Below are 105,209 nucleotides of genomic sequence, written 5' to 3'. Positions count from 1 at the left end.
TCAGTCACTTTGTACAGATACTACAGAAAAATTCAAGGTTTTAAAAGACCAGGGCTCAAAGGACCTTCCACGTGTTGGATATGTCAGTCCTTTTTTGAGCAAATTCAATTGAATTTTTGGTTAGCACTAAATAAATAAATGAGTAAATAAATAAAATAAATAAATAAGTAAACAAATTGGCAAATGAAATGAAGTTCCATTGTTTTCTTTGTATTTTTGTTTATCTGTTACAACTGACCCCGGCAGGTGTTACAACCTACCCCGGTAGTGGGATGATTGTAACAAAAGAACACTCTGTATTTGACATGATCTGACAAGTTATGGGATATAATGGAGGACATTTAAATGGTTATAATTTGTAGTAGACAAATGTGGGTGCTTTGTCAAAAAGTTTCATATCTGTACCTTTTTAAAAATAGGTAGTTTGGGGTGTTTTCCAAAAAGTGTTACTTTCATACCCGGTCTCCCCTATGCCCCCAAGGGGCGGAGCCAATGATGGAAAACCATACAAGAACCATACAAGCTACCAAGCTCATAGTTGGCAAATACCAGTGAGGGCTTATCTACTAATGGTACTCTCAGAGAGAATTTGATATTAAAATTTTTGTGATCGCTATTAGATTCCATCAAGCTTTTGACAGGCTAAACATTGACCAATGACGACGAAACTTATTGTCTTTATGTAAATAAGGGCCTCCTATCATCCATTAAAGTATTGAATTGATTGGCCTCTCGGGGGCGCTATAGCAGAAAATCAGTTAAATCAGAATATACTTGTAGCATAAGCATATTATTCTTTTTGATTTTTATGCATTGCTGAAGCCTTTGTAATTACATATTTCTACCAAAAATGCATTGTTTTTCATCTGTGGCCATTAGTGTAAAAATTACACTTTTCGAAACTTTGAATATTCAACCAAGTAAATCAGCATTGGCCTTGCTGCAATCTTGAGAGGTAAATAATTATCAAAAAAAATCTTGAGATTTTAACTTTTTGTGGCACCAACACCTTGATCAAACAGGTACGTGAAACTCTGTCAAAGTTTATGTCATGTCAAAAGTATTGAAGACTCCAATAAACAATGACATTTCAATCCCATGTGCCAAGTATGAGCTAAGTGAGTCTTCAGGAGGCTCTACATTGACAAATTAACTATTGTACATTTTTACCATTTATCGCTATTTTTTAACCTAAATGGACAGGAGACAGGAACCTTTGGGCCTATTAACATACAAATTTACATACATATATATACACTGATATTATGATCTTGATTCCCAATTTTAAGTCATATTGGATTTTTTTCCCTATAAAAGGCCACAAAATCTACTGTGATTGTGAAGGTTTGAGGCCTAATGTATTGCTATTTTCAAAACTAAAAGACCTCAGCTTTGACCCTATCAACACAAAAGCTTAAACATATATATACAGACTACCTGATCATGATTAATAATGTTGAGCCAAATCGGACTTTTCTCTACAATCATTAAAAATCTAATGATAAGCATATTTCTCTCTCACAGATGGATAGATTCTCAGCAGGTTTTATATGGTGTCTTGCTGCACTCTGGTGGTCATTTGGTGAAACAACTGCAATTTATTAATTTTAAATTAAAGCTCTGCTGAACTCTCTAGCTCATTTGAACTTGCTGGTCTTGCTGGTTGAACATCTTTATCCTTCTTGGTCATGCTGGTCAGCCACATTGGTCATTCTTGTTGTGCTCCACCCACTTAGGTTTTTTGCAAATTTGCATAGTATGCAAAACATACTTTTGAGAACTTCTCATTGGCTCATTGACCAATCATGACATGTTTGGTGTCAAACAGCTCAGCAAAGCAAAAGCCTTAATAATTATTTTAAAAATATTGAACTTTATAAACAATATGTCCGCCATATGCAAATTAGTCCTTCCATGGTGCAGCAAAATGTCTTCTAACACTTACAACTTTATTAACATTAATACCACTTCAGTCCTTTGATCATAACATGATTCTCAGATACCCTGTCAGTTTATCCAGACATACACCACAGGAGTGTTACTCTTTCTCTAGAACCATACAAGCTATCAAGTTCAGCCTTGGCAATTATCATCTATTGTCTATGTACTAATGGGACGACAAAGGAAAAATTGATGTCATTTTTTGTGGTCACTATTAGCCACATTCACATTCCAGCAAGCTTTTGACAGGCTGAATGTTAACCAATCAGGTCAAAACTTATACACTATATGTAGGCTATTTCCAATTTAAGAACTGGAGTTGTTTCTTCAAATGACCACTAGAGTGCAACAAGACACCACATAAAGCTGCTGAACAATATACCTCAATTGATCAGTGTTTTTCAACTAGTTTAAAAAATAAATGAGTGTGGAAAAATCCACAGCAATATTTGTCCTTCTTTAGGATTTTGACAGTCTTAGTGTGTATTAGGTATGATAGTTTTCTAGACGACTTAAGACTGACGAGATAATGGCCTGGGAATTAGGCCAAAAGTGAAAGCTATAACGTTTTAATTAATATCATCTAATTTTATTCATATTTTATTCCACTTCGCAATGTGTTCTGCCCTTTATTCAGAGCGTTTGCACAGCGCTTTGCTTGCATGCTGTTTTTTACTGTTAAAATGCGCCATCTACAGGCGGCCGCATGTATGTTCAGCCAGCATGAACGGAAATCTGAATAAGACACTGGCGAATAAGAAGCTAACTTCAGCCTCGTGCGTCCAGAAACCCCAAAAGTGTCTCCTTTTTCCTACCGGTCCTCCTCCTCTCCTCCGTGACCCGGAAACTGATTTCGTAACGCCATCTTGCCGCCTGTCCGAATACCGTAGGAGACGAAAGAAGCCGCTTAAAATCTGCCTCGAATAGGCTTCCAACAGAGGTTACATCAGTGCATCCTACTCCGGAAGACTTTTAGTGATTTTCCAATGACATCACTGCATCCACGCCCACAGAGCACGCGGGAATGGAGAAGACAACGCACAAATGTACTTCATAAGCATATTAATTAACTAGGTTCCTTGTCTAATTAAACAGCCAGTAAAGCAGTAATAAAATGTTTAGTTTAGGTAAGCTGTGTGTTCAGTAAAACTATATTAATGACCCTATATGTAACATATTGTTGTAAATATACACATCATTTCCACATGTATGAAAAATATATTTATTATTATATTTATTATTTATTAATTAGTTTTTTTGTTTTATTACATTCAATGTAATCACATTTTACTATTAAAATAATTTAATATTTACATATGCAACCTTCATCAGGCTGTACTTTTAAAGCTTAATATGCTTGTCAAAGTTATGATCTCTAGAATTTGGAATTGTGTTTATTGATTTCTCGTTTTTATTTTTGTATGCGGAAGCTGTGATTGGCTGGGCAGTATCCGGCATGTGCTGAAAGTGAGCGTTGTGATTGGCTCAGTTCAAAGGTGGTCAACATCCTATCTAAAAGGGATCAGCTGTCCCATTTCCCCAATTACAGCTCCTTCCCTCCATTCCTCCACCTTCTTCTGGGTAGGAGAGGAGTAGCAAAAGTTGCTGGACGCAGCCAGTGTGTGAAGTGAACTGTTTTTTTTTTGGTATGGCATTAAAACGACGTACGTAACGTAACTGTTCTAATTTTGGAGTTTCCATTAGCTGTAAGCTAATCAACATTAAAAGTTGAATAAATAAGCGCAATGAAAAGATAACTAAAATACGGAAATAATAAACAATTTAATTATATTCTATTTTTTAATGCACTTGTATGTAATATTGAACAATTTCCCTGAATAAAATAGATTTCTCATTTGTTTGATTTGCTTCATAGGATATGTGTGCACAATGTATGAAAGGGGTTTACAAACTTCCAAACGTCCACTGCAGCTCGGTTAGCTAACCGAGGTCATCTGCAGAACATGAGTGCTTTATTTCCCGAGGTCTAGCCTTGTGTTGTACTTGTTAGCCTCCTAGCCCGGCCATCCGCTGCGCTGCAGCTCACAGAACAAGCTAGTCGGTACTGAGCGCTTCGCAGAAGAATTTAAACTAATAGAAGTATAAACAGTGGTGGCTAGCTAACGCTACTTGTTTTAGGAATAATTAAATAATCTGGTTCGTTAACTGTAGATCAGCTTCAGGCTTCGCTAACGTGCATGAGCTAAGTGAACGGTTCGGATCTCGTTGAATGGCTTTCACTGCTAGCCAGCTTGTTAGCCGAGTGTGTCGGCTTGAGGTGCCACGGCATTGTCTGCCCGGGCCTCGCTAAAGTCTCTCAGATTTTTACAAGCTGCTGTAAAGTTCCAGGTAAGAAGTTCTCAGTTACATAAACAATATTCTAGTGAAGCGTGGCACACAGCTGCCTGGTAGCTAAAAACTGGTGTAGTTAACCACTATCGTTTGTGTTGGACTGAGCTAGCTAACTAGCCAGCCAACGCTATGCTTACTAGCTAGCTAGCTATCTTCACTTCAGACTTCAGCGAGGTTAAGAATAACGTTTGCGCATTTAAGCAAATGGTTTTAGTTCATTTTAGTTGCACAACCACGAGTACTTACTAAACATGACGCACTTAGTTAGGTAACTAGCAAAATTACTGCTCTCTATATTTACTATTGTTAGCTAGCAAGCTAGCCACTTAACCTAGCTCGGTTATGTAGCGTTAGCTTTGACTGATTCCTTTTTTGGTGGACTACTTTAGGCTGCAGGGTTTATTACATTAAGTCAACTTTCACATGTGGAACATAGGCTGGTTGGGTAGGTTTCAGGTGGGCATGGGCTCTGAGTGGGTTTGTGCTGGTTTTTATTGTTTACAGGCACCAGTGCAGTGTACAACAACGATGGGGCCCATGTTTAATCCCTCCTGGTTGTATCACTTCAACGATTTTCTTCTGGTTTTCAACTGGGCTGCCCAAGCCACATGGACACGTTATCTGTAGGCTTAAAATAGTTATAAAAACTCGCTGCATTGAATAACTATGCAAAATACCTAAACGTGTGAATGCAGCTAAAAATTTGCCAAATTAACTGGATATGTCTAATCTCTAGTGTTGGTGATGATCATGTAACTTCCCTGTGAACTTGTGTTTCCTTTTGCAGAGCAGAATGACAGAAACTTCAGGGCTTCAGTTTGTGAGCCCATATGCCTTTGAGGCCATGCAGAAGGTGGACGTGATGCGCCTTGCAGCTTTGAGTGATCCTGAGCTGAGGCTTCTGTTGCCATGCCTGGTGAGGATGGCACTGTGTGCCCCTGCTGACCAGAGCAATGCCTGGGCACAGGATAAGAAGCTCATCCTGCGCCTGCTGTCCGGTGTAGAGGCAGTGAACTCCATAGTGGCACTGCTTTCTGTGGACTTTCATGCCCTGGAGCAGGATGCCAGGAAAGAACAGCAACTCAGGTGAATCCCCAAGGACCCATCAACATTTTAATACGCTAGGGTATTTCTGGGGCTATATAGTTTCCTGTGTACATGAATGATGAATGATGAAAAAACATGCATTCCTGTTTAGATGAATAAAATTGTGCTTTAGGAATTGTAAAAGGCCTTTCTAAAATAGTTTTGCATTTAAACACTTTCTCCACTGTCCATGTTGGTTTGCAGTATTCCTATGAGGTTTGTTTATGGAAAATTGATTGGAAAACCTGAATGTGGTACGTTAGGACACAGTTGGAGACCTTGTGTTTTAATAGTATATATTTATAATAGTATCGATTGTCCAAAAAATAGAACTTCACATTTCCCTGGTTGTTCTATTGTTCTCATTGGAAGTGTTACCTAATTAGATGTTTTTGTTTGTTAACAAAAAAAACACACCAACCATTTAAATAAGTGTTGTCTTCTCATTACAGGCATAAGGCTGGAGGGTCAAATGGCGAGAGTATCCTTGTTTCCCAGCTGCAGCATGGGCTTACACTGGAGTTTGAACACAGTGACCCACTAAGGAGACTCAGACTGTCTCTAAGTGAGCTGCTGGCCATCATGAACAAGGTTCTTATGTCAATGTTTTGTGTGGACATGAACAACCCACTTGTGCATTTTTATTTCAAGCGTAGAGAGGCTCATTACATCTGAGTTCAAGTATACAGTGGAGTAAAATTCTGTTTCTCTAGAGCTATGGGGAAACATGGATCAAACAGCATAATATTAATAATTGAATACAACAGCTTTAACTGATTATATCATCCAAGATATCTAATCAAATCAGTTTTATTTGTTATACAGGTAGCTGACTCCAATGGGGAGTTTTTTCTAAAGACCTCTGAGCTATTTGAGAGTCCTGTGTACCTGGAAGAGGTAGCCGATGTCCTCTGCATCCTTCAAGCAGGTAGATATTGTAGCTGCAGTTTACTTTCTGAGTACTTTCTGGAATTTCCAAGTAAAATATGCTTACTTGTAAATCTGCTTTTACTGTAGCTGCTAATGCTTTTTAAAATTAATGGATACAAGATCTCATCCTCTCACAGCTGATCACTGAGTCAACCCAGCCAAACCTAAAAAAAACCTCCAAATCTACCCTGATTGATTTAATCTTTTCTAACAAAACAGATAAAATCACTGCCGCTGGAGTTTTTGAACTTGGCTTTAGTGATCATTGTTCGATCTGGTGCATTAGAACCAGTTCAAAGATACAAACGGGCTCTCGGATGGTGGTTAGAAGAAATAAAAAATAATAATAATGAACAAGCTTTACTTTCTGACTTAGCAGTGAGCAAAATTCACTTAACTTTTGAAAGTACAGATGTGGATGTTGCATTAAAACATTTCAGGAAATCATTCCTTTCAGTGGCGAATAAACATGCTCCATACAAAAAACTGCAAGAAGCATGTTTATTCGCCACTGCAAAAAAACTGCAAATAAGAGACAGATCTAGCCCCTGGTTTTCAGGAGAAATTTCCTCACTGCTACAGTCAAAAAATAAAGCCTGGTCAATAGCCAGATGCACAGGGGAAGGTGAAAAATGGCTCACATTTAGACAATTGAGAAACAGATGCACCTCTCCAATTAGAAAAGCCAAATCAGATTATTTCCTCAACCAAATTACCAGCTCCTCTAATCCACAAGATTTCTGGAAAGCAGTAAACTTCCTCAAAAACAACTCCCAACAAATCCCAACTAAAATTCTAGTCAATAGTATTTTGATCTCCAGCAAGAACTGTGCCAAGCTTTTAATGTACACTTTGCTGCAGCTGGTCAGATATTTAATAACACTGACTCAAACCTACCTGTAAATCTGCGTGTCATTACTACTACTGCTTCCCAGAAAATCAATATCTTCCCCTCCAGACCAGCTCTCCATACATAGTGGCTAACGCCCTTTCTTCTATTAATCCTCGGAAAACAATAGGTGAGGACGGTCTGGACCCCTACCTTCTTCGTCTCACAACCCCAGTTATTTTAGAACATATTCCATAATTTTTTAATCTTTCTATTTTATCTTGTAGAATTCCCAGTATCTGGAAATCAGCTCATGTTATTCCTCTGCATAAAGGGGGAGATGCGGCAGATCTAAATAATTACAGACCAATCTCAAAACTGTCTTGTTTATCTAAAATTTTAGAATCCCTAGTGAATAACCAGCTCATGTCTTTTCTCTATGAAAACTTTATCCTGTATAACTATCAATCTGGATTTAGAGAAAGACATAGTACCATCTCTGCAACTCTGGTTTTAAATGATCTATACATGGCCCTAGACAAGAAGTACTGTGCTGCCATTTTTATTCATCTCACAAAAGCTTTTGATACTGTTGATCATGATCTACTATTATGTTCTTTACATAAGATCGGTTTTAGCAATAATGCAACCCTGTGGGCACAGGATTACATTTCTGGCAGGAAGCAATGTGTGTCTATTGGTTACCATAAATCAGAGCTACAGCCCATAACAAATGCAGTGCCCCAGGGCTCAATCCTGGGTCCAGTTTTATTTAATATTTTTATCAATGATCTTGCCACCTCTACCTTAGACTGCAAATTACATCTTTATGCAGATGATTCAATCTTATACTGCTCAGCAGACTCTGCACATGCTGCAATAGTAAAACTTCAACATTCTTTTAACACTACAGACTGCTCTATTTGAACTCAAGTTGGTTTTGAATTAAATAAAACCAAATTCATGCTGTTTTCCAGATTTCCAAATATTATTTTAAATTCTGGAAATATTACTATTCTGACAGGATCCACCATTGAACAAGTTAGCGAATATTAATATCTTGGCATCTGGCTCGATAAAAAACTCTTTTAAATCCCACATTAACAAACTCGCCATTAAGTGCAGACAAAAGCTTGGATTCCTTTATCAGAATAAATCCTGTTTACCCGTGCACGCCAGAAAAAGAATAGTGGAGGCAACCATACTAGCAAAAGCGTCTGCCAGTGCTCTCAAACCATCTACCATTCTGCTCTGAGATTTATTACTGGCGACCCTTACACTACTCACCACTGCACACTATCTGATAGAGTTGGTTGGTTCTCGCTAGCTGCACGAAGAGAATCTCATTGGCTAATTTTTATCTATAAAGTCATTCTCTGGGCATTTGCCATCTTATATATCTTCACTGATCTCACTTAATAATAATGCATATCAGACTCGCTCCAGTGCCTGGATCACCTGTCAGGTACTGAGAGTTTTTAGTGAACTGGGAAAATCTGCTTTTAGCTACAGAGCACCAGCGAGCTGGAATTCACTACAGGAAACGTTGAAGCTCAGCTCACTGGGATCACTGACCATTTTAAACTTTTAGTTTCTAATCACCATCAGAAAGCCTGTGACTGTTTTAAATTACCTTTTTTATTAGTTTATCTTTTTTTCTTATATGATTTATATATATATATATACCGTATTTTTCGGGCTATAAGGCGCACTTAAAATACTTATTTTTTCCCAAAAATCGTCATTGCGCCTTATAATGCAGTGCGCCTTGTGTATGGATTTTGCTTGTGTTTACTGACCTCGATTTTTATGTGGTACACGGCGCTCTGTTGTGCAGAATTCCTCACCCACGCCAGAAAAAGATCCCCCTCTTGGGCTAGCGCGCGGTTACCTTTGACTGCCGTACTGCCTCTCGGCTGTGGTTCAGGGTAGCTAGTTTCCACTGTAGCTCCGTGGCCAGAACAAGGTGCCGGTAAACTTTCCTTTCCACCCGTTCTGGGGTAATAGCACAAACTGTTTCTTTTTAGCGCCCACTTCTAAGTAAAGTTAACCTCTTAACACGCGCTGGCCCACCGGCGGGCCAGAAATATTTAATATTTCATAACTGGCTGTGTTTCTGAATAGTTATGAACAGTTACAGGTTCAATATAGACATCCAATATACCATTTTAAAGCTTAGAATCTCTGCTTTTGAGCTATTTAGCCTATTTAGCGGAATATCCTTTCAGAAAATAAACATTTAGGGCGAAATATGCCTTGGTTATGATTTTAATAATTCATAACTCTCATATTTGCGTTTATCGTTCGTCCATATTTCATCGAATGCGGTCATGTCATACACCATTCGAACCGTCTGGCTCTCCGGATTCCAGAACTGTGCTTTTACTGTAGGATGTATGTTTCATGAATTAGAGCTGCGTCAGAGCGCATGTTTCCAGTAATAAAAGGCTCTCCTTTTGTCCTGGGGTAACCTCCGGTCACTGCCGCCACCCCCCGAACACACACCCGCGCTCAGCCACAGGTCCTACCTTCAAAACGCGTCCAGACTAAAGAGAATCCATCAATCCAGTCTCCTGTAATCCACAGTTATATCCAAACAGCGCTGGAAATCACTTCATCCAGAAATGAAACTTATCCAATCTTTATCTCTGTTTTAAAACCGTTTTATTCACCGAATTCGGCACAACACGCTATTATAGTCAGAAGCCTCGCGGAGTAATGCGGTACTTGCTGTGCTTCAACATAATATTATGGTCTGTCGGAGCGTTGCGGCTACCGTTGTCAGGAGCCTCGCGGAGTAATACGTACTTGCTGTGCTTCAACGTAATATTATGGTCTGTCGGAGCGTTGCGGCTACCGTTGTCAGGAGCGTCGCGGAGTAATACGTACTTGCTGTGCTTCAACATAATATTATGGTCTGTCGGAGCGTTGCGGCTACCGTTGTCAGGAGCGTCGTGGAGTAATACGGTACTTGCTGTGCTTCAACATAATATTATGGTCTGTCGGAGCGTTGCGGCTACCGTTGTCAGGAGCGTCGCGGAGTAATACGTACTTGCTGTGCTTCAACATAATATTATGGTCTGTCGGAGCGTTGCGGCTACCGTTGTCAGGAGCGTCACGGAGTAATACGTACTTGCTGTGCTTGTTGATTTATTGCTCAGAGATGTTGTTATTTTTCACAGATATTGTGAAGGATTTATTGCTCAGAGTTATTGTTACTGATATAAATAAAGTTTCATTTAGTGCGCCTTATAATCCAGTGCGCCTTGTGTATGGACTAACACTAAAAATAGACCGTTCACTCATCGTGCGCCTTATAATACGGTGCGCCTTATAGTCCGAAAAATACGGTATATATTTTTTTCATTTATTTTATTAATTTTTTTTTTGGTTATTTATTATTACTTTTATTTTTTTATTTCATTTTAATGTTTTGTATTTTCATTCTTGTTCTTAGTACTATTATTCATTTAATCACTTAACATTTTTTATATTTTACTTTACTTTTACTATTATCTATTTACTTGTTTTATATTTTATACATTTTTTACTTTTTATGTCAAATTTGTTTTTATGGTATTTTAGAATTTTCTGTTTTACATATATATTTTTTATTAAATGTTGGTTTAAAATGCGTACTTGTTTTATTTATTTATTTATTTTACTATTTTATTTCTTATTATTTCTAAATTATCATTAAATGTGTTTAGTCCCTTTGAAGTTATAAAGGCTCAGCAACATTGTAAATGAGGGTCACCCTCAATGTTTCTTTCTGAGTGAAAATAAAGGTTGATTGATTGAAAAATATGTGAAACATGACCATGTTATTTTTTCTTTCAGAACTGCCTTCTTTGTTGCCTATTGTAGATGTGGCAGAGGCCTTACTTCATGTGCGGAATGGAGACTGGTTCCTGTGTCTCCTTGTCGCCAATGTCCCAGACAGTTTCAATGAAGGTAATTGAACTTTGATGTGCCTTGAATCTAGGATATTTTATAAATGGATGATTTTTTTTCAGTATAATTACTAACATGTAAAATTATATTTATTGTTTTCTGTGTGCATTTGCAAATTTGAAATAATCTGCAGAATAACAATTTAACATAGCGAGAGAAAGAGAGCGCGCGCATGTAACATAGCGAGAGAGAGAGAGAGCGCGCGCATGTAACATAGCGAGAGAGAGATGAATTAAACAGTGATTAAACAACATCAACTTATGCAGGTGTCCACTCAGGCTCACTCACCTGGTGGAGTGAAAATCACGCTATGTTTCTGTTTCCGGAGGTGTCATAAAGCAAGGATGTAACAGATGTAGGGCCCTAGAAGAGAGGCACCCTAGAACATCTCTGTGATGCACTTGTTTTCACGGTCCGGTAAACATTTTTATTGTAATTAAATACGAAATGCAAGATATTATTTGTCTGTTTTAATAAGAAACATTTTTAATTAAATTTAATAATATTTTTATTTTATTTAATCATTCTCATATTTATAATACCTAATACAGATAAGAGTGAATAAATAATACATATATTAAATATATATATGTGTGTGTGTATATATATATATATATATATGATCACAAAATCAAACCAACATCCTTAGAGCGCGTTTCAGAAAAAAAGTATCAGAACTGAAAGGGGTTGAGCGTGAGCTGGAGTGTGAATCAGAGGAAAATTACCTAGTGTGTGTTTGTGTGTGTGCGCGCGTGTGAGCGTGTATTGTATTATGCTGTTTTCAGTGTTTTAATTTTGTATTGTCTGTCTTGTGCATTCACATTTGAAGTTTTCAAGCAGCTAGATTAAACGTATATAATCAATTGTTTTTTATTTTAACGTGTATGATCTTGCGAGTTGTTCTTAATTTTATTTGGAAAAGGGTATTAACAAGTTTTAAAATGTCTTAATTTTCACTTGGTCAAACCTGTAGACACCCTGTGGAAGAATGTTGGCAGCAGTTTGTGTATTTCGGGCACAGACATTGTTTGTACCTGTATACTAGCTTCTTAGTTCCATCCCACAGTTGAACAAGGAACTGCAAGTTCCTTTGATCAAGGAGCTCCTTAAGTTTGAAGACTTGCACAGTGACGCTACAAACCATAACTCATGAATATGACCTGATCGGCTCTCAAAATATACTAAATTAGAGAAACTTTGGCTGAAAATTTGGTAATAAAACTACGATCAATTTTCTTACTCTAATGTCCATTCTCTTATCCAGTTTGTTTCCATTCTGACTATATTGTATCCCTCTTTTTTCATTCTTTCTCTTTCCCATTCTTACTTCAGAGAAAGAAAGAGAGTAGTTTTATTTTGGGAACAAGTTGCTTTTGGAAATGTTAGCCTCTCTGACTTGCTCAACCAATGCATGAGCCTTATGCAGTTTTTCAGAGTATACACAATACCATGAGAGAAAAAAACAACTTATATCTTATATAACTTTTATATAACCAGTTTTGAGGACATGAATGAAAGAGGTTTAGAATGTGTATACCTGTTAATATTTGTTTTTCCCCCAGTGTGCCGCAGTCTTATAAAAAATGGTGAGCGGCAAGATGAGGAGAGTGTGGGAGGGAGACGCAGAACCGAAGCTCTTAGGCAGCTGTGTCAGATGAACCCATCTCAAGCACTGAACATCAGAGCTATGGTGGTGAGCTTCCTTTGCTGTGAAAAATTAGCTGCTTTACCACTAAAGTAGCATAAGGTGACCTCAGTTAAACACTGTCATGATCTCTCTCTTTTTCCCCTCAGATGGAGGAGTGTCACCTGCCAGGTTTGGGAGTGGCTCTAACACTAGACTATAAACCAGACAGTACAGATGAGGCAGTTAGTCCACTGGTGTCATATGTCAGTGGGTTGCTACTGGGCACCAATGGGAAAGTGCGCACCTGGTTCAGCATGTTTATTCGCAATGGGCAACAGGTGCATTTGTACATCTAAACTAATGCTATCCAGATCTGGGTGTATATTTGGTGGGTGTGTAATTTTGGCATGTTTGTCCCATTTGCACTGAAACAATAGATCTTTTTCTTTCTTTATTTCTTTCTTTTCTCTTGCTCTCTCCCTTTATCATTTTAGAGAAAGAGAGAGAGTAGTTCTGTATTGTGGCAGATGCGCAGACAGCTGCTTTTGGAGCTAGTGGCCATCCTACCTCGCTCACGCAGTACGCATGTGCCCAATGACTCAGAGCTGGGTTCTGAGATGGAGAGCACTTCAGGCTACTCAGGTCTGAGAGAGGAACACGTGGTGAAGGCCAGCGCTCTACTTAGACTCTACTGCGCTCTTATGGGCATTGCTGGACTTAGGTATTGCCAACTGTACAGTGACACTTTAAAAATGAATCTGTGTAAAAATTGCATATGTATGTGCTTTAGTGCTGGACGATATAACGATATCGATAATTTTTCCCTCGATGAAGATGATAAGCCTGTGCAATAGAATTCGATAAACATTCATTTCCATTTCCCGTCTAAGTAGTGCTGCAAACAGCCGCAGCACGTAATCACGCTGAACTGTGGGAAGAGACGGGCCGCACTGTTCAGCGCATTTTTAAGTAAATTTTAAGCACTAAATGTAATTAATTCAATTTATTTTAGGACGGCAAAAATGTGTATGTGGCGGGCGCGGGATTAAAAGAAGAGTTTTTTTGCAGAGTGGTAACAGGACAAAAACACCCTAAGAATGATGTCTAAATGACTTTCCTCTAATCTAATATAATTAATATGGTTTAAGAATATAAAATAATTTCTAAACAAACAAAATATTTAATATTGAGCTAATAGCCCAAGTGCAAAAATACAAAATCAGTAATATTGTGCACTGCACAATCATTAAACTGAAATAGCCGTAATGCAGCAGTGCTTCTGCTCTGCAAACACAGCGGGGAAGCCTAGTGTTAGGCAGCAGAAATTCCGCGGTCCGGGGGTCCGTGGACCCGGGGTCTGTTGAAAATTTTGCTGTGATTTAGTTAGTTTTTAATCAGTCTTTAAAAAAAAAAAAAAAACTAATATTTGAATATTCACTACCAATTACTGCCCAGTGTTGGGCACGTTACTTTGAAAAAGTAATTAGTTATAGTTACTAGTTACTTCTCCAAAAAAGTAACTGATTTACTAACGAAGTTACTCCACTATAAAAGTAATTAGTTACCAGTAAAAGTAACTATTGCGTTACTTCGCCCCATAAAAAAAATTAACAAAAGAACATAAATGATGTAATTACTATTATTATTACAAAATAAGAAACGAAAATAAACCCAAAATGTTGACAAAAACATAATCTAACGAATTTCAAAAAATAAGAAACGAAACACTACACAGGACCAAATAAAATTACTAAGACTTTTAATACTGAAAAGAAACGGAAAAACCAAATAGGCGTCTGGGGATACAAAATAAACAAACCAAACCACATTCAAAGGAAAAATGTATATATTAACAAAACAATAGAATGGACAAAAACAACAATCCATTAAAAAACTCATTTAAAACAATCACAGGCGTTTTGCAGAATAATGAAAGTGTAGGTTGGTTTCAGTTTCAAATCATGAAAACAGCTCACCAAAAACTCAAACTATCCTTAATATTTGACAATATTTGATTAACTTTACAGGTCCTCACTCATCTTAATTTATTTAACTAAACTGAGTTTTATATTATTATTATTATTATTATTATTATTATTTCTAGCCTCGCGCTGAATTTAGCGCCGCACTGAGAGAGAGAGAGAGAGAGAGAGAGGCGCAGCGCATTTTGCCTGATTTCTCTTGATTAATTATTTAGTAAATTTAATAAGATGAATTTTACTACACTTGTCCGACCTGATTTATTAAATTTTTTTTTATTTTTTAAGAAGAGAGATGTAATTCTGCACGCAATGCCACGCGCGCTACACCAAGCAACGCTTTGCGTGCCTGACATTTTAGAGAGCTGGACAAGATTTGAATTCATGAATTAATATATTTAATATTTTAATACATTCGCCCTGGTGATAAGAAACAAACGCTAACATATAGCTTTATATTTCTGTGTATTTCAAATGTTTTAAGTTTTATATAATTGACGGGCAGCACCAGACACCAGGGTGGCAATGTGCTTTATTTTTCAGATATAAAAGTGAAAGTAATAGCAAAGTTAAATAAAATAAATTTATGTTAAGTCAAAGTGCTTTTCACTTTTAATTTTCCATTTCATATTTTGGAGCGCAGGGTGATCAATCGCGGAAAGGGTTTTTTCCGCCGCCAAGATTTTTCTTAGGACGCTGCAAGGCGTAAAAATAGACTGTTGACGGGGTGTATGATGGCAACGTGCCATACATGGGGTGTATGATAGAGCCCTTTGTCTGTAAGCGCGAAGTTAATTCAGCTGCTAAAATAACTTGCAGTATCGGGGTGTCGGAAATGGTAAGGGCTTTATAGTTACAATCAGAGTAATTAGTTAGATTACTCGTTACTGAAAAAAAGTAACGGCGTTAGTAACGCTGTTTATTTTAAGGCCGTTACTATCATCACTGTTACTGCCTAATTATCTGGAGCTCAAAAAACACTATTCGGGCCAGCCATAATAATTATCGAGATACAGAAAAAAAATTGTGATAAAACTTTTGTCCATAACTCCCTTATTCTCTCACTAATGAGTAAAAACAAACCTTTTAAGTGTGAAAGAAAGTGATTTGATTTATATTGTGATGCATATCGATATCGACCATACCTGTCAAGTTTTAGATTTAAAAATAAGGGATATTTTCCTCTGTCCGCTTAAAGCCGTCCCACAAGCCCAACGAAGGTTCAGTATCTCTTATATTTTAAAACAGGTTTACAAAAAATCTAAAATAACCACATGTGAACCACTTACACACTACAGTTAGATTATCAGATTCTGAACATGTTGTGGACATTCCTACATATGTCATTCTTTTAATACAGCCAAATTAAAAAGCCTTTTCTATATCTTTTTTTACTTAAGATTTCATGTCTTTTTTGTAATAAATGCACTCTTTTATATGATATATTTTTTATTTATTTAATGTATTTAAAATTGAACAAAGAGTGCACAAATTCTGCAAAATGACTGTTGGTGACCTAAAAATGGTATTATGAGCTTTTACTAAAAGGACATGGACCAGATATATTCCATCAGTAAAAATTAGTCCTAAGGGGCCTACACAATAATTTTTAATTAATACTTCTTCCTTTTGATCACTCCACACCTGATCAGTTCAGTTAATGTCGGTCCTCTCCACATTTCTAGTTAAACTGAGTCACAAGCTGTAATTTTTTTTATTTTAAGACGTTTAATCTGTGTGTTTTATTTCGGAGTATTTTTAAGCAGCTATCAGAAAAATCTCATCACAGTTTCCATGATTAGACTACCGTTACCTTTCTTTTAGAAAAATCGCTGCATGTATGTTTTAACATCAGCAGCTCCAACTAGCTGCCTGAACTCACAGCGAGGAGGGCGGGGCTTCCCCACACTGACCCTCCTTGCAAGCTGATTGGCTGTTTCTCCTGAAAGGCGGGACTTTCTCCTTGAACCGGCTCCACGATTGGTTAAGAGACACAGAGCGGTCAGTGCCCTGTATCCTCAATAATATATATTTTTTTATTTTAATAAAATACGGGAAATTTACGGGAAAATACTAATACGGGAGGACAGCGGGAAAGAGGAGTAAAATACGGTAGTTTCCCGGCCAAAACGGGAGACTTGACAGGTATGATATCGACTGATATGGAAAACTATATCGTGATAAGATTTTTTTCCATATCGCCCAGCTCTAATGTGCTTACTATTTTAATGCAGTGAGTGTGATGGATGTACATTGTTGTATAGTCATGATCTCGATTCTCACACCTAGACCCACAGATGAGGAGGCTGAGCAACTTCTCCAGCTGATGACCAGTCGCCCCCCTGCTACTGCTGCTGGAGTACGCTTTGTCTCCCTGTCCTTCTGTAAATTACTTGCCTTCCCTACACTTGTTAGGTATTGTTTTCTTGCATGTGTACCTTTTGAATACTTAATATTAAATTGAAGCTTGTTTTTATAAATGAATATATTAAGAACCTTTTAATTAATTGTGGCATGTCTTTCTGCACACATACATTCTACATGACAACAATGACCATGGTTTTCATATTCACTGAAAATGATACACAGTGTTTTTCTGTCTGACCTTTATGTATTCTTAGTACTCCAGAACAAGAGCAACTGATGGTGATGTGGCTCAGCTGGATGATTAAGGAGGAAGAGTACTTTGAGAGGTAAAGCAATGTATCAATGGACTTTAATATATTTGTGTGATACAAATGCAAAAGTAAAAAAATAAAAAAGTGTTTCAAATATGACAAAGTGTAGAATTGGACTAGGCCTGTCGCGATAATTAGGTTACTGACTTTGTAAAATGTACGTGACTGCAATAACTCCTCTCGATATTGGCCTCTTCATTAATGTGCATGTATTTTAGCTCATTCACATTGTCTGATATTGGGGGACCCTGACAGGCTGACATGGCGTGTCAGTCTGTGTTATAGGCTTTTGACAGTAAATCTCATGCAGTGATTGCATGAACCAGGATCCTTCAGCGTTGCCTGGGCATGTCGCAGCCTCAAGATAAATGGCACATATCTGATGCGCATCCCTGATTGGTATTTTATTTCAGTGTGGGCTCAAAATCCTTACTGAGTTTTGTAAAAATAAAAATACCCAGAAAGTTTTGGAAAAGTCATGGAAATTTGTTACAAATCTTTGCGTTTCTGTTTATTGACTGAGAAATTAAATTTTGTAAAAAAAAAAAAAAAAAAAAAAACATATAATGTTTGAGCAAATCATTTACGTTTTTTTAGATTTTGAGCCTGTGATTTTATGACTATCCCTTACTTCAGTTTCTAGTTAATACCTTTACACAGTGTTCATATGGTTGCTTGAAATCCTGGAAAATGCTTGAATTTTAAAGTGCCGGAAATTTGGAGAAAGTGCTTGAAAATGTAGCTGCATTTAGTTTACAACAAATAACTATCTGACTAAATAAATTCGCCAAAAAAAATGCAGAGTGTAAAATATTATATACATATATATTTTATATAATTCGTTTGCGCCTCTACGTATGTGTGACAACAAATTTCGGTTCTTTCTCGTAATCCAAGAGAAGTTGGCTCACGAGGAACCAGCTCTTTTTGCCCCCAGATGTCACATAGTTTTACCACTTCTTTGTTTTGTTTTTTTTGTTTTTTATATGGACAGCAGGAAAGCTAGCTATGCTAAAAGCCAATTTTTGGATTTATTTAGTAATAATACATGTACAAAATGCTTTTAAGATAAATAGATCCCGGAACTGTTAACGCGGCGGCAGCGTCCCCCAACCAGTTGCTCTTTGGCCGGCGGCAGCCAGTGCCGGGAACAAGCCAATCTCCAGGGCTGTTTGCCCGGTGTCAGCGCCGTGGAGGAGCCAATCTCCGGGACTGTTTTCCCGTCGTCAGCGCTGTAAAACGAGACGATCTCCGGGGCTGTTTGCGCGGCGTCAGCGTTGTGAAACGAGACGATCTCCGGGGCTGTTTGCGCGGCGTCAGCGTTGTGAAACGAGACGATCTCCGGGGCTGTTTGCGCGGCGTCAGTGCCGTGGAGCGAGCCGATCTCCGGGGCTGTTTGCGCGGCGTCAGCGTTGTGAAACGAGACGATCTCCGGGGCTGTTTGCGCGGCGTCAGCGTTGTGAAACGAAACGATCTCTGGGGCTGTTTGCGCGGCGTCAGTGCCGTGGAGCGAGACAATCTCCGGGGCTATTTGCCCGGCGTCAGCGCCATGGAGCGAGCCGATCTCCAGGGTTGTTTGCCCAGCGTCAGCGTTATGAAACGAGACGATCTCTGGGGCTGTTTGCGCGGCGTGAGTGCCGTGGAGCGAGCCGATCTCCAGGGCTGTTTGCCCAGCGTCAGCGTTGTGGAGTGAGCCGATCTCCGGGACTGTTTGCGCGGCGTCAGCGTTGTGAAACGAGACGATCTCCGGGGCTGTTTGCTCGGCGTCAGCGCCGTGGAGCGAGCCGATCTCCGGGGCTGTTTGCCCGGCGTCAGCGCCGTGGAGCGAGCCGATCTCCGGGGCTGTTTGCCCAGCTCATGAGTAAAGCGGCTAAATTATCATTATTTCTGTAAGCTGGGAAACAGTTTTTTTTGTTAGTGTGTTTAGAGGAGAAGCACACTTAATCAGTGTAGCTGGGTTGATAAAAACACACTTGACGCACACTTCAATGTGTTTTAAGATGCACAAACAGGGCATAGATGCACGGACAGGACAATTTCCTAGCTCTGTTTTAGTTTCCCTAATATTAGTCTGAGATCTTTAATGTTTTCTCAGTGACTCTAAAAGCAGGTTATTTCTCTTCTCTACACAATTTTTTTGCCTAATTTTACTAGGCGATGAGCATATTAAACTTATAATGGCAAAAACGTTCAGTTATAAAAAGTCTCTATGACCAAATAAATCTCCTGTCATATTACATTTTTGTTCCAATAATTATAAAAGCAAAAAAAAAAAAAAAAGTTGGTTGCTTATAATACCATTATAACACCATTATTTTCCTGGATGCTGTTTAGTAGGATTACAAATACTGGCACTACAAATACACACAGTATCGGTATCGGCAGTGGGTATCGGCCAATACCATTTCCAGGGTTTGGAATGCGGAAGTAAAAAATAGCAGGGTAAACAGCGCGGGTAGAACGTACAGACAAAATGGAGCAGTAAAAAATAGCAAAAGCTGCTACTGCAGCAGCAGCGTGCCTTTCTGCTCAAACAGCAAAGGATAAACAACCAAACCTGACTAACCTGCTAACCGAGCCGAACGCTAACACTATGGAGCGAACGCTATCTCCTGGTGAGTAACTTTGGAACTCCTATATCAGTGTACACAATACAGATCTGAATACACGAGCCAGCTACATAAATAACCATCTAAATAATTAATTCTTGCCTGAGTAACAGTCTTAACCTCTTAACATGCCTTGGCCTGCTTGCGGGCCTGAAAAATATCATAATTAATATCTGGCTGTATTTATGAATAATTATAGGCTTAATATTAGGGCTGCGGCTATCGATTTTTTTTAGTAATCGAGTACTCTACTGAAAAATGTATTCGATTAATCGAATAATCAGATAAAACTTATTTGTTTGCTTAAAGAGTAATTAAAAATACACAAGAGAAAACAAGACTTTTCACTTAATAGTGAGTGACCAATTAATTTTCTTTTTTAGATAAGTTTTTTTTTTTTTTCCTGATTTTTCCCCATTTTTTCCCAATTTGGCTATCCAATTGTCCCACCCCTTTGTTTGTCCCCATCACCGGTGATGCCCGTGACCCTCGGAGGATGCGAACGAGCACACGCCTCCTCCGACACGTGTGAAGTCAATCAACCTTTTTTCGAGCTGCTGCAGATGAATCATTCAGGGGTGATAGCGTTCCGGCGCCGCGCCGGAAATCCGGCGTAGCGTGGCTCTATAAAAAAATATATATATATATATATAAATAAAATAAATAAATAAATAAATAGAGCCGGTTCAGGTATTAAGTCCCGCCTCTCAGTAGAAACTGCGGAGGAGCGGGGGAAGCCCCTCCCTTGCTGTGAGATTTAGCAGCGGGATCGGACGCAGCAGCTTCAGCTGATTTAAAAACAGATCTGGATATACGGAGATTTTTCTCAAAAAAAGATAACGGTAGGCTAAACACGTAAACTGTGATGATATGTTTCTGATAGCTGGTTAAAAATACACTTCTTGTATCAGCACACAGATTAAACCCACTGTGATTAATAAACTGCAGCTGTGTTAGTGAGTTAGCTTGATAGGGAGTCAAGGTTTTAGAAAATAAATAAACTATATATGTAATGTTCAACTTGCCCTGTACCTGATCAGCTAATCACTATTTCACATATTTCACTGTCGTTATTAGTTTAGGATTACAGGAGAAAATGAATATAGCTAATTAGCTAGAAGCCAGATGTAGTGGATAGTCAGAATTTAGTACAGTACTTTATGTTTGTAGTTTAAAGCAGTTTCTTAACCCTGATCACTGAACTAAAATTGTGTTTTCCACAATTCCACAATCATTTCACCTAGATTTTCACCTGATCTTGATTTTCACCTAGAGTGACAGCTGTCACAGTGAAAATGAAGCGGAGTTATGAAAGTGGTTGTGCTAAACGAAAGAAACGGGCAGAGAGCAAAAGAATCGCAGATGCACTGCCAAAATTCACCTCCTTTTTTACACCTCCTGAACCGATCAGTGTTTTTGGGGCCGATTCCGATCGCCGGTCGTCTTTCACCACGATGGGCCGATCGCCGATACCGATCTTGGGCGGGGCCAAATGCCACATTAATGCCACACAGGTGCCTGGCAAACCTGGCTGGTACAGATTCCCCTAATAACATCCACACCAAAGCAAACACTGGTAATTTACGCTGCTAGTAAATAAACACGAGTGTTACTGACCAAAATAAACGCTTTTTATGAGAGATATAAGTTCTGTGTAAATATTTATAAGACAATACGTGACAAAATCAGTTTTAATGACGTTAAATAAACATCACTGTGACAGCGCTAGTCGCAGTTTCACCGCAGTAAAGGACGAGGAGGTGAATCACTTATCTAACCAGCCTTTACTGATTTCTGCTCCAATAACCCTTTCAATAACCTCCAATAGCCTTTAATAGTCTTCAGTAGCCTTCAACAGTCTAACCTTGCAGCCGTGGTGTGTCCACTAAACTCCGTAGTTATAAACATCCTGAGGTTAGCAGCGCGCTAACTGACCTGTTTATAATGTAATCCGAGCAGTGCCTCCGTGACAACTGCTGCTGTTAGCTGCTTTGGCTGAAAGGTGAACTGTAGAGAGCTGTATTATCCGTTTTTAAAACCTTTTCCTACACAGATGAACTTAAAAAAAAAACGTGTAAAAAAAACGCTCCAGACTGGCTGAGCTGAGCTCTGTAGCCCGTGGCTGGGCTGTAGCTGTGACTGAGTAAAGACAGCGGGGGCTTGTGCTGCTGCAGCTCCGACTAGTGGTTGGATGAGGAACTGCAGCTTCTTGTAAGTGAGCAGTTTCACCGGTTTCACCAGTTTCATCCACACACACAGGGCCGCTGCTCTGCATACGCAGACAACGCAGCCAGCGTTAGGCCTCAACCATTTTGCAGTTGCAGGGAGCCAAATTGACTGAGAATGAAATGTGTTGAAATTATGACATTATTAAATTTAAAACCCAATGTGAATTATTTATGATACGCTCATCTTTTTTGTCTTTAAACATTGCATGGGGCACCTACTCTACTACTTAAAAGCGGCACGTTATTATTTTTGTGCATAATATAATGCCCCCACCCCTATTGCCTGAAATGGCACGGCTTGGTTTGCTCTGTTGGTTGTTGCCAGATGTGACATTTTCCAGTCAAATAAATAATCAAAAAATGCATGGAGGCGCTAAATCTTGCGCATGTTTAACCATTTTTAAAGTGTATGTGGCCATTCTATACAAAAACTTGTCCAGTGCAATATTTGTGTAAGTTAAAAACTTCCTGACCAGTTATGCTTAGGGCCTCCAAAACCTTAGCAGCGGCCCTGCACACACAGCTCTGATAAACTGCTTAACCCTAAACTCCTGAATCAGATCGGCTAAAATCATAAGAATATCTGCAGAACAGTGTTAATATGCAGAAGAATATACAGAACAGTGTTAATATGCAGTAGAATATGCAGGATCAGGGTTGAGAAACACTGCTGTAACCTGACTTCTGTTCATTTGTAGTTCACAGTAAGACCACATGTCCTGACGTTTATAAAAATCTCTATGAAACATAAAGTTACATTATTTTACACAAGGACACCATCTTAAGAAGAGCTCTCAGTAGAAAAAAAGAGTGGAGAAAATGTAAATATGAAAATGAAAACGTTATCTAAAATGTGTCACTTGACAATAAGGTTATACACAGACTATTAAATGTTTGAATAATGTGTCAACATTTATGCCTATGTTACGTCACATATGCAGTCTGTTGTCCCTCCCCAACAACCCCCCCCCCCCCCCCCCCCCCTTCCTCACCCTGTTGGAACAGGAAAAAAAAGTTCAGGCTCAGGATTTTTTTTCACTATCACCCCTGATCATTGCCTGAGCAGCATCACAGTGCGCTCGGAGAAAAGCACAGCGGCCAGGCTCCGATTCATCCGCTCTCAGACGCCTCGTGCCGCCCAGCGCCACCTTAAGTGTGATTGGGAGAGAGCGCCATCTACCCACCCCAGAGGGAGCAGAGCCAATTTTGCTCCCTCTGAGCACCGGCAGCTGATGGCAAAGCTGCATGAGGGGAGGTTCGAACCTGCGACCTCCCGCTCATAGTGACAGCGCATTAGACCGCTTTACCACTCGGCGCCCCATTTATTTAGATAAGTTATATTTTTAAATTCACAACATACATTTCCAAACTGCAAACACAAATAGAAATGAATAAAGAAATAGTAATAATTTCATAATTAGTACTTACTAAATTATTTTCAACAAGGATTTCTTGTATCAAAACTATAGGGAATTAATCAATAAAAAGGCATAAACATTTGCATTTTGTTGTGCATCTTAGCTTCTGAACAGCAGAGATGTTGCCAGTTCTTCTTACCAAGCTATTGACATTTTATTTATAAACTTCTCAGCGCTGTTCTTACTTACATAAAGCCTGTATTAAGTCCAGAATTGTCTGTTTTATAAACTAACCACACACATTCCTAATAATCAGCACTCCAGTGCTGTCGTTATGTTAAGGTACATTCATGTTACTCGTTGATATGTTATAAGTTTTTTATATATATATATATACTGTTTCCTGGCTTCAAAATCGCTCCACATATCAGTAGATCCATCAAACCAGGCACCTGTATTCCTCATTTAGGTCCAAAGAGTGCTTGATGAAATTTGAGCCAGAAAAATATTTTTGTTTTAAAGCAGTATTAAAACCGTATGCCTTCAGTTACTGCATTGTAACGTGCATTTGAGTGAAATCTGTCAGCCAATCAGGTGGCACGTTATGCAGAGAGAGAGGTTGGGACTCAAAACTCTGAAAGAGCAGAGAAATCTGCCGTAGGTGGGTAGGAGGCTCTTCAAGAAACACTGCACAATATCTTGTAATAAAAAATATAAATAGAAAATATGAAAAGTGCCTAATTTTTTTAAAACCATATTTTGATAATTACATGTTCAATTGAATAATTTTAAGTCGTCAACAGAAGCTCCTTGTCAATCATTATCTACTGCAGCCAATCATCTTAACAGATCTTTCAAAAAAAGGTGGAAACTGGGGAGCAACCAATCAGGTTATTATATCTTATTCAGGATAAGACAGTCGGTGTCAGTACTCTGTATCAGCAGATACCATGAAAGCTGGTATGGGTAAGGAAAAAGGGGTATCTGTGCATCCCTACTGTTTAGTTCTCCTGGCTAACTGTATGTGATTGATTTGAAACTCTTTCAAGTTTGTCTTTACTAAATAATTTGTGTTTTTATATTACTGTTTGGCTTTTTAAGCTGTAATGGCCATCCCATGCTCTCTTTTTTTTAGGGAAGCAGATTGGCTGTATATATATGCAAGTACATAGACAAGTAGTGATGGCGAAAAGGCAGAATTTAAACAGATGAAATTAAAGGAATTGATGTGAGATAAGACACAGCCTTCAGTCATTCCCTGTACTAGTTCTCGATATAAGTTAGGCTCAAAATGCCCAGTTTGCACACGACATTCACTGCTGGACTACCAAAGGATGAAGAAGTTGATGGCTCAAATTCAGAGTTATCTGATTTGCAGCCTTTCTTTTAAAAAAACGTTCCATTCTAGCTAGCTTAGCTCTGGTGGTGCATTGCATAGGGAAAAAACACTGTTTAAATGAGGTTATATGCAGTGTGTCCCAATTTAGGGGCTGCATCCTTCGGAGGCCGCAATCGAAGGCAGATTGTGTCACAGCTGCTCGACTAGTACACAGTCTCATTTCAGTTCTGTGTGTGGCCTCAGCATCCTTTAGAGTATTCTGCCTCTGAATTGGGATACACCCTAGTCACGTAAGGAAATGGGCATGTGTAATACATAATTATGATTCATAAGGTGTCCAGTGAGCTGCATTTTTCGTAACAGAATATTTTGACAGCACCCCCGATAAAGCCAGGCACCACCCTGGTTAAGAAACGCTGGTTTATAGAGTGTCTGCGTTGCTTAAATTAATTTTAGGTAAGATTTAGGACTACTATAATCAGTTTTTACATGGATTTATTGTCAATGTCTGCACTGATGTTTTAAAGATCTTATATTTAAGATGTTGGTAGTGAAGGCCTGTTAGCTTAGTTAGTTTGTTTAGGTATTGTGACATACCTAAATATGACACATACAGTGTGTGAACGTGTTTGCCCCTTGATGATTTGTTCTTTGCATGTTTGTCACTATTAAAGGTTTTATACCATCAAACAAACTTAAATATTAGTCAAAGACAACACTAGTAAACACAAAAAAACAATCCAAACCTATATGGCCCTGTGTGAAAAAGTGTTTGCCCCCTGAACCTGATAACTGGTTGGGCCACTGTTAGCAGCAACAACTGCAATCAAGTTACAGTAACTTGTAATGAGTCTTTCACATCTCTGTGGAAAAATGTTGGCCCACTTATCTTTACAGAATTGTTGTAATTTCACCACAGTGGAGGGTTTTGAGCATGAACCGCCTTTTTAAGGTCATGCCACAGCTTCTGAATAGGATTCATGTCGGAACAGAGGTGGACTTGCTGGTGTGTTTTGGATCATTGTCCTGCTGCAGAACCGAAGTTCGTTTCAGCTTGAGGTCACAAACCGATGGCCGGACATTCTCCTCCTTTTTGGTGGACAGCAGAATTCATGATTCCATTCATCACAGCAAGTCTTACAGGTCCTGTAGCAGCAAAACACCCCAAGACTATCAAAATACTACCACCACAATACTACCACCATATCTCAACTGTTTACTTATGGTGTCTTTGACTAATATTTAAATTTGTTTGATGATCAGAAACATTTAATAGTGACATACATTCACAAAAATAAGAAATCATGAAGGTGGCAAACACTCGTTTACACCTGTATTTGAAAGCAAATAGTTGTATTTTTAGGGAGTTCTTTTGTCATTATGTTCTGAAAACTCTATTGTCTAGGACAAAAATATTGTCCTCATGAAAATATGTAGAATTAATTTTCTCTAATAAAACTAATGTGTGTTGATCTCTGGTGTGTTAACGTGTTTTCGAAATTGAGATGTACATCACTTCTTAGATTGTCTAGTGCATCTCTCTCTCCCTAATGTTTTCTAGTGCTGCAGGTGTGTCTGCATCCTTTGGAGAGATGTTATTACTGGTTGCTATGTATTTCCATAGCAATCAGCTCAGTGCCATCATTGAGCTGGTCTGCTCCACATTGGGAATGAAGGTGAGCTTTTAGAATCTGTGTTGCAAAGCAGAGGTCTTGCACTGCACAGAATAAATAAAATAAAAATTAAGTAGTTTTAGCCAAGTTTCTTTGTATTGCTTTACAAAGTACACATGCAGATATGCAAAACAAAAGAGAAATACCTTTTGTTCAATGCCAGTTTATATATTGGAACAGGGCAAGCATTTAATTGCTTTATTTAGGCTTATGTTAAAGTCTGTAAAATAGTTTATTAAATTAGTTAGATAGTAAACCTTTAAATATTACCTGGCCTAGCTTAAAAATAGTTTTTTTCTCTGCTTTCTATTCCTTTACTGACAAACTTTTTTTTCTGTTTCAGATTGCCATTAAACCCAGCTCTCTGAACAAAATGAAGACTATCTTCACCCATGAAATCTTCACTGAGCAGGTACGTAAATGAATACTCAAATTGTTAAGTGCAAGGCTTCATTTTAAAACATATTTTGTTATTTACAGAGTATAAAAGGTTTGGTTATGAAATGCATTACTACAAATAATTTACACATTATTTAGATAGTTTTGTGCAATTTTAGACTAAAAAAAGTAAATGCAAAATAACTCTGTAAGGGGACAAATACACATTATGACTCGGATCTAAAGAAATTGTAGCACAAATGAGAAAACAATTGACATCTATCAGTTTGGAAACTGTCTGGGATGCTGTGGCTGTTCATGCTCAAAACCTCTCCAAAGTAGCTAGATTAAAACAATTTGGCAAAGAAGAGTGGGCAAAAATTCCTCCTTAGAGATGTGAATGACTCATAGCCACAAATGCTTGATGCAGTTTTTGCCGCCAAGTGTGGTACAAGCAAGTTAATGGGTTTTAAGGGGAAATACTTTGTCACATAGGGCCAGGTTGGTTTGAATTTGATTTTTTTTCCTTTCATAAATGAAATTATCTTCTAAAACTGCTTATTGCATTTACTCAGGTTATATTTGTCTGATATTAAAATGTTTGTTAATCAAATGTTGAGGTTTAAATCTTTGAATAATGGTTACATTGGTAAATACTGATAACCATAATGTGTAGTAAAGCTGTTCAAATACTCCTGTTGGAGTCCAAAGGCATTTGGCTAAATAGTGGAGTAGTTTTGGGTGAGATAGCTGCAGCCAGAAACATTTGGTTAGATGGTGGAAATCAGTTACTGCTGGCTAATACAACTGTACTACACAAGCATTACTGGAGCACAAAATAGAGAGAAAGGGTACCATGTCATTCTAGCGCTGAACCCCTGGCAAGCAGCCCCAGAGAGCTGGTTGTTGGAAAAAAAAATGTTGTTGTTGGCCTGCCACCCCCCATCCCCCCCCCCCCCCCCTCTTCGGAGGACTATTAATAACTTATTGTTTATTTATTTGATTATTTACACATTTCAATAGTCTCTTTTCTTGTTTTTTTTTTGTCTTTTGTGAGTATAGTTAAGGGAGTTTACAATTGCAGCGATTTGAAAGTAAGATACAGGAGAGGGTGCTGGGGGGGAAAGAAAGGAGGATAATTGGGGGAAGATGAGATAAAGGGGGAAAGAGAAATAGAAAAGAAGTTGGAAAGCAAGACTGATAAAGAGAAGAAGAAAAAAGAAAAGAAAAAAAATTATCTATTTGTTTGTTTGGATGACTAACCAGAGACATGAACGCGTGCTGATTTTGTCTGATTTTTTTGGTGTGTCTGTGTCTCTGTGTGTATGTATATGTAAGAGTATGTGTACGGGGTAGGGGTGGGAATCGTTTACTATCTCACGATTCGATTCGATTCCGATTTTGGGGGCCACGATTCGATTCAAAATCGATTTTTGATTCAAAACGATTTGAATTATAAAAATTTCTGCTTCTGGCTTATGAATCTTATTGAAAAAAAAACCCTCCATAATATACACTGGTCCTGGAGCAGGTAATGTGTTACAAAAACAATAAAATGTGCAGGAATGTGGGTCCTCAGTGACAGAGGAATCACTGGGATATCACAATGACGTTAATGAACAATAAATACATAAATAAATAACACTGCTTTATTACCAGGCTACTAGCGGTGGTGTGTAGGTGACGCTGCTGGGCTGATGTGATGATAGCAGTGGAGCGCTAAAGTTCAGGAGCAGCTGCTGATTAACTAGTTAATTTAAGGTCGTTGTATTTCTTCAGAAAGGGAGCAGGAGGTGGAGAAATTAATTCATATGGTCCATTCCTTAATTCCTCTGTGATGAGGAGCTGAAATTAGCTCTGATTAGCTTATTGTTATTTTTCCGTTCCGCCTTAAATGCTGCAGCCCGCAGCCACCTGTAGCGTTATTTAAGGTGGAACTGGAAAGTTAGCTAGTTAGCTAGCTAACAGTTACTGAAACTAACTACTAGCGATCTTTTTTATGCTTGTTATGAAGCATTCTGCCATAAAACATTGAAACTACACGTTAATCTAATGTAATATAGTGCTTGTTCTGCCATCTTACCGGTGATTCTCAAACACCTACGCTCTGTGTGTGTCTGGAAGATCTCTGTTTGAAAGGACAAGCGCTATCCCCAGGGTTGCCAGGTCCAACAAAAATACCCAGCCCAAAATCAGTCTAAAACCCGCCCCTCAGAATCGATTTTGGGACATTTTAAATCGATTCTGAATCGTAGTAAATGAGAATCAAGATTCTTATGTGAATCGATTTTTTGGCACACCTCTAGTACGGGGGGCTCTTTGTTAGCTATTGTTGGTCTTGTATTTTTTTTTTTTAATGTAATTTACTGTAGTGTTTGAATTAGAGGTCTCCGGGCTGAGTCTGATTAGGTGGTTTTGATTGGTTGTGAGAGTGTTTCTAGGGAACAGTGGTGGATGTTAATATTATTTTTGGTTTTCCAGTTCATGAGGAAAACCTAGCGACACCAGGAGGATTTCATTGTTTTCGGTAGTTGTGTTAGTAGTTGATGTGTCTCCTAATAGGCAGAGTGATGGTGATGGGTGGATATAAATGGTTAGGCCATGGGATAGTAGCGTGATGACTTCTTTCCAGAATTAGTTGATGGGTGTAAAGTGCCATAAAGCATGAATGTAATTATCACATGTGTTTTGAGTGCAGTTTGTACAGATAGGTGAGCTTGTGAATCCCATTTTGAACATTTTGTGAGTGGTATAGTGGACTCTATGGATGGTCTTATACTGAATGAGTTGTAAGTTTGTGCTTCTAATCATGTGGTGATTATTGTTGCATACTTGAACCCAGAAATCGGCTTCAGGAGTTAGTAACAGGTATTCTTCCCATTATTTGATGGGCAGGGTAATTGTGAGATTTAATTGAGATAATATTTTATATATTTTAGATAATGCTTTTGTAGTAGTATTAATGTTTATAAACTCTGAGATTGGAAGAGGCAGGTTTAATGTACTTTGATTGATTTTTGAATTTATAAGTGATCGTATCTGGTGGTACTGTAAGAATTGACTTCTCCCGATGTCGTACTACTGTGTTAGTTGTTTGAGTGACATTAAGACGTTGTTGTGATAGATGTGCTTGATGTGTGTTATGCCTTTCTCAATCCAAGGTGAGTAGTTTAATGTTTTTTTATTGATGATGAAGTCTGGGTTTTTCCATATGGGGGAATGTGTGGTTGGTGAGATTACAGAATTTGTTATCTTGTGAAATTTTCTGTCAGAGGAAAGCTGTCAGAGTTGCTGCCGCTGTTAGACTGTTAAAGCAAGGGTGTTTTTTAATTTATTGGCTGATAAATGGCAAGTCTGATACAGGAATATCTTTGCATAAAGTTTGCTCTACGTCAATCCAAGATTTGTCCATACTATTGGGTTTAATCCATTTTAGAATGTATTGGAGCTGATTTGCTAGGAAGTAATTGTGAAAAATTGGTGCTTCTAGACCTCCATGAGATTTTGAATTCTGCAGTGTGGTGAGTTTTATCCTAGGAGGTTTATTTTTCCAATATAATTGTGTTAGACTAGTATTCAGAGACTGAAACCAAGTGTTTGGGGGTTGAGTAGGAATCATTGAGAATAAGTACCGTATTTTTCGGACTATAAGGCGCACCGTATTATAAGACGCACTATCAAAGAACGCCTATTTTCTGCTATTTTTCCATACATAGGGCGCATCGCATTATAAGGCGCGTTAAGTGACACTAGAAAGGGTGCCTATATCAAAGTGAACAGGGGTGGCGCCATGTTTCCCTTCCCCCACCGGGGGTGGTCTCTTGCCGGTGGAGCGTCTCAGTATACAAATCTAGCTCTTTCAAAGTCAAACGAGTGCTGGATATTAATCTACACAGATTCCTCTCCTGAAAACTGTTTATTTGGGTGAATAACGTGCTTCAGTTTATTTACAGTAAGCTTAGATTTCCAGATGTCCACTAAGGCTTGCTGCACCAGCGTTAGCATAGCTATCCGCTAGCATGCTAGCTAGTCACCTAAACTAGTAAAGTTAACCCAAACTTAAACGACAGCATTACACTGAGTAATCCTGCGTGTTCTGGTAAAACAGTGAGATATTAGCTAGCGATTCGTCCCCCCTAGCTTGTTTTAACACGGTAAACAAGCAGATTACAGGCTGATAAAACTCACCTCTGAGAGAGTTAGCGCTTAGCATCTAGCTAATGCTAGCCAGGCAAAGCAGCACAGACTTACAGGCCGATAACTCACCTCTGAAAGGTGAACGCTTAGCGATTAGCATCTAACTCTAATAATACTGCTCCAGCAGTATTAAAAGTACTAAATTTAGATAATACTGATCTCTGAACAGTGAAAAAGCTAGCTAGCTAAGCGGTTGGCATCTAGCTAATGCTATTGCTGCTCCAGCCTCGGAGTGGCACGGCTCTGCACGCAGTGTGTGTTTACCGCTCCTTACACCTGACGGGTAAAATTTAGATAATACTGATCTCTGAACAGTGAATAAGCTAGCTAATGCTAATTGCTGCTCCAGCCTCGGAGCTGCACGGCTCTGGACTCTGTATAGCACTGAAACTCTGTATAACGCTGCACGGAGTGTGTGTTTACTGCTCCTTACAACCTGACGAGTAAAATTTAGATAATACTGATCTCTGAACAGTGAATAAGCTAGCTAGCTTAGCGGTTAGCATCTAGCTAATGCTATTGCTGCTCCAGCCTCGGAGCTGCACGGCTCTGGACTCTGTATAGCACTGAAACTCTCTATAACGCTGCACGGAGTGTGTGTTTACTGCTCCTTACAACCTGACGAGTAAAATCCATACAAAAGGCGCACCGTATTATAAGACGCACTGTCAATTTTTGTGAAAATTAAAAGTTTTTAAGTGCGCCTTATAGTCCGAAAAATACGGTAATTTATTTTTGATTGTAGCTATTCTGCCAATGAGTGATATGGAAAGTGTTGTCCAACGATTGAGGTCATCACTTATTGTTTTGGTTAATGGCTTGAAGTTAAGTTTGAACAACTCTGACAGTTGGGGGAAAACTCTAACACCCAGATATGTGATATAATTTGTGCACATGGGGATGGGTATTATTTTAAATTTTTCATCAGTTTATTCATGTTTATTGGAAGAACTGTGGATTTTGACCAGTTGATAGAATAGTCTGATATTTTTGAATACTTTTCAATTGTTTGGATGGTTTCTGCTATTGAGATATCTGGTTTCTGTAGAAATAGTAAGATATCGTCTGCATAAAGACTGATTTTGTGTTCCATGCTTGGTGTTTTAATTCCCTTAATATTTGTATTTTGTCGTATAGTTGCTGCTAGTGGTTCTATAAAGATGGAAAATGTCTTTGTCTAGTCCCCCGGTGTGGTGTGAAGGGTTGTGATATTACCCCGTTGGTGTTGACTGTGGCCTTAGGTGCAGTGTACAAAATCGTAATCCAATTAATAAATGATTCTCCAAACCCAAATTTGTGCAGTGTGGTGAATAGGAATTTCCAGTTTACTCTGTCAAAGGCTTTTTCTGCATCTAGAGTAACAACTGCTCTTGGTATTTTTTGGTGAGAAGTGTAATCAATTATGTTCAGTAATCTGCTCATGTTAGTTGAGGAATGTTGACCTTGGAGAAACCCAGTTTAATCAGAATGTATTAGGTTATGAATTACTGTTTGGATTCTATTGGCTAGTGCTTTACTTATGATTGTTGTGTCTGTATTCATTAAAGATAACGGCCTGTAACTGGAGGGTAGAGTGGCATCTTTGTTTGGTTTAAGATGGAGGGAGATGATTGCAGTTTTCATGTTGGTTGGAAGTTTTGCATTTTGTTTAATTTCTGAGCTCATTCTATTGAATAACGGAGATAGAGATGGCCAGAAGTGTTTGTAGAAGTGCTTTGTTGTTGGGCATTTGTTTTAGGGCTTTTTGGATCTCTTCTTGTGATAATGGTAGTTCGAGTGTGTTTTTTTTTGTTCGTTAATTAGGGGTTCGAGCACGCAGTTCTAGAAACCCTATTGTAATTGTTCTGATTATTATTCTTATTCTTTATCTGCCATAGAAGTGATCGGGCAGAAGAAACCGTAATGCCTACAGGGCTGAGACTTGGTCGTATGGTAGTACTTTACACCGCTACTCAGATTCAAAAGATGAGCCCGATCGGCCTCATGGGGGCGCAATGCAGAAGCTAAACGCGTTAGACCTCGTAACTACCACGCCCTGATAACTAGAGCAAAATTTATTTCGTTATATGATTCCTTGGTTTATGGCAAATCAAAAAGGTAAATGGAACCACTAATCTCCGCCCACTTAGGTTTTTTGCTGTTTAGCATAAAATGTAAAACCTACTTTTGCGAACTAGTCTGTGGATTTTTGACCAATCCTGACATGTTTGGTGTTAAACAACTCAGCAGAATCCCACCCTCAATAATTATCGAAAAAATCTTGAAATTTGTAAACAATATGGCTGCCATATGCTAATTAATCTTATCGTGGCACACCAAAATTTACAGCTGTAACTTTTGAAAGCTTAAACCGACACTAATGCCACTTTAGATCTTTGATCCTAACATGATTCTGAGGTAGCCTGTCAATCTGGGTAGACATACGCCCCCAGGGGGCGGAGCCAACTCTAAAAATCTGTTTCTCAGAAACCGTACAAGCTATCAAGATCTCGTTTGACATGAATCATCTGTGGCCTATGTCCTAATGGACTACCAAAGGAAAATTTGATATGTACATTTTTGTGGTCGCTATTAGCCAATCAGATTCCAGCAAGCTTTTGACAGGCTAAACAATCACCAATCAGGACGACATTTATACTGTACATGTATATGAGAGCCTTCTATCATTTATTAAAATATGGCGTTGATTGGCCTCTAGGGGGCGCTATATCAGAAAATCAGTTATATCTGAATGTACGTGTGGCCCAGGCATATGATTCTTTTTAAGTTGTATGCTCTGCTGTAGCCTTTACAAATTTGTAATTACATGTCTTTACCAAAAATGCATTGTTTTGCATCAGTGGCTAGTAGAGTAAAAATCACACTTTTTGAACTAGTCCTTGGATATTCAACCAATCAAATCAACTTTGGTCTTGATGCAATCTTGAGACCGTGTAGGTAAATAATTATTGAAAAAAATTTGGCATTTTGACTTTTTGTGTGCCCAACACCTTGATCAAACATGTACGTGAAAAAATAACATGTACGTTATTTCGCCAAAACTCTGTCAATGTTTGCGGCATGTCAAAAATATTTAAGGCACTCATTAACAATGACATTTTAAGTACATCTGCCAAGAATGAGCCAAATAAGCCTTGAGTAGGCTCTACAGTGACAAATTAACTATTTTCAATTAATTCTATTTATCGCTATTTTCAAACCTAAATGGACAGAAGACATGAACCTTTAACCCTATCAATACACAAATTCATACACATATAGACTGCTATTTTGATCTTGACTGCAAATTGTCAGTCAAATCGGACATGTTTTCCCTCTACAACGGCTGGAAATCTACAGTGATTTTGCTGAATTACCGCTTTTTTCAAACCTAAACAGACAGAAGACAGGAAGCTTTGACCCTATTGACACACAAATTTACATACATATATAGACTAATATTGTGATCTTGAATGCAATTTTGAGCCAAATCGGATATGTTTTGCCTCTAATATGACCAAAAAGCAACAATGATTTTGCAGGCCCCAAACCGAATTTATCACTTTTTACAAACATAAATGGACAGAAGTCAGGAACCTTTGACCCCATCAACACACAAATTTACAGACATATATATATATATATATATATATATATATATATATATATATATATATATATATATATATATATATATATATATATATATATAGACCACTTGATCATGACTACCAATTTGGAGCCAAATTGGACTTTTCTTCTCTCTGTAATAAATAGAAATTCACTGATAGAAACATTTTTCTCTTACTGATAGACACTCAGCAGGTTATATATGGTCTCTTGCTGCGCTCTGGTGGTCATTTGGTGAAACTGCTACAGGTTAATAATTCTTAATTAAAGCTCTACTGATCTTGCTGGTCTTGCTGGTTGAACATCTTTATCCTTCTTGGTCATGCTGGTCAGCCACCTTGGTCATTCTTGTTATTGCTCCACCCACTTAAGTTTTTTGCAAATTTGCATAATATGCAAAAGCTACTTTTGAGAACTTGTCCTTGGCTTGTTGACCAATCATGACATGTTTGGTGTCAAACAGCTCAGCGGAGCTTACTCCTCAATAATTATTTAAAAAGTCTTTAAATTTGTAAACAGTATGGCTGCCATATGCAAATTGATTCTACCATGGTGCAGCAAAATGTCTTCTAACACTTATAACTTTTGAATGCTTAAGCTGACATTAATACCACTTCAGTTCTTTGATCATTACATGATTCTCAGATACCCCGTCAGGGTATCAGAGCCAATGCTAGATAGCTGTTTCTCTAGAACCATACAAGCTATCAAGCTCAGCCTTGGCAGTTATCATCTATTGTCCATGCACTAATGGTACACCAAAGGAAAATTTGATATGTACACTTTTGTGGTCACTGTTAGCCAATCACATTCCAGCAAGCTTTTGACAGGCTGAATGTTAATCAGGTCAGAACTAATACACTATATGTGGGTTATTTTTATGTGCCCTTTTATGCCTCACTGCTAGGCTCTCAGCAGGATAAATGTGGTTTGTATTTTTCAATTTAAGAGCTGGAGTTGTTTTACCAAATGCCCACTAGAGTGCAGCAAGACACCACATACAACCTGATGAACACAACAGCTCAATTTATCAATGCTTTTCAACTAGTTTACTCACACCACTCATCTAGCATTGTCATTATGGTCTTCATGGTCACACTGGTCACCCACCTTGGTTATGCTGGCCATCCAGCTTGGTCATGCTGGTCATTCAGATTGGTCATTATGGTCCTGCTGGTCATTCAGCTTTGTCATCATAGTAATGGTGGTCATCCAGATTGGTCATAATGGCCAACCACCTTTGCCATGCTGGTCATCCAGTTTGGTCATTATGGTCTTTCAGCTTGGTCAATATGGTCAACAAGTTTGTTCATGCTGATCATACTGACCAACCAGCTTTGTCATTCTGGTCATGCTGGTCATCCAGATTAGTCATGCTGGTAATCTAGCTTGGTCTTTATGGTCATGCTGGTCATCCTCATCCAGTTTGGTGATGCCGGTCAACCAGCAACATGTTTTAAGCCTAACTGGCCTCCAGGGGCCTCTTTGCCTGTAATGCTCGGACCCCGTAAATCGCTGCTTGCGGCTATATATTTTTATTATTATTATTCTTATTATTATTATTATTATTATTATTGTTGTTATTGTTATGTATTGTATGCCAATTCTGTTGTATATTTACATTTTCTCTCGTTTAAAAATAAATTAGGGTCTTGCGCTTTTAATTTTTTTCTACTGAGAGAATGTAACTATGTTTCATAGAGATTTTTGGCAGAAGTTAATATAAACGTCAGGACATGTGGTCTTACTGTTAACTACATATGAACAGGAGTCAGGTTAGATCAGTGTTTCTTAACCCTGTTCTTAAATATTCTACTGCATACTCCCACTGTTCTGCATATTCTACAGCTTTCTCTGTTTGAAGGCACTTAATAAAGTAAGTGGTGGTATGATGTGTGTAATAAACTGCTGGATATACACAATGATTAATTTAGGATCCATAGGGGGCTAAGAGATTTTAACAGGTAAACTCAATAAATGATTGTTTTTTAGCTGCTCAGTTGGATCTGATTAAGGATTAAGAAACTGCTTTAAACTACTTACATTGCTCAGTGTTGTACTAAATTCTCTCTATCCCCTACATCCAGCTTCTAGCTGACTAGTTAGCTAAATGAATTGTCGTTCATTATAGCTCACAGTAAGTCCTGTAATCCTAAATTAAATTAAAATTAAATAAACAGTTTGAAAATGAAATAGTGATTAGCTGATGAGGTACAGGGCAAGTTGAACATTACATATATCGTTTTTTTTTCTTTAACTTTGACTCCCAATCTAGGTAAATCCAAAGTTAAGCTAACTCATTAACACAGCTGCAGTTTATTAATCACAGTGGGTTTAAACTGTGGGCTGATTCAGAGACGTGTATTTTTAACCAGCTATCAGAAACATATCATCACAGTTTACGTGATTAGATACCATTACCTTTCTTTTAGAAAAAAAAAATCGCCATATATCCAGATATCCAGATTGGCTGTTTCTCCTGAGAGGTGGAACCTAATTCCTGAACCGGCTCCCTGATTGGGCCGGGCTGTCTCCTTATTAATAGTACTGCTGAGCTGAGCGAAACGATATCATTTTTGGGGGGGACAAATACACCTGTTTCACATCCCCCCCGGTTCCTACACCAATGAGTAGTAGAACTGGTATGCATTTTTCACATACTGCCATACTGCTAGAGATGCTGCGTAGCACTGTGCACCACCACAGTTTGCTGGCTAACGCTAGCCAATTAGCATAACAAGCTAACACGTTGTAGTGACGGCAACCTAGTTCAGCTGTATAAGGGTCAATGACGTGACGCCTAAATTTTGTGTACAACCATATTTTTTCCAATTACAAAAAGGTTTAAATGCATAAAAAGTTGTCATAGATATGTAGTCTCTCTCTCACATTTGTACTTACTTTAACTTATTAAAATAATTTGTTCATCAGAAAGTTTTGGTTATTTAAAGTGTCAAAATATCATGTGGTGCGACCGTCCCAGCATGACTACTGTTTTGGAAACTTCTTTAAAATTACTCCTAACCTATATATTTTATTTTTTTGCCCTTTTAAGCATGATTTTCAAAGTGTTTTTTAGTCCTGTACAAAATTGCAAAACATTTGTAATTTTATTTCCATCGTAATATACAAGCAAAATTTGTCCCATAATCTCCATTTTATAGAATATTATGTCAGGCGACCATCAAGAAACTACTACTTTGGGACCTTTAGGTAAAAACCAATTTAAATACAGGAAGTTGCATCATTTACCAGTTTGCCAGGGACCTGTGGAAGCTGCAAGCATGTTTGTAACTCTCTCTCAAATTTGATGAAAAATAACCTTTTTAACGGCTGGTATGTAGTTGCCACATTTGGATATCATGTGGTATGACCTCAAAAAAATAATGAATATTAAGTTATTTCTACAAATATATATTTTGATTATAAATTTCATAGTGACAATTTGTGGGAAGTTAGCTAATTTTGTTAAAGTGGCCAATTCTCTGCCTGTAAATTCTGACTGAACTTAAAAACATCATGTGGTGCGACCAAATATCATATGGTGTGACCATTGCAGAGTGTTTTCCATGATAGATATATGGGCTAGATTGTCACTTTTATATTTAATTGATGACATGTACACACACAATACTATATTTTAGTATTTCTTTGGAAAATATTTTAATACAATTTGAGTCATTTTGAGTCAAAATTACAGATAATGTTTAAACTTTGTAAAATATAATTATAAAAATGCAAAACAAAAATCAAGCATGTCTTTTAACTTTTATGTGTTTCTTTACAACTGTTAATCTAATTTACCAGATGCCACTGTCAAGCAGAGTAAAAACCGCTCGCCATAATTCTAATCCCGCAGCAATTAGACTTGAGATGTGATGCTAGCCAAAAAATCAGGGTCAACTATTACTTGCTATCGAGAGCACTCAGAAATATGATGTAATGATTCAAGGGCAAATTAACCATTGTTAGAGGCATCTTAAAATTCACCAGGTTTTTCCTCAGATGATGCACAAATTAGTTATAGGGAGGTGTAGAGCTGGGCAATATGGCCCCCCAAAAATGTTTTATTCGATTTTAAAAACAAAAAATTAAACTACAGATATTAAAGAAATGGTTAAAACTAGTTCTTATTTATATTGTTTTTACTTAAATTTCCCGTTAGTGGTAAAGTGCAACTAGAAACAAGCAAAAAACAATTGCAAACATTTAGAACATTTAGTAACTTTTAAAAAGCTTTCTCCAACATAGTTTATGTACTGACACAATGCACCCTCAAACCTGGTTTATTCAATTCTAGAATTAAATGTCCTTAATAAAGCCATAATATTTGCTGCACTTACAACAAATCATAACACTTATGTTTTACACATATTACAGTGTGATGAGATTTTTGTAAACAAAAACAAACTAAAAAAAAAACTTCATGAAACATTGGTGTTCATGACAAATCTTTTGATATTTTAATTGAATCTGGTTTAAATCAGGGCTTCGAGTTGTCCGGCAGGCTAAGCGCTGCCATAATTATCAGGAGATTGCCAGTTCAAATCCCAGTCATGCAGCTTGCCATCAGCTGCTGGAGCCATGAGAGAGTGGGTACCGTAGATGGTGCTCTTTCCCCTCATCCCTCCTAGGGTGATGTGAATCAGCACAACACTGCATCTGTGAACTAATGTATCATAACAAAGTCGTGTTAGAGTGTTAGCACTGTGATGCTACTCGGGAAAAAAAAAAGAGGCGGAGTCTGACTTCACATGTGTCGGAGGAGGCGTGTGCTAATCTTCATCCTCCTTATGTTGGGGCATCACAAGTAATAGGGGAAGCCCACCCACTTACTGGGAAGATATTATTGGTCAATTTTACTGTCATTTGACACTGGAATCGGGCTGAATTACACCTCCCTGGCCCTCTGTAAATTAACAGCAGGCCCACTAACCTTCAGCAGAGGCATCACAGGGTGAGGGGGGAGACAGGGGGGAGGAGGAGACAACAGTTTTACTTTTCATCCCCTCACGTCCCAACACAAATTGAATAGACACGTTTGAATAATTATCTTTTATTTTTGTAATTGTTTAGATGCTGAATGCCAACCATAAGTAGAATTTTTTAGGCCCTCTGAGAAGGCGTGGAGGGCCAAGACGTTTACCCACTGAGTTTGTGTTATTTTGTTTGTTTTCGTTAATAATGATACTATGGATAAAGTTTACATGAGCCGGTTTTTAATATGACTTGCCATGGTAAAAGTTACTGAACAAGTGGTTGTGTAGATTCAGTCTGCCAAACTTGGCAACCCGAGTTAGCTTTGTGTCTGGGGAGGGGTGGACAGGGCAGACAACAGCTCGCTCTTATTTTCATACTGAATGTAACTTTAAGGTCAGTGGTAGTGATTTAATAATAAGAAAGAGACTGGTCGAAAATGGTCTCCATGGGAAAGTCTTAAGGCAAAAACACTGCTGATCAAAAGGAACACAATGGCCCATCTCACATTTGCCCAAACATTTTTTGATAATCCCCAGGATTTTGGTTAAATATTTTTTGGACTGACGTGACACAAGTGGAACTTTATGGAAGGTGTGTGTCCCGTTATATCTGCAATAAAACGAACACATAATTTCAGAAAAAGACTGAGCATAAAACACTGTTGTGGTGTGATGGTCTGGGGCTGCTTTGCTGCTTCAGGGCCTAAACAACTTGCTGTCATAAATTGAACCAGGAATTCTGCTGTTTACCAGACAATCCTGAAGGGGAATGTCTGGCCATCTGTTTGTGACCTCGAGCTCAGATGTACTTGGGTTTTGCAGCAGCACAATGATCCAAAGCACACAAATAAGTCCATCTGTAAATGGCTTAAAAAAACAAAACAAAATTAAGGTTATGGATTGGCGTAGTCAAAGTCTGATGCTGTGGCAAGATCTTAAACAGGCTGTTCATGCTGGAAATCCCTCCAGTGTGGCTGAATTAAACCAATTCTGTAAAGAAAAGTGGGATAAATTTCTCCACAGGGATGTGAAAGAATCATTGCCATGTTGTTAAAGCTTTAATTGCAGTTGTTGGTGCCAAGGGTGGCACAAACAAGTTATTAGGTAATGGGGGCAAATTCTTTTCTTTTAATAAATAAAATTATCATCTAAAAAGGTATTTTTATATTAACTCAAGTTATATTTGTCTGATATCAATGTTTGATAATCAGAAAAATATATGTATGACAAAAAGCAAAAACAAAAGAAATCTTGTTGGGGTGCAAATACTTTTTCACGCCACAGTATATGGCCAACTTCACAATGTCCTGTCACATATTAGAGCTTAAATATTTGGTACATATAAAGAAAAAAAGCGAAATAACATACAAAATGAAGAGACTCTAGACTGGAGTCATTTTCCGCACATCCTACTCGATTGCCTGCTTACCAGTGCCCCCAATTCTGGGCACTTTTGAATGGATTCCTATGGGGAAAAACTGAGGGGTGCCGAGTTGTCCAGCGGTCTAAAGTGCTGCTAATATGTTCGGGAGATCACTGGTTTGAATCCTGTTCATTTAGCTTGCCATCAGCTGCAGAAACCCTGAGAGTGTGATTGGCCATGTTCTCTCTGGGTGGATAGATGGCACTCTTTCCCTTAATCACTCCAAAGCGTGATGTCGCTCAGCACAAGGTGTCTGTGAGCTAATGTATCAGAACTGAGTTGTTGCGCTTTCCTCCAAGCGCCTACATCAGGACTACACTCACTGGCCACTTTATTAGGTACACCTGCCTAACTGCTCATTAATCAAATGTCGAATCAGCCAATCACATGGCAGCAACACAATGCATGTAGACATAGCCTAGATGACCTGCTGCAGTTCAAACCGAGCATCAGAATGCGGAAGAAAGGTGCTTTAAGTGACTTTGAGTGTGGCGTACTTGGTATGGTATTTTGGAAACTGCTAAACGTTTGGGATTTTCACACACAACCATTTCTAGGGTTTACAGAGAATGGTCAAAAAAAGAAAATATCCAGTGAGGGGCATCATCTCGGACAGTTTTTTTTTTTTTATATAACCATGACAGTTAGTTCACTGTACTCGAATGGCCTCATCAGCCGCCAAATCTGCAGCAACTGCGGGATGCTGTTATGTCAATATGGACCAGACTCTGATGAATGTTTCCAGAATCTTGTTACATTTATGCCATGAAGCATTAAGGCAGTTCTGAAGGCAAAAAGGGTCCAACCAGGTACTAGCAAGGTGTACCTAATAAAGTGTCCATTGAGTGTATGTCTTGACCCCCAGATTAAGCACCCCTGCTTTAAAAAAAAACAAAAAAAAAAAAACCCTTGGATTAACCCAATACCATGTTACTGGATTGGATCAGGGCACACTTATTGTAAACTGAATACCGTAGTTTCCGGGCTATTGAGCGCTTCTGAATGTAAGCTGCACCCACTAATTAAAAAAATTGTACATATACAGATCGCACCTGCATATAAGCCACACTTTTTTTTATCAAAGAGGCTGAATACACAAATTATGTACCACAACAGTGCTGCGACATGGCTGATTAAAAAAAATAAAAATATAGCAAATCAGCGTACCAGGCAAACTCACAAGAGTAAAGTAGTAATATATAAAGGGAAAAGTAGATTAATTATTTGTGCTGCCAATTTAAGAAGCTCGGAGGGAAAGGAGCATTTTCTGCTCTTGATCTGTTAACAGGGCTGCTGTGATCATAATTAGTTATCTACATTTATAACCTGCTGCTTATTGATGCTCTATTGTTAGTTAGATAATACAGTGTCCAGATTTAGCTGTGCAGGCGTCACTACAGGTAGCCTAGCTTATATTGCGCTTTGGCACGCCCACCACAAGATGCCTCCTGTGGCAGTAGAGCATGTTGGTTTACAGGGTAAACAAATGTAATTGTAACATGTAGGTCATTAATATCATGATATTGTACTAAAAACAGTTATCTTTTATAGAATTAATTTGTAAGGCCTACTTTATATTAGAATTAATATAAGGCCTACAAATACTAATATAAATTCTGCACATTTCGTGAGAAATCACATATGGGTCCAACTTTCACCGGTTTCTAATATCATCTAATATCATGATATTGTACTAAGAACAGTTATCCTTTCATAGAATTAATTTGTAGGCCTAATATAAATTTATGGGACAGTGAAAATGGTATTGTTAAATGTAATAATAAAAAAAAAACAGTTACAAAGAGAATGAAAGCTTAACAGGCAGCAGCGGAATACATCTGCAAAGCACTGCAGACCTAGGAGACATCTTGCAGTGTGGGTGCCGAAGGCTAGGCACTAGAGCATTAATAAGCAGCAGGTTATAAATGTAGATGGAAATCACAGTGGCCCTGTAACTGATCTTTCCTTTCTCTCCAATTGCTGGCAGCCCAAGTAATTAGGGTCCGAGCACCGAAGGCACAGTCGAATCTTGCACCGTTACAAAGCCCTATTGTTTTTGGTCCGTTTATTATTATTATTATTATTATTATTATTATTATTATTATGCCCCATTTTTGAGGCATTTCCGATAGACAAAAAATACACACATTTTGGCACAGGCCTCAATCTCGGCAAAATTTTTAAAGTTCCATAGAGCATGGACTTGGGCATGGTTGAGGAGCTCCATAGCCCTCAAACGTCGGCAGTGGCCGGGATGAATGTTCAAAAACTCATCAAACTTTATAGGCCTACTTGACTTAGGCTGTACTTTGATCTTCAATTGAAATTTTGTACCTTCGTGTTTCATCAGCTCTCTAGCACCACCTATTTCATTTGACATTTATGGAAAGCTCACAGCCTCTTGAAAATTGGCAGATTCAATAAGGACTCAAAATGATTTTTAATTATTTTGTCATTTTTGTCGTGTGTAGCTAGATGACTCTACAGCGCCCTTATTTGTTTCAGATAATAAATTAGCTGTAGCCTTTTAAAAAAATACTCCAATATTCTTGATTTTTGGTAGAGGCATAGATTCTATGATCCTTTACATATTACCTATTGGCATGTACTAGCTCCGCCCAAACAGGAAGTCGGCCATATTGGAATTTGTAGAATTTTTACACATTTTTCACAAACTCATTCTAACTCCTCCTAGAGTCTTCGTCAGATTATATCTTAATTGGGGCTGGACAGGCGTACGTGGTGATGAATTGCAAGGAATAGTTGATAGCTTAAACGATGATGTAATGGCGGGCAATTAATTTAATGGAGACGCAATACTAAACCAAATAGAAACATTAGCATGGTCAGAACACGGCTGCTTGAAAATTCTTGAAACTTTACAGAAACATAATAGACATCTTTACACACATTGTCACCATTGGTATGATTTACTCCGCCCAACAGGAAGTCGGCCATTTTGAAATATGTGCATTTTACACACATTTTTTGCATACTTTGTTGAACTCCTCCTAGGGAATTTGTTGAATACTCTTGATATTTGTCAGCAATAACACACCTGATGCTAAGTTGCGAAGGAATAGTCGACATCTTAAACGAGGACAAATGGCGGACAGTTGAAGTACTTAAGATGCTCCATGAAAACAGGAAGTGAATACATCTTGGTGTTGGTATTTGTTTGAGGAGGTTTCAATGAATGAAAACTCACAAAATTTTACAGGCCTGATTTAGTTACGCTGTCCTTTGATCTGAAATTTAAATTTTATATATACGTATTTCATCGGCTCTGTAGCGCCACCTAGGATTCAACGCATATTTGACATTGCGGGAATGCCAGAAAACTCTTAAACTGCACATTTCATGAGAAATCACATATGGGTAATTATTAATTAATCTCATACAGTGGTATGAAAAAGTTTGGGCACAGCAGATAATTTTCCTTTATATATCATTTGTTGTTTGGATCAGAAATTTCAGTTAAATATATCAAATAGCAGACGAACACAGTGATATTTGAGAAGTGAAATGAAGTTTATAGGATTTACAGAAAGTGTGCAAAATTAGGCAGGTGCATACATTTGGGCGCCCTTGTTGTTTTATTGATTTGAATAATTTTAGCACTTATTATTGGAAAATAAAATGTGTTTTGTAAGCTCATTGACCCTTGACCCTCATGTGCAAGTTTTTTTCCTTTTTTGCATCTTCTCTGAAGAGTGGGCATGAAATTTTGTTTAACAAACACTTTCTATAAATCCTATTAATTTTACTTCTCTGTGTTCGTCTGCTGTATGGTATATATTTAACTGAAATTGCTAAACTGTACAACCAAGAAAAATTATAAAAAATATCTGGGGCACCCAACTTTATTATTGTAATATTGCGTCTTGATTTTTGAGGTCAAGAGTGCGCTGGCGTACTTTGTGTCACTTTTGTGTCCAGACAAATTCTCGTTTAAGCTTGTGCTGTCTTCATTACGCATCAGTCGTGTCTTTCAAAACTCATTGCTGATGGTGTATTTTTTGACATTGCTTCACACTTCACAAAGTGTGTGAAAAAAGTTGTGGCATACAGCCCGGACATTGACACCCTATAAATGGTTGTTTATGGTATATGTACAATAAGAATACTGACTGTAAACTTTTGCAAATGTACTTCCATACAAATATATATTATAATGTGGTCTAATTTCTGTCTTTTATAACTGAATTAATGAAACACCTTTCTTGTGTTTTAGGTGGTAACTGCCCATGCTGTGAGAGTAGCGGTCACTAACAACTTAAGTGCCAATATTGCAGGCTTCCTTCCCATCCACTGCATTTACCAGCTCCTTAAAAGCAGAGCCTTTACCAAGCACAAAGTCTCAATAAAGGTAAATAGAAGGTCTAACACCCATATTGCCAGGCTTATTGTTTCACTGTGTCAGGTTTAAGTGTCATATTATATTATGTATCTTATTTGAATGGCCTGTAGTTCTAGTGAGCTCAATTATCTGCTTCACTCCACAACCCCCTGCACTCAACCTAGGGCAAGATACCACTTTAAAGAACTTTTTGTTGCCTTGCTAACAGTCTCAAGTGTTTTTCACAACAATTTCCATATCCAATGTAACAATATAAAATCTCTGATTGTAATGTTGCAACCAATAAAGAATAGTAAAGGTATTGAGTAGCTGACTTTCAGTGGAAGAATTCCTTGGTTTCTAAGTTATTCTTGCTTTCATTCTATGATGTAATCTTTCCCTCTGTCCCTCCAGGATTGGATCTTCAGGCAGCTGTGTGAGACATCTACACCTCTTCACACTCAGCTGCTCCCTCTCATTGATGTTTATATCAATTCCATCCTTACTCCTGCCTCAAAGGCCAATCCTGAGGCCACAAACCAGCCAATCACAGAGCAGGAAATTCTCAGTGTATTTCAGGGCCGGCTTGGGGTATGTGTTGCTATTTTGGCTATTTTTTCTTATATAGAGGGACCAAACTGAATTTTTGACAGCTTGGTTCTCAATTAGCAGGTTAGAAGGTTTTACAGTTCAGAAGACTCTATGCTTGATATTAATAGAGTTGAGCAGTAATTCTTAACTTAAATGTTACATAGCCACTGTGTGTTTGAGGATCTTAATTAAATGCATGTTTAGTCTGTTGCCATAATGGTGGCAGCTGAAATGTTATACGGTGGTGCTTGAAAGTTTGTGAACCCCTTATAATTTCTGCATATACAGCTCTGGAAAAAATAGCAAAATTATCAGGTTCTTTGATTTTTCTCTTTATAGGTATGTTTGAGTAAAATAAACATTGTTCTGTTATTCTATAAACTATTGACATGTCTCAGAAATTCTAAGCAAATATTTAGCATTTTGTTGCAGAAAATGGGAAATGGTCAAAATAACAAAAGAGTTGCAGTCTTTTCAGACCTCTAACAATGCAAAGGAAACAAGTTGATATTCATTTAGAAACATCAATACTAATGTTTTAACTCAGAAAGACTTCAGAAATCAATAATTGGTAAAATAACCCAGATTTTTAGTCACAGCTTTTATGCGTCTTGGAATGCTTTTCACCAGTCTTTCACACTGCTTTTGCGTGACCTTATGGCATTCCTGTCCCAAAAATGTGAGCAGTTCAGCTTTGTTTGTTGACTTGAGACTACATTTTCCTCTTAATTATATTCCAGAGGTTTTTAGTGGGGTTCAGGGCTGGAGATGTCCAGGCTTTGTCCTGCTGGGAAAAACACTTCTTCGAGTTGGGGGTCATTGCCAGAGCAGAAGGAAGCAAGTGTATGTTCAGCATAACCTGATAAGTGTCTTGATTCATACGTCCTTTGTAAAGATGAACCTGCTGAATTCCAGCCTTATTAAAGCAACCCCAGATCACCAATCCTCCACCAAATTATACAGTGGATGCAAGACACTGTGGGTTGTACGCCTCTCCAGGGCTCTAACCATTAGACGACCAGCTATTGGGCAAAGCTGAAAACTGGACTCATTAGAGAAGGTGACCTCACTTCAGTCTTCTATGGTTTAAGGGGAAAATGGGGTGTATAAAATATGTGGGCATCAATATACAAAAAGGGGCACGTTTATTATGGCCTTAATGTATAAGGTTTAATGCCCTGCCTCAGAATTCGCAAATAATAAAATAAATCTTTATCTTGAGATTTACTTTAGACATTTTCCTTTAAAATTCTCAGATATAATTCTGACTTAATGGTTCCATCCATGATGGCAAGCCTTGTAATCTGGTGCACCTTATGTGTGAATTTTACCAGTCATGTTGTAAGGAGCAGTAAAGCCACTCTGCTAAAGACCAGCGTCTTACAGGAGTTTCAGTTTAGTTCTCCAGTATGAAGGCTGGAGCAGAATTAGCATTAGCCACTAACTCAATCTGTGTTGATTAACATCCTGGCCATGTATCTTAGTATTTATCTCATAAAATAATAATAAAAATACACTTTTGAGACAAAGCTACTTGTACTAAATTTTATATGGGCACTTTTATCATACACTGCCATGTTCTGTATATTAAAGTAGCCTAGTAATTCTAGCAACATTTTTATATTGTCAACTGAAAGCCAATTCAAATTACACTAATTTATAAATAACATTCTTTAAATAGCATGTTTTTTCTCACTCAAAATAGTCTTAAAACATGGAATACATAAAATACAGTGTGCTTTTGGAAAAAATAAGTAAATAAAAAGTTCAGTTTAAGTTTTTTGTCAGGACTGAAATTGTGTCAGGTCTTTTCTCATAGCCGTGTGAAGGAGCTGATTGGTCAGTTCAGGTTAAAGCGGGCGTGTCTGCTCTTAAGATCTGTGTTTATTTCAGTGGTGATGCTTCAAGCTGCAGCTGTTTTTTAGGGCTTTGGTCTCAGGACAGGAGACTTGTTGGGGTTAAACTGTCTGTTTTGCTAAAAAATTGGGTTCCGCTGTCGATGTGTGTGTTTAGAGAGCACACTGTCACACTTTATGTAGAACATGTGCAATTGGTATCCTGCACCACAAAGCCCGGACTGTAAAGCCTGTTGAAATTAACTAGTTCCTAATAGTTTACTAGTTTGGGTCCGGACTCGGACTGCGGCCCCTATTCTGTTTACCCATTCAGGATAATTTATCCAAGATAAATAGCACCCCCTCATGGGGTTTTAAGGTACTGCAGGGAATTATTTGTTTTAGGGAGGTTATCCTCCATTTTCTTTTCAGTTAAGCTTCAGGAGAGCTGCAGTGTGCATGGACTCCCACTTTCTCCCCTTTTCAGCTTGAGCCTGTGAAAATATATGCCTGTAAGTTAAAACATCTTAAGTTTTAAGTTATGATAGCACCTTTGAGAGGCATAAAACAACAATTTGTATTTCTTAGTGAAGGATGCTTTGTATTTTTCGAGTTTAATCCACACTGTATCTAGGCTTTGGCTAGCTAGTGCAGGCTTCACTACATTGTTATGTTAGCTATGTTAGCTTTGGTTTACTTCTAAGTGTTGTTACTATTTACATGTATTAAGGCAGTTCATACTCAGAGATTATTTAAAATGTTTATTGTTGTTTTCATTGTATTTATTTGCAGTTTTACAAGAAAAGTATGAACCAAAGGAAAGAATCAAAAAACAACAAAGGATGTGAATAAACCTGAATTCATCAGTAAAGCCACTCCTTTTACGAAGCTTTGATTTTTCTTGAAGTTCCTGTTAGCTATCTGTCTAGCTTTGCTCACACACGCAACTGCGAGGGCAGAATAGCCCCCATAGAAGTGAACCCCACTTTACAGAATACCTTATTTCTTCTGCTGATCTGACACTCTGATTCCCAACCATCTTAAAGTACTTGAGCTGTTATGTTTAAAAAAAAAAAAAAATAGATTTTTCTGCATGGTGATGCGTTGGAGGAGGGTGGTTCATTAAAATGCAGCATAATCTTTATCTAATATTGCGTATGAAAATATATTGATAGCCTTTTGGCTCTTCCATGTGATCTTTAGCAAACTGCAGACAAGCAGAAATGTTATTTTTGCGGAGCAGTTGCTTTCCTCTTGTAACCCTGTTTTGCATACCATTTGTTGTTTAGTGTTGTCTTGATGATAGATTAATGAACATTTAATATTAGCCAATGTGAGAGAAGCCTTCAGTTGCTTTGAACTTACCTTGGGGTCCTTTGAGACCTCGCAGACCATTACACACCTTACTCTTGAAGTGATCATTGTTGGTTGACCACTCCTGAGGAGGATAACTATAATCTTAAATTTCCTCCATTTGTACACAATCAGTCTCATGAAACAAGACTGGACTTTTAGGACTTAAAGAAAATCTGATGATGTTTTTGGAAAATAGAACATTTCTAAAGGGATCATAAACGTTTAAGCACCACTATGTGTTACATATGCTGTATTGATGACCTAGAATGTCTGGCACTGATCGATCTCGCTTGCTCTCTTTTTAGCTCCCTCTGACAGATGACGGAAAAGTGCATTCTCAGTATAGTATCACCACGCAGCTGTTGATTCTTTACTATATTCTATCATATGAGGAAGCTCTACTGGCCAACACCAAGGCACTTGGTCAGTAAATGCACAGAATAAAGAAAAACTTGACTCTTTATTAGAATGCTTCTTTTTATTTTTGGTGGTATTCATTTGAATTCCATGGTAATTTAGTTGTACTGTTTCTCCTTCTTTAAACACCCTTCCTACCTTCCTTTGGTTATATCAATATACTTCAATCATGAAAAATCATATTTTTACATGCTGCACAGGTAAAGTGTAGGTCTGAATAAGTGATCACCTTTAATTCACTCTCCCTTTCAGCCCTAATGCAGAAGAAACCAAAGTCCTATTCTGCTATCCTTATGGACCAAATACCCATCAAATACCTGATCCACCAGGCCCAGGGTTTGCAGCAGGAATTGGGGGGTAAAAAAGCTAAGAATTTGAGTAACTACATAGTCATATTGCAATAGTTGTTTTGCAGTCATAAACTATATGTGTACATGCTGATTACGTCCTACTTTTCCTAAAATAATTACTTTTACTTATTTTTTGTAAAATATATCTTTTATTGTCATCATCACACTTCCCCTACCTCCAAAGGGCTCCATTCTGCTTTGTTGCGCCTCTTGGCCACTAACTACCCTCATCTCTGTATGGTGGAGGATTGGATTTGTGAAGAAGAAGTTACTGGTACACTGCCACTCCTGCGGAAGATGCTACTGACTGAACCAGCCTGCAAGTACTCAAAAGTAGAGTTGCACAAGTGTGAGTAGATCTTGCACTGACTCTCACTTTTTGGTAATATCTAGGAAAGCTGTTTACCAGGTTTACCAAGATTAGGCCTAAAGAAGGGTAATAACTGCATGAAAAACTCTAAAATATGATGAGATGAAAATTAAAAAAAATAGCAGATATCTTGCAGTTAAACATACCATACAATAAGTTGTCAAAAACGTAGAAACTGGGTATATTTAAGAAAGAATCCAACAAAATCTGTGAGAAATACGTATAGTTGTTAGCTACAGTATCTCACAAAAGTGAGTAGATCCTTTACATTTTGTAAATATACAGTATACTGTGCAAATGTGCTGTCTTTGAAATCACTTAACACACAGGCATAAATCTCCAAAGGTTTTGGTCTTGCAGTCTAATGACATCGATTCGGAGTGCATTTAGAATTTAATATGATCATACCGAGGACTCCAGAATGATGCACTATTTTAATATTTGTGCTTAATTATAAGTTTTAATTAGTCTTCCTCTAACTGGAACACTGTTAAGTTCTTCTCTTTCAGTAAAGATTTTGTTTTTTTTGTATTCCGCAGCCTTCCAAGATGTGGTACAGAGTGGCCACAGGCTGATGCGGATCCTGGAGCACTTGACACTTCTGAGTGCAGGTGATCTTATCCCCTATGCAGAAGCCTTAACAGCCAGCATAAGTTTGCTGTTGGAGGAAGGTGTCTCCCGCAGGGTCCTGCAGACTGTCAACAAGCTCTGGATGGTGCTTAATACGGTCATGCCTCGGAGGTTTGTGTCAATGATGCATGTGGGTAGGGGGGAAATCTAAAACCTTATATTCCAGAGCCTTGTTTGGGTGACTACAGAGAACTCTTTAATTCAGCAGCAAGCTATTTACAGGGTGCTAAAAATCTTAACATTTCGGTGTTTTGTTTTGCTGTGAATTTTGGATGAAGTGCTTCAAATCTGACTAATGACTAGTTTGTTTGCATCTTAGATAGAGAAATAAACTGCTTGTGCCTCTGTAAACAGTAGTGATAAAAAACAAGTCTTTTAATTCAACCTGGAAATCATTTAACATCGTCAGTTAACGAAATGACCTTAGGGACCTTTATTATGAGCCCAAAATGATAAATAAGCCATAAAGGCTTATTTATCATTTTGGGCTCATAATAAAGGTCCCTAAGGTCATTTCGTTTTATTTAAAAGATATATAATAAAAACAAAGCAACATATGATAAATATTTAAATTCTGCTAACATTTGCATCTAATTTTTAAGCAGTGCTATATTTTTATTATCACAGAGCAACATATTTTTATGAGCGAGAAAGTTCAGCAACACTTGAGGACAATTTCTGAAATACTGCTACAGGCTGTTCTTAACCTGTGCCCAGAAAGTATATTTAGAAACATCAGACCACGGATACTGTGGCTCAGTAAGTTTTTTGATGACATTTATAATCAGCTATGCATCAGAGTGCATGTTCATAGACTCAGTGAGAGCCCTAAATCGCTGTGTTTGTATGTGTGACAGATTTATGGTAACTGGGAAAACTATTAAACTAAATTGTGCACACATTAAACTTAACGTATAGCATATATGTCGTAATATAATATTCACCAGTGACGAGTTAGGGACTGTATATAATAGTGTATAGGGATGTTTAACCTGTTACAGGATGTAAATAATGTACAATGCAATATATTGCATTACTGATACATTGTCCCACGCCTAGCATTTAGGGATATAAGTGTATACAGTGGTGTAAAGCAATGTACATTGGTGTGAAAGTGTTTCTGCCTTCATAATTTTCTTTTTTTTTTTTTGCATGTTTGTCGTTCTTAAATGTTTTAGGTCATCAAGCAAATGTACATATTAGTTGAGAACAACAGAAGTACACACATAATGCAGTTTTTTTTAAGGTTTTTTATTACTAAGGGAGAAAAAAATAAAACTCACATGGCCCTGTGTGAAAGTGTGTGCCTCCTCAGGTAAAATATAACTAAATTGTGGGTTATCAAACCTGATTTTAATTTCTTTAGCCACACTCAGAACTGATTGCTGCCACACCTGTTCTCAATCAAGAAATCACTTAAATAGGACCTGCCTGACAAAGGGAAGTCCACCAAAAGTTCCTTAAAAGCTACACATCATGCCGAGATCCAAAGAAATTCAGTCTTTTGTCTTAAAGCTTGTCTTAATTTTTCCAGAAAACATCTTGTTGAACTTTTTGTAAGGTTCGTGTCCCATTATATCTGGTGTAAAACTAACACTGCATTTTAAAACAGAACATCACACCTATAGTAAAATATGGTGGTGGTAGTGCTGAATTATGTTAAGAAGCTGTGCCATGACTATAAAAAGGCAGTTAATGCTCAAAAGCCCTCCAATGTGATGGAATTCCAGCAATTGTGTGAAGTAGAGTGGAATAAAATTTCTCCACAGTGCTGTGAAAGACTTACAGCAAATAAAGCCACAAGTTACCACAAACACTTGATTGCAATTAATGTAATATTAATCAGTATTCATTATGAGTATGTACAGTATTTGTTTAAAAATATGTAATTTACCCCACCTACAAAAAAGCATAAACTGCTAACCCTGTATTTAAGCTAAAACAAAGGCTGTCAAGGTTGACAATGATCAGACTTGGTAAGCAGCGTTTATCTTGCATTTATCTTGCTGTACAGAATAAATGTTGGCTCGTCAAAGTGAGATTAATTAAGTCACAATGTATTTGTATTGTCCGCAGTATCATCCAGGGACATTGGTTTTATTTATTGCATCATTACATTATGCATATCTATTATCTTTTTAAATTATTTTTTAAACTGTTTCTCAGACTTTGGGTGATGACGGTGAATGCTTTGAGGCCCTGTCTTAAGCTCCTCAGGCAGCAGTTCTACACTCAGAATGACCTTCTGGTGGACCCACTCATTGTGCTACGCTGTGACTCGAGAGTGTTCAGGTGTGCCACATTTCATTTTGCATAATATATATATGAAATTTCAGTTTCAGATCAAAGGACAGCGTAAGTCTAGCAGGTAAAGTTTTGTGAGTTTTCATACATTAAACCTTACTCAAACACCTACCAACACCAAGATGTATTCACTTCCTGTTTTAATGTTTAAGATATCTTCGCAGTTGATCATCAGATATGTTAGTAGTTGTTAGTTTATTGCTGACAAATATCAAGAGTATTCAACAATTTCCCTTGGAGGAGTTCGACAAAGTTTGCAAAAAATGTGTTTAAAATGTACATATTTCAAAATGGCCGACCTCCTGTTGGGCGAAGTCAATCATTCCGATGCTGACAACGTGTGTAATGATGTCTTTTATGTTTCTGTAAAGTCATGAATTTCCAAGTAGCTGTGTTCTGACCGTGCTCATGTTTCTATTTGGTGTAGTGTTGTGTCTCCATTTAAAAACAAGTGATTCTTGTTCTGCATGAAGAGGTCAATGAGCGTACCAACATTGGTGCGTATTGGACAAACTTTATCTCGGCCAATGCCGACGTTTGGGGGTGCTATGAAGCTCCTGAATCACGTCCAAGCCCATGGACCAAGGAATTTAAGTTTTTTGCGGAGTTTGAGGCCTTGTGCCAAAATGCCTGAGTTTTCAAGTATCGGAAATGCCTCAAAAATGGGTGCGAAGTTTAAAAATAATAAATAACGAGGGTAACAAGAATAATAATAAATATAGCTGCAAGCGGCAATCAGCGGGTTTAAGCACCAACTGGCACAATGGTGCCTACTAGAGCATAGGATGGTGATGTGTAAGAAGGTCTAATATAATTGGAGACATCCTGTCTCATTTATAGATTATCAAAAGTCTTTGACCTGTTAATAATGTTGAGCAGAGGCATTTCAACATGATCAGTGCTAAATTCACTTACAAATCTATTGAACTTTGTAGAATATTCATTAAGTGAGTAAGAACTAGTCAAAAGGTGGCTACATGTTATGGTTTTTGATCAGGAGACTTCAACCAGAATTTTCACAAAGTGGAGATAAGATTGACCTTTTCAAAAAAAGCTGAAGTTTCTGACCAAACAAGTTTATATTAACACAAAGGAGTACTTTTTTTTTTACATGACATGTAATTACAAAGTTGTTCTAAATCTAGTTCTGAACCAAATGGCGCTTCATCACAGTGATATTGTACAGCAGTGTTTAACATTGTGAGATGATTGCAGAGTTACAGCAATTTAGGTTAGAAATTCCAAGGCCACATGGATAGCTTGATGCCTGGACATTATTGTTAGTGACATTTTCACAATTGTTTTTATTGACCAATGACCTACAGTCTCTGCAGTGTGCAACAAGACCAAAATAGAGGCGATAGGCCAAATATCCAGAGACTAGTTTAAATAAAGCTATTTTATAACAATTAGCAATTATGAATAAACAAAGCACTTTTCAACATAGTTGTATTTACAAATTTGTCAGAGCCACTGCACTTAATATGGCAAATCCAGTTAGATGTCAAAATATTACAGTATGAATGACGCATACTAGTTTTTTTTTGGAACAGTGCCCCCAGTGGCCGGATTGTTTCACCACTTTGCAGGTCACTACAATGTCTCCACCTGAACATAACACCAAAGTTTCATCCTGATTGGGCAACATACAGCCTGCCAAAATGCCTGCTGAATGCTGATTGGCTGATGGTGTTCAGCCATTTTGATTAATGAAGTTGCCCTTTGAACATCCTTTAGAGGCTGTATGATAGATTCTGCTTGCTATGCTGCACGGTTGCTGAGAAAAATTGTTCCAGATTTAACTGTTGAAGTGAATGGAGCATATAGCCGGAAGGACTAATTTGCATATGGTGGCCATATTGTTCACAAATTTAAACTTTTTGTTGATGGATATTGAAGCCCATGCTCTCATGAGTAGTTTGATACCAAACATGTCAGGATTGGTAAAAAAATACCTAGGACAGGTTTGCGCAAAAATGTTTTGCATATTATGCAAATTAGCAAAAAATCTAAGTGCCCCCTTCTGCTCTTTTGTTTACTCTGGATATAGAGCCTTTGGCTACAACACTGCAGTAGTGTCCTTTATTTAAAGGTATTTTCAGGGCAGGTGTAGAACACAAGGTCTCGCTTCACGCAGACAACCTCCTTCTCTATGTCTCCAACCCCCTATCCTCGGTTCCTCATATTCTCTGGATTCTAGAGACCTTTGGAAACTTTTCTGGCTACAAGCTTAACTTGCAGAAAAGTGAATATTTTCCTGTAAAACCATTGAATAATGGATTATCTACATCTCTCATTCCTTTTAGACTAAAACAGGAATAATTTAAATATTTGGGTATATCAGTTGTACATTCCTTTAATGCTTTGTTTGAAGCAAATTTTATCCCTCTTTATGAACGCACCAAGAAAGACTGTAGTAGATGGTCCATGCTGCCATTATCTTTAGCAGGGCAAATTAACCTTATCAAAATGACAGTTCCTCCCCGGTTTCTATATTTATTTTCCAATATACCTGTTTTTATTAGAAAAGGTTTCTTTACCAATTTGGATAAGTTGATTGCTGCTTTTTTGGTAGGAGAATAAGAGACGTCAGGCGAAGAAATCTCTTTTGCAAAGACCAAGACAGCTGGGTGGTATGGCACTTCTAAATTTCATGTTTTGCTATTGGGCAAGCAATATACATAAGATGTTTTTTTGGATGTTGCCTCGTGATTCTTCTTCAATACCGTTATGTGCGCAAATAGAAAGCTCTTACAGCCAGTTCTCCCTAAGCCCTTTAATATGCTCTTCCCTACCCACTACAAGAGTCTCTTATCCTTCCCCTAATCCTGTAATCACTCAGAGTTAAAAAAAAATTGGTCCCAGTTCCAGAAACACTTTGGGTTACAATCAGCTTCAGTTTTGAACCCAGTTATGTCAGACCATTTGTTTTCACCATCCTGTTCGGATTCAGTTTTTGTCCTGTGGCATAAAAATGGAATCAGACACTTAAAGGACTTTCAGGTAACATATTTCAATCTTTTACCGAACTCTAAAACCCACTTCTTTAGATATCTCCAGATAAGAAGTTTCACGCAGAAAATATTTAATTCCTTCCCTAACTTACCTCCATAATCAGCAATTGATACACTGCTGAGTTTAGACCCACTTAGTTGTGGGGTTATCTCCTGTATATACCGCATTATTAACTCTCTGAATCCTCAAATGCTGGAATATTTTAGAACCGCATGGCAGCAGGATTTAGCTATGGAATTCTCGGATGTGGAATGGGAAGACATCCTCAACCAGATCCACTCATCCTCGCTGTGTGCTAGACATGGAGCGATACAATTTAAGGTAGTCCATAGGTTCCACCTCACTAATTATAAATTGGCAAAAAAATTCCTAACATTAGCCCAGCATGTAACAGATGCAAGCTAACGCCAGCCACTCTAGCACATATGTTCTGGTCGTGTCGAGTTCTGGAGGAGCATCTTTAGGTCTTACAGTAACATCTATGGAGTTCAGATTGATCCACATCCCCTTTTGGCTTTATTTGGTACTCAATCTGACAGTCTATATTTTACTAAAGACAGGGACTATGTTATTGCCTTTTCTTCCCTTTTTAGCGAGACGCTTAATTCTTTTAAAATGGAAAGGGTCATCCTAACCCACACATAATAAATGGATTAATGATGTAATGGCCCATATTCAATTGGAAAAGATAAAGTACACCATAAGGGGTTCTAAAACAAAATTTTATGATACCTGGTCCCCATTTATAGCTTATTTTGAAGGTTTGCAAGTATCTCATTGGATTAAAACCTGATGTATTTCTGTATTTTGTAGTTTGTTTGGTAAACTGGCCCAGAAACGTATCTTGACTAAAGATTATAAAGTACCCGGATACATCCATTGTGTATGGTAGAAACTTATTTTAATTATTTAGTCTAATTATTTTCTTTTTGTGTAAAGGTAAATAATAATGTAATTTTTTTTTTTTTTGGAACTGAAGGGAAAGGCTTAATTGTGCTTTGGGATAGAAGGTACGGGAAAGTAAGAAGCTGTGTCTATGTTTTTGTGGATTGGTTTGATGTTCGAACATGCAAAAGGGATAAACAGAATATTCTTAAAAAAATACCTACATAGCTTCATGTCTCTACGACTTACGGTTTAGGCTATAGGTATGCTTTTTCAGGAGAAAAAGAATAATAATAATAAGAAGAAGAAGAAGAAACGTCTGAGCAAAAACAATAGGGTTCTACGCACCTTCGTGCTTGAACCCTAATAATAATCTTCATTTTAAGAGCACAGGTGAAAACAATTCTGTGCTGTAAGCATTAGTTTCTGGTGTAGGCTTCTTGTTAGGACTCAGTTAAGTTTATCAAATTATGAAAAACTTAATGACGATGATCAACCTCCTTCATGCAATAAACAGTGAATGTATGCACTTCCGTTTGTTGGTTTGCAGGTGTCCTCCATTAATGGACATCACACTTCACATGTTAAACGGCTACCTGCTGGCATCTAAAGCTTATCTGAATGCTCACCTAAAGGAGACTACGGAGTTTGATCGGCAGACTCAGACAGTCTCCAACTTAGGACTCACTGGTCAACCAGACACACAAGAGGTCACCAGGGAGGAGCTGAAAAATGCGTTATTGGCTGCACAGGTACCACTTTAACTTTAATTCTAAAAATAATGGGTTTCATTTTAAGGTCTTTCATGTTAACGTCTGCTTGTGTCATAAATCCTTACATTGTGTTTTATTTGTTTTGGTTATCTAAAATGTTAAAAAGAATTGTTTTGAAAACAATTGCAGTGCATCCAAAAATATTCACAGAGCTCACATGTTACTGCCCTTTCCAAATAGGATTAAATGTGTTTTTTACTTCAGGATTCTACACACAGTACCCAATGATGACAAAATGAGGTCTATTATAGGCCTGATTAGTAGAGTGCTGCAGAAATGATTGTCCTACTGAAAGTTTATTTTCCCTCCTTAGAGTAAAGCTGGAGGTCTGTCAAAGTGACCGTTGGGTTCTTGGTCACCTCCTGGACTAAGGAGGTCTACAGATAATGCCTTGAACTTTATGGCTTGGTCTATTATGGGACCTTATATAAACAGGCATGTGCCTTTCTAAATCATGTCTAATCAACTCAGTTTACCACAAGTGGACTCCAGTCAAGTTGCAATAACATCTGATGGGTAATCAGTACAAATGGATGTCTTGTTTTTTAAAAAAACATTTTTGAAAAACTTTACTTTTAGGTCTTCATGGCATCTCTCACAGGAAGCACCTGCACCCAATGTTTATATTTTTGTGTTTTAAATATAGTAAATATATTTAACTTTTTCCCATCATGGGAATTGCATGTAGAGTTATGAGGGGAAACTAAATTTAATTAATTCTGGAAAAAGGCTGTAACATAATAAAATGTGCAAAACTTAATGCATTGTGAATACAGTCCACAGGCACTGTATACTGTGGGGGAAATAATTATGTTGACCTTTACAAAGACACTAACGTCTTAATGGTAGTTTTTTTTAGAAGTATAGAGTCAAAAGATCAACAAAAACAATCAAAAAACAATTGATAAATGTAAGAATTTAAGCTGCATTTGATAGAGTGAAATAAGTATTTAATCCTCAAGCAAAATGTGATTGTAGTATTTTGTTGAGATACCTGTGTTGGCAAGCACAGAGATCAAGGTTCCTTGAAGTTCGCCAAAAGCTATGCGCACATCTTAGAAGCAATTTGGCCCACTCCTTCAATCTTCAAATTTGAGGTTTGAGCTCAATTAAGGTCCTGAAACTGGCTAGGCCACATCAGGCACTTTCCTTTTTTTTTTTTTAAAGCCACTACTTTGTTGTTTGTCCGTATGTTTTGGGTCTAGGGCTGCACGATATTGGAAAAAATTGACATTGCAATGTTTTGTTTAGTTTTTTTTTTTTTCTTTCTTTTTTTTTTTTACAAAGATATACAGCTCTGGAAAAAAAATAAGACCACTTAAAAATTGAGTTTTTTATTATGAGATTTTACCAAACTGAAAACCTCTGGAATATAATCAAGAGAAAGGTGGATGATCACAAGCCATCAAACCAAGCTGAGTTGCTTGAATTTTTGTCCCAGGAAAGTTATCCAAAAGCAGTGTGTAAGACTGGTGGAGGAGAACATGCCAAGATGCATGCAAACTGTGATTAAAAACCAGGGTTATTCCACCAAATATTGATTTCTAAACTCTTAAAACTTTATGAATATGAACATTTTTTGCATTATTTGAGGTCTGAAAGCTCTGCATCTTTTTTATTTTTTTCAGCCTTTTCTCATTTGCTAATAAATGCTCTAAATCAGTCAGCGCTTGAGAGTCATCCGAGAACTCAAAACCGCAAAACAACAATCCTCCCTTTAATCAGGCATTTACATGGCCTTTTAAAAGGTAAATAAGAGCGTTTTTCTGGGATTAAAAGTGTAATTTTGGCTGTAACAGGAAATATCTGCGCACACGGCCCAGCCATGTGGAGGCCATGCAGTTACCTCATGTTTATGCCCGCCCCTCCCTTTCCCCTCATGCTTCTCAGGCAGCAGCAGCCTGTCACACACACCTTAGTTAACATTTCATGTCCTGCAATGTGACTTGCGCATGCGCACATCACGATGACCATGCTTAAACGATATATAATGCAGACCTATCATTGTCATTATCATGCTTGAAGACCTATCCACGAACCATTATCAGGAAAAAGAGGTTCTCATTCTAGAGGATCAAATAATTATTTTCCCCGCTGTGTGTATACTGAATTTCTGCTTTATTTAAAGGTTATCTTCAATAGATTTTCATTTTATTTAACCAGCCTTTAAATGATTATGTAAAACTATTGGCTATTCACTTGACAACCATTTGATAAGTCAATTTTGATAAAACCATTGTGAGAGAGACTAAGTTTCTGTTGTGGTAATTGTTCTGCCTCAGGAACATGTATATCGGTCTTCCTTTTTATTCCCTTGCAGGACAGTGCAGCAGTGCAGATCCTGTTGGAGGTCTGTCTGCCTTCTTTTCAGGAGGAGCAACAGTTGAGTGCAGGAGGAAGTGACTGCTTGCTAAAGAGTGTTCAGACTATTTCAAGGCACTCTGTGAGAGAGCAGGGGAGAGCCATATCTTTGTGGGGAACTCAGGACTCACAAAAGCCTGAGGCAGGATCCTTTGGAGCTCGGGGGGAGCGACAGGCAGAGGGCGGGTTGCTCAGTGACCTGAGAGAAGTGCAGTGCCTCATCTGCTGTCTGCTACACCAGATGTTCATTGCAGATCCTAACATCGCCAAACTGGTTCATTTCCAGGTGATTACGTATTACTACATATTTGCCGATGATAATATAGCATTAGTTGTGTAGTTCACTTTATAGACTACAATGGACTGTAGAATAACTAATATTTTTGCAACATGCTTGTATTCTGTATTTTCCTGGTTGAAGCTGATGATTATCTTGATTTTTTGTATGTATAACAAGCCAGCCAAATAAGAATGCAGGCTGAACTATGAATGTGCTCTCTGTAGGGTTATCCTCAAGGTCTGCTTCCTCTGACTGTAGCTGGAATTCCTTCCATGCACATCTGCCTGGACTTCATTCCTGAGCTCCTTGCACAACCTCAGCTGGAAAAACAGGTGCCTTAATGGTTCATTTGGATATTCACTTGTATAGCCTTTGTCCGTCCATACGTTTACTACAAAAAATCAGTGTTTATGACACACTTTGACATATAGTAAGAGACTAAATATGTGTCTTGTGGACATAAAAAAAATTGTGTGGCAAGTACACTACCGTTCAAAAGTTTGGGGTCACATTGAAACGTCCATATTTTTGAAGGAAAAGCACTGTACTTTTCAATGAAGATAACTTTAAACTAGTCCTAACTTTAAATAAATACACTCTGTACATTGCTAATGTGGTAAATGACTATTCTAGCTGCAAATGTCTGGTTTTGGTGCAATATCTACATAGGTGTATAGAGGCCCATTTCCAGCAACTATCACTCCAGTGTTCTAATGGTACAATGTGTTTGCTCATTGGCTCAGAAGGCTAATTGATGATTAGAAAACCCTTGTGCAATCATGTTCACACACCTGAAAACAGTCTAGCTCATTACAGAAGCTACAAAACTGACCTTCCTTTGAGCAGATTGAGTTTCTGGAGCATCACATTTGTGGGGTCAATTAAACGCTCAAAATGACCAGAAAAAGAGAACTTTCATCTGAAACTCGACAGTCTATTCTTGTTCTTAGAAATGAAGGCTATTCCATGCGAGAAATTGCTAAGAAATTGAAGATTTCCTACAACGGTGTGTACTACTCCCTTCAGAGGACAGCACAAACAGGCTCTAACCAGAGTAGAAAAAGAAGTGGGAGGCCGCGTTGCACAACTAAGCAAGAAGATAAGTACATTAGAGTCTCTAGTTTGAGAAACAGACGCCTCACAGGTTCCCAACTGGCATCTTCATTAAATAGTAGCCGCAAAACACCAGTGTCAACATCTACAGTGAAGAGGCGGCTTCGGGATTTTGGGCTTCAGGGCAGAGTGGCAAAGAAAAAGCCATATCTGAGACTGGCTAATAAAAGAAAAAGATTAAGATGGGCAAAAGAACACAGACATTGGACAGAGGAAGACTGGAAAAAAGTGTTGTGGACGGATGAATCCAAGTTTGAGGTGTTTGGATCACAAAGAAGAACGTTTGTGAGACGCAGAACAAATGAAAAGATGCTGGAAGAATGCCTGACGCCATCTGTTAAGCATGGTGGAGGTAATGTGATGGTCTGGGGTTGCTTTGGTGCTGGTAAGGTGGGAGATTTGTACAGGGTAAAAGGGATTCTGAATAAGGAAGGCTATCACTCCATTTTGCAACGCCATGCCATACCCAGTGGACAGCGCCTGATCGGAGCCAATTTCGTCCTACAACAGGACAATGACCCTAAACACACCTCCAAATTGTGCAAGAACTATTTACAGCAGAAGCAGGCAGCTGGTATTCTGTTGGTAATGGAGTGGCCAGCGCAGTCACCAGATCTGAACCCCATTGAGCTGTTGTGGGAGCAGCTTGACCGTATGGTACGCCAGAAGTGCCCATCCAACCAATCCAACTTGTGGGAGCTGCTTCTAGAAGCGTGGGGTGCAATTTCTCCAGCTTACCTCAACAAATTAACAGCTAGAATGCCAAAGGTGTGCAATGCTGTAATTGCTGCAAATGGAGGATTCTTTGATGAAAGCAAAGTTTGATGTAAAAACAATGTTATTTCAAATACAAATCATTATTTCTAACCTTGTCAATGTCTTGACTCTATTTTCTATTCATTTCACAACGTATGGTGGTGAATAAGTGTGACTTTTCATGGAAAACACAAAATTGTTTGAGTGACCCCAAACTTTTGAACCGTAGTGTATGTGTTTTCTTCACTTATTTATTCAGCAAATTCTTTTTCAAGAATATAATAGAAATAAAGTACAAGTTACCTTATAACAGAGACATTACGTGCTCTGTTCAAAGTGCAGTATTTTACTTAGAATTATTTTAAACAAATTAAATGTTGGAGGTTTTTCTTGGTTTCACTTAAGCAGAACCTAGGGTCAATTTTCCTATCTGCATCACTACCAAATAACAGCTGTATAGGTGCAGAGTCTGTCAGACCTTAAGTTAAGTTATGCATTGCTCTCTAAAATGATTTTAGATTTGGTCAGTTTCAGAAAACAAAAACAGTTGGTCCATTGCAAATTTAACAGCGATGACATCTAAAGGATGTGTTAGAGTACTTCCTTTTCAAGTGGACTGTTGTAAGGTGCATCCTGTGCAAAAATGTGTAGTTCTATTTGATGTCCAATTTATTTCATCCAGAAATATCAAATGTAGGAATATCAAACCCGACTCTTAAATCTGAAAAAGATTTGAGGGAATATTTGTAAAACAGGTTCTGCAATTTGTTTAGGCCGTAGATTCTCCACTTAGAGAATTTGGGCAGACAACCCAAGGAACTACATAGGTCCCCATTACTGAGCTCATTGCAGTTATTGATGGATAGTAAACATCTGAGCAACTTTCTTGTTCAAGATCTGCGAGTGAGCAGTTCTGCTGTTTTGTACCCAGCTAATTAGAGCTGTGTGATATGGCCTAAAAAACTCTTCAGATTTTTTAATTTAATCAATGTTTTTCCCCTACTAAAAATAAAACTACAGATGAAAAAGAGATCTTTTAATTTTTAGAAATGGTAGGCCAAATATATGCTTTATTCTGATGTGTTGAGGCATTCTGAGTTATTACGCTGTGAAAACCTCAGTGTGAGATTTTAGTGTCACACGTGGCACCTGGTATCGAGTCCTCTTCCAGCTCTCTAGTGATTCTTTGACGTGTGTTATACAGTTGTAGCAAGGCAACTTTAGGAAAGTATTTGCGGGTTGCTAGCATATATGTCTGTCTAAAACTTTCAACATGTTAATGTTTGAACATTTGTTTGAACATAATATCTCAACATTTGTGGTTGCCCTCCACCGTGCCCCATTATAAAATGTGTCAGGGGGATTTCTTGCTTTACTCTGGATGGTGTGCTAGTGCCACAATGAATCTGTCGTGTTGCTTCCATTAGAAGCAACATATCTTACAGTGAGGATTTGTTTGGCCTGTGTCTGTTACCATAAAACCCAACTAATTCTTACTAAACTAAATCTTTGGAATAAAGATTGATAGCACTCCCTATGATGGATAAATAGGAAGATAATTTATGGTATGATACACATGCTCTTTTCTTGAGCTGACATGATAAAAGCCTGCTGGGTTTGTTGCTATTTTATAAAAGAAAAAAAGTTTTTAATATAATCAAATTAAAACTAGTAGATTGTTCCAAGGTAGCAAGCCTAATTGTAAGCTGTTCTGTTTGTTTAATCAGTGATATTTTCTTTGCAGAAGCTTGAGATCATCTGTCCTAAAATTACGGCTTTGAAAAGGTCCAGTCTAGAATATGCTCGGTGTCTGCCTGAATATAAAGTTGAAAGTCTTTCAACATAGGTCTGAACTCTTTCCAGATATCCAGGCTTAGATATAATGCATGTGAAGCAGTTGGATTATAAAGGAACTGTGGCTGTATAGATAATACTCTGGATAATTTTTTTTAACTACTACACTGACTGAATAAAGTTGGGATTGTCCTTGTTAGGTGTGTAAATATAAAGCATGATTAATTCTTGGCCATATAGTAATCTATAGACCAGCACATGTCTACCGTCATCATCAGTTTATTCCTCTTTAAATATTAACGGATAGATTCTTAAAGATTAGTATTGCTGTACCCCTTTTATTGCTTTAAAAGCTGGAATAATGAACTTGCCCCACTTTTGTGTATGTTTTTGTGCCCCTTGCTGCACAGAAAAGTTTACTCCAAAGTCAGCGCTCTCCTTTTTCCAAAAAAAAAAAAAAAGTTAGAACTAGGATTGTTTTTGATGAGGGCCTTTGGCATATTTGGAAGGTTGATATAGGTCTTCTGCGATCGAAAGCAGCAGAAGCTGTTAACCTGCAAGACAAAAGCCAATTACCTTGAATGGGTAATTCCTGTTTTTGTTTAATCACATTTAAACACATTAGCATGACTCCAGTTTGTCGTAAATGCAGCGGCTCGATTACCCACTAGTACCAAAAAGATCAAACCAGATTACACCAATATTAGCCTCCCTACAATTTAGTTTAGAATTCAGTTTAAAGCTTTATTGTGGGTTGTTGAAGTGGTTTGTGGGCTGGGTCCTGCTTATATCACCAAAGCTGCACGCACCATCGAGAGCTTTTAGATCTAAGGGAGCTAGGAAGAAGCTAGACTAAGAAAAACCTTAAAAGTGATCACGCACTCCCAGCCGCAGCCCCAGGGTTCTGTAACCCCCATTTGACATCCCCTAAGGTGACATTCTGTATATATGAAAAAAATAATGCGTAGCCAGTAGTCTTGGGCCGATAAACAATGTTATTGAATATTGCAAAAATTTAAGCTAGTGACAGTATTAAGCACATTTTAGTCTATGCCATCACCGCGTGACTTCTACCTGCGTTCTGTTATTTAAACAGCTGAATTCCAGCATTATAAAGGAGTTTCAGTTCAGTTTCTCCAGACTGTAGCGTGTAGCGAAATTTGTAACCTCTTTTCTCAGGCTGGTCAGGCTCAAAAAATGGTCTGTGATAAAAGCATCTATTTTTAATGCTATTTTTTATTTTTATAAAGCGTTGGCATGATAATTACAGTATAGTTAAGTAACAAATCCATTTTTTTTAAGCTGCACACATTAGAATGTCAATCATGCAGATCTGGCCTGCGCGCGCACGTGAGCTTCTCCACCTTCACCGCATTACGCACTTGACTTGCAGCACTGTGTGTGAAGTGCATAGCCTTATTGCTGCTTTTGTGCTTTAGCACTCAGGACATATGCTTAAAATAAAAATGAGTTTGTTCAGAAAGTGTTTTATATTCTTAAGCATAGTTAACTATATTAAAGGAAAGTAATTATAAATGATAATGTTGTTGGTCTATTTGGTTTTAATGATTGTGCAGCGCATAGCCATATTGCTTTTTTTTGTGATTTTGCACTTAGACAATAAGCTCAATATAAAACAGTTAGTTTGTTGGAGATCTGTTCTTAATAAAAAAAAAATCCTAAATAATAGTTAATCTATGCTTCTTCAGTGTTTCAGTGTCAGTTAACATCTTTCAGATTTCTCTTATTCAAACAGCCCGAAAATGTTTTAAGCTCAGTTTTAATGCTCTACTCACAAAAAAATGTTTAAATAGAGTTTGGGCTCATAATGACAGTGTGTGGGGGGGTGGGCTCGGGCACAATGTGCACGGCTGTTTGTTTGGCCCGATCTAAGCTCTATGCTGTCGGCCAACATTTATAGAGCTAAGCACTGTTAACTTTGTTTACCGCTGCTGGTAAATAAACAAATCGCTTTACCCAAAGAAAATCTTGATTACACCATTTTGAAAATTGACTGAATTGATCGTGAAAATCGCCTAGCATTAATATATTCAAATATTCACAACGCAATTCACAGCACGGCAGTGTTATAAAAAAACTTCTCTTCTTCAGAAAGAAAAGAATCTACCTAAATAAAACGAATTAACTATCCATTTAAATTAAATATTTAAATACATATAAATATTTAAATAAATATAAATTAATATTTAAATATTTTTTTATGGAAAAAAAACGGCAGGTCCTCAATTACAGATTAATCAGGATTATTAGAGGACTGTACTTCTCTTTAGATATACATAAGCTTTATTATAAACAAATAAATAAAACTAATGTAATTTAGTTTCTAAAATAATGGAATTATAACAACATCTTTCTCTTTTACCTCAAACAGCCGTTAAAGTGAAAGATCATTCCGCTCAAGCATGAAACCATCAGTGCGGTTGATGAGGCGTGTTTCCATATATGCTATATCTATGCTATATTTTAAAGAAGCTCTTTTGGAAAAACAGATAAAGGTATGATTAAATAATAGCACCTGTCTGTTTTTGCAAAGAAGGGTAAATATTTTTAAATATTTATAATTTTATTCTTAATTTAAATGTCAGCCTTGTGCATTTTTTGTATGTTTTTTTTAAAAGCCCTGCATAGTCCACGGTAAAACTAATTAAATACAAATAATATTATTATTATTATTATTAACATTAACCAGTTTTTTTTCCTGTATTAGGATTCACTGCAGCAGGATCACTTAAAACCGCCCCATAACTTTTTTACGATAATATCGTTTATCACGATAATTCCGGTGATGATAATTGTGTGTATGAATTTACATTATCGCCCAAGCCTAGTAGCCACAAAGATGCAGGAACAAGATCCTTAACCCTTTGAACCCTGGCCTGATTTGGTGTGTTTTTTCTCTGTTTTTGTCAGTTCCTCCTTCATGCCTTATAACACAGTAATTATATCAGACAGTCACATGCCATGACCTCTTTTTCTCTTTTACTCAAAAATCTAATCATTTCAAATGTAAAAGGAATATAAGCATAAATATATGCTTTTTTTAATCAATATGTTTATTTTTATTAATCAATAAAGGGTTACAAACATACCTCTAGCGTTTCTTAATACAATAATTGTTTAACCAGGTTTAACCAAGAAAAAAAAAGGAAGTGAACAATAATCCCCACCCCCCACCTCATCCCACCCACAAAGGTCAGGCAAGAATACAATAATACATACATTCATAAATGTAAAAAAAAAAATTAATAGTTAGCCAATTTAAATGTATTATAAAATCGGCAAAAGCTTTGTATTCATACATATATAAAAGGGAAATACAGCACTCATTTGTATAAGCACATCAAGGTCGTAAATTACTTTGTACATCAATTCTCCACTATTCATCCACTAATAGTTGGAGATAGTTAGAAGACATCATAAAAGTGACAAATTTTCCCCAAACTGCTTTGAATATCTTAGGCTTTTTTCTTAAGTAAAAGAGAATCTTTTCCGATGGAACATAAGAATAGAGGTCCTGTATCCACATTAAAGAAGTAGGACTCTCACTGCATTTCCATTTCTGAGCAATACATTTGTTTGCTGCAACTAAAGCCAGTTTAATAAACCTAAATTTAGTTTTAGCAATTTCCCCGTCTGTTGAGAGTAAGGAGTCATCACCTAGCAGGGTCAGCTGGGGGCTCAAAGGAATCTCAATATCAATTATGGTCTTAATAAGCATTTGCACCCCCCTCCAAAACTTGTCAATGTTAGAGCAAGACCAAAACATATGGAGAAGAGATCCTATTTCAGTCTTGCACCTCGGGCAAAACTGAGAGTATCTGGAATGCATCTTGTTGAGCCTCTCTGGAGTATAGTATGTTCTATGAAGCAAATTAAACTGGAGAAGTTTGCGTCTGCTATTAAAATATGTCTGGCCAATTTTGAAAATGTTTTTCTTCTTCAAAGTGGTGATTTAAATCTTGCTCCCATTTCACCCTAATTGTATTGTTTCTGTGTTCTGTGTTTCATTAGTTCGCACAATATTTATACATATAAGAAACAAAACCCCTTGCATATCGTCTTTCTAGCATTTTGGCATCTAAGGTGGTAGTTGTCAAAGGCAATAATCTTCCCCGTTGTTGCACCCTTATGTAATTTCTGACCTGTAAATACTTAAAAAAATGTTTGTTGTGCAACTGAAATGCTTGCTTTATTTGGTCAAATGTCATTAGTTCACCATCTTTACATAGTTGTACAAATGTTTGTATTCTTCTGTTAAACCACAACTCCATTACACTGTCTCTTATTGGTTCTGGTAGGTCAGGGTTATAGTAAAATGGTGTGGCTGGGTAGACCAGTTTCTGGTTTCTGGTTTTCTTGCGGATTTCGGTCCATAACTTACAACTATGTAGAGTATAGGGGTTGTTCGTGGCAGATTTATGAGTATAATATTGAGGGATATAGGGTAAACTGGCTATCGGTGTGTTTGCTACAAAATGTTGCTCCAATTGCAGCCAAGCAGGGGGATTTTGTAGGTCAGCCTGCCAGGCCCAATTTGTCAATGATTGGGCAGCCCAGTAGTACAGCTGAAAGTCAGGGAGGCCCAGCCCTCCCTCGCTTAAAGGTCGACATAACACCTTAAGTTTAACTCTTGCATTTTTATTATTCCACAAAAAGCTTGTAATTAAACTACTGAGTTTAACCACTTAAAAAAGCATTGAAGAACAAAACTAGGGAGAGTCCTAAAAAGGTATAAAAATTTAGGAAGAATATTCATCTTTATACAGTTTACACGTCCAATTAGTGAAATCGGCAATCGCTTCCATCTTTCCAGCTCTTGTTCACTTTGTAGCCAGATATCCGCCCATACTTAAGTAACGTCTCCAATAAACTAATAATTGATTTTTGAGGTTGGGTAATATATAACATAATGTCATCCGCAAACAGTGAAATTATGTGCTTCTTGTCACCAACATGTACTCCATGTATTGCTGAGTGTTTTCTAATAGCAATGGCTAAGGGCTCAATTGCAAGTGCAAATAGACCAGGAGATAAGGAGCATCCTTGCCTCTTACCCCGTGTTAAAGGGAAGAATGGGGATATATCATTATTAGTTTGGACACAGGCCATAGGGCCGTGGTACAAAACCTTAACTAAATTTAGAAAACTTTGCCAAAATTCATTTTCTTAAGTACTAGGTTTAAATAGTTCCACTCAACTCGGTCAAATGCTTTTTCAGCATCTAGAGAAACTGCAAGAACTGGTTCTTTAACATGGTTAGCATGGTGTAGAATGTTACAGAATCTTCTAATATTGTCTGTGCCAGAACGCTGAGAATTAAAGTCTGTTTGATCCTGAGCCACTATTTCTGGTAGGACTCCCGACAATCTTTTAGAAATTACTTTTGTTAAGATTTTGTAGTCAGTCATTGTCAGAACAATGATATAGGTCTGTATGAGCCACACAGCTTTGCATCCTTCCCTGGTTTCAGAATTACAATAATTAATGCTTGCTCTAGTGTTTCTGGGAGTTGTCCATCTTCATATATTTTTTTATACATATCCATCATAGGGTTAATCAGTTTGGGCAAAAACTTTTTATAGAAATCTATAGAGAAACCATCTAGTCCTGGTGATTTTCCTGCCGGGAGACTCGCAATAGCTTTTTTTATTTCTTCCTGTGTAATGTTCATATCTAAATCCTCTTGTTCCTGGTCTGTTATCTTTGGGACCTCAATGCTATCAAGAAAAAATCTATTTCAGCTGTATTACTGTCCTGAGAGGTATAGATAGATCTGTAATATGTTTCAAATGTTGAGTTAATTATCTTAGGGTCTTTAGTGACTGCATCATTTGTAAGCTTAATAGCAGTAATTGACCTTTGAGCCTCCTCCCTTCGAATCTGCCAAGCTAACAACTTCCTTGCCTTGTCTCCATGCTCGTAGTATTGGGCTTTACTTCTGAGAAGGGCATTTTCAGCTTCCCGAGTGATGAGAATATTATATTCTAGTCGTTTGCTATTAAGTAGTTGTAGAATCTTTTCATCTTTGGTAATGCTGTGAGTCTCCTCCAGTTTCCTTATGTCTAGTTCTATGGAATGCAAGCATGCTATGTCATTTTTCCACCTATGCGTTGAATAAGAAATTATCAGACCTCTCAGATATGCTTTCATAGATTCCCAGATAGTTACCGGAGATGCAGAACCCTTATTTATGTTTATAAATGTATCTATGTTAATATTAATAAAATTCACAAATTCTGGATCATTAAGAAGGTGGGTGTTAAATTGTTTATGTGAATAAAAAGAATATTCTTGTTTGCTTTCATGTAATGCTCTCCATATATCTATAATATTATGACTCAACATTTCTTTCTTTAGAGCTTTAGCTGCCTGAGTTAGGGATGTCTGAGTTGTTGATCTATCATGTGTATCTAACACTAGGTTCATATCACCTCCAATGATTAGCTCTGAGGATGCATATGTTAGTTTAAAAAAAGGTCTAGAATAAACTGTGGCTCATCATAGTTAGGACCATAGATATTTACTAAAACACGGGGTTCTTGGCCCATAAATCCTCTAACTATTACAAAACGCCCACTTGTGTCTTTAACAGTTTTTTCAGCCTGAAATGAGCCCTTTTTATTTACCAGAATAATTAAGCTGAGCACACAAGGTGCGATTTTGGACGTAAAATCCGTCTATAGGGTTCCAAGGGTTAAGGAATGGCCAAGCATTAGAATCTCATTCCCATGCACTAGTAAGTTTGGGACCACACATTTTGATCTGACGCCTTAATAAATTGTTGCCATTCGTTTTATTTATTCAGGATGTTACATTATGCATAGGCACTGGCATTGTGCATTGTTGTGCTTTACTTGTTATTTTAAATGTGCCATGTAAATACATTTTAATTACTGATTACTGTTTTTTGTATCATGACTTTGTTTATGTGCTGTTTTCACAGATCTTTGCCATACAGCTGCTCTCTCATCTGTGCACACAGTATGCTCTGCCAAAGTCCCTCAGTGTGGCACGTCTAGCTATTAGCATGATGGGCACCCTACTGACAGGTAGGGATGCGTCAGTCTTCCTTCATGTAATTATGTTATGCTGCTCTTAGGTCATAACCAATTTTTTTTCCTTCTCTTTCTTCCCAGTCCTGACACGTGACAAGCGTTTTCTGTTCTTCATGCCTACGTTGCCATGTCTGGTGTCATTTTGCCGGGCATTCCCTCCCCTCTATGACGATGTGGCCTCCTTGCTGGTGCAGGTGGGGCAAGTGTGTGCTGCTGATGTTGCCACTAAGGCCAGAGACATTGACCCATTTATCACAAGTACGTTAACCAAGAATTTGAATTCTTCTTCTTTTTATAGATGTGTAATGTGTTCTGCATGTTTTTGTAATGTTTGCTGTTTTTTGATGCCTAAAAATCTAACTGAAAGAGAAAGATACTTTATAATGTGTTCAGACGTGATATGTAAAAGATAAAAAAGCATTAAAAGTTGTGATTGGTCCACCTCTTTTTTTTAGGGCTGCAATATTTCAAGGAAAAAACAAAGGAAGCACTTGGATCAGATGTTAAATTATCCAAAATGGATCTGCCTAAGAGATTTACTGAATTTGGTAGAGCTGATCCAGATATCCAGCTGTGTTACTGCATAGAGGCCACCTTTATGGACATCATTAGTTACAATGTGCAGCTACTTTAAGGAGGAGGAGAAGCCTTGTTTAAGTATATGGAATACTTGCATTATCTGGAAATGAAGAACATCTCTTTTGGTTGCATAAACACTGTAATGTCACCTGAGGCAGAGTCAGAAAAAAGTTTTGGTTTAACCTTTATCATCTATGGCAACTGTGCAAAATGTTCATGATCTATTTTCTATACAATAAATTACCTTGATATTCTTAATTTTGGTATTTTGTTTTATATTCTGTTTTGTTTATTCTTAAATTTGTATTAAAGTGATTATTATAGTGATTCAAATTCTGATTCTTTTTTGTCTGTAAATTTTTACATCTGTTTATATACATCCATCCCTGCATCCATCGCTAATACCCGCTGTATCCGTCAGGACTGGAGCTTATCCCAGCCAGAATCGGGCGGAAGGCGGTATACACCCTGGACAGGCCTCAAATCCATTTCAGGGCAGACACACACACACAAACACATTCACTCATTCACACCTAGGAGTTCAACCAATTACTGATTAGTCTAAGCAGTTTTTGGGCTGTGGGAGGAAACCAGAGTAAAAAAATTCATCTTTACGAATGTGATGGAAAGGCTAGAAAGAAAGGATCTGTGAATGATTCCAAACATACCAGCTCATCTGTGGAACATGTTGGCAGTACCTGAAAATAAAAGCTGAAATGTTGACTTTTTTTCTTTTTTTTTTTGCGCTGTTAAAGCTAAAATCTCCCTGCGCTGATGGTTTCTTATACTCCTTTCTTCTGCAATCTACATCTACAAGACCTGGTGCGTTGAACAGCAGACGTTTAAGACCTAATGTCTCTTCCCTGACCCATTTAGAGAAATCTAAATGTGTGGTTGAGAAGATAGAAGTCAGCATAAAAAAAAATACAACATGCATTACATTATGTACAATTACATTATGTCTAATGATTTGATCGTCTCTACAGTAGAGCTTGTTTTCCAACCAGTCATATTGCAGAAGCAACGTTTTGGTTGAGGTATTGAACTTGAAGTGCTCAGAGTCCCGTTGTACAAGGTGTGTTTGTTTACGACTAATTTTGAAAGGCCAGTAGAAGTTGCTGTTCATTCTAAATTGCAAATAAATGATGTCTGTTTTATATTGGGCAATGATCTGGCAAATGGAGAATTTCTTTCTCTGCCTGTGGTAGTAAACCAGCCCATGCACACTTTGTTTTTTCTATGTAAAGAAATAAAACCTGCTCTGTTTCGTTCTTGTGCCCTAACCTGAGCTCAAGCACGCAAATTTGCGGACACTCTAGATTTGTTGAACATGTTCTTGTGCAGTGCTGTCCCTGTGTCTGACTCCAAATCCTGATTGCTTGCAAACAGCTGAGAGTAACCAGATAGCTTCTGACCCACTTGAGCTACCCAGCTCAGATTTACCTGACCTAGTTACCAGACACCCTTTGATTTCTGCTCAGCACGCAGGCCATACCCTTGACTACTGTTTTTGCTCAGTAACAAAAGAAAACAGATGTGCCAGAAGAGCATACTGGTTATTTTATTGAGGATGATGTGTTAATAAGATGGTGGTCTTCCTCACATTCAAATGGAGAAAGAATGTGAAGCAGTTCACCAAAGGGTAGTGCCGAGTCCATATAGGTCTTTGCTTCTTACTTGCCTGGTCATTGGAAAAGCAAATCAGTCTAACCCTTCTGCGCCTCTCTGCCCCATACCTGAAGTAGGAGAACCGTTTGCGAGACTTCTCATTGAATGTGTAGGACCGTTACCTAAAACCAGGTCTGGTAATTTTGATTAAAACAATAGTTGTCTTCATCACCAGCATAGATACTTATCTGTAATACTTATGTTATACCTGTCTGTAACACCTGTAATACTTCACATTGATTTATGTTCATGTCAACATTTGTAAATGCATCCTCTTTATCTTGGCCTTATGTAAATAGTTATAATTTTTCATGTCTGTTTTATGTTTTAAACCCCTGTAGACTAGCCATTTTTCCCCCGCCGTAAAAGAAATGGTGTGCTCCATTAGATTAGGGGCGGGGCTAGTTGTTTAAGAGGGACTGGCTTTGGTGGGGGGACTGGCTCAGTTATGATTAACCTGATGCTGAGAGGGGCCACAGGTGCGGGTCGAGCTGGTACTGTGTTTGGAACCTATGGCCTTGTGGCCTTTGTTCAATTTACCTGTACTGAAACTAGTCAGGCATTTTAACCATTTTGCACAGTTTTTGTTTACTTTTTCTGCATGCACTGTAAATAAAAACTCAGCCTTTTGAACTTATCTGCTGGATTCCCTTCATTTTTCACGTGGTCACTACCTACCCGCTGACTTCGTTTCCCCGAACTCGAGGTTTGGCGAGGCAGCATCACAGTAATTGCTACCTTTTATCACTCGTGTGCTGATACGAGGTTTCCCGTTACGTTCTCTAAAATCAAAAATGGTTATTAAGGCATTAATTAAATTCTGCAGTACATTTGGCTTGCCGAAATAGATCCAATCAGATCAAGGACTAAACTTCATTTAACTTTTTTTTTGTAGAGGGCGTTGTATTAATCAGGTGAGTTATTGGGATATTGAGTGTGGGTACAGTACAGTTGGAGAACAGAAAAGAGCTTTAAAAATCAGCTGAGTTATTGTGATGTTAAGTATGGGTACAGTACAGTTAGAGAACAGTAGAGGGCGCTGTAACAATGAGGTGAGTTATTGGGATATTGGTGAGATATTAGGATATTGTTTCTTTGGCAACACCTTTCAAAAGAAAAAGTATACATTAGAGAACAGTAGACGGCGCTGTAATAATCAGCTGAGTTATTGTGATGTTAAGTATGGGTACAGTACAGTTAGAGAACAGTAGAAGGCGCTGTAATAATCAGCCGAGTTATTGGCATATCCCAACTGTAGGCCTAACCCTAGCTACTTTGGTAACCCTAACCCTAACCCCACCCCATGATTGGGATAATAAATGTGGGTACAGTACAGTTAGAGAACAGTAGAGGGCGCTGTAATAATCAGGTGAATTCTTCTGATATTAAGTGTGGGTACAGTAAAGTTAGAGAACAGTAGAAGGTAGAAGTTATTAGGCTTGTTCGAGATGCGGCTGCGCCTCGCCTTGCTGGTCAGCGAGAGCAGGCGCGTGCAGGTGGGCGGGGTGGAGGAGCGGAGAAGTCAAGTCGGACAGTCTCCACCTGCAGCTCACCTGAACAATGTCGGATCTCGCGATGATTGCGCTGTTTACAGCTGATGAAATAGATGCAGTAGAAATCCCTCTGATACTCGATGAAATCGAGTATAATGAACGACGAAGGTCAAGTTGAATAATTATTTATTTTTTATTCAAATATTAGGTATCATTGTTGCAGTTTTAGCCCAGCATTTCCTTATTCACAGTGTTTAATATACAGTATGTGACCACACATGTCAATTTATTTCCAGTTTGATCTGTAACATACGTGGTTTTGTGCATCATTCATAGACTGTAGACAGATCTAAAAATACAACAACAACAGAACTGCTATCCCTGTTAATAAATAGCCTTAATACTCCTAAATATCAAATAACATTAATAGACCTAAACTAAGTAATATGGTTTTCAAGACAGTTGAATCATATCATTAAAACGTGAATGATTAATTGCGTATGTTTAGTTTATTCAAGATAGGATGAGTGAATATGATAGTGTGTATAAAAATGATTTAGCTGAAATTATTTTACCTGATATGAAGTGCACTCAATTACACCTTAATCATTAATAGTGTGTGTATTGTAAATAGACTGTAAATAAAGTATATTATGTAAATAGATTATATTAGCATTTTGGTTTAAATCAAAACTGTCTCCTTTAAGATTTGTCTACTTACTCGCAATTTATATTTTTTAGGCGTGTTCCAGAAATAGAACGTTTTGTAGAGGATGTCGTCCCTCTCTATAGTCCATCAGAATTCAGAGGTCATTTCAGACTCTCCAAAGGACAAGTAGAGGTGTGTAAGTGGAAGCCACACTACCATCCAAATGGTTTTAATGTTATTAATTTACTTGTTTTCTCTCTTACTATTTAGGATATGATAAACACCCTTGGCCCTGTGTATATGAATCCACAGCAAACAAAACTGCCACTGACAAAGAGTGTCCTTGCCTGTCTATGGACACTGTCAAACCAGGAGCAGTGTTGGGAAGTAACGGATTACATGTAACGGCGTTACGTAATCAGATTACAAATTATAAGTAACTGTAATCCGTTACAGTTACTGCTTCAGTAAGTGGTAATCAGATTACAGTTACTCTGCTAAAATAAAAGGGTTACATTGCGGTACTTTCCTATTTTTGCTCTTCCAACACTGACAAAACGCAAATAACATTTCGCGGTGAAATCGCTCTGATATGACAGGGAACTGTCTGCCAGACAGCGGCTCCGCACACACAACGATACGAAATTAACTGACATTTTGGTCAACGAATAAAAACGAGACGAAAATGTTTGGCAGGGACGAAATCCAATCAGAACTGATTTAGTTTTGTGAAAGGTAGGGTCCAGTTAGGAAGAGATCCAATCACTGCTACTTTAGCGAAGGTGGAGACAAGTGGGGTAGTCATCCAATCAGTACCCGCCTCTCCTGCAGTTGCGCCGCGCGCTCAGTTACAAACCCGGGAATTAACCTGTCTTTACGGAGCTCGACTGGAAGTTAACTCGACAGTGTTCAGCAGGGAGAAAGAGAGGAGAGGCGATATAGTTCTCCTTTGACGTCGCGAAAAACAAGATAATGTGTAAACCGTGTGGAGCGACTCCATTACCGGTAAAAACACCACTAATCTTTCAGCTTCTGCAGAGCAGAGTCACACAGATCTTCATACAGGGATCAGCGTTTTAATACTGATGTTATTTCATGAGCTGATAGTGTGTTTAACTCGGCAGTGCACTAAAACACAGAACTGGTACAGAAATCTCTCATTAAGATCAGATCATCTGCTTAGTCTCACACTGGGAAAGATATAGCTAGTGTTAAAGCAGGAACAGGTCAGAAAGGAACTCAATAATATATCCAAAATAAAACAATAAAATAAGTGTGTAAAAAAAAAAGTCTGTGTAAAGTTCCTTACAGCACTTTCTCATAAGTTTCTCACTTTAACTCATGAAGTCTCTCATATGGAGTTAAATCAGTGTCACCAGAACCTGAAACAAAAAAACATGATTCTTGAAAATAGAGTGTGTAATCTGGTGTTCTTGAAAATTTTACCTTCAAATATTTAGATATTTAAAATTCAGGTCTTGAAATTTCAGATAAGGACTGTTTTAAAAAATTCAGGTACAAAATTTTTAAGTAAAAAAAAAAATCATGTAGCAAAAAAATAATTCAGGGATTAAAAATTCAGGTTGTAAAAATTCAGGTTATAAAAATTCAGGTCGAAAAAATGCAGGTTATAAAAATTCAAGTTGTAAAAATTCAGGTAAAAAAAATTCAGGTCGAAAAATTTCAGGGAAACATCCGGGGTACACAGAATGACCAATCAAGCGCAGAGCTAATCGAGCTCACAGCGGCCAATCACAACACAGCTCTGAAGCCTGTGGGAGCTGCGTCTTTTTTCACCTGTGGAGAAGCTCCGTGGCAGCTGCTGGGAGAACACAGCCCCTACAGTCGTAAGTAAACTATAACTTGTTTACTCGTCCTCACGTTCGTAAAAACTCTTAAAACTAGTGTTTATTGTTGAAATGGTTGTGTGTTCATGATTGGAAGTGGCTCAGAGCGCGAAATTACGTTAGGTTAGGAGAGGGTCAAGTTAGCTAAGTTTAGCTTAGTTAAACCTAATTTAGCTTACTTTAGGCTAGTTTAGCTTACTTTAGCTTAGTTAAGCCTAGTTTAGCTTACTTTAGCCTATTTTAGGTTAGTTAAGCCTAATTTAGCTTACTTTAGCCTAGTTTAGCTTAGTTAAGCCTAGTTTAGCTTACTTTAGGCTAGTTTAGCTTACTTTAGCTTAATTAAGCCTAGTTTATCTTAGTTTGGGTTAGTTTAGGTGGAGTGATGTGAGGCAAGGTGAGGTTACGTTATTTGAGTCTAGTTTAGCTCAGTTTAGGTGAGGTATCTTATGTGATGTTAAGTAGCTGGCATTGAGACTGGGTGACTGGATGAAAAATAAACAGTGGGTAAATTAGCTATTTCATGGATTTGTAGAGCGTCCTCTTATCTCAGTGGTTTAATTAATTATTTAAGTTCATTTAATTAATTATGAATTATTAACAAGTAATGTTGAATCATAGCATATTTGAAGTACATGTTATACACATGCATCTTGTGCAAACGTTTAGGCACAGTTGTGTTGCCAGTGATGTTCAAATGTTTGCATAAAACTGTTATTATTATTTGTGTTATTTATAATTTTACTGCTGACTACGGCAAAAACATTTCAGGAGAATAGTTACTGTATTCTAAACATATTAGGGCTGTACCCGGCTCAGGATTTTGTCAGTCAAATTGGGTTTGTCCATCAATACCAACGGTTCGACTATTTGTTTCCACCCACCCATAGATTATTTAGCAATCAGTGTATCAAATTGCACGTTCCAGTTCTGACGCATTAAGAAGAATACTGTAAACAGTCTGCATTGCAGCCTAATTTAATTACTGACATATCCTACCAGACAACACAAGTGTATTTATGCTAAAAAAAATGAGTGCTTAGTGTTTCAATTATTTGCATACAAATGTATTCTGTTGTGTTTTGTAGATTTGTCTGATGTGTGCAGACTGTGGGGAAACCACTCCACATCATGCTTTGGAAGCTGCTTTGCCTCCTAAATGGGTACAAACGAAGTTCTGTTTTAAAACATTTTGTTGCCAGTAAATGACAGTATCTATTTTATGTTCTTTGGCTGTCACCTACTTGTATTGCTAAGATAAGGTCAGAACAGTCTGATATAATGTACAAACAGTAGTATGAAAAAGTCTGGGCACCCCTGATCATTTTCAAAAATGTTCTTTATAAGTCGTTGGTTGTTTGGATCAGCAATTTCAGTAAAATATATCATAAAGCAGATGAAGACAGTGATATTTGAGAAATGAAATGAAGTTTATATGATTTATTGAAAGTGTTCAATAATTCTTTACAAAAGCCAGGTGCAGAAATTTGGGCATCCCAAAAGAAAAATTACATCCATATTTAGTAGCTCCTTGTTTTGCAGATTAGCAGCCTATAAACACTTTCTGTAGCTTCCAATGAGAGTCTGGCTTCTGGTTAAAGGAATATTTTACCATTTTTCTTCATTTCCAGTTCAGTCAGGTTTAATGGTTTCTGATCATGAACAGCCCGCTTTAAATCACACCACAGATTTTCAATAATATCCAAGTTTGGGAACTGAGATGATCATTCCAGAATGTCATACTTGTTCCTCTGCATGAATTCTTAAGTAGATTTTGATCAGAGTTTAGTGTTTTAGAGTCGTTGTCTTTAAAAATATTCCCAGTACCTGCACTCACCATACAGCCCCACAGTATGATGGAACTGGCAAATGTTAATTTTTTTCCCTCTTCCCCACCATGCACACCGTCACTGATGTTTAAATAACTCAGTTTTAGTTTCATCAGCCCACAGCACTGTATGCTAAAATTAAACTGGCTGTCCAAATCTGCTTTAGCATACCTCAAGCGACTGTGGCGTGTGCACAGAAAAGGCTTCTTCTGCATTTCTCTCTCATACTTGTGCAAAGTGTGCTAAATGGTTTGAAGATGCACAGTGACTCCATCTTCAGTAAGATGATGATATAGGTCTTTGGAGCTGGTCTGTGGGTTGACTATGACTGTTCTCGCCATCCTTCGTCTCTGCTCCAAACTGTGCCTGTGGTCTTCCCTTTCCTCACTATGTTTCTCACAGTGGAAACTGACAGCTGAAATCTCTGAGCTTTTTGCATCCTTCCCCAAAAACATGAAAAATCTTTGTTTTCAATTCATTTTATAGTTGTGTTTTGAGGCTGCCATGTTGCCACTCTTCAGAGAAGATGTAAAGAGGAGGAAAAACTTGCAATTGGCTACATGAACCCTTTCTGATAATTAGATTCACTTGTGTATGTAGGTCAAGGGTCAATGAGCTTACCAAACTAATTTTGTGTTCCAATAATTAGTGCTAAATATATTCAAATCAATACAACAAGGGTGCCCAAAGGTATCCATCTGCCTATTTTTGTTTAAGGAATAATTACGCACTTTCTGTAAAAAATAAAGTTAATTTTACTTCTCAAATATCACTGTGTTCGTCTGCTATATGATATATTTAACTGAAATTGCTGATCCCAACAACCAATGATTTATAAAAGGAAATCATGAAAAATATCAGGGGTGCTCAAAAGCTTTCATACCACTGTATTTGATTTTTTTTTTTCATTCGTTATTGCCTGCAATGGATGCGACAAGTGCTTCCATCATTCCTGTGTAGGAAACCCACCTGAAGAAGAGGAGTTCCTTTGCCCATTATGTAAACATTAAATTGCATATACAGTATATTGACCTCCTAAAAAGTGACTGAGCTAATTCAGGTCCAGGTAGTTTGTCCCAGTAATCTCACAATTAATTATATGGAGTTCAGTGATGAGAGCTTTCAGACAGGTGTCTTTATACTGCACTCAGCTGATCCCCATTTCACTAACTGAGAGACTAGTAACACCAACTACCTGAAATTGGATAATTAATACTTTTATACAATCACTTTTTATAGTGGTTATATATAGTTTTATATATCTATACACTGACATTTTGTGTATTTGACCGTTTAAGCCAAATGTGATAGACATTGTACTTTTATTTTATGTAAATAAATGTGTAAACCCTTCAACCAACCTTGTTTAATGGTTCTTTTTCATTGTCTCCGTTTCAAACTGCAAAGTTCTATGTTTAGAACACAATATTATTTCAATCTTTGTCATTATAAATCACAGCACATAAAAACAGATGGAAACTGTCCTGAAAAGAATGAGTATATTTAGGTCAATAAATATGTTTACTTTTTGTATTGTGAATAATTTGCTTTAGTAATGTAATACATTTAGCAAACAATTAGTCTTTGTCTACTCGAGGATTTTGACATACTCTAAAATAAGCTTTTTTACTTGTTAATGAAATAAAAACCTATTGCCATGCAGTGGATCTTGATAATTATCCCCTACAGCTGTGACATTCAGAGGTAAAACTCTTGTTTTCTTGGCCTAAGATAACTAGTCTAGATAACTAAAATAACTAGACTTAAGTACAAGTCTTTTTAGAAAACATGTTTATTCTATGAAGTGTAGGAGTTTACAAAACATACAGAACATTAGCTGGTGGAAAAATAAAATCATAAAATAAATCATTCTCCAATATTAAAACATTCTCAGGGGTGATAGCGTTCCGGCGCCGCGCCGGAAATCCGGCGTAGCGTGGCTCTATAAAAAAATATATATATATATATATAAATAAAATAAATAAATAAATAAATAGAGCCGGTTCAGGTATTAAGTCCCGCCTCTCAGTAGAAACTGCGGAGGAGCGGGGGAAGCCCCTCCCTTGCTGTGAGATTTAGCAGCGGGATCGGACGCAGCAGCTTCAGCTGATTTAAAAACAGATCTGGATATACGGAGATTTTTCTCAAAAAAAGATAACGGTAGGCTAAACACGTAAACTGTGATGATATGTTTCTGATAGCTGGTTAAAAATACACTTCTTGTATCAGCACACAGATTAAACCCACTGTGATTAATAAACTGCAGCTGTGTTAGTGAGTTAGCTTGATAGGGAGTCAAGGTTTTAGAAAATAAATAAACTATATATGTAATGTTCAACTTGCCCTGTACCTGATCAGCTAATCACTATTTCACATATTTCACTGTCGTTATTAGTTTAGGATTACAGGAGAAAATGAATATAGCTAATTAGCTAGAAGCCAGATGTAGTGGATAGTCAGAATTTAGTACAGTACTTTATGTTTGTAGTTTAAAGCAGTTTCTTAACCCTGATCACTGAACTAAAATTGTGTTTTCCACAATTCCACAATCATTTCACCTAGATTTTCACCTGATCTTGATTTTCACCTAGAGTGACAGCTGTCACAGTGAAAATGAAGCGGAGTTATGAAAGTGGTTGTGCTAAACGAAAGAAACGGGCAGAGAGCAAAAGAATCGCAGATGCACTGCCAAAATTCACCTCCTTTTTTACACCTCCTGAACCGATCAGTGTTTTTGGGGCCGATTCCGATCGCCGGTCGTCTTTCACCACGATGGGCCGATCGCCGATACCGATCTTGGGCGGGGCCAAATGCCACATTAATGCCACACAGGTGCCTGGCAAACCTGGCTGGTACAGATTCCCCTAATTACATCCACACCAAAGCAAACACTGGTAATTTACGCTGCTAGTAAATAAACACGAGTGTTACTGACCAAAATAAACGCTTTTTATGAGAGATATAAGTTCTGTGTAAATATTTATAAGACAATACGTGACAAAATCAGTTTTAATGACGTTAAATAAACATCACTGTGACAGCGCTAGTCGCAGTTTCACCGCAGTAAAGGACGAGGAGGTGAATCACTTATCTAACCAGCCTTTACTGATTTCTGCTCCAATAACCCTTTCAATAACCTCCAATAGCCTTTAATAGTCTTCAGTAGCCTTCAACAGTCTAACCTTGCAGCCGTGGTGTGTCCACTAAACTCCGTAGTTATAAACATCCTGAGGTTAGCAGCGCGCTAACTGACCTGTTTATAATGTAATCCGAGCAGTGCCTCCGTGACAACTGCTGCTGTTAGCTGCTTTGGCTGAAAGGTGAACTGTAGAGAGCTGTATTATCCGTTTTTAAAACCTTTTCCTACACAGATGAACTTAAAAAAAAAACGTGTAAAAAAAACGCTCCAGACTGGCTGAGCTGAGCTCTGTAGCCCGTGGCTGGGCTGTAGCTGTGACTGAGTAAAGACAGCGGGGGCTTGTGCTGCTGCAGCTCCGACTAGTGGTTGGATGAGGAACTGCAGCTTCTTGTAAGTGAGCAGTTTCACCGGTTTCACCAGTTTCATCCACACACACAGGGCCGCTGCTCTGCATACGCAGACAACGCAGCCAGCGTTAGGCCTCAACCATTTTGCAGTTGCAGGGAGCCAAATTGACTGAGAATGAAATGTGTTGAAATTATGACATTATTAAATTTAAAACCCAATGTGAATTATTTATGATACGCTCATCTTTTTTGTCTTTAAACATTGCATGGGGCACCTACTCTACTACTTAAAAGCGGCACGTTATTATTTTTGTGCATAATATAATGCCCCCACCCCTATTGCCTGAAATGGCACGGCTTGGTTTGCTCTGTTGGTTGTTGCCAGATGTGACATTTTCCAGTCAAATAAATAATCAAAAAATGCATGGAGGCGCTAAATCTTGCGCATGTTTAACCATTTTTAAAGTGTATGTGGCCATTCTATACAAAAACTTGTCCAGTGCAATATTTGTGTAAGTTAAAAACTTCCTGACCAGTTATGCTTAGGGCCTCCAAAACCTTAGCAGCGGCCCTGCACACACAGCTCTGATAAACTGCTTAACCCTAAACTCCTGAATCAGATCGGCTAAAATCATAAGAATATCTGCAGAACAGTGTTAATATGCAGAAGAATATACAGAACAGTGTTAATATGCAGTAGAATATGCAGGATCAGGGTTGAGAAACACTGCTGTAACCTGACTTCTGTTCATTTGTAGTTCACAGTAAGACCACATGTCCTGACGTTTATAAAAATCTCTATGAAACATAAAGTTACATTATTTTACACAAGGACACCATCTTAAGAAGAGCTCTCAGTAGAAAAAAAGAGTGGAGAAAATGTAAATATGAAAATGAAAACGTTATCTAAAATGTGTCACTTGACAATAAGGTTATACACAGACTATTAAATGTTTGAATAATGTGTCAACATTTATGCCTATGTTACGTCACATATGCAGTCTGTTGTCCCTCCCCAACAACCCCCCCCCCCCCCCCTTCCTCACCCTGTTGGAACAGGAAAAAAAAGTTCAGGCTCAGGATTTTTTTTCACTATCACCCCTGCATTCTACATGTGGTATCTCAAACAAATATACATATAATACTGTGTAGAAAGAGGATCACACAAAGTAGCCATAGAGTGGCTTACATACACACACACACACATATATATATATATGTATATGTATATGTATGTGTGTGTTTATATATATATATTATATATATATATATATATATATATATATATATATATACACGCTAATAAACACATACAAACCAGTTAACACATTTTTTAACAGCACATTTCCCCTAGTTTTGGTAATATGCAGTACTTCGCACGGTCACAACCTAAAAAACAAGACACAACAGAATGTATGTTAGACAAAATAAAGCAAAAAATAAATAATTCAACATTAATGATAATGTTACATTAGATATTGGTAATCAACATGTATTTGGATGCCAAATACATCTAAACTGATTAAACTGCACTGACATGAATTAACAGCCAGAAAGTCCAGGAAAGGTAATTAGATATTTATATACACATATATAAATATAACAGCTAGCCAACGCCAGTCTGTTAAATGGGGAATCTGGCAATAGCATGGTGTACGAACCTCAATAGTTACATACACAAGATATCTAACTAACTAAAACAGAAATAAACTGATTTCGTCAGTCAATAATAAACCACAGAGATAAGAGGACGCTCTACATATCTATTAAATAGCTAATTTACTCACTGTTTATTTTCATCCAGTCACCCAGTCTCAATGCCAGTGTAGCGCCCTTGCCTACCTTCCCCATGACTCTTAAAGAAAGCTACTCAAACAAGGGGCTATGGGTTCTTTTAAAACTCTAGAGTAATGTTGCTGCTTTATTATACTTTCAAACCTGATCTACATCTAAATAATTAGCAGTTATGATAGAGTATTGGGATTTTAATGTTGCAGCGTAACGTAACCTTAAACCTCAAAATGTAAATAAAAGTACAAATGTATAAACCAATATATAGTTATATTTAATATAAAAGAATAGCAGTATAAAACATTAATAATACCCTCAATTAAACAGTTCACTTTTTTATAACCACGAGCAATGTTCAGTTCTGAATTAATTAGATATGTATATAAAAAGATATGTAAATATATATATATATACCCAAAATATGAATTCAAGTAAAGAAACGTGGGCCCACACACTCACACAAGCGCGCTCACTCACACACCCCTTTGTTGCAGGCCTGTTTTGTTGCTTGTGTGCGTTGTGGCCGATTAACTTAAAATGGCCTCTTCACTCTTAGAGCAAAAAAAAAAAAAGAAAAGTTACCTCCTGGGGTAATGGTCGAAACAGTTCTCCTCTACTCACGACAGAAACAGCAACTACTTGGAATGTCCTCCTCCACGAAACACGAGAGCAGTCTTCCACACTCACGACAGAAACAGCAGCTAGCCGAAAATGTCCTCCTTCACGAAGCACAAGAGAGCAGTCCTCCTTCACGAAGCACAAGAGAGCAGTCCTCCTTCACGAAGCACAAGAGAGCAGTCCTCCACTCTTGGTGTAGCTATCAGCTACAGCCAGTAAACGCAGCAGATTCTGCACGTACACACACACAGCGAAGCTCGTTCACTGTGTTCTCCTCTCTTAAACTAGTTTACTAGTTCAGTTGTTCACTGAACACAAACTATTCTAATTTTCAGTAACTTATACAACATAGAACTCTCCACAACACTCTCTTTCTCTCCGTGTGTCTCTGCCACTCCCTCTCAGTCTCGCTCCGACTCTCCTTCTCCCCTCTCTCTCTCTCACTCACTCACTCAGCAAGTCCCACCCTCACTGTGCCCCTATTGGCTAGTAACAGCTGTTTAGCCAATGAGCTTAAAGGAGATCTAACGTAGTACATTTCAACCTAGCTCTGCAGGGGAACTCTGCTTTTAAAGTAACAGGAACCTTTTTAACAAACTCTAAAACTTTATTTTAACTTTACTATTAAATTAGAACAATATACAAGTTTTATTCTGTTTTTTATACCAGGCTACACCCTCCCCCATTCAAACGTCTGGATGCCCTCATCAGACAAATAAAAGAAAACAATGAAATATAAGGGTGTATGTATTCTAGTTCACAAACATGAAATTATCTTAATTATCACCCCTCTATGTATAATAGTAAGAGGCTGATCTTTGGAACTACCTGGCTGATCATATGTAAGTTTGACAATAGGCTTGATCACTCTCTTTGGTCTAGTGTCAGCTTGGTCTGTTTCTTCAACTAGGTTCATGTCAGCTTCTCCTTCTGGGTCAGGCTCTTGGACTGTTACATCACTAGGATTAAGAACATCTTCATCATGTTCAGACTCTAGCTCACTCATTCTTTGAAACTCTTGCTCAGAGTTGTCATCATCTGATGAGCAGTCATCAACAGTACTTGCTTCCACACTAGGAGAAGTGTCATTTTCAGGTTGCACAGTGTCTGCTGGTACAGTTGTGCTTAGCCTGGGAAGACTATGACGTCTTGGAACAGGACAGTATTCAGCATCCAACTCTGAATCTGTAGTGTGCTCTGACTCTAAAGTTTCTTGCACTCTGGATGAGTCTTCCTCTTCCTTATGGCAAGTCTCAGCTCTGGTTCTGGGTTTACCCACTGGTTGGTTGTCTTGGCCAACTCTTGGGATTCTTACACTCTGTCCGATGGGTAGCAGATGATCCCTGTGAATAGTTTTCACTCCACCTTTACCATTTTCAGACTTGATCCTGTAGACTGGAAGATTTGGCATTTTATCGACCACAACATAGGGGTTTGGGTTCCACTTGCACGCCAGCTTGTGTTTCCCTCTCAGTCCCAACATAAGAAAATAAGGGGAGTACCCAGTGACATCACACTTTGTGCTGTTATAGGCATGAACCAGGTGTCCCACATGCTGGCTCCAATGTCGCTTCTGCTCTTGACTTAGGGTACCCAGCATGGACAGTAAAGTCCTGTTGAACCGCTCCGGTTGAGGATCACCTTGTGGATGATACGGACTGGTTCTCGACTTACGGATTCCCATCAGGTTTAAGAGTTCTTTGATCAAGCGGCTCTCAAAATCTCTTCCCTGATCCGAGTGGATCCGAGCTGGCAGGCCGTAGTGCACAAAATACTTGTCCACTAGAGTCCTGGCGACTACCTGAGCTTTCTGGCTTTTTGTTGCAAATGCTTGTGCATAGCGTGTGAAGTGGTCAGTTATCACTAACACGCTGTTCATGCCTTTAGAGTCTGGTTCGATAGACAGGAAATCAATGCACACGAGATCCATTGGCCCACTACTCACAATCTGATGTAGGGGAGAAGCTCTCTGACAGGGTGATTTTCGTGTGACACACTGTCCACAGTTCTTTATGTATTCCTCTGCGTCTTTTGACATTTTTGGCCAGAAGAATCTGCTCCTAAGTGAGTCGATGGTTCTGTCCAGCCCAAGGTGTCCCATGTTGTCATGCATTGCTCTTAGCACTTCCTCCCGGAACTCCTGTGGCAATACGAGCTGAACAACTTCCTCCCCAGAAAGTCGTTGTCTCACTCGGTGGAGTAATCCATTTTTCATGACCAACTTTCCCATCTCTCGCTTCATGCGGGCAAGCTCTGAGCTGGAATCAATGCTTTCTGGCCATTTTCCACATTTTATGGATCGCATAACTGGTCCTATTACAGCATCAGTTTCTTGAGCTTCTTTAATCTCTGCTCTTGACATCTGTCTCAGTGAAGTCAATTCCAACTGAGTCGGGAAAGCATAGATATCTGGCACACAGTCAGGAGACACAGTTAACTGGTCCACACATCTTGTGGGAAGCTCAGCAATGTCAGAAACACTCACCCGCTGGCAAATAGATTTCACACCAGACTGTGTTATGGTTTCCCAATCCCCATGGCTTTCATGAGACAGGTTTCTTGAGAGTAGGTCAGCGTCTATGTTGTGTTTGCCTGGCCGGTACTGAATGTCAAAGTCGTACGTTGATAAAGCAGCCAGCCACCTGTGCCCAACAGCATTGAGTTTAGCAGTCGTGAGTACGTAGGTCAGAGGGTTATTGTCGGTGCGAACTGTGAACTTTGCACCATACAGGTAATCATGTAGCTTATCGACAACAGCCCATTTCAAGGCCAGAAACTCCAGCTGGTGAATTGGATAGTTTTTCTCAGATGGCTTCAACTTTCTGCTGGCATAGGCAACTGGTCTCAAGCCTTCAGAGTATTCTTGATAAAGCACAGCACCCAGTCCCTTTAAACTAGCATCCACATGCAGGGTGTATGGCTTTTGGGGATCCGCAAAGGCCAACACAGGTGCGTGCGTCAGACAGTCAATGATCTGCTGGAATGCATCAGTGCAAGACTGGTCCCATCTATCACCAAATGGTTCCGAATCTTTCCAGTACACTTTGTCCCGGTCTTTGTTCTTTTTGCCTTTCTGGGTAGGGGCATAACCTTTTGTGAGCTCCGTCAAGGGCCTGACGATAGCAGAATAATTAGCAACAAATCTTCTGTAATAGCCACAGAAGCCTAGGAAAGATTGCAGAGTCTTCAAGTTAGTGGGCTGGGGCCAACTGGTGACTGCCTCAATTTTTGCTGGATCAGGTGAGACACCATCAGCCGATACAATATGCCCCAAGTATTTCACTTTTGGCAAACAGATTTGACACTTGTCAAGGGAGATCTTCAGTCCAACTTCTTGCAGTCGATCAAGGACTTTTAGCAGCCTCTCTTCATGCTCTTCAAGAGACCGTCCAAACACAATCAAATCGTCTAAGTATACAAGAACTTCCAGTAAGTTCATGTCTCCAACAGCCTTCTCCATCAATCTTTGGAAGGTAGCTGGGGCTCCCATGATCCCTTGCGGCATTCTTTCCATCTGGTAGAATCCTAGCGGACAGATAAAGGCTGTTTTTTCCTTGTCGTCCTCTGCCATGGCTATCTGGTAATAGCCACTTCGTAGGTCAAGTACGGAGAACCACTTACTCCCTGACAAAGCATTCAGAGCATCTTCAATGCATGGTGTAGTGTACTGGTCGGGAACAGTTCTACTGTTAAGCAGTCTGTAATCAATACACATTCTGACTGTGCCATTTTTCTTCCTCACGACCACAATTGGAGAGGCATAGGGGCTACGGGACTCTTTGATAATACCAGCCTGCAGGAGACTTTGGAGATGTTTTCTTACATCTTCTATGTCTGCAGGAGCAAGACGGCGGGATCGTTCACGAAAAGGACGGGAATCTGACAGCCGAATGTTATGTTCAACTCCTTTGGCTAGTCCAACATCCCACTCATGTAGAGAGAAAACACTGGCTCGTTCAGACAGTTTTCTACGAAGTCGATCCTTCCATTCCTCTGAAACAGCCGAATTTCCAAAGTTGATCAGACTGGCATCAAATTCAGGTGAAACAATTTTATCAGACGGAATGGTTGCGACTGATTCAGTAAGGTGCACGTGTCCGATTACTGTACCTACTGGTATGGCCGTTTCTTTCAAAGAATCATTCTTGACTGAGACTCGGAAGCTGGTCAGGTCTAGAGCACGACTTGGGACCACCATGGGCTGTAACAACACACCTGCTGGAAGCGGAGCTGTAAGAGAGTCATCCACCATCAGAATTTCTTGATCCACTTGGTGCTTCAGCTCAACTTTGCACGTAGCAACAGAGTCACATTCAGGGGGAAGAATCAAAGGACCTGGGCCTTGCCATTTTACATAGCCGACTACATCCTCTTCCTCTTTTACAGAAACTGTGGAATCATCAGAGCTTCTCTGCTCATCCTTGTCACACAGCTCTATGCCAAGTGTGTGGGCAATATCAATGCCATTTTCTCTGCACTGCTTCACAAGTTGTCGAACATGGCTAGCATTGGTCCCTACAATGACAGGGGTCTGATCTGACGTTTTGGGGCTTGGGCAGATAAGAGCAAGGACAGTTACAGTCTTTTTACTTCCCAAGACCTCTACTGGATACTCCAGGTCCACCACAACATAACCATGGTAGGGATAACTGAGGTTGGACTCGCTTAAACCCCAGAGAGCTAGACCAGAAACAGAATGAACAGGAACATCTGGTAAGAACTTTTGGTACCAGGGCTCAAAGATGATGGTTACTTGTGAACCACTGTCAAGCAGCGCATTACAGGGGTGTCCATTCACCTTCAGGGGCATAATGCTAGGTGGACCGACTAGACCTTCAGGAATGATAGAAGACTTGTCTCTGGAAACAGCACTTTTTTTCACAGCACAGTTAACGTCACTTGTAGCTTCATTGGTACAATGCTTGCCTTTGACCAACCTCAGAGCCTGAATAAGCTTTCTGATCACTTTTGCCTGATTCTCTGAATTTTTACATTTTGCTACAAAATGGCCGTCTTCACCACAACGATAACAGAAATACTGCTCTGTGCTTTTGGGTGATTCTTGGGGAAAATAGGGTGCTGGTTTTGAGGCTTCTACTCTTGAGACTGAAGCTAAAGAACCAGGCTCAACTGTTCTATTACCAAGCTTCTGTTGTAGTCGTTTCACTTGTTTTTGCAAAGCCACAAACTCAGGGTCATGGGGTTTCTCATGGTGATGTGTTCCGTTTACTAGTGCTTTGGCAGCACTCCTCTCCATGGTCAGAGCAGGCTTCGTCACTACTGCAGACACCATAGACTTCAGTTCTTTTATTTCACTCTTCAGGTTCTGAATTTCAGTTTGTTTCATATCATTTTCTTGTTTTACTTGCACTCTTTGTACTGAAGTATGAAGTTTTTGTTTGGAAGCTTCATATTCTTCTTCCATTCTGATCTCTTTCAAAAGCTCTAGGAAAGACGGTGGATCTGTCTTTCTCTCTCTGAGACGGAGGTGTAACAGCATGAGGTCAGAGTCTACAGCACCTCGTAACAACTGCTCTACTCTGGCTTTATCAGCATAGCTAGCAGGAAGGCCACCTCGCTGGACCACTTTCACCAGTGAATGTTCCAAGCGTCTGAGGAAATCAGACATCTTTTCACCTGGTTGCTGCTGCATCAAGCGAAAGGCGAAATACAAGTCATCCCCTGACTCAGCTGTTCCAAATGCACTTTCGAGTGCTTCCAGGCACTCCTCTGGACTAATGTTAGGAGTAGTAGCTCGAACAGTGTTGACTATTTCGAGTGCTGGTCCTTTAAGACTTTCCATCAGTCTACGCCTTTTCTCTCTGGCAGAGCAGTCACTTTCCTCAATCATAAGTCTTGCTTGTTCTAGCCAGTGCTCCAGTTGTTCTTCACCTGCAGGAGTAGGCAGCACTCCTGAAAAGAGTCGCAGTCTGCGGTAACTACTACTCTCGTGTTGAGGTCTTGTCTTGTCTAACAGATCAGCAACGGCACGCAAGATAGACTCTGTGGGGCTGGTAGGGCAGTTAGGTTGAGGGAAAACTGTGCGAAGGTCTTCTACTGTTGTATCTTCGTCTTTCAGCAAATTTAACAGCTTCTGGTTGAACGGTGTAGCACTGCTTGGAGTTTTACTCATTGTGATGATAGGCCACCTCTCACAACCCCGTGCAGACTGAACTTCGGCAGGCACATGCGCTGCAGTCAGGCATTCTCTACACTCACATAAGACCAGGAGGCTGCTCAGCTTTGCATTAAAAGTTCTTCCTCTGACACGCACACGTCCTAGACATTTAACAGTCTGCAGTGCGCCTTCTACTTCTGATATGTCTGTGTCTTCAGGGACGATAACTAAAAGTGCGTGAGCCTCATCTAAGCCTTCACCACGGCACCAACCCTTTAGTGTTGTAACAAGCTCTGTTTGATCAGCCATATTGTTTAGTAAACTGAGTTTCAAAAATATATTAATAAAATAAAATAATTATTTTAAGCCAAGTTAGCTAAAAGCCCAACTCTATCCTCATCCCAGCGGTGCCTCCATTTTATGTAGCGCCCTTGCCTACCTTCCCCATGACTCTTAAAGAAAGCTACTCAAACAAGGGGCTATGGGTTCTTTTAAAACTCTAGAGTAATGTTGCTGCTTTATTATACTTTCAAACCTGATCTACATCTAAATAATTAGCAGTTATGATAGAGTATTGGGATTTTAATGTTGCAGCGTAACGTAACCTTAAACCTCAAAATGTAAATAAAAGTACAAATGTATAAACCAATATATAGTTATATTTAATATAAAAGAATAGCAGTATAAAACATTAATAATACCCTCAATTAAACAGTTCACTTTTTTATAACCACGAGCAATGTTCAGTTCTGAATTAATTAGATATGTATATAAAAAGATATGTAAATATATATATATATACCCAAAATATGAATTCAAGTAAAGAAACGTGGGCCCACACACTCACACAAGCGCGCTCACTCACACACCCCTTTGTTGCAGGCCTGTTTCGTTGCTTGTGTGCGTTGTGGCCGATTAACTTAAAATGGCCTCTTCACTCTTAGAGCAAAAAAAAAAAAAGAAAAGTTACCTCCTGGGGTAATGGTCGAAACAGTTCTCCTCTACTCACGACAGAAACAGCAACTACTTGGAATGTCCTCCTCCACGAAACACGAGAGCAGTCTTCCACACTCACGACAGAAACAGCAGCTAGCCGAAAATGTCCTCCTTCACGAAGCACAAGAGAGCAGTCCTCCTTCACGAAGCACAAGAGAGCAGTCCTCCTTCACGAAGCACAAGAGAGCAGTCCTCCACTCTTGGTGTAGTTATCAGCTACAGCCAGTAAACGCAGCAGATTCTGCACGTACACACACACAGCGAAGCTCGTTCACTGTGTTCTCCTCTCTTAAACTAGTTTACTAGTTCAGTTGTTCACTGAACACAAACTATTCTAATTTTCAGTAACTTATACAACATAGAACTCTCCACAACACTCTCTTTCTCTCCGTGTGTCTCTGCCACTCCCTCTCAGTCTCGCTCCGACTCTCCTTCTCCCCTCTCTCTCTCTCACTCACTCACTCAGCAAGTCCCACCCTCACTGTGCCCCTATTGGCTAGTAACAGCTGTTTAGCCAATGAGCTTAAAGGAGATCTAACGTAGTACATTTCAACCTAGCTCTGCAGGGGAACTCTGCTTTTAAAGTAACAGGAACCTTTTTAACAAACTCTAAAACTTTATTTTAACTTTACTATTAAATTAGAACAATATACAAGTTTTATTCTGTTTTTTATACCAGGCTACACCAGCTACCTAACAACACATAAGACACCTCACCTAAACTGGGCTAAACTAGACTCAAATAACGTAACCTCACCTTGCCTCACATCACTCCACCTAAACTAACCCAAACTAAGATAAACTAGGCTTAACTAAGCTAAACTAGGCTAAAGTAAGCTAAACTAGGCTTAACTAAGCTAAAGTAAGCTAAACTAGCCTAAAGTAAGCTAAATTAGGCTTAACTAAGCTAAACTAGGCTAAACTTAGCTAACTTGACCCTCTCCTCTCCTAACCTAACGTAATTTCGCGCTCTGAGCCACTTCCAATCATGAACACACAACCATTTCAACAATAAACACTAGTTTTAAGAGTTTTTACGAACGTGAGGACGAGTAAACAAGTTATAGTTTACTTACGACTGTAGGGGCTGTGTTCTCCCAGCAGCTGCCACGGAGCTTCTCCACAGGTGAAAAAAGACGCAGCTCCCACAGGCTTCAGAGCTGTGTTGTGATTGGCCGCTGTGAGCTCGATTAGCTCTGCGTTTGATTGGTCATTCTGTGTACCCCGGATGTTTCCCTGAAATTTTTCGACCTGAATTTTTTTTGCCTGAATTTTTACAACTTGAATTTTTATAACCTGCATTTTTTCGACCTGAATTTTTATAACCTGAATTTTTACAACCTGAATTTTTAATCCCTGAATTATTTTTTTGCTACATGATTTTTTTTTACTTAAAAATTTTGTACCTGAATTTTTTAAAACAGTCCTTATTAAAAATTTTGTACCTGAATTTTTTAAAACAGTCCTTATCTGAAATTTCAAGACCTGAATTTTAAATATCTAAATATTTGAAGGTAAAATTTTCAAGAACACCAGATTACACACTCTTTATTTTCAAGAATCATGTTTTTTTGTTTCAGATTCTGGTGACACTGATTTAACTCCATACTCTCAGTACATACTGAGAGCATCTCTACAGGACAGTGTGTGAAGGTGTGTTTTTGATCTCATTTATAGACTGTAGCTCCAGTAGGTGTGCTGGGTTAGTGCTGGAGATTTTTGCATTTACAGCTCTGTTTAAACTATAATTTAACTATTCAGATTTTTAATGACCTGATTTCTAGAGCAAAATTTTAAATGTAAAATATGTATAGTCACACACCTACAATAATAATAGTAGTAATAATAATAATATACATTAAATCATATATAAATATATTTCACATTCAAACATTAACAATATTACTCAATTGGTTATTAAACGTTTCATTTCGTATAAGTGTATAGTTAATAATTCAAGGGAACTGATGAAAAAGCATTTACATTTACACCCTTTACATTTTAGTCGACTAAACTTACTGTAATTTTAGTCGACTATATTCTTATGACATTAAGTCGACTAAAACTAAAAACATTTCAGATGACTAAATTGTGACTAAAACTAAATACTATTTTCATCACAAAACTATGACTAAGACTAAATCAAAATTTGTTGTCAAAAATTATTGTCACTGGTGGCAAACCTGCAAATAGATAGTTTACAGTTGTTGTTACATTGTTTGGTTTTTTATGTTTTTTAATGGTTTTATCATCAATTTATAGAAGTGTTTCATAAAATTGTTTGATGAAATGTTTTCATAAGTATTTTTATAGAGTGATTGAAAAGGCTGTTTTATTTGTTTATCTAATTGTTAACTGGAAAGAAAAATAAAATAATAATATGCAAGATGTGGTTGCTACATTCATTCAGGCTTAAAAAATGACAATATTGTAAGTAATCCAAAGTAATCAGATTATGTTACTCACTTGAAGTAATGTAACTGATTACGTTACAAATTACATTTTAAGTGATGTAATCAGTAATCTGTAAGGGATTACATTTTAAAAGTAACCTTCCCAACACTGACCAGGAGTCATATAGGGGTGTAGCAGACCGATTCAATGTGACTAAATCCACTCTTGCAAAGCATCTCCATGAATTTTGCTCTCTAGTAAATGTGCACATGGCACACCACATTTCCTGGCCAGTAGGACAAACCCTGCATAAATCTGTGTTAGGATTTGAAGCAGCTGGATTTCCAAACACTGTCTGCGCAGTAGATGGATGCCACATTCGTATACAAAAACCACACTGTGATAACCCCCTGGCATACTATAACAGGAAACAATTCTATTCAGTCATTCTCACTGGATTCTGTGACAGTCAAAGGCGGTTTACCCATGTCTGTGTAGGTCACCCTGGTAGCTGGCATGATGCCAGAGCCTTTCGCCTCACAGAGGTTGCTCGACTCTGTCCCTGGCCCCACAAGGAATGTATATGATTGGTGATTCAGCCTATCCTCTACTGCTTCAACTGATGAGGCCTTTCAGAGACAATGGGCACTTGACAGCTAGGCAAAGGAACTTTAACAGAAAACTGAACAGTGCCCGTGTAGTCATTGAGCATGCCTTTGGCATTCTGAAAACAAAATTTAGGAGACTTCAATGTCTGTACATGAGGAATGTCAAAAACATCAGCTCAGCAGTGTCAGCATGTTGCATTCTGTACAACATTTGCTTAGACCCTGGAGACCAAGGTGATGAAGTGCAGGATGAAGAGGATGATGACCCACATCCACCACACCGTGACAGTCTAGATGCAGTTCATTATAGATACATTGTTTGTTCTAATATCTAAGTGTTCAACACTATATTTGTTTTTTCCCCCAACCATTTTTCCCAGTATGAACTATTGTTTGGCAATAATAACAGAGTGATGTGAAGCACTGAAAACCCCTTAATTGCAGTGTATTACATGTGTGTATGAGATTGAGAGATTAATGCACAGTTAGTCACCAATAAACTTTATTTTGTTTGAGCATGGTTTTCAAACAGCTTGATAATAGTTTCTTGTTGTCTTGAAAGTTCCTTTAGTTGTTCATTAATTTGTCCAAGACACATTAACATTTTTTTTTCAAATGCTCTTCTCCTCTTTTCCTTCAGCCTTCTCCACTTTTCCAGGTCTGGTCGCACCAGGGACTCCAACACAGCTGTCCTTCTTTCAGCATGGGCCTCATAGGTCTCATGAAAAGAAGGTTGGCTGGTTGACCGTCTCCTGGTTGCTGTAGTGTTTTCAGTGCTTGGAGAGGGACCAGGCTGCTCCTCGCTCACAGGACTGTTTGGCTTTGTATGGGATATGCAAGACTGCTCTTTTTGTTCCTGGTGGTGCACTACCCACCCCTGATGTCCCAAACAGGTCATCCATTTGCTGAAAAAGACAAGAAAATAGTTTTAGGTTCTTGCTGTTACCTGCTTTGATACATTATTATTATGCATGTGTGTTTTAACAACTTCAGGAATTTCATAAGTGAAACATTTGTAAGAAAACAGTCTACACTTACTGTGTAATATTCCCAGGTGACTTTTGCCTCTCCAGTTGCCCTCCGCCGGTCTTTGGCGCTCTTGTATGTGGTGAGCAGGTTTCCCAGCTTTTTTCGTATTTTATCCGCAGACAATGTATAACCTTTGTTTCTGAATTCTTGTTGTACCTTTTGGTAAAATGCAGTTTTATTGCGGAAATATATTGATTGATAAGTCCTTGTAAGGTCCAGTAGTAGAAGTGTGGTCTTGTGTGCCATTTCTATGGAACAAACATGGTCATTATTATTTTGTTATCGTAACAAGATCATTATAATCAGATACTGTACCTTGTTTTTTTTTTTTTTTTTAAACTTTATTTTTATTTATGTTTATGAGTAGAACAACAAAACAAACTGAGGCCATGGGGAGACAGCAGCAGGGGCACAGAATACCATACGTCTCTAGATACACCATTAGTTACACACCGGGCAGGGGAAGTGCATTGGGGGGGAGAGAAAAGAGGAAATAAAGTAAAATACATCAATAATTAAATATTGCACACAGGCTGTTCATTCTTCATTTGTGGATAGATGGGATGCATATTTAGTCCACTTATACCAGTACCTCATTCCTTTTTCTTTCTGTAATCTTAAAGAAAATGTCATCATTTCCATTCGGTATAGGTAATTAACAGTCTCTATAAAGAGGTCCATGTTGGGGGGGCTTCTTTTCAGCCAGCACTTTGTAATTGCCTTTTTCCCAGCTGCCAAGAGTACCTTTAGCAAATAAGCATCACATTTATTTACAGATTTCGGTTTAATACCAAGGTACAACACAATGAAGGAGGAGTCAAGTGCCAAATCTAAAATTTCTGAGATTATCTTTCTTACCCCTTCCCAAAAAGGCTGAATGTAAGGGCACAGCCAAAATATATGGGCGTGGTCTGCTGGCCCCAACCCACACCCTCTCCAGCATTCACAAACAGATCTCATCTGTTTGGACTTTTTTTTAGGTGTGATAAAAAAACGTATCTGATTCTTCCAGCAGAAGTCCCTCCAGACAAGGGAATTAGTAGAGCTGGACTGGGTCTTCCGAGCATTTATCCATGTCTCCTCTGTTAAGGGTACACCTAGTTCTTTCTCCCATCGTTGTTTTATATATTCAGTTGAGTTATTATTTAGAGATCTTATGGCTGAATATAATCTTCCTATAAGGCTTTTATTACTTCCAGAGTCATATGCTGTTATGAATATTTGAATAAACAGTGAAGGTTCTTCTAAATTTGAAAGTTTTACTACTTTGTCAAAGTAGTGCCGCAGCTGTAAATACCTATAAAAGTCCTTTTTTTCTAGTCCAAAGACCTGACAAAGAGACTGAAAAGTATCCAGTTCCCAATTTTTTACAATTTTACACAGAGCAGTTATACCAGAATGAGCCCAGTGTCTGTATCTATGGTCCAGAGATCCTGGGACAAAGTCTGGGTCATAAGCTGGCCAGCTAAGTAATTTTGCTTCTCTCTGGAGTTGGAAGCCCCTAATTATCTCCATCCAAACAGTGAGTGAGAGTTTAATCCAGGGGCTTTTTAACCTTGCTATTTCACTATCTTTATAATTGCAGCCCAGTATAGATTGTAAGGGGGTGTCCTGTAAGGACAGCTCAATGTCCTTCCACCTTGCTTCATACGCTGGATTGCACCAGTACACAATAGGTCTTAATTGAGCTGATAGGTAGTAATTCCTAAGACAGGGTAAGCTCACGCCACCTTTCTCTCTTGGAAGTTGTAGGGTTGAATATTTCACACGCGGCCTTTTGTTATTCCAAAGAAATCTAGACAGTTGCTTGTCCCATTCCCTAAACTGCCCGTGTGGGACCTCCACTGGAAGTGATAAGAACAAATATAACACTCTAGGTAGAATATTCATTTTAATTGTCTGCACTCTATTACTAAAATCCAAAGGCAACTGACTCCACCTTTTAATATCCTCATTAAGGTTCTTAGTTATACAGTTATAGTTAATCTTGTATAGTCAGGATAAATCTTTTGTTATATATATTCCCAGGTACTTGATGTATGGGGAGGACCACTTGAGGTTGTAGGTTTGAATGACTTCTGGTGAAGGAGTGTAGTGAAATGCCAATGTCTGGGTTTTGTTAATGTTAAGAACATACCCAGAATGACTCCCATACATGGACAAAATGTTCATCAACCGAGGTATACCTAGTTCTGGATTTGAAAGGGAAATCAATACATCATCTGCATATAAACACACTCTGTACTCTCTGCCCATGATAGATATACCTTCTAGGCATGAATCCTGCCTAATAGCTTGAGCCAGGGGTTCAATGAACAGATTGAATAAGGTAGGACTTGCAGGGCAGCCTTGTCTGCATCCACGTTGTAAATCAATGTAATCCGATAAACTCCCATTCACTTTAATCCTTGCCAAAGGAGAAGAATAAAGCGTGCGTATACAATTTATGAAGTCTTCACAAAAACCAAACTTGTTCATAACTTGAAAAAGAAATTCCCACCCCACAGAATCAAAAGCTTTTTCAGCATCTAAGCTGAGTATAACAGAACTTATTTTGTTTTCGTTGATATGATTTACTATATGAAGAGCCCTCCTTATGTTGTCTTGGGTTTGTCTGTTCTTTATGAAACCTGTCTGATCTTCATCAATCAAAAGAGGCATCACCTCCTCCATCCTTTTGGTTAATATAGACGCATACAGTTTGTAATCTGTATTAAGCACACTAATTGGTCTATATCCTTTACATTCCATCTTACTTTTGCTGTCTTTCGGGATAACAGATATAAAAGCTTCTCTCCAGGATGGAGGCAATGCCCCCTCCTTCAGAACATAATTAAAACAGGGCTCAAGTAAAGGGAGGAGCTGTTCTCTAAAGGTCTTATACCACTCTGGCGGAAACCCATCCGTGCCAGGCGATTTACTAGAATTAAGATTGGAAATTGCCTTGTCAATTTCCTCACTTGTTATTGGCGAAGTCAATTTATCATTATGTTGGGTACCTATACAGGGAAGGTCTAGAGAGTTTAGAAACTGCTCTATAGTGGGCCCATCAGTTTTATCAGGCTGAGTGAAAAGAGATTTGTAATATTTCTCAAATGCTTTCTGAATTCCAGTTAGGTCACTTACTATCTTATTTGAAATAGGGTCTCTAATTTTATATATTGTATGTTCTGCTTCTTTTTTCCGTAGTCTCCATGCTAGAGTTTTTAAAGATTTTGGACCTGCCTCATAATATTTTTGTTTAATGGATCATATATTCTTCTCCACTTCTTCACTAAAGATTTTATCTATTTCTTGTCTGGTTAGTTTAATTTTCTCTAAGATAGAGGAAAGTTTGTTGGTACTATATGACTGTTCCAGATCCCTCAAATCTTTTTGTAAAATGAACAACGTGATATTTTTAACCGCTTCATCAATGCGGTTTTGGCTATAATTTTTCCCCTTAAGACTGCTTTAGATGCATCCCACAGAATAGATGGGCTTACCTCTCCATTGGCATTATCCTTTAAATATGTTTTTAAATCTGCCACAATTTCTGTTTTAAATAAGGCATCATTCAACATTCCAGTATTTAATCTCCACAATGTTTTCTTGGGAGTGCCATCTAGATGAAGTGTTAGGTATAAACAAGAATGGTCTGAAAGGTCCATTGGACCTATTGTACAGTCCTTTAGACGGTGCATATCTCGGCTGTACATGAAGATATAATCTATTCTTGAGTGAACCGCATGTCGAGCAGAATAAAAAGTAAATTCCAAATCAGATTTATGTAGTTCCCTCCAAATATCAATTAAACCCAGATCTTGCAATATTTTATTCAATCTTTTTTCAGTCGGACTCTTTTTGCATTTCTGATTTGTTGTATCTAGTTTAGGATTTAAAAGCATATTAAAATCCCCTGCACAGATCAAAGTACCATATGTTTCAGATGCTATCAAATTAAATATTTTCCTGAAAAATGCCATGTCACTACCCGGGGGAGCATATACGTTAAGTAATGTAACATCATTATGGTCGAGTTTACCTTTAACCAAAACAAATCTGCCTTCTTTATCCCTTATCTCAGATATAAGTTCAAAACTGATGGAGTTTGAGATTAATATTGCTACCCCTCTTTTTTTACCCTTTTTATGTGATGAAAAAAAAGTGTTTCTGAATCCCAACTTTTTAAATTTTCCATGTTCATCATTGGACAGATGGGTCTTCTGCCAGAAAGCTATGTTCACCTTTTCCCTTTTAACCTTAGCTATCATTTTACTTCTTTTAATCGGGTTATTGAGCCCATTTACATTCACAGACAATACTTTATAATACTGGTGCATATATTGTAAATGTTGACATCATATGCTGCAGCACTCCAAAGCAAGACCTCAAGAAACGAAAAACAACTGAACTATAATACAGATTATCCTCACTCTGGGCTTCCAAAACAAAAGATGCCATAAAGGCTCTAAACGTGAGGGGGAACAGGCCATCTACTGCGGTCCCCCATAAGGACATCCTTAGGGAAAGGGGAGAAAAGAAGTGGTGACGCGGTGTCTATAAACCTGCATCACAGCCCTTATAATGTCACTCAGTAAACTTAAGGAAGGTGTGTGAAAATCGAGTCCAGCTGTTCACAAATACCCAGTTTTACAGTGTCTTTATGGAGATTACTCATCCATTTCGGTGGACGCCGGCTCTGACCTCCGAAATCCCCGCAACTTCTCCCGCGCGTTCGTCTGGGGGTCCACTTTACTCCTGCTTCGGTGCGTGACAACTCCCCCGGCAATATTCCAGGGTAGGAGTTTGGTGAGGGTTTCCTCAGTAATACCGCTGGCTTTGCTTGTTACCACAGAATCCAGATGAAACCCCCGCCTCCGTAGTTCCTCCGCAGCATGTGAAGCGCTTTGAAAAGTGACGGGACCCGTGTCAAAATGGACCCGCAGCTTAGACAGTGGAGACTGGAAGCGTATCCCTTCATCCTTCAGCATTCTTTTAATCGGCGCATATTCCTTTCTCTTTTTCTGCACTTCTTCTGCGTAGTCATGGTCGAAGAACACACGTTTGCCTTTTACGTAAATTGCCTTTTTCCACGCAGCCTGGAGAATTCTTTCTTTTACTGAGAACCGCAAGAAGCGAACCACAATTGAGCGCGGCGGAGCTCCGTTCGGCGGCTGAGGAGCGAGGGAGCGGTGAGCTCTCTCAATGCCCGCGTCTCTCTCCGTGTTCAGCCCCGCGCAGTCGCCCAGCTCCGTTTTGATCAAACCTTCCACAAACGCGACCATGGAGCAGCCCTCAGCTTTCTCCGGGACTCCATACAGCCTGATGCTGTTTCTCCTGGATCGTCCCTCCAGGTCAGTGATTTTAGCTTGCAGATCCCGCTGATTAACTAGTAACTGTGTGAGCGCCTCTTTAACGCCAATGTCCCAGGTTTTTGTATCCGCCATGCTTTCTTCCACCTCGCCCAGGCGCCTCTCCGCGTCATCAATTCGGTTAGAAGTGTCCTGAATCTTTTGGTGAATTTCGGCCGAAAGGTCGTTTAATTGTTTTTTAATGTCCGCGGTGAAACTTTCGCGGAATTCAGCGAGTTCTTTCTTCAGCTCTAGTGTTGCTGCAGCCGTAACTTCACTCACCACTTGGCGAATTGAGCTTAGTGTTGCTGGTTCTTCATCAGCGGCGGCGCCATCTTTTGCTCCGAAAGCAGTGTTTGGGTTTTTCTTCTCCATTTCTTGCTCAGATTTGGCTTGTGGTTTTATCCTTCCCTTTTTGGATTTGTCCCCTTTCATCGCATGCCTAGATAGGTCAAATATGTACGAAGTAGCATTCGAGTTCGGGGAATTTAGAGAGGCTGATGCAGGAGCTAACTTACTGTGCGGCCATACCCGACGCAGCACCAACCGGAAGCCACTGTACCTTGTTTTGACCATTGGCTTGTCAACAGGGTAGATGGGGAGATAAACTGCTCTGGGCCTCCCACTGAAGTGCTGGGCTGGGGAACGGTTGCTGTGGGTTTTAGGGACTGAGGGGGCCTGGTTGCAGGAATGGAGTACTGTGTGAATGTTGCTGTGGGTTTTAGGGAATGAGGGGGCCTGGTTGCAGGAATGGAGTACTGTGTGAATGTTGCTGTGGGTGTAAGGGACTGAGGGGGCCTGGTTGCAGGAATGGAGTACTGTGTGAATGTTGCTGTGGGTGTAAGGGAATGAGGGGGCCTGGTTGCAGGAATGGAGTACTGTGTGAATGTTGCTGTGGGTGTAAGGGACTGAGGGGGCCTGGTTGCAGGAATGGAGGACTGTGTGAATGTTGGTGTGGGTGTAAGGGAATGAGGGGGCCTGGTTGCAGGAATGGAGTACTGTGTGAATGTTGCTGTGGGTGTAAGGGAATGAGGGGGCCAGGGGCCTCATGTACTAAAGGTGCGTACGCACAAAAACATTGCGTACGCCATATTTCACGCTCACGGTCTGATGTACTAAATTTGACTTGAACGTGTGAAAGTGCGTTCCCCCACGGAAGTTTTGTTTTGGGCGTACGCCTTTTTTTTGTGCGTATGTATTGTGTTTTTGTCATTTGGCGACACTTAGAGGCGATGCATTGAAATTACAACTATTAAGATATCCTTTATGCACACATTGAAGTAAGCATTATTGGGTAAAATAAAGTAAATTAATCAGACAGTTTCATTGTCTTACAGAAATAATCGTTTAACGTGTTTCCACTTAGCCTAGATCAGGTTTGCGCTGGAGTTGTTGGAGATGCAGCGTTGGCATTACTGGAAAATACTGCTAATGGCCGAATTCATTGAGCGCGCATTTTCCGTGACCATTATGTTTTTTTGGCCCATGATGATGACTGGCTTATAAGCAGTTTTAGATTTCCAAGAGCATAAGAAAACAAGCTGAGTGCGTGACGTGTGTCTTTTTGGTAGGCAACTCATTTAAAGCATTTAAATGAAAGCATTTATCTTAGAATAATAAAACTTAAAACATGGGTAATTATACGCTATGCGTATATAATATTATTATTATTATTATTATTATTATTATTATTATTATTATTATTATTATTATTATTATTATTATTATTAATAATAATAATAATATTATTAATAATAATAATAATAATAATAATAATAATAATAATATAACATTATACTCTGCGTAATTGAGGGAGGAGTCGTGGCAAGTGTGATGCTTTCGTGCATTTGCGCTTGATTTCAAGTTGATTGTGATGTACTAAGAGAAAGTACGTGGAATTCTGCCTACGCACGGTTTGATAAATCCGGATTTTTTTGTGCGTACGGAACTTTTCAGATCTGAGCGTACGGAACATTTTAGTAGGAAGTCCACGCAAGTCTTAGTAAATGAGGCCCCTGGTTGCAGGAATGGATCCTTGGGCGAAGGTTGATTCTACAGTAGAGGCTAAAAAATAAGTCAACATGTCTACTTTAAACAAATGCTACACAGAAAAAACATTACAAAGCTTGGTTGTCTATTATATAAAATACAGAGTTTACCTGCAGAGCTTTTTGTATTCCCTGACGTTCTTATTTGACCCACTATACTGGCCAAATACATTTTATCTGAAAAAGTCCAAAAAACAAAAATGAATTGTTTTCAAAACCATTGCAAAACCATTACAGCATGCTTTTCTTGTTCACTCACCATTCTTCATTCTTTCTGCAACAGCTTTAGTCACACATAAGGTAAGCGTTCCTTGGCTGTCCTTTAAATTAATCATGATGTTGTCCAGGCATATACCATGAAAGAGTGGCCTTATATACCAAAAGCTGTAAAAGAGAAATAGTGCACACCTGTTCTTAATTTGATAATCAATCCTGCTGTCAATCAGTGTAGATGTTTTCATTGGTCACTGATGGCCTTTTTAGCTTTAGTGGGTGGTCTTACATATTTTATTTAGCAGTGACACTGTGTGTGCCATTTTGGGTAATTGTCTTACTTCTGGTGTAAATAAGACAGCAGTTTGTAAGAGAAACAGAGATGAGTGTTATTAAATTGACATTAAAAAACGTGTTACAAGTATTCACAAACCATACTGGCATGGAAGAGATGTATTGTGTAGCACTAAATGAATAATGGGATTAAATTGTGGATTATTCCAAAGTCTGTTCTTCACAAACAGAGGATAAATCACACATAACACCATCCGTTTTAGAACATTGTTTTTTATTGCAGACCAGCTTTTTGTTCTTTGTTCTTGGAAATAAATACAACATCATGCTCATTTACACAGCTTTAATTGTTTAGCGCATTTGACAACAGAAAAAAATTGAAGGAAAGAAAAGTAGATCTCAGTGTAATAGTTATGTAGTGCTTTTAAAGATAATTAATAAGAGCAGTTCAGCACGCTTTATAAAACACTTAGCACTTTGAGATTCCTTTGAAATGTAAAGTGCATTACAAATAAAATGGAATATTATTATTATTATTATTAAACCAGTAAAAAATATAGCAGTTGAGCTTTATTATGATATAAAATGCTGATTATGAACAAATAAATATTTTGAATACTGCATGAAAATGAACTGTCTTGCTACTGGATATGACAGTGTAAATACTGTGTTTTTAAGGGGTTTTAGAGGAGATATAATTTTATAATAAAAAGAGTCACACGTGATATGTGTCGGCGGATCTTCTAACCAATGGGGATTAAGCTGTGTCGTCATCATGGCTTCTCTAGGCTCGCGCAGTTGGTGG

At 38.3% G+C, this 105,209-nt stretch overlaps 1 protein-coding gene across 4 annotated transcripts; it reads left to right on the top strand.

The window, feature by feature from the left end:
- Positions 1–3,512: 3,512 nt before the first annotated feature.
- Positions 3,513–74,298, top strand: ints2 (integrator complex subunit 2). 4 transcript variants are annotated; one of them, XM_049468483.1, is made up of 25 exons: positions 3,513–3,605; positions 5,086–5,379; positions 5,832–5,970; positions 6,205–6,307; positions 10,979–11,092; positions 12,655–12,785; positions 12,887–13,057; positions 13,214–13,440; positions 16,988–17,113; positions 17,320–17,391; positions 26,472–26,586; positions 26,927–26,995; positions 45,404–45,538; positions 45,923–46,099; positions 49,596–49,713; positions 49,960–50,064; positions 50,242–50,406; positions 50,967–51,168; positions 53,224–53,349; positions 57,812–58,013; positions 60,355–60,681; positions 60,900–61,007; positions 71,303–71,408; positions 71,496–71,672; positions 71,870–74,298. In XM_049468483.1, the coding sequence occupies exons 2-25, from the start codon at positions 5,087–5,089 to the stop codon at positions 72,046–72,048; spliced, it is 3,687 nt and encodes a 1,228-aa protein (XP_049324440.1). In that variant the 5' UTR covers positions 3,513–3,605; position 5,086; the 3' UTR covers positions 72,049–74,298. The 4 variants fall into 4 exon arrangements, with proteins under 4 accessions (XP_049324440.1, XP_049324438.1, XP_049324439.1 ...); XM_049468481.1 differs by having other exon boundaries at positions 5,081–5,379; XM_049468482.1 differs by lacking the exon at positions 3,513–3,605 and adding an exon at positions 3,884–4,290.
- Positions 74,299–105,209: the final 30,911 nt, after the last annotated feature.

This window comes from Astyanax mexicanus, chromosome 20 (assembly GCF_023375975.1).
Source record: "Astyanax mexicanus isolate ESR-SI-001 chromosome 20, AstMex3_surface, whole genome shotgun sequence".
Lineage (NCBI taxonomy): Eukaryota > Metazoa > Chordata > Actinopteri > Characiformes > Acestrorhamphidae > Astyanax > Astyanax mexicanus.
The sequence above is the reverse complement of the archived record's forward strand: the minus strand, read 5'-3'. Positions and strand labels throughout refer to the sequence as shown.

Bases quoted from the DNA above. Each gene is read 5' to 3' on its own strand.
- ints2 (XM_049468483.1), top strand. From the start codon at position 5,087: ATGACAGAAACTTCAGGGCTTCAGTTTGTGAGCCCATATGCCTTTGAG. The intron at 5,380-5,831 runs GTGAATCCCCAA...TTCTCATTACAG, and splicing joins AGGAAAGAACAGCAACTCAG to GCATAAGGCTGGAGGGTCAA. The intron at 13,058-13,213 runs GTGCATTTGTAC...TTATCATTTTAG, and splicing joins TTATTCGCAATGGGCAACAG to AGAAAGAGAGAGAGTAGTTC.